This window comes from Phragmites australis, chromosome 20 (genome assembly GCF_958298935.1).
Source record: "Phragmites australis chromosome 20, lpPhrAust1.1, whole genome shotgun sequence".
Lineage (NCBI taxonomy): Eukaryota > Viridiplantae > Streptophyta > Magnoliopsida > Poales > Poaceae > Phragmites > Phragmites australis.
In genome coordinates this window covers 10,122,404-10,266,582 of record NC_084940.1, presented here as the reverse complement: position 1 = coordinate 10,266,582, position 144,179 = coordinate 10,122,404, and the positions used below count along the sequence as shown (strand labels likewise).

Below are 144,179 nucleotides of genomic sequence, written 5' to 3'. Positions count from 1 at the left end.
CCCGTGTCCGTGTCCGTGTCCGTGTAACACAGGTGGAGATCCCATTGCCAATGTCAACGGAGGTGATGGCTTGGTAGAGAGGCATAAGCTGGGCGGATGCTTGATCGACCCATCGTGGATAATGAGCTGTTGCAGGACATCTGCCATAATAAGAGGTAAGGAGACAGGGTATCACGTTGACGAAGCCCCTTCTTGCACTGTATCCACCTCCCCGGAACACCATTGAGCAGAATAGCAGCGCGGCGAGTGCGAAGGATTTGATTCATCCAGCATCTCCATCGACTACTGAAGCCACGCATGTGCTTGGAGTATCTTGTCCAGAGCCGCCCATTCAATTGAGTTAAAAGCTTTCTTGATGTCTAATTTCAGCACAATGGTGGGAATTTTCCTTTTATGGCAACACTGAACAAGTTCCACTGCGAAGATAAAACTGTCTGATATGTTACGCCCTTTGATGAGTCCGGATTGGTTATCTGACACAACCAGTTCCCAAACTGAACAAGTCAACGTTCAGTTAAGTTGACGAACGTTTCAACCAGACCATTGTCTCGCCAACATTCTGCAGGCATTATTCAGCAGCTAGCTAGTAGCTACCCGGTGCTCAGCAAATGTCAGCCAAGTCATTATTCTGCGGTGATCGATGATCAAAGTCATTATTCTACAGTCTACCCGGTGCAGTGATCGATGATCAAAGTCATTATTCTACAGTCTACCCGGTGCAGTGATCGATGATCAACCACCCGTCGGTTGGGTTGGGATGGTGGTGGGGTGTCATGGTCAAAGTGGTTAGCAGCGGCGGAGGCACGGGAGCCGTGGAAGATCACGTGAGCGGGTGGCAGGGTTGGGGTGGCAGCGAAGGCCAAGGCCTAAGGGAGCTAGGGTCGGCGGCAGAGGAGCTCGCCGGCGTCGGGAACGGCAACAACGAGGCAGTGTGGAGGTAACATGCAGGGAGGAGACTGAGCAGGGAGGCTGCAGCGGACGGGATGGAGTGGTTGGGATTAGGGTTAGTGATCCTTTTATTCATAGCTGATCTAGAGCGTCGGATTGAGATCGAACGACTATAAATTCGACAAATTTTGTCCTCTAAAATCAGTCAGAGATAACTAGCATAATCCTAAAAAAGAATAATCTTCATTCTATGCATTAAGCCTGGATATATATATGATCGATCTACAAGGCATAGACCAACTAATGTATGGATCGTCGTAGCATTTACTAAGGACAGGATGATCGCGGTCTCGTTCGAATGACAGGTATATACATAGTAACGTACGGCACGGGCACGTTGATCAAATTCAAAATTAAAGATTGGTCAATCTAAAGTGATCTGCTAGTATCTAGCTAGATAATTCCTCCTTTTAACAAATGGTTCAAGCCCACGCCTGAAAGCTGAATAAGACTAACAAATAAGAAGATCCCACGGTTACAGACCAAAGCAAAAAAAACCCTTCAAAACATAGGACACGACTAAATACTGGATGTGCATGCTATAAGAGGATAGCATGCACACTCTTAATTAAGAAAATATTTAATTAATTGCTTTCCTAATTAGGGCAAATTAGCATAACACACGCAGAGCACGCCCGCGATAATATCTGGGAAAAAGCGAATTTATCTGTCCACAGGCAAAAATCATATGTATTGAAAAAAGTATTTTATATACTATGAAAAAGTATTTCATATGCTGTGAAAAAGCATTTCATCTAACCATCTTTTCTATTTTTAGTAATCCTAACAAAGACTAGCATGGCATAGCAGCAAAGAAGAGAGGCGCACCCAAGCAGTTCAGAAAATCCAGAAAGCAAATTGTTTCAATTTGAAAAACTCAAATCCGTGTAAACTCATAAAAAACATATTAGTTCTAAATTACAAGCAATTCATGTGAACCAGAAAAGCATATTATGTGAATTTGAAAAGTAAAATTAGCATAACTGGGTACAGATTTGAGAAAAATATTTTGACGAATAAGCAAGTTTTTGTATAGTCATGATCAAGTTTTCAAAAATCATAAGCAAATTATAATGCACACAGAAGCACTTTTTTATACGAAGTTGATGTTAGAAAAAATATCATCAAAATATACTCAACTGGGGTCTAGTTTTGAAGTTCTTATCGCACGAAACACAATGGTGCGATCGGATTTTAATTTAGATGCTCAGTTTGAAAACTATAGTTTTTAAAGTTTTGAAATAGATTTGCATGTGAATGACGTCAGCAAATTTTGTCATATTTCCTTTCTCCATGCATGTAGCCAATGACATTCGATGCTGAACGAACGGCTCATCTCAGCGTGCATGCTGCATAACCAGGGTATGCACGCTCGGAATTTAGTCTTCGGGCAAAACATAATGCCAGGGAAAGCGTCTTACGAATTCGAGAGGGCATTGGACTTGGGCGATTTTCTTTTCTCAACATGCAATACGTACATTATCCAGTTATTGGCTTCACTTCCACAGTTCGACCAAAAAGGAGTTATTTCACACGTTTTGTTTAAGAAAGAGAGGCCCAGGGCTGGGGCTCAATGCTTTTGTGTAATTAATACATCTTAGTGCAGAACAACGTCGATCCAGTACAGACAAAAACCCATACGGCCGGTGATTGAACTATATCAAAAGCTGACTGCTCTTTATTCTGGAACAACAGGTAATCCAAATGAAAAATTATTTTTCTCCACTCTTAACCACTCTTCGTGATAACTACGGCCAGCCGACGAACGACAAACTTATTACAGGAGTACTAGGTTGGTATCGAGTAGCTATGGCGCATTAGGAGGGCAAACACCACCAGGAGGAGTGTTTGGGTCGTGCGTGCAGCCAGAATGCCCTGGCGATGCCTTACTGACGGACACCAGCGAAGGTGGTGGCTGCGCCAGTGGCTGCCGAGTGGCGCCATCAGCTCCCAGGCCCAGCAGACGGCGCGCCGCCATGGCTTCGGCATGCACCGACGCAGCCACGAGCAACAGGGCCAGCAGAGCCGCCGCTCCACGGCCCATACCTTTTCCTCCCACGCCTCCTCCCTTCATCTTGATCAATCTGTACGTGCGTACGAAGCTAACGGACCGAGCGAGGTCTCTTGAATAGCAGCTTAATGAATGTGTTGATTAGCTCCAGCTGAGTTTGGTTGCTGTGCATCCAAAGCTCAGGTACCTGGTGTCTACTTATAGCAATAGCAAAACAGCACATCGTTCAGACGATGGAGACGATCGATTAGATGATGTTTCCGCGACATTGTCTATCGCGGATGGAGAAATCGTTTTTGACGGATTAAACTGACGAAACCAGGTACACCTATATGCAAGTATGAATGGATCTAGATAACGTATCTACGACCGATGCGTATCTTGTACGTACTGATCGATGATCAACCTGAATGGCTGAATCAAGGTCAACATTCCAAGAGTGGAATAGAGACTAGAGATTCCACGCATAGGAATAGACCAAAAGCCGTTTAAAATTAACTCTGATATATATATAATATGAGTTGACCAATACGTACTCTGATACCTGCACCGACTGCGTCCATGGCCGATCACTGTTCTTGATTTCACGGCATGCAACAAGCTGCAACCGAGGCGTCAGACTGTAGTACAAAGTTCTTCTCCGGCTAGGCTGGCACTTGCCCTAGGGTTTTCGGTCTTCTTGTATGACCCGTTTCTGCTTCCTGTACGTGTACGTGGTCTCGAGAGAAACTAGTTCGAGTAGTGAGTAGCCCAAACTTAAAAAAAAAAGATGATCACTCACTACTACAGAAAACATCTTCACTGCCAGCTTCAAAACCCCCTTCATTGTGGGTTTTGGAGTCGGCAGTAGGCAACGGGTAGTGATAATCGAATCACTGTCGGCTCGATGGACTGGCAGTGAAAGGGGTTATCACTGCCGGCTGAAGGATTTGGCCAGCAATGATACCCAAAGCATCACTGCCAGCTATATCCTTCGGTCGGTAGTGATTCGCTGGCATCACTGCCGCTGTATCCTTCGGTCGGCAATGATTTGCTGGAATCACTGCCGGCCGAAGGTTTGAACCGGCAATGTTTTTCCTCTCCCCCCTCCGCGGTCCTCCTCTCTGTTCTCTCTGTAGTCCCTCTCTCTCCTCATTCTCTCTGTCTCTCTCTCTCAATACATGCATACAATGATATATATATTTATTGTAAATAAATAATAAAAACACATTCATTAATACATAGTAATGAACACATATTACAAGTCAGGTATCGACAAACACACAAATATTACAAGTCACCCCCTGAACCCCTAAAAAGTTGGTTGAGTTGAGCCAGTCCAGTATCCCTCTACCTCTCCCGCGACGAGGACTACGTCCCCGCACTGACGATTGATGGCGTGAGTATATCCGGGGACGCCGGGGGGGCGATGGTGGTGGAGCGGAGGACCCAGCAACGCCTGATCAACCGCAACGTCGCCTATGCTCTAGGCTCACCGACGTATCAAAGACATCGAAGTCTAACGCCTGAATGCCTCTAGGTTTTGAGCCTTCGGCCTCCTCCGCAGCACACTGACAGGCCACCCTCTCGTCCTCCTCCTCCTGGGGTTTACAGGATACTGCTTCTTGCTCCTCCACAGTGCACAGCTCACGGGCTAGCCCCTCATCCTCCTCCTCTTGGGCACGTTTACGAGACGCTGCTTCTTACTCCTCCTTCGCATCATCGTTGGAAGGCCATTGTATCCAAGAGTCGTCCGACGATACTAATTTCTCATCATACATAGTAATTCATATCATTCGTTAATAAATGGAAAAAATCTATGATTTACAACTGAATAATTGCTAGTTCTACAATATGACATCCATTATGAGGATGACAAGTGGGACCTGGTCCCACATTTCATTGATACACCGGTGGCATATCATAGAACAGGTAATGTCATTCATTAATATTGTGTCAAGCCCCTTGGTAGCCTTCCTCCTTGTCGCATACTTTATGCTAGAAGGTAAGGTGTCATCTGAAGGTCTCACACGCGTGGGCGGCACGATCGGTTCATGAAACTTGCTGTTTGGGTTGATAGCATGCTCCAATAAGAACTCGGCCATCTGTTCTTGAAGGGCATATATTTCAGCAGGTTGTAACACATTTGTGCATAGTTTAAAGCGCTGCGTTTGAAGAATCGAAAGAATTAGTCCTTGAACACGTGTAGAAATTGAAAAGAAGGCATCGATATGTTATTTCATACCTCAAGGTCATTGAAACTAACAGCGTCTCTGTCCAGGCTGAATGCGTGCATGAAAGTAAGAACATAAAATGCACAGAGATCGTCGCCAGGTGGCTGCCTCATACACTTCAAGCGGAAAGGATTCGTCAGTGGAATGAATTGACCCTTTTTATTCAATAGGAAATGCAAGACATGAATATATATTGTGTACTGGAAAGTCAGTTTTTACAGCGCACTCCTTCCTAAATGGAAAGTGGATAACACTCTTCTTGCGATATCTTGTGTACGCCCTGTATGTGAATATGAATACCAATTAAACTTAGATGCAATCGTCGAGAAGATTAAATGATCGACTTAACCTATTTAGCATGTCGATGAGGTGTTGGTAAGTCGTCTGATCTCTCTTTTGTGAGTCTAACACAATGGTCTTACTCAAGTCTGGGTAGATGACAAAGAGCATCCAATGAAAACTGCAGAATATGTCACCATAGCAAATTAGTACTAGAATCGAGTTGCCCATAAAATGAGGACACCCTTGCGCTCAAACACGTACTCATAGCTGTAGGGTAAGAGTAAGAATTTCTTGTACTGGTGGTGAAGCGGACACTTCAATAAGTAGACCTCGATGAAGTCTGGATTCTTCGTTACAAGTTTCTGGTTCACAAGGCCAGGATCGATGAATCCTACTTTCTTATCTAAGTCTTGTTCATATGCTTGGATCTCCATTCTACGAAAGAGAGAAGTTAGCTGTGTAATTTCAAGGTGCAAGATCATATAACGTGAATTATATACATAAGTCACTTACAGAGTCCACGCTCTGACTATAGCTACATCGAGGGCATCTTCCTTATGAGTTCATACAAGTGCAAGAATTCCAACTACAAGAAGTCGTCCCCCTTGAGGAAATATTCATCTTTGTATCTCATAGGGAACACATGAAAACCCTGCCTGGACTGCTCCAAGTATCATTGATGTAATTGACGCATTTGAGTTGTAAGGTTTCTTTCTATATCTGGTTTGACCAAAGGTTTGCCCAACTCAAATGGCCATATAACATCCAAATTTGATATATCCGCTCCCACAGTAAGTCGTGCTAGTTCTTCTGCTCTTAATCTAGAAAAAGCTAGGAAGTCCACAATGCTTGGAGCATCCTTAATGATTGGGCCTGGTTTGCTCTTGGCTTACATCTTGCTGATGCGTTCATAGTCAGTCGGCGGCTTACTTGAAGCCAACTCCGTCTATTTAGCTTTAGCCATTTTCATGAAAAACTTCAAGGCATCTTCAGGCACAATAGGCTTCTGTGGAGATGGTGGAGGATGGAAATGAGACGTGACACTGGCGTCCACAATCTTTTTTGTTTCCTCGAAAGTGAGTGAATCCTTGTGTTCCGCCAACTTCTTAGATGCCACCAACTTCTTAGATGATGTCATCTACTTAGATGTTGCAGAACTTGATCTTGTTTTCCGAGCTGATGGCTGGTTTCTTGATGGTGCTGGCTTCTTGAGTGATGGACTTCTTCAAGGCGATGGCTGAGGAGGTGGACTTCTTTTGGGAAATAGCTGAGGAGAGGGAGATCTACGAGGCAACGGTGGTCTGGGGTGTAGTGGAGAGTACAGAGTCTCGGGAGCTATCCCTGGTGGAAAAACTATGTAGGCCTTCTCCCTTATGATGAATGTGTGCTTGTTCTCTCCTATAGTGTTCACCCCCTCCTATGTGGGGTAGTCCACCTCAATATGGCAGTACTAGTCAACTGCCTCATCAACTTCGACCGTGGCATAGCCCTCTGGTATTGGACGTCCGTGCAAATGTTCATGGGAGCCACGGGGATAAGCCACGCAGGAAGCCACCTTGATGGTAATGTTCCTAGCACCAATGTGTAGTTCACACGGTGTCCATGCTGTGATAAGTTCCACGGTATAAGTGATGGGGTCAGCTCCCAGAACTCCTATGGACGCACAGCTACTCCGAAGACCACCGGGGCTGGAGCGTGCAAACTTAGGAGATGTTGCCGGCCATTCCTGTTCGCTCACAATGGTGACTCGTTCACACATGAGGGCTTGTGCTACTGCTTGTGCTATTTTTTCTTCTGTATGTTTCCTCTCTTTTTTAGCACTTGTTCAAGCATTTTCATCATCCTAGATTGTTCTGCCTCTTGTTCTGCATCTCGCTCTACTTAGGATCTCTTTCGGCTCTTATAACTGTCGACTTCGCCTAGGAATCCATATTTCCAACCCATCAACCCAACGCCTCGTGTGCGAGCACCATGCTCCTTATTTCCTAGGGCCAAAGTGAGCTCGTCTCTATCCGTGTCTGGTTTGAAAGATCCTTGTGCAGACTGCTCATGGGCTTCCGTAAGCTTTTTTGCAAGCGTTTGAGTCACTTTCTGGTCTTTGGAGGTCGTAAAGCATAAGCTTTCATTAGACAAGTAAGAACAACCCCTCCAAAGAAGGAAGCGCGTCGATTGATCGCTCCAGCCCTTCATCTCAGGCATGACACCTCTCCCTCACAGTTGATCTAGCTGTTGTTGCCACTACCGTTCTTTCCTCACGTACCCACGGCTACCGACTTTGTGGGGGCAGAGGTTCTTTTTTGAGTTCGCTTTGTTCACCGCACTCAACCTATGTGCTTCTTCCGACGACTTGTACTCAGGAAAGGCTTGCAATGATCTTCCAGTTGGGGCTACTTGTGGAAATCTGGTGTTGTACCTTTCTGCACATATGGTCTGTTCAGTGCGTCCTTCCAGTTTTTAAATAAAAGGCCCATGATCATTAGCGTCTTACGCTTAACTACTTCCATATATGTCCCTTCAGGGAAGTCGAACTTCTCTAATATCTTATACCACAAGATGTCGCTCTTGATTGAATCAGGAACCATGTGCGGATCACCTCGTTCGCCAGTCCACAATCTGTAGCTGATGGGCACATGATCCTTAACAGCAATCCCACAGACTGACTTGTATGGCCCCAGAACTCTCTTAGGTGCAGTTGACTCCCCTGCTGGAGAGACCTCCGTGATCACAAGTCGCCCGGTAGGCATCTTTGAGGGACCTCAGACACGATGCCGCGCCTGGGATTGCTCATTGTCGTTACCCTCCAAAGCATCAAGCATCTGCACATATGCGAAAAAACTATTGGGAACCTATACAATAATATGTAGAAGAGATGCGTTCATCTACTTATGAATTACCTCATCGACTCCACAGGTGTCTATTTGTTCTAGGTTGAGGTAGTGGCTCGAGCTACCTTCTTGAATGTTTGACGGCTGCACTACATCTCCTTCTAGCACCTGGGTTGGGTCGGTGGTTGGTGGTGCCATTCCTTCCTGAAAATTCTGCATACGGTGACGACGAGTGGTTGAGTAGTATACATATAGAGAGTCGAGAAAGGAGGGAGGTAGAGATAAAGCCAACGAGGGAGGGAGAGAGGCTGTTGAAAGAGTGAGATAACCATGAAGGAGTCGATAGATAGAATGCATAACAATATTGTAATTGAGTACGTTAGAACCACATTTAACAAAAAAAAAGTCACATCTAACGTAGCAAAATAGGCATAAGGGTACTGACAATTAACACATTGATCTTACAAGTCACATCATCTTACATAGCAAAATAATGATGATTACAACCATAACTAGGATTATGAATTCATTAACTTGTGCATGGCATTCCTCCCAACTGGAGAACACTCCACTTTGCTGACCACGATGAACAACATACCATGTCGTAGCAGTCCAAAATTTCAGAGAATATTCAAAAATGATATACTACAAACCACCCTAACACCAAAGAATGTTCTTACAAAAAACTATTAGGCTCAATGGCTCTAGCAAATGGCCTTATTAAGACTTCAGTATTGATTACATGTTTACAGAGAAAGCATTCTTCGCAAGTCAGCATTTATGTGCCAATCCTACTAGTTCAGATAGCAACATCTCTCAAGACGAGCTGGACGCCCTATCTGAGGTTGGCCTTATTAGGAGCTCCCATATCTCCTGTATGAATCCGTAATAGGTCTTCCTATTTCTATTGCAGTCGTAGGCATCTATATGGGGTTGGAGCTCTTATTATCTTGAGCACTCGTATAAAATGTATAGTCATTCATGTCATATCCTTGGAATGTGAGGATTGTAGTAGACGGTCCATGAGCCAACACCTTCAACTGAGCACACTCTATCTGCTTATCCATCACCTGCCTGCGTAACCAAATGCCAAAATGATCTCTGTGCTCTCGCGCGATTCAAACATTGGACTTCTCTAGGTTTCTGGTGCATAGCATCTTCTGGTGTTCTTCAACATACGAGTCCACTACAACTGATTATTGCAGAACAGCAAAATATGCTTGTGTGAATGAAACGTTGTCGTCAGTGCGGAATGCGTTTGCACCTATCATCCCTTTCCCCTGTAGCCACCCCTCATGGCCAGATACAGGCACACCAATCGATTTGAGATTCATGTAGTCGACACAAAAATCAATGACCTCCTTGGTTCCCCAGCCCTCGGCCATGTAGACTTCCGGCTAATTTTAGTTACGAACATATTTCTTAAGAACTCTCATGAACCTCTCAAAAAGGGTAAATCTGATGCAGAAACACGAGGCCAAGAATTCGTATCTCTTTCACAATGTAAACAATGAGATGCACCATGATATCAAAAAACGATGGAGGGAACAATGCCTCAAGCTGGGATAGAGCCTCGACCACATCTTCCTTCAGCTTATCTTGCTTGGTCAGGTCGATGGCCTTCTGTGATATCGCGTTGAAGAATAAACACAGCTTTATGATTGGGTTTCGGACCTTCGGCGGCAGAATACCTTTAATTGCAATTGGAAGCATCTGTGTTATCATCACATGACAATCATGAGACTTCATACCAGTTAATTTCAAGTCTTTCATGTTTAGTAGTCTGTTTATGTTGGCGGAGTAACTGGATGGAACTTTGATTCCATGCAAGCACTTGCACATTGCAATTTTCTCCGCCTTGCTCAGATTGTAGCTCGTAGGGCCAAGATATTTGTTGCATTTTTCCATCTCTTCGGGATGTAGATCATGTCTAAGTTACAAACATTTTAGGTCCTTCCGTGCTTGGAGTATATCCTTTGTTTTATCAGGTATGTCTAGTAACGTACCAATCAAGCTATCACACACGTTCTTGTCAATCTGCATGACATCGACTGCGTGTCGAACCACCAAATCCGGCCAATATGCTAAGTCATAAAAGACAGATTTCTTTTTGAACATAGGAGCTCTAGATTTCGGAACTAGTGTACTCTCGCATCCCTTTCCAAGGATAACCCTAAGTCCCTTTACCATCTCATATACCTTTCTCCCAATGCGATGTTTAGGAGGTGATTGAGTCTCAACTTTCCCATCGAAAACTCTCCTGTTGCTGTGGGACAAGTGATCCTTGCGAAGAAATTTACGATGACCTAGGTACACCATTTTTCAACTGTTCTTCGGCCACAAGCTCTCTGTTTCATCCAAGCAATGCATGCATGTACATTAGCCTTTGACAGTCTGGCCCGATAGGTTACCAAGGGTTGGCCAATCTTGGATTGTTACGAACAACATTACGTGTAGGGTGAAGTTCTCTCCTTTGTATATATCCCATACCTGCACACCATCGTTCCACAGCATTACAAGATCTTCCATTAATGGTTTCAGGTAGACATCGATATCGTTGCCAGGTTGTCCCGACCCTGGTATCAGCACCGGCATCATAATGTACTTCTGCTTCATACACAACCAAGGAGGAAGGTTGTCGAATGGATTCAGCCCATCCGTACTCAACCCAAATCTTATATTCCTCACATCTTCTACAAAGGGCTTCTTGTATTTCCTATCGATGTTTCTCCATTGCGTAGATTCAGCAGGGTGTCTCAGCATTCCATCATCCTTGCGCTCATCGACGTGCCATCGCATGAGTTCGACATGCCTTTTTTTTCACGAATAAACGCTCCAAACGGGGAACTATAGGAAAATACCATATCACCTTCACGTGACACCTTTTCTTGTTTCCTTCACAATCGATATCATCACCGTCACGCTTGTACCGTGCTGCACCACAGAAGAGACACGCTTGTATGTCTGCATGCTATCCACGATACAACATGCAATCATTTAGACATGCATGTATTTTTTGTACTTCCAACCCTAATGGGCACACAACCTGCTTGGCCTGGTATGTGTTTTCTGGCAGCATATTTTTCTTTGGAAGTAATTTCTTCAGAAACAGTAATAACTCTGTGAAGCTTGTATCAGACCACCCGTTGCTTGCCTTCAAATGCAGCAGTGAAAGCACAGTACACAACTTTGTCTGCTTCTTCTCGTAGCCCGGGAACAACGGTGTTTTAAAGTCCTCTAACATACGCTGAAACTTTTGAAACTCTCTTTCATCGGTGAAGTTCCCCTCCCCATCGCACAACAACTGCTCCAGATCATCAACGTCGGTGTCGGCCAACATCTCCTCTAGATCATCATCGACCAATGTTCTCCGGCAAGCGGCATATCGATGTATTTGTCAACCGGCATATCGGTGCACATGCCTTCGTCTCCTCTTTCAATGTATTGCCCTTCCTGTACGATCTCAGCGTCACCGTGCTTGGTCCAACGGGTATAGCCAGGCATCAAGTGGGAATGTATCTGCTAGGTGGCGGAGAACTATTTCTTGTTCTCGCAATCGACGAATGGACAGCACATGCATTGAGACTGTGTATTTGACTTGTGCATCACGGCTTGTACCAGGAAACAATCCACTCCATTCTTGTACTCTACGCTCACACGGCTCACATCGTACATCCATCTTCTGTCCATCTACAATTATATCATTATTGTCAATCCAAATTCATAACATCTAGAACATTTTGTGATCACCAACAAATAAATTACCTTATCATCTCCTACCGGCAATTGGCCTAAGTTGGAGGAACCGCCTTTTGCATGCTTTTGCATCCGCTTCTGATGAGTATTTGTTGGTGCCATCCCTAGAAATTTTCTTTATTATTCAACACCTTATATATGACTCATTAAGGAAACATGAAAAATAAACGCTCATTCATAAATATAATTGTATCTTGCTACATACCTAAATATCATGGCGAAATTTTCTTACTCATTAAAAATCAAAATAAATATGCTCATACCTAAAGTTTACATATTGGGAAAATGCTAATTAATTAAAATAGAAAAAAATATAATTAGAGATTTCTACAAACCTAAATATCTTGGCTATTTTCTAATTCACTAAAAATCAACCATAAATATGCTCACACCTAAAGTTTCTATATTAGAGCTTGCTAATTAATTAAAATATAAAAAATATAATTGGAGTTTGCTATATACCTTAATATCATGGCTAAATTTTCTAATTCATTAAAAACCAATAATAAATATGCCCATACATATAGCTAATGTAAATCAATAATAAAGACACTTTCCACCATAATTGAAGCTTCCATATCATAAATGAGGTATAATTGCATCCACATTGTCTCGAAACATCATCACCATAGGTTCATCTCCATCATTTCAAAATCTAGAGCAATTTAGCAAATAAAATTCAAATAGAAATAGATTGGAGAGGAAGTTACACACCTTAGAACACCTAGGGCATATGGATTCCTCAAAATTTTGAAGCCACCAAGATCCTGTTGAGCAAAAATGGCCGCCACCGAGCAAGAATAGAGCTCCTCTCTATTGTGCTCGAGCTTGCGGAAGGAGAGGGCGACTTTTATATAGCCGGTACATCACTGTCGGCTCATTTAACCAGCCGGCAGTGATGTTATGCTATCACTGCCAGACGGTGGATTAAGCCGGCAGTGATGAGGGAACAGGGCATCACTGCCGGCTCAATCCATCGACCGGCAGTGATGACCCTTATCACTTCCGGTTCATAAGCCATGATGGTTGATTCTTCTCGCATGGTTTATGAACTGGCAATGATGCCCCATCACTGCTCGCCCATTAGTAACCGGCAGTGATGGGCCGGCATATAAGGCCAGTTCTATAGTAGTGACTGCTAGTTCCAAAACCCCGTCACTGCTGGTTTTGGAACCGGCAGTCTTTACTCGGCAATGAAAATTTGTACATAATATTGTCGAGTCTAGAACCGGCTATGATAGGTGTTTTGGGGAGCCAAAAAAATGAATCGAGCTAGTCGAGTCCACCGCAACGCCACTCATCGTCATGGAGTTTGGGTTGTCGTCATGGACCTCACCAGACACACCGCCTCGCACATTCACGCTGCATGCCCTCCTCCAGCCATTTGCCACTCCACCAGCCCCGAGCTCACGCTCCCACTCCTCCACAGCATGCTCTCAGTGTTGGGGAATAGGTTGGCTATGCTAGCCAAAAAATAAAAAATTTCTACCGTATTCACCCGGAAAACCATGCAAGTAAAAGATCATAGATCGTTACCACTTGACGCAGTGCAGCGGAAGAAGAGTTGGAGTAGATCAATCGAACATTGTACGTGTCGAGCTCCTCGAGCAGCTTCCCGATCATATCTGCGACCAGCCCCGCGCAGGTGGTCACGCTCCTTGACCAGCTCCGAGCAGGTGGTTGTGCTTCTTGACTTGTTCTTTGAGCAGGTCTGTTGTGTCCTTGTCCAACTCTGAGTGGTCGCATTGTGCTCCATGACCAAGTGAGCAGGTATGTCGACTAGCATAGTAGGTCCTCGGCCAACCAGACAGAAGTGTCGCAATCTTCATGCTGAGGAGATCAATACCGTAATAGCAGCAGCGCCTCTACGGTATCCACACGTACTAGGCAGGATCACCGAGCGCAGATGTGCTAGCACCGCGCACGCGGCTAGGGTTTTGAGAGATTGTGTGGAGGGTTACGGGTAGGATTTCGCAGTGGCTCACCTCTCCACGCCCTATCCCACACCTCTCCTTATACATAGCTCGCTAATGGGCTCCCATGTTAAAAGCCCTTTAGGACTCTAACACCTCATGGATCACAATCCAATCAAACCCATATATGAATCCTATTTGTATATTTTGTTCCAACCCATTAAGTGTGTGACCCGTTAGGTTCATATACAAATAGCTACGACTCAAAAACCCTTTCCAAACTGAAATCAATAGAGGTCCCTAGTAAGGCATGTTGACTCACAAGTACATACAAAGATCATATCGGCTGAACTTTGATATACACATGCACAGATATCAATCAAGCTCAAGGTGAGATACGTTCCACCCTTTTGATAGCTCAACCATTCACTCGATCATATAGTGGATTTATCATGATTAATTCTTTAATCATATTGACATGGCCATGTATTTTCTCAATCCAACTACCTTGAGGAGCCTAGAGATATCTCTCACATTATCAAGGAGTGGCAAATTTCATCTTGATTACTCACACCCCATGACATGTTTCATGACAAACCTGACAATTAATTTTATGACTACCCAATTATGGAATAGTGTTTGGCAGCATTAAAGTATGTCACTACATATTCTGGGAATTATTGACAATCTCAGGTCTAAGAATCTTACGAGTACACCATCTAAGATAATAACTGATGGCACATTATAAATAACAATCCCAGTAATATCTCAAGGTGGGTCTATCTAACATCACGTTTCCAACATAAATGTCTACATTATTGACCTGGTCTCTATACCTATAATCCGTGAAACATGATCATCAGTCAATACATGTGTTGGTCTTATGAATCATCACAATAATACATGACCAGGGATCAATTTAGAATAATATCATGATACAAACAAAGAGTTCCACAAACAATTCACTTACTTGTTAATCAATGTAAATGATAGTCATTTTTTGAATAACATATTATTCAAAAGTTCATAAATATATACGTGATACAATTATCTCTCACTACTACAGAAACCTCCTTCACTGCCAGCTCCAAAACCCCCCTTCACTATCGGTTTTGGAGCCGACAGTTGGTAACCGGCAGTGATAGTCGAGGACTATCACTGTTGGGTCCGTGGACCGGCAGTGATGCTCTGGCTATCACTATCGGCTGGTGGTTTCAGCCGGTAGTGATTCCCAAGGCCTCACTGCCGGCTGAAAGCTTTAGCTGGCAGTGTTGTGCCTCCCCCTTCTACTCTGGCCCTGTCCTCCCTCTCTTTCCTCGATCTCTCTATCTCTCTCCCACTCAATACATGCATACAATGAGACATATGTAATGTAAACTAATAATAAAGGCACCTTCATTAATACATAGTAATTCATGTCACACATTTATACATAATAGTTTCTCAAAGGTCACCCCCCAAAAAGTCCGTCGAGTTGAGCCAGTCAGAGAGGTGTAGTACCTGGAATGGCTGGCTAACCCCATCATGGTCTGAAAGCCTAATGGGAAGGATGTGGTTTGACTTCACCAACCTGTCCCGGATCGACCAATTTGTTGACTCAACTACCTGCAGCGATCTGCTAAGCTTTTTAGATGCCCATTTAGGGTACTATCAAGCTAGTATGACTAGGGTAAATGAGGAGAAAACTGCTTTTGTAACGCCCTTTGGGGTCTTTTGCTATGTAAAAAATGTCTTTTGGCTTGAAAAGGACCTGTGCCACATACCAGCGATGTATTCAACTCATTCTTTGACCATAGCTCGATAGAAATGTCAAGATATATGTTGATAATGTGGTCATAAAGATTAGGACCAAGGACGATCTATTCGCGAACCTCCAGGAAACGTTCAACAACCTTCAAAAATACCGCATGAGGCTGAACTCGGAGAAGTGCACATTCGGAGTCCCGTCAAGAAAGTTGCTTAATTTCCTCGTGTCGAGTCAGGGAATAGAAGCAAACCTAGAGAAGATCAGATCCATTGACCAGGTTAAAGGAGGTCTAGAAACTAACAGGGTGCGTAGCAGCTTTGAGCAGGTTCATCTCAAGAATGGGGGAGAAGGGGTTGCCGCTCTTCATGCTCCTGAAGAAAAGCGAGGAGCAATTGCTGGTAAGTGGAGTCGGCCTTCCAAGATCTCAAAATTTACCACTCTTCCCTTCCTGTACTAACTGTTCCCTGACCAAACGATGAGCTATTGCTCTATGTTGTAGCTACCACACAGGTCACGAGTGCGTTCTTGGTCGTCGAGCGTGAAGGTCTTCAGCGACTAATGTACTATGTCGGTGAAGTCCTATACGATGCAAAGGCTCGGTACCTACAGGAGAAAAAGCTGTTGCATGCCATGCTGATGGTCTCTTGCAAGATCAGGCACTACTTAAAAGCCCACAAAAATAAGGTAATCTCCTCGCTCCCAATTAGGGAATCCTCCACAGTAAGGATGCAGTAGGAAGAACAGTAAATGGGCAGTAGAGCTTAGGGAGTTTGATATTTAGTTCATCCCCCGAACGGCTATCAAGTCCCAAGCACTGGTCGATTTTGTAGCCAAGTGGTCGTCCTTTGAGTTCAAGCAGGAACAGCAATAAAAGGCAGATGAGAACTAGACCATGCACTTCTACTGGTCTTTTACGTTGAAGGGTGTGGGGACTGGAGTGGTCTTGACATCACCTACAGTTGACACCCTTAGGTACATAGTTCAAGTATGTTTTCATGCCACTAACAATGTTGCAAAATATGAGGGCCTCTTGTCAAGATTGAGAGCAGCCTCCGCACTTGGTATAAAATGCCTGCTCATGAAAGAGGACTTGCGACTAGTCATAAACCAAGAGCAAAAGGAGTTTCAGTGCTCTAACCCAACAATGATGGCATACCTCACTGAAGTGAGAAAGCTAGAGAGACATTTTATCGGTTTTGAGGTTAAGCATGCCCTGTGCAGGGACAACTTCCACATGTGATGAGCTGGACCATCTAGCTTCTTCTTGCGCACCTGTCTTGATCGGAGTCTTTAAAGAAAAGACTCACATGACCATCCACCGCGGTCTTCGACCAAGGTGTAGTGGATGCTCCACTTAGAAAGGGAGCACCCGAGGTAACACCTTTGAAGACAACGATTCCTTAGGTGCAGTCCTCGGGCGGACATCATGTGATCGCCCAGCTTGATTTAGGTACGACTTGAATGGATCAGATCTTGGCATACCTTCAGAATCAAAAGGTCCCTAATGATGATGCATCAGCAGAAAATGCCATGCAGCAAGCCCACAGATACTCGCTGGTAGAGGGACACCTTTACCACAGAGGGAGCAACAACCTTTTACTGAAGTGCATCACTTATTAAGAGGGGAGCACGATTCTCTTTGATATCCACGGAGACATATATTGTAGCCACACTTCATACCGCACTCTAGTTGGAAAAGTGTTCTAGCAAGGATTCTATTGGCCCACAGCCCTCCAGATGCTAGCGAGCTGGTGAAACGGTGCAAGTCGTGTCAGTACCATGGTCGACAAACCAACCTACCAACCTAAGCATTGCAAACCATACCACTATCTTGGGCTTTTGCTATCTGAGGGATCTACATTGTGGGATCATTCCCAAGGCCCCTGGCAAGCTCGAATTTCTACTCGTGGTAGTCGATAAATTCACTAAGTAGATTAAATCTGAGCCAGTTAAGAAGACTACCACCGCGGTAGCGTTCAAGTTTATACGAGGGCTGGTGGTACTGTTTGGCAGTCCAAACTACATAATTATGGACAACAGAACTCAGTTCATTAGTAGCGCTTTTAGAGACTACCATGAAAAGATCGGGACCAAAATGTATCTCCTAAAAAGACTCGGGGGTGAGAATTTTGGAAATACCAAACTTACCCTCCCACGTTACGCTCTCTCTGACAAGGTGAGATCGCACAGCAGGAGCACGCTGGCTGGAGGACCATCTTTCCTTGGGGAGGCCAACATTAAGATTCAGATCAGTGAATCCATGGCATTGTTAGTGAGATCTGAATAATAGAAGAGACGTGATTGGTCACACACCCATACAAAAAGGCGACTCTAAGGAAGCGGCAGCGGGGTTACCCATGCCGCTCTCTCGGGTAGCATCGCTCGGATCGAAGGACAGAAACACCAAATGTGCTCACCTTTGTATGGAGCACAACCATAGCTTAATGAAGTCGCGAACGACATCTGACCCCATCATCCCGGCTTCTCCAAGATGGCCAACCCGCTAGACCAGGGTCAGTAGCTCCAAAGTAGTCATGGGAGAATTCCCCAGTTGCCTGTAACATGCGTTGGCGTGCTCCGCACGCAGAGGTTGTCCAAGGAACCATCGGTCGCAAGGTAGAACCAATCCTCCCTCCAGCCTGCCCGTGACAAATTGAGGCTCACCGCAATGTCAATGTTTGCGACACTATCACGAAGGCAAAACCCGCAGGTTTCGATGGGTGGCCCGGTAACCGACTGGCAAGTGTAAAAGGACTGAAAGAAGTCGAGGCATGACTCGACCCCGACAAAGTTCCCACATAGGCGAGCAAAGATGCTAAGCATGATAATAGAGTTGGTGTTGAGATAGAGGTGGCAGATGTCATAGAAGGAGATGATGATGGTCAATAACTCAAAGAAGGGCAACATGAGACCCACCAAGTAGAATGAGACAAACAGCACGATCTCCCCCTGCGGGGAGCGGGCGCGCTCTCCCAAGAGCGGTACCCCAAGGAAAGGCAGTGGGTGAGTAGATCAGTGTTGTACATCATCTTTAGCCTCACCTCGTCGCACTTGGATCTAGGGAAGGCGGGATCGCTCCTAGTGCGCGCCATTGGACGGAATGGAAGATGCGGTAAGGGCAAGAACGCAGATGGAGTCGAAAGGCTCTAAGTGCGAAGGCTTGGACGTTAAGGAAGATGACTAACATGTTTGTCAAGTATATGCTTTAGTAGGTCTTATGGATGCAATACATATAGAAGCCATCGTAGCCGGGACTAAGTTTGGTTGAATTGGAGAAGTCCCAGAAAAAATATATACTCACCGGATGGTTCGGCGCTAGAAGAATTGTACTCACCAGAGCATTGTGTCTACAGGCTGTTAGCCTCATCGGATGGTCCGGTGCTCAGGAATGAACACGCTAGAGCAATTCTAACATGAGATGAGGAATGCCTTCACCGGATGATCCGGTGTTCAATGGGCAGTTTACATCAGAGCATTTTGCTTCTGGGCAGAGGAAATTCAAGGCACCAAAAGGTCTGACGATCAGTGAGCATGCATGATAGACTATTTCTTGCAAAGAAGAATCCAAGCACAGAAGAACAAAGATCAACGCACCGGAAGATCCAGTACCTATGTTGTACACACTAGATGCTTCACACCGGAGTATTTCCTATAGAAGAGTTTCCAAGAGTTAAAGATTGAAGAATACCTCACCGGATGGTCCGGTGATAGGTGTTGTGTACACTGAAGCAATTTACATAAAGACACTACAGAGGCTCAAATGGCTCAAATGTACACACCGGATAGTCCAGTGATGGAGATGAAGTATACAACGCAGTGTCCGATGTTTACAGAGGCTTTGAGTGGGGGTTCGAACAGTTAGTTTCTGAAGATGTACTCACCAGATGATCCGGTGTTAGTACTACTATTCTCACTGGACTAACCGGTGTTAACAGGTTTTCTGAGCTATTGGGAAAACGGCTAGTTGATGGATATGAGGCTATAAATACCTCTGCACTCAATCATTTGAATGTGCTAGAGTCCAAAAAAACACAGAGACACTTGAGAAGATATCCAAGCCACCAAAGTGCTTAAAGTGATATCAAAGACAATTAAGCATAAGATTAGTAAGTGATTAGTGCTTATAGGCCTAGAAAGAGTATTGATAGGTGATTGCTGTCTAGAGAGTAGATCAAGGAGTGATCCTAGCATGTACCAAGTGGTACGCCGACGTATTAGAGTCTTGATGACTCACCGGCAATATGAGCCAGAGTTGCTTAAGCTTGTTTACTCTCTAATTTGATGTGGAGCGGCGGCAAGACATGTGTACGGGAACGCGAAGACCCTTACCTTGGTGGCTCAAGTTCCAAAGTGATCATGGCGGCAAGTGACCGGAAGAGAGGCTTGTGGTGAGGCATTGCCTTAGTGGCATAGTGGCTCATCTGGCTTGAGGCCTTGGTGGCTCAAGAGCCTTGATCGAGTTCCATCTAGGACCATATCCTTGATAGATCTCTAACGTGAATTAGGGGTAGCATTTATGCCATCAATACCACAGGATAAAATTTCTTGTACCGAGTTTGCTCTCTCTACGTTGTTTACGTTTTCGCATTTATATTCTTGCAATTTATCTTCCTAGATAAGTTGCAATCTCCTTTAAACGGTAGAGTTGACACACTAGATAAACCTAGAGGATATTTAGATATAATTTGATATAGGTTTATATTGTGAAGCTTTTGGAGCCAATTAGATTTTAAGTGTCCTAATTCACCACCCGTCCCCCTCTTAGGATGTCACCGATCCCTACAGCCGCACGTGGGGAACCGAAATTCCCTCGGACCTTGTGGCAGTTAATGTTTCTCACTCCCACATTTTCCTCTCTTTCCTACATTTTCCTCTCTATGGACGTTTAACCTCCCTTCGCGATACGGTTTTCTGAGTTGACCACTAATGTTGATGAGCCCATGGCTCCTTCAAATACGATCAATACCGCCAATAATCCTCAAATCATACAAGGTCCAATTACAAGAGCACGTGCATGAAAATTAGACCACCAGGTGAACTCGTTTCTCGCTGTTCATATTTCCTTGGATGGATTACTACTAAATTATTATGATAGTTTATTTCTTAGGAACGTGGGAGAAGCACTACAACCTTACACGGATGTCACCCCTCGAAGGCTGAGCTCTAGTCGAAGTTATGGACGTGGTCAAAGTCGTGGTCGTGGTCGAGTCTCAAGACAGCACGTCAGTAAAACGGGCATAACTCTCTCATACGAAGTCCGTTTTATGTGTTCTTAGACTTGCTGGAAAGCTTATGTCGAGCCATTTCCAATGGATCTATGCTCGACAAAATATTCCTTATAGTTTAGTCAGAGTCGAAGGAATAAGGTGCTACGTCGCCGTCCTGGACCCTATCGGGTTTTGTAATCGTGTCGAGGTCAGAGTCCAGGTTGTGCATGCCTCTTTCCATGGCTGCACAACCCTAGGTTGACCCCCTCATGTCCCCCTATAAATATACAGTAGCCGTCATAGTTTAGGCTCAGGTTTAGCTTAGTTATTCTGTTTTAGACAGTTTCACCGTTTATCGGTTTGTTGAACCCCAACTCAAGTACTTCATTGGTAATTAGCAATATTCAGATTGCATCTACCTGTTCTTGCTTGTGTTCTCGATTCGCTTGCAGGAAAAGTCTTCTTGGTAAGGTCAACCGCATCTTGGCACGGTTGATAACAACGGAGTAGTGTAATGGTTACGAGGGTTCTCGATCTATTATGTTCAGAGAGCCTTTGGATCATCAACGTCGAAGCTTCACCAATCGACTTATCATATTACCTTTTGAAAGATTGGACAAAAGCTCATCAAATATGGGTTGCGTTGACGACCACTCCCTGAGCAAATTTATAATCACCTAGGACCCAAGTGGTGCGACCAGACCCGATCACAACCATGTGGCACGCAGCGAGCACTCCTTGGGAAAACTTATGATCAGCTGGGACCCAAGTGATGCAACCAGACCTGACCACGACATGTGGCATACAGCGACCACAGACCCCTACGGTGAACCACTCAGTCCACCATATCCGCGAGGGAGCTTGGAGGCTACTGTCGGTGTGATAGGTAAGGGGTGCCCCACGAGGTGGGTCCCGTATCGCCAAATGTTAGCCGACAGTAGGTATTGTCAAGACCACGATCTCATCGCGCGACCAGGATGTGGCTTGTGCGACCAGCCCTTGGTCGCATAGCAAAATCCCATGGTCATAGAGCAGATACTCACCTAATCAATCAAGTCTTATTTAATGATGCTCACTCAAGTATTTTCATCCCCTAGGCACTTGCTTTCGGCGAGGCATGGTCATAGGCGGTATGATATTGTAGTGACCCATCTTGTAGCATTTAATGTCGTGGGATGGTTTGACGGGTGAGTGTGACGGCGTTTAATGATGATACAGGGCGTGCAGGATGACTAGAGCGGGGTGGGCGTGCTTAACCACCATCATGATGAGCTAGGAATAGCTAGGCTTCGTCAAGCGTATGTGTGCCACCTGTTTTAACATGGTCTGTTTGTATGAATATATTTTCTCCTGGTATATAAAGGGGTGAAAATCCTACTTGTAGGGAGCAGAGAACACACTTTGTAACAAGTTCATCCAAACTCATAATATAATACATAGTGCGTAGGGCTATTATTCATAGAAGGTCTGAACCTAAATAAATTCTTGTATTCTTAGATCTAATTCGATATACATCTAATAAAAGCATAGGTTAATGTGTATATCATCTCATATACTTGAAGTATTATCAAAGATTCTCCATTGACACTGGGCCACGCCGCTGGCCAGGTCCGCAACCATGTTCCTAGGCTCTCTCGATGACATGCCGGATATGTCACCACCTTCCACCTCGTTGTTGTGCCAACCTACAAATCCACAAGCCGGCAGCGCCATCGCACGCCACGCCGTTGTTCTTCCACATACCCCTTTAGGCTTGGGTAAGGGTCAAACCTTAACTCCACCCACAATGCAAGCGTATCGTCCCCTCTTCGTGGCGTTTGACCTTTGTTGGAGAAGACGATACAAAGCAATGGTGATTGAATTTTTTTTTTACTTACATTATCAGTCACTTGAAAGGCAGCAACTCCCATTTTTTTTAAGAAAAATGAGAAAATAAAAAAGAGTACAAATGAAATGCACAATACACTCTAAACACAGTAGAAATCTCGAGACAAAAATAGAGGCGCAAATGGTAGGTAAATGTGTTTTGTAGAGTTGACTTTCCATGTAACCCAGCGAAGACCAGAACGCCTCTTATTTGCACATCAAACTATCAGTGCCAGGAATCCACATAACAAGACAAGAACTTATCAACAAGCTAGTTTATTGGGAGCTCTGAATCTGCACGCATTTACAGAAGCACACCCTAGGCGTCAGAGCCGAGGCTGCCGGCGACGTCGATGACGAAGCGGTAGCGGACGTCGTTCTTCTCGAGCCGCTCGAGCGCCGTGTTGACGTAGTCCATTTTGATTACCTCCACCTCCGCGCCGATGCCGTGCTTCCCCGCGAACTCCAGCATGGCCTGGCAGTCCCTAACACTGCCCACGCTGTTCCCGGCGACGCCCTTCCCGCCGGGCACAATGGCGTACACCGGTAGCTCCAGTGGCTTGTTCGGCACGCCCACGACCACCATTTGCCCCAACGGCTTCAGCAGCGCCAGAAGCGGCGTGATTGGGTGCCACGCCGACACCGTGTCGATGATGCCGTCCATCGTGCCCGTCGCCGCCTGCGCAATCCAGAGGAAACCCCGCGTTAGCTACAGATGTCAATCGGCAGTGACAGTGGAGAGTGACGAGACGTGACGTAACACCTTCATCTGCTCGGGGTCGCGGCTGACCAAGAACTCGTCGGCGCCGAGGTGCTCGAGCGCCTCCTGGCGCTTGCTCGGGGACGTGCTGATGACGGTGACCTTCATCCCGAAGGCCTTGCCGAACTTGACGGCGACGTGGCCGAGGCCGCCGAGCCCCACGACGCCCAGGTGCTTGCCGGCCTCGTTCAGGCCGTGGCGCATCATGGGGCTGTACACCGTGACACCGGCGCAGAGCAGCGGCGCCGTCCTGTCCAGCGGTAGGCCGTCCGGGACGCGGACCACGTAGTGCTCGTTCACAACGATGACGTCGGAGAAGCCGCCCCGGGTGACCGCGCCGCCGTGCGCGTGGTCGACGCCGTTTGAGGTGAGCACGACCCCGGCGCAGTAGTTCTCGAGCCCCTTCCCGCAGCACTCGCAGGAGCGGCATGACCCGACGTAGTAACCCACGCCCACCGTGTCGCCGGCCTTGAACTTCGTAACGCCGCCGCCCACGCCGGTCACGACGCCGACGATCTCGTGCCTGCGCCACCGGGGAAAAGCCATACCCGCGCCATTGCTAGCTCGAATCAACTCTTATTCTTGCCTATAATTATTCGCAACGCATCGCTTGCTGCGTGATGTGATCACAGAAATCGGTGGTGAAATTGAATTACCCGGGAACAACAGGGTACATGGCGTTGCCCCAGTCGTTCTTGATGATGTGGAGGTCGGTGTGGCAGATCCCACAGTAGAGCACCTTGATCGTGACATCGTCGTCTCTCTCAACCCTGGAATTGCAATCAACAGATAGGATTCCGTGATTTGATACTAGTTAAAGAAGCAAAAGGACCTGGAGACTGCATCATTCTGCCAAGGAGTCATTCTGAAGTCTGAACATTTCTTATGCCAGATGCAGTTCTCCGGCAGTCAGCAGATACCAAATTCGGTAAAATCCACAAGGGAGAAGGGACAGCTAGCTGAAAACAACAGTTTAGCAACCTGGATGTGTGTTCTGAATTTAGTCTCTTTTTTAATATATATATAATCATCTCAGATTTGTTCAGTGTTTGTAGAGCAAATAAGTTGCCTAATTCAGAAATCTGTAACTGTGGTGTAAACTATCACGACAGCTAAAGTAGCTTTAGCTCCTTTAAAGTCTTGAGGTGCGGAAGATCAGCAAGATTTAGCCCTCTTCCAGGAACTGTAACTCATAGGACATTCCAAGAACGCGGCAGGACAGAAGCACACATGAGCAGAGCAGAGTGCTCAACAGTGCAAGGAACAGTGACGACAAGTAGACGCATACACAGCTACACAAAGAGATCCACATACCTTCTCGAGAAGCTGTAAGGGGAGAGGACGCCGGTGGCGTCCCTCGCCGCCCAGCCGAGCGCCGCCTTGCCGCCCTGCTCCATCTCTTGCCCTACCATCGTTGCTCCCGGCCTGTGCCTGCGCGATTGAAGAGCTCTCGAGGACGAGGGTGCAGCGACACAAGCTGCTGCCAGTAGGTTCTGCTCGCTGACGGTGAACGAGCGAGCACCAAGTGCACCAGGGAAGGGCACGGCAAGGCGTGGCCTGTGGATGCGAAAATGATGTGACATAACTGCTCCTCTAGGGGAGATCTAGTCCTATTCGGTGTGGGAAATAGAAAGAAACAAAAAACGAAATCTCTCTTATACATATATTTGGTTGGTTAGGAAAACATATCTATGGTGTCTAGAAAGGACAACTAATCTTATGAGATATGCTCTTATGTATTTAAAATTTAAATTTAATTAATAGTGTGATACGTGGTAATATATTTTTTCTTTTCATCACTTATGATTTGTTTTTACTATACGTGCATGTGTTAGCCGTTTCACCCGCACACTCTAATAGAAAAGCTACTTAATTAGCAGCATTCTAATACCTAAGAGCCCATATACCCTAATTATTGACTTTCTAATCACAAAAGCCAACCAAAAGAAGGCATCACGCGGGAGCGCGGCCACATCCGCACACGTGTGCGGTAACACCATTATCTGCACATATGAAGAAGCAATTTCTTGCCTAGGAAATACGCACATGTATGAATTCAGATCTAAGCATCCCCTCCCATTAGTCTCTTTTTGGTGATCCATATTTTTTTTTTAAATGTGAAAAAAATCAAGTCAGATCTGAATAGAAATATGCCTACGTGTTTCAAGTCATATCTGAGTAGAAATGTGCCTTTGTGTTTTACCTATTGATCTAGAAAAAGTCAAAATGTTGCTATGTATATGCATCATAGATTTACATGATATGCATCACAGATGAACATGATATGCATACTACATTTTGGAGAAAAAGAAGCAAGTTTTCATATCTTGCACTGTGCCATCGTAGATGAACGTGCTAATCAATTACCCTAGAACACACATTTCTGACCCGATAGCTGCATATATCACATAACAAATTTGTGATGCACATATCACAAGAGTTTGAATACATGAAAAAACACATGATATGAATGTAGCTAAAAATGAGTTTCAACTACAAACATATAAGATGATCTTATGACTAGTATCAATATAACTAATAAAAATCTACACGATAGCTTGGTCATTCTTTCTTATAGAATGTATGCACAATAAGCATAGTACTGACCATTTGGGTACCTGGAGAGCAATCAGATAAATGGTATGAGCAATTAATTTTGCTGTGTATTAATTCATTTTACTTTATGCTACATTTCTCAACTTATTTGCTTATCATAAATATATTAAGTTATACAATTGCTTGTCATAAACACACTTGTCATAGTTTGGAAAGAATGCTTATCTAAAATAGTTAAGTAGCCTAATTAAATCAAAAAATTTGCGTGACAGGAAGTAAGTTTTTGATTATCAATTCCAAATAAAGCTTCCCCTAAATGGTTAAATAGTCTAATTGAATCAATAGATTTGCTCATATTTTGCAATTTTTTGCTTATCAATTCGTAAAAATTAGACTTGATTGAAATAGTTAAGTGACCTAGATTTTTCTGATAGTGAACATAAAAAAGGAATCACCTTACATTTGGAACCTTGCATGGAAGCACATTGGATCCGCATATTGAAGCAAACATGAGCAGATAAGTTCACATATCACACACATCTAGATCACAAAATTCTGTACAATTCCACATATGTAGATTTTTCTTTCTCACAAAATTTATATACAATAAGCATTGTACTGATCATTTAAGCACCTTGATTACAACCAGATAAAAAGAAGGGGAATGAGCAATTAACTTTGCAATCTATTTTTTTATGTACTTTCTGCTACACATTTGAGGAAACAATTACTTATTAATTCACAAAAATATGTTTCTCTAAAATAGTTAAATAGCCTAACTGAATCACTAGATTTGTCTTACCGTGGATACAAAACAAACAAAAAGCTATAAAAGAAGCTAAATTTAAATAACACTTCTTTCTCCTAAAATATATACACATTAAGCATTGATTTCACATTTTTAGTACCTGGAATGCAAAAAGTAAATCAGTGAAAATCAAAAGCAATTTGTTGCATCTCTGCGAGCAGATAAATGCAATCATGCACTTGCGACATTCACCATAATTACCTTGTCCAGCCTTCCCACTAATTAATCACCCCCTCCCGTGTAGCGCTCGCACGGTCACGTTCAGGCCCCTCCCTGTTCATGCGCTTGCGGCAAGCCGGCCATGCCATTCTGTACAAGACGGTTGTTTCCCCAGATACATTTAATGGTAAATTTGCAAAAGAAAATCCATCTAAGCTCTGAAAGCATATTAGTTTAATGTTACAAGCAAATTCAGTGAACTCAGAAAGCAAAGTAAATGAATTTGAGAATGCATTTGCACCCGCTGTTGGTGGGATTGAGTGCAGGAAGGACGGCTACTACGGTGTGTCCGCCGTGCGCGCGCGTGTGGTCCCATTGTCGATGAAGGAGCTCAAGCATCCGGTGGCGGTGAGGGTTGTCGAGGCTGCTGAGCATGACCTGGTAGAGTCCTAGCTCATAGGAGACCATGATGAGCAGAGTAGCAAGTCGTCATCTGGAACACCACCACGATAACCATATCTACTCCGCCGAGAAATGTGAATCAAGGTCGAAAAGCATAAAAACGAAATGGAGCAACATAGAAAACGATGGTGGACCAAGCTATAGCTAGAGACGATGGTCGATGCCCCTGCTGTGCCCTAACTGGATTGGGATTTGTGGATAAGGGATTCACCCATCTCTATCGGTTGCGAGCTACGGGTTACGTGTGCCACCTTACTGCTTGAGCACCAAGCCCCCCCCCCAACCCCCACCTAGACGCTGCCCGCATGCTGACTTGCTGCGGTGTGCTTGTTCGGGGAGGATTCATGGATGAGTTTGGATTCGTAAGCAGTTTGAGAGAGAGAGAGAGAGTTTTAAATTGGAGTGAGAGAGGTTTTGGGAAGAGAGAACGGTGAGAAAAGAGATATTTTGGGGAGCAAAGGAATCGATGGAGTGAGGAGCATACTCATGAGGACCTTTGAAGCCATATTGCACGGCAGAAAACGATGTGCGGGCCGAGATGCTTTAGCCTGCACGACCAAAAATTAGTCGTTACCTAATTTTATAATAATTTTTTTCATGTGTTACCCTATAAATTAGATCTAGACCTAATACACAGGACAAGTCTGATAGTATTATTCCTCTCAACCCCGTTATTCCCCTCAACCCCACCCCCACCCACCCAAAGAGGCTCAGTATTTTCCCGCGTTTAAGGGAAATTGGTACTTCATACTACACCGACCTATTTTGGATTTGACAATCTCCTCTATACTTGCATTTTGGTCGTCGACTCAAGATTGAATAAGCTGATTGTAAACTAAATGGGTAATGTAACTGAATATGAATCTACAAAAAATAAATTACAGAGCGATCAGAAAGACAAAAAAAAAAAAGCTGAGTATTGTGCTCACTGGTCACACGTGATGAGAAGGATCCTAACAACTAAAGCATAAGTATTATACGAGCAAAACGTAGGGCCTACAACGTATCAACAAAGCCAAAGCAAAGCAAAAGCAACTATCGGTACAGCAATCTATTATTCAGTCTCGTGTGGCCGTCCTTCACTGAAAGCTGAGTATTGTGATTCACGCCTTGATATTTTTCTGCTTGCTATGTGGCGGTCCTTCACTGAAAGCTGCATCTGATGTTGGGTATGAACAACCCCGTTTTCAGCGTCTACGTCGTGGCATCGATCATGATTTTGGCCGTGGGACAAGCCCCGCCCTCCAAGAAATGCAATTTTACATGTACTCACAACGGCTTATCTGAGCGTCTACATCATGATTATGGCACAAATGTTCAGGAAATTAAGTGATACAGGATCTGAGTAGACAATATTCGTTCAATTTTCTCAATTCTTTTATGATACTCCCTTTGTATTTAAATAGATACTACATTCGTTTCAATTTAATTATCACTGTTTACTGTAGCGAATTTGACGGTACATTCCCTGAAAAGAACTTATAGATACTTAAAACTTTTATAAAATATCTATAAATCTTTTTTAAAAAATACTTGGTCAAATTTGTTATAGTAAAAGACAGTAAAAAGTAAAATAGAACGGAAGGAGTATCATTTTAACCCTCAACCCATAAAACAACATGACATTCGTTTTTCTGCCTGTACTTGTTTACCCTTTTCTGTTTCTACTATATCCAATTAATGTCATCTAGACCACCATTCATTCAATTCTAATTTTAATTTTCACAAAAGGACATCTTTTAGAAAAAAGACAAGTTCCTAAAATGGCTTATATTTAAGAATGTAATGGAGCGATTAGTCCAGAGCAAACGGAGATAGCACGGTTTACTATAACTTTACATGGACTTTGTAGGAACCTTGTGCATTTCAAAAAATGTGCTTAAAATAGTAATAGACATAGAATATGTCGGAACACGTTCACATGCAAAAATTTGTGAAAAATATGATCATTTGAATGCTATACCTTTTGCGGAAAGTAATTTTGTTAATTTTGCATCTTTGTGAATTTACAAGAAGTTTTCTTTAAACAAAGCGGTGTGGTCTTATTCATTATCCTTTCTATGGGAAGGAAGGACTTTATTATTACTCAATAATAATGTTTACTGGTCCATAAGATAGATTAGGAGGGTACAAGTACCATGCGCGACCACAGCAAAGGGAAGTAGTCGCCTTTGATAAATTATGAGCTTCAACTTTCAAACATCCTTCCTTCATGGCAGAAACATGCCTTGCCAAAACTCTTCATCTTTTCTCGAATTTCTGAAAGCGCATCGTTATTGTGAGAGTTTGTACAAGGGGTGCATTCTGGTGTACGGAGTAGAAAAGAGGAGTTTTTTTATTTTTATATTTTTCGAGTTTAAATTTAAATAAATAGATTCCCGGCGAAAAGATTTGCAAAAGTAGGCGCCCACCGCCCTCTCAGAGGGCTACAGCCCTCTCAGAGGGCTACAGCCCTCTCAGAGGGCGGGTACGGGTGCTAACCGCCCCCTGAGAGGGCGGTAGGCCTAACCGCCCCCTCAGAGGGCGGCAAGAGGGGCTAACCGCCCTGCCCTCTCAGGGGGCGGTTAGGCCCTGGGGGGCGGTTAGCCCTAGCCGCCCTCTGAGAGGGCGGTTAGGGGCTTTTTTCATGTAAAATTAATTTTTTTCCATTTTATCCTATAAAAATGTATTATTTTTGTAATTGAAGAAAAAAAAGAAGGGGTGTAAGGAAATTAAGAAATTAAATTTGGAGTAGGTTATGTAATAACGGGAGGAAAAAATCAGTAATTAGTAGTTGCAGCATTTTACGTGGGTATGGGGTGCGAACGAGGACAAACATAGTATTGAACACATGGTGAAAACATTACAATACACTGTAACCGCGACGACACGATGAGGAAACAAAGGTGGCATGTACGGTTCGCACTAAGACCTTATTAGTGCGTCGATCCTAATCATAACATGCCTTAGGGAAGGAAAGTATGTCGGGTTACATTAGGTACTCTCTACTACGTGCATCTAGGATACTTTCCCTTTCGGAGGGCATCGGGACCTGCCGCCTTAGCACGGCGGGCTCTCTCCTGCTTCCGTTCCCTCTCAGCCTCTCGAACCTGAGCCACGGTACGGTCGTGCGCCGCCTTCCTCATGCGCTCTTCTTCCTCCCGCTTGGGACGAAGTTCCTCTTGCTGTTGCTCGTACTTCCGACGTGCGTACGCTTCCCTTCTCCACCTCATGTTCATGTCGATCCACAGCTTCTGTGAGTCATTTTGCTCATTGTCGAGCCACTGAATAAAATCACAGAGCGGTGGAGGGGACTGAACAAATGGAACAAGATGAGCGGTTAGTAAAAGGGGGTGCGTAATCGGAAGAGATGAGGCGGACATCTGTTACCGTACCGGTCGATAACCAGTTGTTGCATTGCGAGGCTTGTCATACTCGTAGTTGGCACACATGAAGAAGCGTAGTCCATAGGTGTATGAGATGTCCTGCGACTCGCGGAGCTTACAAAGGTCACCACAGAAGCACATTGGTGGTTCGAGACCTTCAGGTACGGTAGTCCCCCAATGTTTCTTTGGTGGGCTTGATGGAGCTGAGGAAGACACTTGAGAGATATGAGAAATGAGCGATGCTTCTCCGTAAGGAGGTTTGGCTACTTATAGTTGGGGGAGGCAGGAGCATTGGATTCGCTCTTAAAGAAAGGAATTATGGCATGGGCGTAGCTGGCGGGAGGAGCATCGGATTCCATCTTGAAGAATGTGACAGTTTTGTCATTACCCATGGTCAGATATTCCACGTTTATTGGTACCCGTGTTGTCATTTACTGATTTGAAAAGGCTGGGTAGTGTTGTCACATCTTGTTTAAAGCCTGCGGCAGGAGGCATGTGTTGTCAAGTCATGGTTAAAGTTTAGTGGTGTGGTCACTTGTTCATTGAACGTGTCTGAATATGAAATGCATTTACGAAATGCTAAGTCGACCATACCGAACCTAATCTCAATAGCCTTTTGTTTCGCCCTCCATGCCTTCGCATAATTTATTGTGTACTGGAACATTTGCTCAATAGCACGGATTATTGATCGTGGCTCATACCTTAGGTTGTCCACAATCTCTCCGTACATAACATTTGCAATGAAAGAAGAAGACAGGTTCTGATGGGCGAACTCTATTTCCTCAATATGACAATTATGTTCCTTAACTATTGAGCATTGCCAGTAGTCTGCCCATTTCCCTCTAAATGCGTGCACCCGCCAAGGGCACTCAGGAACCAAGCACTTCATATCGTACTCTCTTTTACTTGATTTAACAACCTTGAATTGCCTATGAAGAGACAACGACCAGAATTTCACAGGATCAATAACTGCCTCTTTTGTAGGGTACATAGCACCCTGTGACACCTCATTCTCATGGTATGGCCACGGTGTCTAGTCAGCCTCGCTAACCACCAACTTCGAAAATTCTTGATCCCGCCACTCTACAAGAACTGCAGCATTACCCTCCTCATCAGAAGAATCCCCCTCGGCAAGGCCTTCCTCCAACTCTTCATCCTCCAAATCCATATCTTCAATGATGCTAGGGATGTGCTCCCCTTCATCAGCTACACCCATCGGCTGCAGGTCTGGAACATCACCAACCTCTTCTCTGGACCCTACATTAGCCGCCTCTGACTCATCTTCCACTGCCTCACTTGGTCCTGCTACTGCTTCTTCAGAGTTCACCTCATTTTGATCTTTCAGTACGCCGCAGCTAATAAAACAAGCGGCATGCCACGTTCACAGCATATATCTACATACTGCCTCCAAGTTGATGTGGCTTCGATGGGAACAAGCTCACCAAAGTATCCATGACTAGCACGGCTCAGAACACCTTTCAACTTCAGCTCATATTGCTGCAGATCCAGTTGGAAAAACCGCATGAGCCATTTGCACACCCCCACAATAGTCCTCTCATTAGCCTTACTAAGCCCCTTCATAACATGGCGAAATCCAGAGAGATCTACACCGTTAGAACCGCACATAATTTCACCCTCACCATAATATATCTGAAAAATTAATTTATCTCCCATTCCTGGAAACACCCGCAAACATAACACATGTTAAGACAACAAACTATATTTCTGATTATCGAATAAAATAGTTTTTAAATGCTACCCTAGGTTCGCAAATTATCATCTACTGTTGACTCATATGTCCTCATGTACAAGTAATATACTATAAACTATATACTACAAACAACATACTGAAAATAATATACTACAAATAATATACTACAGGTAACAAATTGAAAATAATATACTAAAAATAATATTCTATATTCAACTATTATCGTGTAATTTTCTAACTAAATTTTACAATTTTCTAAACCCTAGATCTAAATATCTAAAATCTATGTCATATACTACTACTGCACTAATTAACAACAATAAAAAAGGATAAAAAGATTGACCTGAATTTTTTTTCCAAATCCACAGCCCAAATACAGTAGGGCTTCGCCGATCTCTCTTCCTCCCCTCTCCTCTCCTCTTTTCTCCTCTCTCTTCTCAACTTTTCTTTTTTTTTGAATTTTATGATTTTTTCTCCAATTTTTGGGGTTTTTATAGACTCAGGGCGCAGGGGGCCGGCGCGGGGCGGCGGGCGGGAGGAGCCCTTACCGCGGTAAGGACCTCTACCCGCCCCTTGAGGGGGCGGTAGGCTGTGGGCACCGGGCGGGAAGGCCTACCGCCCTCTCAGGAGGCGGTTAGCACCCGTACCCGCCCTCTGAGAGGGCGGTGGGTGCCTACTTTTGCAAATCTTTTCGCCGGAAATCTATTTATTTAAATTTAAACTCGAAAAAATATAAAAAAAAAAACTCTAGAAAAGAAGGGGTCCGAGCTGGACCAGAATGTTTCTGGGCCTTAGGCCTTCTAGTTTCCCCTTTCTTGTACAACCCAAATGTCAAGGCCCATTATCTTGGGCCCTTTCTTGTGCAACCCAAATATTAAGGTCAATTCTTTTTATGATATGTTTTATAGAAATATCAGTACAAACGACACATTGAAGACTTAAATGTGCGGAGCTCAGAGATTAATGAAATTATCATATGTATCGACTGATATGACGCTTACCGCTAAAAGAAAATCTCATCTTTACTAGACACATAAATAATAAACTAAGAATTTGATTTCAAAGTATGACCACCTCTACTAATCACCCAACCTTGTTCTCTACTGTGTTTTTTTTTTAAGCTGCCTATATAAATTGATCGGATTTGCTATTTTGAGGTTGCTCTCCAGAACTCTTCCTGGCGAACACTTGACACGTGCCATGCAGAGGGAACGGAGAGAGTGCTTATCGCGACGAGATGAGGTGAGCTCTAGCCTCTAGCGCTGCCCAGCCGTGGCGAGCTCTCGCCGCCTGTCAAGGAGCCTGGCCGAGCTCACGCCGCCTCGCCAGATCGTCTATTCCCCGTCCACTCCGTGCTCCCTCCCCCTTTCCTTTGTTTTCTGAGTTCATTTGAAATTTTTGAAATTGAAAGTTTGTTCCGATCAATAAAAAGTTTCTTCCGGTGGATTGATAGTTCTATGAATCAATAGAAAGTTTTGAATCGAAAGTTTTACCGAAGAAATAGGAAGTTTTCATGCGATTCAATTGAAAGTTTTGGAATCAACTGAGATGTTTCAAATTTTTCACACATGTGGTGAGCTATGAGCACGGGCGATAGGAGGAGGCAAGGGGTGAGGAGAGGAAAGAGGAAGAAAAGACGTGTCCGTTACTTTGGGTTCTTGAGCGACCATGGCTGCCCGGGGGGGCAGAGCGGGATGTGAGGCGGTAGATGGGCGCCTGCATCGGTTGGACGGAGGTTGAAAAGGGGAAGAAAGAAAATGAACAATATGTCACAATGTAGCGAGTTGAGAGGTGTGCCGTAAACTTGGGTTGGGGAGGGCGGCCGTGAAATAGCACTCCCCTAAATTGATTGGTCTTTTCTTAAACATATTTTTTGCAAAATTCTTTTCTTGAACATTAATCTCATTTTATCCATTTTCCTCAAACTCGTATCCACGCCCCCTTTATTCCGTCGAAATGGTTCGATTAAAAAAACTAGCAGCAGTTTTTCTCGACACCGTCTGCAACTGTTGTATGCCTGTACCTGAGCTCTCGAAAGAAAAACATGATGTACCTGCATCGAATCTGGACTACGTCAATCAGAAACTCTTCGAAGTAGAGGTCACTCCACATTCCATTCTCCTCATGTGATGGACGTAACGACATGAGTAATGCTGCCAAGCAACACAATCAAATCGGCAGCAAGCTGTGACCATTGTCTCCTCGCCTTGCCGTCCTTGTTCGACCAGTAGTTCCCGGAACAGCGAGTCTTAGCTAGGTCAGATATTTGAAGCCTTCAAGATGTTCGTACGCATGAACTGCTGAAAAACAGCCTGAGTGATATGGATTGATTACGGTGCATGGAATAGTGGGAAGAAACTAACTAATCGTGCTCTTTTTAAGGTTCCGACGGTTCTTTAGGGTTTCTATTTACTTAATTATTGATGCGTCATGGATGAGTATTATATATAATGATAATCTTATCTAATCATGATTTAGACCCTATTTATTTACTACTTCTGTTTTTTTTTTTCTCGTGTTAGAAGATAAAAGTCAAAATCTCAAACAAATGTGGTTGCTGAAAAGTGGTTTCTGAAAAAATCAAAAACCTACTTCTAGAGAAAATAAACTATAAACTAACTGAGATTAGCTTTTATAAGAAGTTATGTGCTGAGAAATTAAAAATTTATCATAAAAATCAATATCTAAAAATCCAAAACAGCTTTCTAAAAAAACTAAAAACATAACTTTTAAAAAAATCAAAAGCAAAAACAACTAACAAACAGACTCTTAAACACAAAGGCAACTAATGATCCTATCTCCTAGGTTTCATACCACTGATTCCTTGATATACGGTAGCCTCGCAACTGCTGTTCTTAGGTCTAAGGCCCCTAACATGACACCGCCCTCCCCCCATACAGCTCGTCCTCGAGCTGTGATGGTGGCCCAAGCTCTTGGTGTGGCGGAATCGAATGCGACGAGGACTCTTGTGCGTGCCCAGCAGACTTCCAAAGAAGATTGCCGTTGTCCAGTATTGGTGAAGATAGCAGCACATGTGGTACATTATATGGACATGTTCTACCACGAGATGGTCGAGATATGCAACATGAGCATGTACCCCCACTGGCCGCTGATGTGCATGCCTGGTGCCATCCATTGGCAAGCATAGACAGCTGTAACACGACCTCATGTGAAAGATGCCACGGCGGACGCGCACGGGCACTCCGTAGCTGCATCACTGCCACTTCGGTTCGCTACCACGCGGGCAAAGGAAGCAGCAGAGCAATATCACGGCCGGGGATAGCGCGGAGTACTGGATGGTGATGTTGCTCTTGCCCTCGGTGTTGAAGGAGAGCAATTGTGCTCCGCGGAAGGTGCAGTAGCGACGAAGAAGGGCCATAAGACCCAGAGACACAGCGGTGAGGACAGAGAGGTGACCAGCGGACCACTTGATGAAGCTGGCGGAGGCCTTCGGCGACGCAACAGTGTGCCAAGCCGCGCGCGAAGACAAAAGGAGCGACGCGGCTCCCAATGGCTCGTGCAGGACAACGCCTCTTTGCTGTGGGGTCGTCAGGGCTGGAGCGGGGGGAAGGTGCTATGGAGGAGCCTCACGCCGGGCAGATGCAGTAGTCGTGCGGATGCAGGCGGTGGTTGATGAAGTCAGCCAGCGGTGCAAGAGCGTAGGAGGCCACGCGTTCGGATCCCCGAAGCAGAGCAAGAGGTGGCACCAGGGAACGAGCAGCTTGAAGTTGGGCGACGGGAAGTCGGGCGACGGGCAGTTGGTCGATGGATGAGCAGGGGATCCAGTTGGGCGGCAGGTGAGCAGGGGATCATATCGGGCGACGGATGGGCAGGGGAAAAAGGTAGTCGGGGAGCTAGGGTAGAGACGGGCCGGTATGCCTGAACGGCGGATAAGGCAACGTGGTGACTTGGCACGGCGGAGCGGCCGAATCCGTGCACCGCACGGGTGGGTAGAGCTGGAGGTGGCGCTGGGTGAAGGAGCGGTGCCCCGGGGGCTAATGAGCAGGAGGCCAAATCCAGTGACAAGAGTGGATGGAGCGGATCCGCTCGAGTTCGTGGTGAGCGGTACTGGCCAGAGGAGCCGCAGTGCAGGGTAGACGACGTCGAGCGACGCAGACACATGGAGAGGCCGAGCGGAGGAACGGTGGCGATTGGTTGGAGAAGTAGCCCGGCGAACACGAGGCAGCATTGATGGATGAATGGTGGTAATCGGGCGGCGCTGCAAATCCACGTGAAAGCCGTGCGGCGCTGGGCTAGTCGCCGTGGGCACCGTCCACCATAATGTGCTCCTCACGGAAGAAAAAATCGTCAAGGTTTAGGTCCATCACATCCTCTACAGTTTGTTCCTCACTGAAGAGCCAATTGGCATAGTGCTACGTTGAAAATTCGGTATAGTGCAGATTGTGGAGGCAAGGCACCATGGCTCTGAAGAAGTTGCAAATGGAAAATTATGGCTGGTGACTAAATCTTGTCGTTGGTTGTAACAGAAGCTGTGATGGGCGAGTAGGCGCTGAATCAGAGATCTTTGATACAAAATGATATGAATTGAATATGATAGATAGAATAACAGGAAGAAATTGACTAATCGCTCTCCTCTTCGAGACTCTGACTGCTCTTTAGAGTTTTTTTCTTGCTTAATTATTGATGCGATATGGGTGGATATTATATAGCCGGGCAGGACTCCACTAACAAATCTAATAAATCGTAACTTACCAAATCTGTGACAACCTTATATAACCATAACTTAAGCTCAAAGGCAACTAATTATCTTATCTCCTGAGTTTCCTACCGCTGACTCCTAGCTGTGCGGCAGCCTCGCAGTGGCCGTTCCTAGGCCTAAGGCCCATAACACTGAGATACCTGACTGATCAAGTCAAGATTGGGCTGCGCTAGAAACTGTCTCCAACCTCGCAATACCGCAGGAGAATCCAAACTGTATGGACTTGGATGGTTGGTCTTGCTCATTTTTAACCTTCAAACTTGCGCTGACAATAGGCGTCAATATGGATTAAGGTCTGTTTGGAACGCAGGGATTTCACATGTTCCAAAGAGGCCTTAAAGCTTAACTGTAAACTTCGTTAAGTTCCTAAGCTTCTTCTAGTACTGTCACGATGAACAGATGTGACATGCCTTCACGAGACAAATGCAGAATGAACCCCCCTCCCCCTACCCAAAAAAAGACGAAACAAATACTACGAACATCTCCCCAGAAAAAAAAATACTATGAACATTTTGAAGATTAACATCGTTTCACAATTTGCATCCACGAACAGAAGATAACAGAAAAGAATCTCTGAGACCGATCGCTCTGACAGGTCAAGGTGAAATGCTATGGAAGTCATCGTCCATGTCGGCCTTCCGGAGCGCGCTCTCGACAATGTGCTCAATCCTCGCCGCCACCTCAGCCATTGCAGGCCGCCGCTCTGGCCGCTCATCGGTGCAGTCCGTGGCCAGCTGCAGCAGCCGCATCATGTCCTCCTCGACGCGCTCCTCGACGGCAATGCTGGCGTCGAACACTTCGGCCGTCCACTCTTCCTGCACCACCGTGCGCACCCACTGCGGCAGGTCCACGCCGTCACTCATGGGCACGGAGTTTGCGGGCGGTCTACCTGTGAGCAGCTCGAGGAGCACCACGCCGAAGCTGTACACGTCCGCCTCCTGAGACGCCCTGCGCGGGTCGTTGACCTCCGGGGCGCGGTACCCGGTGACACGCTTGAGCGGCACGTGTGCACCGACGAGCTGGACGAGGCCGTGGTCGGTCACGTATGCTCCGTCGCGCGCGTCGGTGACGAGGACGTTGGATGACTTGATGTTGCCGTGGCACGAGCCGGAGCCGGCGCCGTGGATGAACGCGACGCCGCGCGCGGCCGCGAGTGAGATGCGCGCCCGCGCTGTGAAGTCGAGGCGCGCCGGGCTTGCGCCGTTGTTGCCGTGGAGAAGGGAGCAGAGGCTTCCGGCGCCAACGAAGTCGTAGACAAGGAGCTTCTCCTCCCTGCTGTAGAAGTAGGCGCGCAGCGGCGCCAGGTTCTCGTGGCGGAGCACGCCAAGCGCGGCCGCCTTGTCACGGAACTCCCGTTCGGGGATGGGCGCCTCCCTGAGCCTCTTGACGGCCACGACGGCGGTGCCGCCCTCGAGCGTGGCGCGGTACGTCGTGCCCAGCCAGCCCTTCCCGATCACCTCGGCCGACGCGTGAAGCAGAGACTCCAGATCGTACGGCGTATCCGGCGCGCCTCCCAAGAACACGAGCTTCTTGGCGTTGCCGGCCACGGTCTGCGAGGAGCGCGACCGCTTCGGGCCACTCTTGTGCACACTCGCCACGGTGACCGACACCGGAGACCCGTCCACGTCGACGTCGGCTGTCATCTCCGCGGACCTGTCAGCCTTTGTCCTCTGACACCGGAAGCAGAGGAAAAAGATCACGGCGATCAACACCAAGAACGCCACGACGGAACCCGCAGCGATGCCGGCGATTGCACCGCCTGAGAGCTTTCCGCTCTTGCTGCCATTACCAGCGGCCGGAGGAGACGGCGGCGGCAAGGGTGGCGTTGGCGGCGGATATGGAGATGGCGGCGGGGGGTTCGAACATGGGCTAAGCGGTCCGCCACAGAGCCCAGTCCCACCGAAGGCGCTCGCTGGCCTCCGGGCAAGCGACGCGGGTACGGGGCCGGTGAGCTGGTTATTGTTGGACACGTTGAACAGCTGAAGCTTCGGGAGGTTAAGGTCCGCCGGTAGGGTGCCGTTAAGGCTGTTGTTCTCCAAGTACAGAGTGGCGAGCCGCCGGAGATTGTTGAACTCTGGCGAGACCTCGCCGGCGATCCGGTTATTCGAGAGGTCAAGCCGCTGCAGCAAACGGATCTCGAAGAACCCCTTCGGTATCTCGCCGGAGAATTGGTTGCCCTGGAAGTACAAGTACCTGAGCTCCGCGCAGCTCCCGATGTCGGCGGGGATCTCGCCGGACAGCGAGTTGAGGCGAAGCGAGAGCAACCGTAGCGCCGTCAGATTGCCGACGGTCCCGGTCAGCAACTGACCGGAGAGGCCGGCCCCGGGGAGCCTTAGCGCGACGACGCGCGGGCCGGCGGCATCGCACCTGACGCCGCGCCACCCGCACGGGGATGCCGCGGACGCGTTCCAGGGTAGCCGCGGGCCGACCGCGGCCCGGAAAGCGAGCAGAGCAGCGCGGTCCGCCACGAGGTCCGGCGCGGCGTGGGGGACGAGAGCGGAGCACCACAGCGCGGCGACGAGGAGGACCGCGCCGACACCGTCGAGCGGCCGCCGCATTGCCGGCCGGCGATCGGCGAGACGACGGCGCACAGCACGGTACAGGACCAGCTCGGTATGTAGGCAGCTAGCTACTCGGTGCAAGCGCGCCGCAGAGGCGAACGAAGCCAGAGGGATCGTTGGCGACAGCGCGAACTGCCGCGACAAAAACCGTTAAGCGAAGGTGCAGTGTGCACGGAGCTACGAGTAGTATATAGTGACGACAGGAATGTGGCGTTGGAAGCTAGCAGTTCGGGCTTTGCAGGAAGGAGACGATGCGCAATCGCAATTGAGTCGATGTGATACAGCTTGATCGATGGATGGATGGATGGATGGAAGGAGATGGATGCAGCTAGCAAGCTGGAGGAGCAAATTGCACGGCGACGCCCGGGGCGCTTTCCATTTGGACGTCTCGGAAAATCCGGAGACTGCGTCTGCTGCACGAAGAGAGCAGGGCATGAGGTTTTATTAGTAGTGGGAGCAGTAATAAGTTGATCGCAGCTCTTAACCACGACTTCTTCGTTCGCTAATCGGTGGCGTGCATGGCACTGCGAGATCGCTACTAATCTTCTACGGTCGGACGTGCGCAGTCGTGGCTGGACCTCGAGTGCGCGCGAGCCAGGCGACACGGCGATCTCATGCCACTTTTTTATGTGTTCTTCACGTGGGAGCGGGAAAGGAAACGGGGTGTGGTCCGGCAGTGGCGCGCGGTGAACGCCCACGCTCTTGAGCCGGTGCGCCGGCGCGGCGGGAGACGGGCTACCATCTCCCCGATCGATCAGGTTTGTCACGTACGCACGCAGGCTGCGCCGTTTGGGGCCAACACGTACGAGTTTGCTAGCTGCTGACCACACTGCCGGTTGACCGCCGCGGCCGTACCATGCCCAAGGCTGCGCGTGCTGGAGGAACGCGTGATCGAATCGCCTTGTGCTGACCGATGGTGTTGAGGCGGCCGGCTGGCTGGACGGAGAGGGACCTCGTGCACAGCTAGCTATGCCCGACTGCAGCCGGACTGGGAGCGTTTGGCCACTCGTTCACCTTTGAAGCGGTCTTGCATCGGCAGCCCAGCTGGGGCAGTGCGACCTGTCTGTTTCCTCCTATAGCTTTCGACCTTCTCCAGTCGGCGAGAACGAGAGAACGGGACTCTGGAGCAGAGACCTCTGAAGCGTGGTTTCATCCACCTAGTTATTGTGACAATTCTCAGACCACATACATTTCTCACTGTATTTTTCTTTTTTTCTTTCTTTTTTTGCGACGATTCTCGCTGTCTTTTTCGCGGTCTCTTCGTATTGGAAGGGCAAATGGTCTAATATCCTTGACAACTTCAAATGGTCTGAGCGTTTGAGCGTAATGGAAGAAAGGTACATGCACCCGGAAAGGGGTTTATTACTCGAACCGGCTAAACGAGCAACGCTACTCTTGTCGAAGAAGCAATGGACGTCGTTAATCTGAGCGCCCCTTTCATCTTGTGAAATATGAGACCTCGAGAGCAACAAGGCAACAACAAAAATAAAGAGACACTGGTGATTACGGATGGTAGCTAGACTCGTGGGTTTAGATCTCCATAGGTTCTGCACCAGCTGATGCAGGTTCGGGTTTAAAATCCTGCCCACTGAGTCTAGCGGCAGATTTGATATTACTCCATGGGTGATCCATGGGTACTCGAAATGACTTTGAAGTTTGATCAAGGGGAGTCTCAGCTCAACCTAGTTCATCACTAAACCCTAGCCATCTAAGACTTATTTGGCCATTCATAGTTTTGCTGGACTCATTGCCTCATACGGTCCCTCCTGCACCTCACTTGCTGCCGCCGCTCAATCGGACTTGGCTCCTCCCGCATCCGCGCACGCCCGGTGATGCCTCCTCTGCCTCATAGCCTCCTACCGTGCGCCCGCCCACCTTCCATCCCTCGCGTTGTGCCACGCACCAACACATGGGCACCTCCTCCTGCTGCTCCACCTCCACCCCTCCACCACACCCACGATCATCAAGCTTGTCCAGGCCTATGCCATGCTCCCCTTTGCGCATGTCATGCTTGACTCCTCCCCCGACTACATCATCATCTTCTTTGGTCGCACCGCGCCATCCCATCCATAGATCCACACTGGCATGCCTCCCCTTCGGCCGCGTCGCGCCTTCCCATCCACGAATCCACACCGGCATGCCTCCCCTTCGGCCGCGCCGCGCCGTCCCATCAACGGATCCACACAGCCACCCTTTCGGCCTCGACATTCACAATGAGCCTTGGAGCTTGCAAATATTCCCATGATGATTATTCATTGTTGGTGTGTTGTGTTGTGTATGTTGTATGCATTGACATGCCATATTATACTTTCCTAGCTCATATCATAGATTACAAACAAAGTTTAACAACTTAATTCTATTTGCCTAGTTTAGAAAACTAGAATTCATCGGAAAAACAAGTTGTACAGAAAACTACCAACTAATAACATGACTTATGTATAGTTTATGCTTAGACAGTTGTCTTAGTATTGTACCCATCTTTTTCCTCATTAACCCAAAAAAAAGAACAAACACATATAACCTGATCAAACAAATAGTTAAATGACAATAGAACCATCTTTACCTTTGTGCAAAAGAGCAATATTACTCCTTAGGTTTGCTAGAACTGAGGGATTCTCATCCAGGTAGTTGACAGCAGAAATAGCAGTAGTGGCAAGATAAGGTGGCTACAAAATTATATCTCCTTGACAAGCCCTGAAAGATGATTGAAAGATGATTGATTTGTGCTTATTTTTTTTGCAATAAATGTTTTTAGGGGTTTTGTAAGCATTCATGTTCCTATGTATACATATTTTTGTAGATATTCATGTCCCTTTAAGATGTTGTGTACATATTGAATGGAAAATTGCTAGATCAGTTTGTATGCACTGAATTTGTATGATCTGAATTTGTATGAATTTTGTATGCTACTATGAACTATGTTGCAATTGCAAAGTGAGGCAATGCATTGCCCACTTCTGAAGTTTTGATATGGCATGTAAGTTGGTGGCTGGTGCCCTTTCTGTTGATATACGTAGGGTTTCAAGTTTCATTCATATTGCTTGGAAGAGGACAAATGGGTTTTTATTCTAATATGGCATGTAAGATTGTAAGCTGGTAGCTGGTGTTTAGAGGGTTTTATTCTGTTGATAGGGGTTTTATTGTTTAAGTGCTGTTAATGATTTTATTACTTGACTTTTATTGTTGAACACATGCATCACAAATATTTTAACTTGTCTTCTTATTTAGAATCAAACATTTATTGTTTTTATTGGTTGTAATTGCTATGCATTGCTCCAATCTGTGCTGCACTTGCTCTCTGTAGTCAGACCCAATGGGTCCCCATCAGGTTTTGGGTCCCTCCGGGTTCAGGTTTAGGAGAAAAATTTAACTCGTTTAGCAATTTAGGTGCGGGCCAGGTTTTGAGTTTCGGGTTTCATGGTTGGTGAGTTTTGGCTCAACCCGCACCCGACCTGACCCGTTGCCGCCCATATGGTTCGATCATGTAGGGACAAAACTTGCTCCCTCCAATCCAAAATATAAGTCTTAATAGACTTCTCCAAATATACCAAATATAAGTTTATCATAACTATAATACACATTTTTGCTTCGTTCTTCCATATTAGCCCCTACTTAATACCCTAATCAATGCAGTAAACTTACCACTCACTTTAACTCTAGCAATAGTTGATGGGTAATAAGGTCCTTGTACCATCCTCTGTAATTCTTGTGCCTAGCTCCAAATAGACTTATATTTGAGATCAGAGGGAGTAGCATCAATTATGAAAAGTGTGACATGTGGAACCACCTCTTGGTATGATGATAGAAGCGTGAGGGTATGACTATTCATCAATGTTAAAATCTTGTTGCTAACGATTTACGTCCACACAATACTTTCAAAGGTATTACCTGTAGACGTTTGATAGGATACACTCGCCCGTGAGTGTAGTGTGCGTGTGTAATGGTGTATGTGTGTGTGCGCTCCACCTTTTAATAAAAAAAAGAAAAGCGTGTCATGTAGTAAAGTTAGAGAGGGGTTGCTTGCATCGATTGCTCGCATAACCATCCGTTCACTTTAATGCAGCTCCGATCCCAACCTGCACCTGGTGAAATGGAACCGTCGAGCGGCCTTATCCAAGCAATTTTCTTTTGACTTTGGAGCTTTGGATAATTTTCTTTATCACACTCATGCTAAGCGGAAGTCTCATATTTTTCTTTCCTTCTTACCGTGGACTCAAACAATCTTGATTTCCTTTTTACACTCTAGGAATCCGTTCGCACTCGAACAATCTTGATTCCTTCTGCACCGGTGAGTCTTATTTTAACGTAGGTTACTCTCAGTTTTAACTTTTTGATGTGCAAGATGAGCCAAAACTATGTCGACACGGAGTGCAGCCTGGGTAAGAAAAACGCCGGACGACGAAAGTTAAACCATAGACAGCTCAACCGATTGGTGCCTAATGGTATCTACCAGCTGCTGACGGCCACAGAAAAATGCGGTAAAATATTCCCGTTCACGGCACTTTTCTACACCACTTGTGAAATCCGCATCACGCGTTTCACAGGTTACGAAAGCGATGTCATGTGAAACCTTTCTGTTGCGTTCGCCTTGGGCCGTTACATGACATGTAGGCCACAGTGTCCAGAGGAGAGATCTTGGGAGCCGTCTGATTCTGGTTGTTGCCTACTCTGATCGGTTACTTTGGTTGTTTCAGACGGCACGCGTTGGGGATTCAGTTCAATATGGAAGTTGGGTGCAGCAGCAACCAGCGCTTGTGATAGGGAAATCCTTACCCTGTTGGGTATTTCTTCACCTTCTTGATCTTGGCTAATCATATATAGAACTCCACTAACTCCTTTTATTTTTTTAAAAAAATGATCGAGTGTGCGGTTTTGCTTTTTCTCAGTATTGTAAGAACGAGCAAAAGCCCATGTATTCTACTATATTTTTTGGTTCTTATTATACGACTAGTCAGCAAACATAACACATGGAAACGACCAAGAACGGAGGACTGGGAAAAAAATCTAGCACAATTAATTCGTGCCTTGAAAGTTTGATCAATCTTGAAGCATATAATCAATTTTCTCTTGAAAAACCTAAGATGGTTCGCCAGGGCGTTCCTTTCCCAACTGTTTTGACGACTGCTCGGAAGCCATTCCTGCAGCCATCGCTTTCCTTCGAAAAAAAATAACTGAGTGATTCAGAAACAAAACCCAAACCTCATAGCCCCTCTGACCGCTATATATACCGAGTCACCAATAGCTTGATCCTTTGTAGGCTGTAATAAATTCAGCAAAAGCTTATGAGCTTGTGTTCATGGCAAGATCACCGTTTGTTCCGATGGAGGAGAGGGTGCAGGTGCCGGAGCAAGGCGCCGGAGGAGGAGCGATCAAGGACCGGCTGGTGGAGCCGGAGGTGCTGCTGGTGCACAGCCAGGTCAGGAGGATCAAGCAGGAGGACGAGGAGATCAGGGAGCACCTCCTGAAGCTGCAGCTGCTGGAGACCAGGCCCGCCGGCCGTTTCTACGACCCGGTGGCAGCGCGGCGGGTCATGCGGCCGCTGTCTCCGCTCCGGCGCGCCGGGAACGCCATCTCGGTCGGAGACTGGGTGTAGTTCTTCGCCTCTGTTTCCCATCAGCTACTGCTACCAGCACGTTGTAGATACGTAGGGAGAGCGAGCCATGGTGCCCGTCCATGTTCTGCCTATGTTCATGGGATCGGAGCTTAGTAGACGGTAGGGTAATGGCAGCATCGCCATGTATAGAAAGTAGCAGCACGTTGTGTTCTAGCTGTCTGTTGTTCTTGGTCTTGTATATATGAGGGAGCTCACCTCCTCATCATGTCTGCTGTTGTGTTCTTTGATCTGTTCTACCTGCTCACCATGCGTGGTCTTGTGTTCTTTGACCTGTTTTTCCTTCAGGTTGCACGGTTTGTGTTAGGGTATTAGCGAAAGCATCATCCGTATTAATAAGTTAAACACAATATCAACATATAAGAAATGATGTTTTTTAAAGAGATTTAGCCATCTTGCCTACATCATTGGGGTATATGTTTGTCGTTCCGCGGTTATAGAGGTGATGTATAATATTTATAGGTCCAAAAATAAAAGTCTAATTACAACTCTATTTCTAATCTCATCCAATTACAATTCAAATCTATATGTAACAACTCTTTTATATATATATATATCCCAACAATTTGTCCTGTAAATAAATCAGATTTGGCATACGGGTAATCGTTGGAGCTCAAATTGCAATCTGCCAACGCCGGTTATGCAATCAGGCTATGGCCAACAGTTGCAGAGGAGCCACGGAATGAGGTTGCATAATTGACAAGGAACCGGGATTGGTCATGTAAGCCATTCGATATTGACGCACGTGGCTTAACCAGACCATACCTTTGACGCGCGTGAAGAAGAAGATCTGCAATAATTCAACAGGTTTCCCACCTGGAGCCGCTGACGCGGCGGCGAGGAGAAGAATCCATCGACCTGATCTCCATGTCGCGGCAGCACTCTGGCCCTAGGAGTCAACATCAGAAAGACAATTGAGGCACTTTACTATTGAACAATTCGAGATAGATCAAGATTGTCCTATAATTGGGAGATAGTCTCCGGGCACAAAAAATATCGGCAGCTCTTGTTTCAGGCGGGAGAGAAATATCAGTGGCTAAATCTGCATCATCATTTGTCACATTCGTCCCAAGAAATCGGACTGCTGTTCAAGTTGTCCTTCAGAACACTATTACTACCGTCAAGCAGATGAGAGTGCGAGGTCTGATGTTTTGCAGTAGTATAGATTCATGCATATGCGTCATGGAAATACGACTGTGAGGCCATTTTGAGGCTTCAAGCAAGAGGCAGAGACTAGATTCTCTGCGAGGTCAGTATGTAATAAGATTTTGCGAGCAGTCAGACAGGAAAAATTACAAACGCTTGTGGGTAAGCAGGAATTCAGTTCTTACCGGACCAGACCAATGATCATTTATTTACTGGTCAGGTGGCAAATTGTGTTTGGGCCTGTTTAAATGCTATCCTGAGCTCAATGCCTGAGAAAAAGTGGTGCCTGAAAGTAGATTGAGATTCTGATTATTTCTGCCATACCAGGCACGCTTGAGATTGGATTGTTTGGTTGGTGACCTGAGCCTGAGATTGAATTGAGTGATACTATACTAGAGATTGGATAACATGCCATTTAGGAAATAAATAAATACTTTGACTAACATGTTTTCATCTTTCGTGAATCGCCACCCATCCAGGTATCACTCAACACATCCAACCAGTCGCAGGCGCCGGAGTCAGGCGTCACTATTCGGTCGCCTGAGCCTGGCTGCACGTGCCTGCGTCATGCAAGGGTGCCAAACAAACAAGCATCCGGCGCGTCTCGGGCATGATCCTAGTCAGGCAGGTTCTCTCCCATGCATCAACCAATCATGCCCTTAGTCATTGCCTGCTTACTGAAGCATGCTTCGGGACTTTGTTATGACAAAGCAGAGATTGGTTCGTTTGGAGCTTCGAGGAGCTGAAATGCGTGGCAACCAAGAAGATGATCGATCACTGAAAACATAATTTGCTTCTTCTGCACCAGACATCGAGATGACAACACCCAAGTCTCAAATCTCAACGAGCAGCGATACATTAAACTTACAAAGACCTACTCTCCTTCTCCTCCAAGGCAATTCATCGAGCCAAGCCAGACGACTTGCGCTAGAGCCTGAGACTACCGCGGCCTTCGAGGACCTGGGCGGCGCGGCAGCCGGCGTCGCCAACTGCACGACGGAGAGAGGATGGAGCGCTCGGCGGCCGTCCGATCAAGCTTCCACGGCGAAGGCACGGGCGATGCTCCGGAGCATGCTGGAGATTTGCATGCGAAGCCCTTCCGACCGTATGATCCAGGATGCACGGCCCGGGATCCCTTCTCGCGATGGGCTGGGCCTCATGTCTCGATTATCTTTCGCGATCCATTTCCAAATAGGATGGGCCTCAAGTCGCGATTGCCATCCACGATCAGAAGCTTTGGATAGTGGACTTTTTTTTATTTTAACCTTTTTAAAATTAATATATTAATAATAGCCCTTCAAACCCTAAATTTTCGATAACTAACCTTTTTTATCACGCCAAAGTATCTGATTTGACTCCCCAACATAGTCACGTCATATTCATTGGCGTGACCAAAGTAGCCACACTGACGAAAACCCCGACGACTTTATACGTGGGTTCGACGTGGCAGCCTGAGTCACGCTAAATTGGTTGGCGTACCTCGGGTGAACAGTATTTTCGCGGATAAACAGTATTTTCTGCGGTTTTAATTGTTCTGTTTCCGCTTTCTCTATTTGAGCAGTGGGGTTGTCGTACTCTAAAATTCATGAAACTTTTTCTGTATGTCCTATAATTCATGATGAATCCATTTTAAAAGGATTCACCTCAATACCACATCTAGGTTTTAAAATAAAAAAACTCCAAAATCTAACCCAACTGCTCAAATAGAGAAAACGGAAACAGAACCATTAAAACCGCAGAAAATACTGTTCACCTGAGTCACGCCAACCAATTTGGCGTGACTCAGGCTGCCACGTCGAATTCACGTGTAAAGGCGTCGGAGTTTTCGCCAGCGTGGCCACTTTGGTCACGTCAATAAATATGGCGTGATTACGTTGGTGAGTCACGTTAGACACTTTGGCGTGACAAAAATGGCTAATTTCTAAAAATTTAGGGTTCGACGGGTTATTATTAAAATATTAGTTTTAAAAAAGCTAAAATAAAAAAAAGTCCTGGGATAGTGTTGGGTGTTCTCGGTAATTTGGTTGCGTCGGCTTGCATGGTCTCCGGATACGTAGTGTAGGCGTTTGCCGTAATGTCTATGCGGCTGTTCTGCTCAGAGCCATAACGAGAAACCAATTAAAATATACGTTGATTTATATATGATAAGTGATTAATAGGTTAATTGATTTGTTTTGTTGAATTTTAAATTACTTAAGTTTGGTTTGAACATTTTCATTATAGATTAACTGAGTTAAAGTTAAAGAAATATGTTAGATTTTCTCATGGTGTGTAGATGACGCATATAACTTAGTGATTGATAGCGGGTGATCTGGACTAAGTGGATGCTTAGTAAAAAATGATCAAGCAGATTGGATAGAATCAAGTGTGATCCTAGTTGTACACGTAGAGATAAATAAAGTATGAAACAGATGAAGAAGACGGCGTGTTGACAAAGTCAAGCAAAAAAGATGCCGGTGCAAATGACAAGGAAGTCTGAGGGATCGGGAGCGGGAGAGACTTGCCGGCGGTCAGCATTGTAAGACGGAGTACACGTGTCGATATCAGAACGCTTGCTTAAGGTGTAAGCAAGTGACGAGTTACGTTTTAAAAAGCATGCAGAGAGTTTCACGGTTAGGTCTCAAAACCATGGAGAGATTGGAGGGGTATGGGGTACCATCGTGAAGCTTGTGTCGAGACAAAACTAGGTTGTAAAGGCGCCGCGTTCGTTCGATGGACGGAGCAAGGAATGAACTAAAATACCCTCGGTGGTAGGTAGGAGTATAATACAAGAGAGGAGTAGTTTGGTAACAAACTAGAAAACTTAGGGGTCAAGTTTCCTAAGCCTATAAATAGATGGATAGAGCTATGAAAAAGTTTGAACTAGCCACTTGAGCCTCTTGTGCCACCTATTTGAGAGTCTATTGCTAGGGTTTTAAGTAGAGAAAGATGAATGTTTAGCTTATGTAATAGGTGAGAGTTTTTGAAAGAAAAATCCTTTTAATCCATCTAAAATAGGGCTGGTCTCTTTGAGCAATGATGTTTATGTTTTTGTATATGCTTGAATTCCCTTTTTTCTAGTCTTTCTCTGTTGGTTTTCTTGCAAGTTTGCAAGTTTTTCTTTTTTGGTTCTGATTTTCTTATTGATTTTTGTTTTTATTTTTGAGCTGCATTTTTCACCTATGTGAAGTAATTTTTCTTATTGCTAGAGGCATAAATGTTCATAAATACTCACGTATTTGAGAGAGTCTTGAATCATCTTGCCTCTAGACTATAAACTTGGAGTTGCTTCTTTCGGTGACTATTTTTTACTTTGTTATTCATTCAAGTTTTAAGATTTTGTGCACAAAGACACATAGAATGGTCTTGAATAGGGCATATGATTCATATTCTATCCGTAGAATCATATTGCCTTGGAACTTTCTTTTTCGTTTTGACTCTCTAAAGTTTATGCTTTCGTTTATACATTTTTGAGGAACGTTGGGTGAATAAGGAGTAGACCATCTATTTCGTAAAAAATTGTAAGGCACCTATTCACTCCTCCACTAGTTGTCTATCTCGGTCCTACAATTGGTATCAGAGCCGGTTTGATCATTTGTTGACCCTAACCGACTTTGTGTTCTGTAGGCGATATGGAGAGAAGTGAAAAGATTTTTTTGTTTGATGATGAGAATTTTTCGTACTAGAAGGTGCGCATGGAGACTTATCTTCTAAACCAAGGAAGTGCAATATGGGAAATAGTTGATTCGAACTATGCAGTCTCTGCTGCTCGCACGACTCAGGTTAAAATCGAACAGTATGAGGCTAACAACAAGGTTAGAAATATTTTGTTCACAAGCCTAAGTTAGAATGAGTTTGACTGGATCCAACATATGCGTACTGCCCGGAAGATCTAGACTACTGTGAGTATCTTTCATAAAGGCCTAAGACGCTAAAGCACATACAACCAAGAATATCAAATATTTGTACAAAGATCCGCTGAATCTCTAGATGCTATGTCTGTTCACTTTGATGGAATTATGAGAAATATTAGATCTACTGGTGTTTTGCCCTACTCTGATCATGAGAGGGCGATCAAACTTCTCTATGCTCTCGATCGTAGCACATGAGAAGTGAAGATCTCAAGTATTAAAGAGTCGCTAAGTTACGACACGTTAACTTGTGATGAACTCTTCAGTAAGCTCAAGTCTACCGAGATAACCAAGATAGCTTAGATAGGCCTCGAAAACCCCCTACCTTAGAACATGGCGTTGGTTTTCGGACCTAATGGTGGCAATCAGTTTGGAGCTAGCTATTCTTGTGCTAACACTTCACCGACTGGTTTTACTTTGTCTTCCTTAATTTCTATCATAGAAGAGTAGGTGGATGCACTGGATGATGAGGACCTTGCTCTCATTATGAAGAAGTTCATCCGCTTCCACAGCAACAGAAGAGACTAGAGGATAGGGAGCTCTCGTGCTTGTTTTGAGTGTGATGATACCACTCACTTTAAGGCGGATTCCCCCAAGCTCAAGAAGAGAGAGGACCGTGAATACGACTCTGACAAGCACAAGAAGAAGAACAAGAATCCCTTCTTCAAGAGGAGACACGACAAGATGGCCAAGAAGGCGGCCAAGGCGGCTTCTAGGGTGCTCGTGGCAGCTCTCAGCGACATCGACACCTCTTCAAGTGAGGAGGAGAGCTCGGAGGAGGAGGAACCGCAAGTGAAGAATAAGAAAGGCCAAGGACTTCACCGGCCTCTACTTTATGGTGGACGACAACAACAACAACGACCTCGACTGAGGTACTACCTTCCTACAACCAGCTTTCTTTTCAAGTCGATACCTTGAATAATGCTCTCGTTAGCCAGGATAAGTTACTTAAGAAAGTTGTGCGTGAGTTAAAAGAGCTTAGGTCTAAGTATGAGCTTAGGCCAGGATAATACACTACAAAGCCTTTACAAAGCCTCTCTCAGCACATATCTACCCGCTAAGGTTTCACTGCCACGTGACTCTACCTCAACAACGGAAGCCTCCTCTTGAGCCTTTTGGATCGTAAGACATCGTCCATTCACCGCTCTTCTACCTTATCTACACTATGCTAAGAGTAAGCAATTACTTGGCTAGACCTGTCCCATACCAGGCTTGTGGTTGTACTGTAAACATAGAAATGTCACCCCACAAACCGGTCCTTAGATTTGAGCAACACTACCACTTTCCCAACCATACTTCTCATCATAGCGCCTACTCAAATACCTATAACATGTTGCTAAAAAAATATATTCCGTCATATTTTATCATTGTTGCTAGGACCATTATCAAGTTTGTGGAACAATTATCATGATTACCATTCCAAAGCAATGCTAAGCATCATCTACCCATCCATAATCCAAAACCATACTTTGGTGATAAGGATGATAAGGGAAGACTTGGGTAAAGCATAACTCTTAGAATTCCCAATAAAATTATTAGCATGGATGTTTGTAAAACAAAATATTTAAAATCTGGGATAAATGATCAAGAACACAACTTGTCTTCACTGAACTCAGTTGGGTCTTTAAAATCCTAATCCTGCAGACCTTCTAGCTCCTCCTGAACGTTAGCATCTACTCGTAACATACGCAAAAAAACAACAACACATAAACATCAAGATCCAAAAAGAACAAAAAAATCACACAAACAAATATCACCACTCACAAGATTACACTATTCTGGACAATTCGGCGAAAGAACGGGTCAGAACGAAGCTACGGTTGACAAGTTATGATTTTCTAAAGATTAAAACAAGACTAGAAAGATTTTCTACATATGAAATTATGTTGCTAGAAATTTTCTAGAATTCTTCCAAAGCCATCTATAATTTTCTGTGATTTTTTTGGATTTGTCTAGCATTTATTTGAATTATAAAACTATTTAAAACTATTGAACAGAATTAAATAAAATATTAAAATTATTAAACAGTATCATAAATTAATTTCCTAATTATTATTATTAGAATTCTTTTTATATAGAAAAACTATTTATTACGCAATATTTACTATTTATGACCTTAACAAAACAATTAAAAAGAAAAGAAAAGTTGAATGGGCACTGCATGCTGACATGGCACGACACATGAGACAATATCACCGACGTGGCATCTGACTTGGCAAGTGAGGTGGCGGACCGGCTGACTGGGTTTATGTATACCACGTGGCGCTCTTGGATTGGATCACAAAAGGGTACGCAAGCTTCTAATCTTGGTCGTTGGCTCGGGATCGAATGGCTCCGATGCTTTGGCTCTCGGCTCTGGCGAACCGACGACGGCTCTTCCTGCGGTGGCACATGGCTGGAACCTCACCGGAACAGTGCTCCGGTGAACTAAACTCGACGACGAGTGGCGAAAAAGGATCAGGGCGTCACGGGGAACTCACCTAGGGCACACGTCGACGTCGAAGAGGCTCCAGAGAGGCTGGCGACGACGCACGACAACTTGAAGCTTCAGAGCTCGTTTGCGAAGGGCTCCGGGCGTTGATTTCTTCTCAGCGAGTTGGGCAAAAGCTTTAGGATGATCTGGGGAGGCTCTAAGGTCGCATATTATAGGCGGATGGCTCTCTTAATCGCTAATTCGACTCGGATTTGAAAAGGGTGACGGCGGCAATCCGAACTCGATTATGAGGTCTCAAACGCACTCGAGTCTCTATCTTTTGGGCAAAAGCTCGCGCATAGCTATGGGATTCTTCCTCCTTTTGATCCATTACTCGCCTCTATCTCTATCCCGTGGATTTGGTTTGGATTTCGGGCGGCCGACAGATGAACTCAAGTGCATATCACGTGATTGGCTCGTGCTTTAGCAAAATTGGCATAGGCTTGAGCTTCTAGATGTCACGACGAGTCTGTTTCGCGGTTAGGTGGTTGACCCTCGGTTCGGACACTGCAACGGCGATGCATGCGATGGTGGCCGGCTGTTGACTGGTTCGTTCCGCAGGGTGATGGCATGATGCCATGGCCACGATGGGCTTTTGGCTGCTGGTGGGTGTTACTTTAGGGCTGAAGAAAAATCCGGCCCGACTAAACTATATATATTCATGTATAGCTTATATATAATAGATTTGTTTTGCAAAAAAGTTAGATATTCAAATGAATACCCTTGCATCATAAGAGGTCCGCCCATGCTTGCAGCCACGACAAGACACCGTGAACGTAACTCACTCGTGTTTGTGCTCTTTGAATAGGATTGTTGTGGTGCGGGAGGAGCTGTCGACTTTGGTGGACCAACTACATGCGGTCGGACCTGAAGCGTGATCTGCTGTCGGAGGAGGAGGAGAGGATGGTGATCGACACTACTACAAAAACTATTTTTAGAGGCGATTGATAACTCGTTTTTACAGACATTTAGCGCATCCTCCTGTAATCAAAGGCCTGTGGAAATGAATGATTTCCACAGGCGTAAAAGAGCCACCTGTGGAAATCTATTTTCACAAGCAGTTCCTTAAGTGGGCCGCATGTATAAACTGATTTCCACATATGGTTCCTTAAGCGAACCACCTTTAGAAATCAATTTTCACAGATAGATTCTTAAGCGGATCGCCTGTAATAATTAGTTCCCGAATCAATATTTTTTTAATTCAAAAATAATAATTTTTTTAACCGACCATGCACCCCCACGGTCACGACGTCGCAAGTCACAAGTCATGCGATTTTTCACGTGAAATACGTACACGTGCGGTTCTTAGCACTCGAACTCGGGACTACTCAGCTCGAGCGAACCTTACTTACCATCCCACCAGAGAACTGCTAGAGATACTAACACCGTATGTAATCCTTTTGATATCTTCTATCCGAAACTTCAAACCATTATTTGAACCTCTAAATGATTTCAAATGAAAAACTTTTCAACTACAAAGTTGTAGATCTCGTCGAGGGCTACAATTTTTATATAGATTTTGTGCTCATCCGACTTAGTATGAAAAAGATATGAATTATTTAAGATATATTGTCAGTCATTTCTACAGGCGGTTCCTTATGTGAACCGTACGTGGAAATGACCCACTTTCACATACGGTTCACATATAAAATCGCTTGTGAAAATAATCTTTTACACAGACGGTTCCTTATATTAACCGTCTATTATAATCATCATATTTTTATAGACGGTTCATGTAAGTAACCGTCTGTGAAAATATATTTCTACAGTTGGTCCATAACCACAGCAGACCTCCGCTAACTACGCAGACGGTTTTTCAAATAAGCCACATGTAAAAATGCACTCTAGATGTCTCGAAAAATAGTTTTTTAAGTAGTGTGACCTGCATGCGTAGCTCGGCAACTGGTGGTCTATACTCTAAAAATTCATCCCATATAACACTATTACAGCATCCTCTTATACTATTACAATACTATTTATTTTTCTATATCCAACAGCTACTATATTTCCTACCTTCTACTACTCTTCTCCTCCCTCCGAACCCACAGTCAACCTCTATAAACAGTATTGCGGTTGCTACAGTGTTCCAGTAAATTTGGAATAACAGCTTCTCCCTTCTCGACACTGTAGCACCGGATACTGCATTTGTTGAAGAGCAAATCTGAGTGTTACAGTGTTTCAGAGGTGCCGTAGTAGTGAAAACCTCCTCCTTGAAGATGGCCTAAGATCGCGTCGCATCTGCTGGGGAGGACGGACAAGATCAAGAACCACTGGAACACGCACATCGAGACAGGAAGATGGACATCGACCCAGTCACCCACAAGCCCGCTCCTCCCCTTCCCCCTCCTGCTCAGCAGCCGGAGGAGGATAATACCACCGTAACCGCCGCGTCGGGTGGTGAGCACGAGGCGTTCTGCACTGACGAGATGCCCATGGTGCATTTCCTGGACGACATCGACGTCGTCGGCGCACCGCCCGCGGCCAACAGCACGGTCAGTTCGCCCGAATCTTCCTCGTTGTCGTCCTCGTCGTCCTACTCGTCATGGACGGCGAGTGGCCGGAGTGGCTGCAGATGATGGAGTGGCCGGAGCCGATGTTGCTGGGGCTGGAGTGCTGGACGACGTGGTCACGAGCCCGGCGTCGTGGGAGTTCGAGGACCCCTTCGTCACGTACCAGAGAATCGCATTGTTCGATCACTAGGAGACATGGAACAACAAGCTTGAGCTCTTCTGAAGTAATGGCCATTGGCGTTGGTCCCTTCCCCAGGGCCTGTGAAAATCAGAGGGCAGGTGAAGCGTCTTAACCCCCGTAGGAGCCGCTGTTACATGTTAAATAGGCAACAAATCGCGCAAGGATTTACATGGCTGTAACAACTTGGATAGAGTCAGCCGGGAGTTCTTGACTTCTACAACAAACTACAACTGCGCAAACAGACTCTAGAACTCCAAGCCGATACTTATCTCTAGTTGTTACAGGTTACAAGATAAACACGTACAACTTATCTTCTAACAGCCTCCCTCAATCATAACCTTGTTAGGTTAAGATTGACCTTGAAATTTTCCAGAAGTCGAACTGATAAGGCTTTAGTGAATCCATCTGCAATTTGATCTCCAGAAGGAACAAATTCAATTTCTAATAGACCTTGAGATACCCTTTCTCTCACAAAGTGATAATCAACTTCTATGTGCTTGGTTCTAGCATGAAAAACAGGATTGGCTGATAGATACTTTGCTCCAATATTATCACACCATAGCTTAGCAGCTCTTGGGCTATTAACACCTATTTCTCGAAGTAGAGTTTGAACCCATATTAATTCAGCAGTAGTATTAGCAATAGCCTTGTATTCAGACTCTGTGCTAGACCTTGATACCGTAGGTTGCTTACGAGCACTCCAAGAGACAAGATTGGACCCTAGGAAAACTGCAAATCCTCCGGTAGACTTTCTATCATCAACATTGCCAGCCCAATCAGCATCAGAAAAGGCACTAACCAAAGTAGAGCTAGATTTGTGTATTTTAAGCCCCAACTTTGTACTTTGTTTCACATATCTGAGAATCCTTTTTACAGCTGTCCAATGGATTGTAGTAGGAGCATGCAAAAACTGGCAAACCTTATTTACTGAGAATGCAATATCTGGCCTAGTCAAAGTCAAATACTGTAACGCACCTACTATGCTGCGATATTGAGTTGCATCATTAGATCCTAGTGGTGAACCCTCATGTAAAGATAATTTCTCACTAGTAGAAAGAGGTGTGCTCATGGGTTTGCAATCTGACATGCCAACCTTTTTCAATAAATCTGTAGCATATTTTTCTTGAGTTAGAACCAAACCGTTACAAACCTTATTCACCTCAATCCCAAGGAAATAGTGAAGATCACCAAGATCCTTGAGTGCAAACTCCTTTTGTAGATCCTTCAGAAGTGCTGATGTGGCCTTTTCTGTAGAACTTGCTACTATGATATCATCAACATATACAAGAACAAACATAGTAATGCCTCCCTTGTTATAGAAAAATAGAGAAGTATCAGCCTTGGAAGATTTAAAACCAAGAGCAAGAAGTTTTACACTTAGCCTTGAATACCAGGCTCTGGGGCCTTGTTTAAGGCCATAAAGAGCTTTGTCAAGCTTGCAGACATAATTGGGCCTTGCAGAGTCTTCAAAACCTGGAGGTTGATGCATGTACACCTCTTCTTCTAATATCCCATGCAAAAAGGCATTTTGAACATCTAGTTGCCGAAGGTTCCAACCTCGAGAGACAGCAATAGATAATACAATGCGAATTGTAGCAGCTTTAACAACTGGACTGAAGGTATCTTCATAGTCTATGCCATATCTTTGCTTAAACCCTTTTGCAACAAGACGAGCTTTGTATCTATCTAAGCTGCCATCAGATTTTCTTTTGATTTTATAAACCCACTTACAACCTATTATGTTTCTTCCTTTTTGCGGGGGAACCAAGTGCCATGTTTTATTCTTCATTAAGGCTAAATATTCTATGTCCATAGCATTTTTCCAATTATCATTATTTAAAGCTTCTTCCAAATTTTGTGGTTCACCAGATGAGGTGAAACACCCATACCTGATAGTGCCGTCAGTATATACCTTTGGTTTGCTGATGCCACTCTGAAGTCTTGTGTGAGGCCGATCAGTATCAGTCATCGGCTCCTGAGTTGCCATCCCGTGACCTGTATTGCCTTCAGGTTCATCGCACTCTTGTGGAAAATTCGTCGCTGCCTCCCTGCGGTTGCTGTGGCCAGAAGATGTAACCGGCGTATTGACAACAGTTCCTGGCGCAGGGACACAGGAACCCGTGCTGTGACTTGCCTCCTCCTGATGAACTGCATTGACTGGAATTTGCACCTGGTTTGCGTCATCATTGGCAGCAGGATTAGTGGCATTAGCAGGGGGCAATTCAGGCCCATGATCAAACATACTGTTAGTCCCAGAAATAGCCGTATTGGGGTTCAAAAGACTGGGAGATAAAAGAAGAATTTCTGAACGTAACTTTGCACCTGCATTGGAGTGCAACTGAGAAAAAGGGAACACATTCTCATCAAATGTGACATCACGGGAGATGTAGATCCTACCAGAAGAAATATCTAAACATTTGAACCCTTTGTGAAGAACACTATACCCAAGGAACACGCACTGTTTGGAACGAAATTGCAGTTTGTGGGTGTTGTATGGACGGAGATTAGGCCAACAAGCGCATCCAAAAGTGCGTAGAGTAGAGTAATCTGGTTTTTGGTGGAAGAGTCGATGAAAAGGGGTGTCATGGTCAATAATTTTGCTAGGTGTGCGATTAATTAGATATGCAGCAGTCATGAAGGCTTCATCCCAGAATTTTAAGGGCATCGAGGCATGAGCAAGAAGCGCAAGACCAACTTCTACTATATGACGATGCTTTCTTTCAGCAGATCCATTTTGCTGATGGGCATGAGGACAAGAAATATGGTGTGAGATGCCTATTTTATTGAAAAAGGAATTCAACTTTTGATATTCACCTCCCCAGTCGGTTTGAACAGCAATGATTTTTTGATTGAACATTCTTTCAACAAGGTTTTGAAAGTCATTGAATTTCTGAAAAACCTCAGATTTAAACTTGATAATATAAACCCAAACAAACTTGCTGTAATCATCTATAAAACTAACATAATATTGTTTCCGACCGACTGACTCGGGTGCTGGACCCCAAACATCAGAAAACACAAGTTCCAATGGAGCACTCGACTTGCTAACAGATCTAGGATATGGAAGTTGATGAGCTTTTGCTTGCTGGCAGGCATCACAAACAGACATTTTATTGGACTCAACCAGACACGGAAGACTATTACTAGCAACCACTTGGCGAACAATAGACGATGAAGGATGGCCTAAACGTGCATGCCACTGCAACAAGGATGGCTTCATTGTTCCAAAGGCATGCTTTATTGAAGGTGCAGGGAGAGGATACAGTCCATTGCGACATTTCCCTTTAAGAAGTGTGCTCCTGGTTGCCTGATCCTTAATTAGAAAGAAGTCAGGATGAAGTTCCATAAAGGTAGAGTTATCTTTGGTGAAATGATGAACGGAAACGAGATTTTTTTTAGCCTTTGGAACATAAAGAACATTGTTTAAATCAAGAGTACGGCTAGGGGTATTAACAGTAGATTGACCAATGTGACTGATTGCCATACCTGCACCACTAGCGGTGTGAATCTGCTCGCTGCCAGTGTATCTGTCTCGAGTTGTCAGCTTCTCTAATTAGCCAGTGATATGATCAGTGGCACCGGTATCAATATACCAGTTGGTGTCGACACCATAAGAGTTCATTGCTGCAGCAACATGCTTCTGGTCTGGTACGAAGTCCTCTTCAAATCTGTGCCAACATTCAAGCGCAGTATGACCTGTTTTGAAGCATACCTGACATTGTGGCCTATCATCACTCTGATAGTTGTTGTTGTACACAGGACGCCGGTTGTTGTTGGAGTTGCCGCGGCCTCCCTGACGCGCAGCCGTGTTGTTGCTGGTGTTGCCACGACCACGAGCAAGTGGACGACCACGTCCACGACCAAAGCCGCCACGCCCACGGGATCCTCCACCTCGGCCTCCACGGCCAGCCATGTTGGCCGAGCCTTGCTCAGATGGGTGGAGAAGATCTTGTCTTGTCTCAAAGTTGAGCATCTGGGAGTATAATTCTCCCAAGGTGATCGGTTCTACTCTTGCAACCAGAGCAGAAACAAGCGGCGTGAACTCTTGGTCCAAGCCGGTGATGATGTACTCGACCATCTCCTCGTCATCGAGTGGTCGTCCGGCTGCCGCCATGTCGTCGCCGTAGCTCTTCATCTTGGCGAAGTACTCAGCTACGGTCGAGCTACCCTTCTTAGTAGTGGACAATGCAATCCGTAGATTGACAGTCCTTGCTCGAGTTTGTGAGCCGAAGATGTCTTCAATGGACCGCCATGCTTGTGCTGCAGTGCTGGCGGTGGAGACTTGTACCAGGATCTCCCGGCTTAGCGATGAAAGCAGGAAGCTGAGGATCTGCTGATCGACAGCATCCCATTCTTCAAACGCCGGGTTGGGAACCTTCTTCCCGTCCTTGTCTTTGATCTCAGCATCAGGTGCCTTGGACGCACCTGTAAGATGGCCGTCAAGACGTGCGCCGCGAATCGCAGCCCGCACTTGCGCCTTCCACAAAGCATGGTTGGCTTTGGAAAGTTTCTCAGAGACGGTGCTGGTGAGGAGAGGATTGGATGGGAAGGTGGAAGAACTGGCCATCGTAGATGCGATCTAGAAGCAAGGATTCGCTCTGTATACCATGTGAAAATCAGAGGGCAGGTGAAGCGTCTTAACCCCCGTAGGAGCCGCTGTTACATGTTAAATAGGCAACAAATCGCGCAAGGATTTACATGGCTGTAACAACTTGGATAGAGTCAGCCGGGAGTTCTTGACTTCTACAACAAACTACAACTGCGCAAACAGACTCTAGAACTCCAAGCCGATACTTATCTCTAGTTGTTACAGGTTACAAGATAAACACGTACAACTTATCTTCTAACAGGGCCCCCGGAGACATCTTGTACGCTTTGGTCGCGGAGGAATAATTCTCCAAGTCGATCGAAGCTAAGCCCCTCTCCAAGGCCGTTCAAAAATTCTTATAGAGGAGATTGTGTGCCTCTTCTAGTTCCACGTTGTGACAATTGCCAAGGGCATTCATTTCGATTGCTGCAAAAACTAATTGCAACGAAGACCTGCTTCAAGGAAAGACATCTTGAATCCTCTAATTAAGTTTAGCACATCTAAGTAAAAGGATCCGGATCCTCTGACGTCGACGTCACGATGACTTGATTACTAATGTGTAGACTTGGCCCTTAGTAAAATGGGATCGATGTCTTCAACAACTTGATTAGACGTCAACCTGTAGCAACACACATGTAATAAAATCGGCTCAACTTCTCTAGCTTCCTAACATAGACTATTATCTGCAATCCATATTCGAAGTGAGCTGGGCATCGGATTGTGACCCATTTTTGACAGAGTTAGGCCTCGGATCAGGCCTCGGATCGCGATTATTATCCTTGATCCATTTGTGACAGGGTTAGATTAGGATATGTACAATGTAAAGACTTAAAAAGAGAATAAATGACCTGTCATCAGGATTCTTTGTTAGAACCCTAACCTCCATTGAGAACAACTATTTTATAGACGTTTAAATAGTTTGTTACCGTGCCTGCCACCGCACGATCGCATCAGGTCAGGTCAAAGCGCCAGACGCCTGGTGGAGCGATGGCTCCGCCCATGAGCTCCCGCACTCGCCCTTGCTAGCCTCCACGGTGGTGGCAAGCAAAATGCATATCTTTCGATAAGCGCCTTGCGATCTAAGTGCGTTGTATGCCTCTAATCGCGGTTATTATCCGCGATCCATTTCCGAAATTGTCTGGCCAGCGAGCAAACAGTCTTGGCACCGTCCGATCCGGTGTAGCGAAAGAAGAATTCGCCGATGGTTTTCTTTCAGAGAGGCCGAGTTTGGACCCACCGACCCGTGGGCCCACTGTGTGTGTGACAAACGATCGAAACTCCACCCATCGTCGTCTCCCTAACCCCTGCCGCCGGCCGACGGTCGGGTCGCTGCCGATCGCCTCCGCCGCATCCGGAGGGTGCTATGGGGATCGTACTTTCTGGTTTGAAGTCTCGCACTGGTGGCGGGGCACCGTAGACACGCTTCTCTCGGTGATGCCGTCGCCGAGTCCGGCGCAACCGCAAAGGCAGTTCCGCGCCGTCAAGCGCGACCAGCACGTCGGCAAGGTACGGATACCGGCATGCGCTACTGATTTCGTCTTCGCTTCATGCTTCGGCTAGTGAGTCTGTCTGTGCGCCACTCCGGCGGATCGGCGTGTGTGTGCTCAGCTCTGCGCACGTAGCATAGGTGTTTGTCGTAATGCCGCTCTGTTACGGGTGTTTTGCTAGGATCAGAACAATCGATTTTTTAACGAGAAATGATGAGAACAATATTTTTTCTTGATAAATGCTTACTAGTATCAAGTTTGCAGCTTTAGTATAGCTTGATTTTTTGGAATGCCTGTATTGGCACTGTCTGCAGTAGTCGCGGTTTGAATGAGAGGGATACCAACTCATCACAGCTGAAATGGAACAACTGTCCATTCCCAGCTTTGCCTTTGATAAGTACGGATGATTACCTGGACAGTCTGGTCGACATGTTGAACTATAACTGTACAAAGAACTGTATTCTTTTGGCCATGATGAGGCCAGAAGCGTCACTGTTTTGTGCATATAACTAACTTTATATAAACTACCGTTGCTATGTGTTTAGAAGCGCCAATAGACTATATGATCCAACAAAGCAAACGTGGACTTTCCTTGCATCTTACTGTGATGAACTGATGTAATAATTTGCTTGATTACTTAAAGATCACTTGTGTAGTTGTGTGATTAAAGGGACTAATTTGTTTCTTTTATTAGTAGGAAAAATTGGATTGGTAGGGCCAAAAGGATACGACTTTGGCAACTGGGTGATGTCAAAATAAAATTGGTAACTGGGTCATAACAATCGTCTATTTAGGTCCTTAAGGAGCACGTTATTCAGTTATATAAATTACTTATAGTACTTTTGCAAGACCATACCAAAGCTCAAGATTTTACAACGGTGAACTATAAGAAAACACTAAATGCTGATGATGACCATCCAGTTGATTTTATGCCCTCTGTTCATAAAACTGTAAATACTGGTCTTTGAATTTTCTAGTGTACTTTAAGATAACTTGGCAGTTCTTTATCCTGAGTATAAATTTTCGCTTGTGTCTCTCAGAAAAAAAAAACGTCCCCTTGTGATCAATTTACTTTGCAACTTCCTGGAATGAGTTTGGTAGCATTTTACTTCATGCCTTTTCTTGTAACTCTATATGTGATGTCTTCGACTCGGTACTCATAGATAACTTGCTCTCTTAAAGCAAAGCCATGAGGACGTCTTCTCCCCGTGGCCAAGTTTTTTTTAGAAAATTTCTTGCCTAATCTTTTTGTTTGGTCCAGCTGGCATCAAAAGAATGGGGCGTCAGAGCTCATTTTGCACCATGGAGGAAAGCAATTTGCTTATTATTTTATTTGTTGATTTCATCTTTCCAACAGTTGATTCAACCATCCAGGATTTCAACTACTTGAATGTTTCACTTGTTTCTCATCAAGTCTAGCGACTTTGACCCAAGCCACTATTTTTCAAATACAATAGGAAGGTTTGGTATACCAGATTAACAATTATTAATATTTGGATAACATTTCAGGAAAACAAAGATATGTTGACTGAGTGCAGAGGTGGTGTTGTAGAACGGTAACTGGGATAACTAAATCGCTCCGCCTAGTGAGCTCTGATCTTTACTTTGTTTATTTTTTACTTACCCTAATGCACAGTTATTGCCAACTATATATAGCCAGTCAACTAAAGAGTCTCAATTCAAATCCAACTAACTATTAAATCAAATCCAACTCTATTTCCTAGCTGATTCTATCTCTAAACAAATCAAATCCTAAATTACCAAACTTACTCTATTTACTAGCTGATTCTATATCTAAACAAATCAAATCCTAAATTACCAAACTTATCTCCTAATTAAAAAGGTAACCTATTTACTAACTTAATCTCATGCTCTGCTGCACCTATATGAGGTGGTTTCCTTTTTATCGCCAAATGTGAAAGATGAGTTGCTACATCGATTTGGGGGAACTTGGTTGAACTGAACTGCCTGCTCTGACTTTTCTGTGCATAAAATTTTGGGCTCCCAAAATACAGCGTGTGCAACAGGCCATGCTGTGAGAGATATGCAAGCTTGATGGGACCTTAGGCACAGTCCAGCCAATTTGTATAGCAGCAATATTCAGAGTTTGCTATTGGTTTGGAAGCAAGCTATCAGAAGAGAACTGCTGCTGCTCTTTTGTACTGATGAGACCATTAGTTACTTTAATATGTTTTGGCTGAACCTGTATCAAGCATACGGCACTGTTGGATTTTGTGAGATTAGCACAGTGGGGCTGGTAACCCTCAGTAATCATGCTGACTTCTTCGAGTGAAATGAATGCAGACATTGTGGACTTTCAGTCAGCAAGCTGCTGACCGTGAGAATATCCAGAGGTGCGCCACGGCCAATATGCTTTTCGGAGGTTACAGGCGTTCTGTTCGCAATGTAAACATGATGACAGTAGGGAGATGCCAGTATGCCACCGTTATCCAGTACCAAACAATTAGTTTGACCTCGTTGTACAAGTTGTTGTGAACATAGTGCTGAGCTTTGTTCAGATTATACCATGTCGAGAAGGTGCAAACATTCTTGGGCAGTAACTGAGCAGGTGACTGACAGTTTCTGTTCGTGCTGTTACCAATCACTGTTTGTTGCAAATCGATCTATCATTCTCCGAACAAATAGAGGAAAGTCTGAAAGGAACAAAGGTTTCAGCTAAAATTCCTGCGATCCCGTCGTGTTTCTTGAAGGACTCGATCGATCCTCATAGAGGAGCTAAATCAAGCTTTTACTGATGGAGATGTCACATGCGAGAGCATATTCTAAAGTGGTGTGATAAGAAATCCCTTTCGAGACTTTCTAATGAACTAATATTCGCAGGGAAGAGGAAACTACGGCTGATCCGAACTGACAAGACAAAAAGAAGGAAGTTACGGCTGATGGTCAGAGCCAAAGATACAAAAAGGAGAACCCCATGAAAGGATGCCACACGCCTACACCCTTCATCAGTGGATTCCAAGGCAAGTACATGGTTGCTCCTGTCCCTGCCATGAATGAAGTGAAGGGTACTTCTCAATTCAGATACAAACTTACGGCAGTTCAGACCTGGCGTAACAGCTCCTGGTGCAACAACAAGTACTTCCACACTTCACCGCTGTTCCCAAAAAGAAGTAGAAAAAATTCGTTCACACTTCACAGATTAAGCATTCCTGTCAAAGACCATCCATGGTGTAAACTCATGCCATTTGCATGGAGATCGATCTCTCGCAGCAAGACCCGGTAACACACAGCCCGCGACTTGTAATTCTCCAGTTCGCACATAATTTTTTTTGGATGGGTTCGCGCATAAAATTTTCAGATGATAGATGGGTTGCCTTTGAGCTGGCAGAGTGAATCAGCAAAAAGAGCTGTGGTGGTCAGGAAATAGTCAAAGGGTAGCCTTCTTGCGTGGCTGCTTATTTTATGGAGGGACACAATCTTTGGACCACCCCCGTGGTTGATGATGCCTGATTCTTTTTTCATCACTTTCTTTGTGTGAAAGGATTGCTGAATGATGGTTCACGGTAGTGCTCAAATGCTAAAACACACTTTTAATCGTACCGGGATTACCAGAACTTTGTCCACTCTTAATCGTACCGCGATCCCGATAGTTCATTAGCCCTTTGTTTTCATTTCACAGTTTGTTTTTATGCCGAAATTGGTGTCAAAGCTAAGAAACCAAATGGAAATGTGCCTTGATTCATGTATAATGAGTGATTGATAAGTTTGTGTGAATTTGGTTAGATAATTTTTGGATTGCTTGATCATATATATATACATATATATATATATGTATATATATACTGTAATAATAATCATGACTAACTAAAGTTGGAAAGAAATAGAGTTGAAAGTTTTGTCCCTGTCCCAGGAAATTTACACACGTCAGAAGGTTCGGTGCAGAGAAAGTTATATACGCTAGATGGTCCGACGATGAGACATTAAGCATGCCGGCTTGTTCTAGGAGGTGGACCTCAGAAAATCAGTACACCAGATGGCCCGGCGATGAACCCTTGTGAACGCCAGACTAATTCTTGCAGAGAAGAAGTTTTCGAAGGAAATCAAGCTTTGAACACTGAATTATCCGGTGATAGAAGTATTGAACGCTGGATGCTTCACTAGAGCAAGTCTTGAGAGAGATTGCAAGATTGCTGGTCCGGAGGAGTTACATACACCAGATGGTCCTGTGATTGGAAGTATGCACGCTGGAGAATACGTCAGAGCATTTAGTACAGAGAAGTTGCAGAAGTTGTTGGCTTGATGGTTTGCACATGCCGGTTGGTCCGGCACTCAGGAGGTGTGCACGCTGGACCATCCGGTATTCACGATTTCTTTGAGATGTACTTTAACTAATGATCTTATTTATTGACTAATCTATAATGGAATTAGAAATATGTGTTTGTTTGTCTATAGTTGTGTAAGTAATGGATGCAACTTAACGACCGACGGCGGGATAATCGGGGCCAAGCGGGGTGCTTGATGATAGATGACCGAGGAGGTCAGACAGAGTCAAGGGTGATCCTAGTTGTGCACATAGAAGTCAAGCAAAGATTAGAAGTAAGAATAAAGACGACATGTGACAAAGTCAAGCGAAGGGGATGCCGATGTAAGTGACAAGACAACCCGAGGGATCGGGAGCGGGAGAGACTTACCGGCGGTCAAGATCGCAAGACGGTGTACACATGTCGACATCGGGAAGATTACTTGGGGTCAAAGCAAGCAGCAGTGGGTCATGCTTGAGAAGCGTGTGAGGTGGTTTCGTGGCTTGTCCTCAAAACTCTGGAAGGGTGGAGTGCACGTGGTATCATCGCGAAGCTTGCATTGAGACGAAGCTAAGTCATAAAGATGCCATAGTCGTCCAATGAATGAAGGAGAAAATGGACTAAAATACCCTCGATGGTGGGTATGAGTATACTACAAGAGATGAGTATTTTGAAAAAAGTTAGAAAACTTAGGGATAAGGAACCTAGGCCTATAAATAAAGGGATATGACTATAGGAGAGGTAGAAACAGCTACTTAAGCCTCTTGAGCTATCTATATGAGAGCATTATGCTAGAGTTTTAGAGGAGATGAAGATGAGTGCTTAGGCTATGTATTAGGTGAGAGCTTTGTGAGAAAAAAATCTTTATAATCTACTTAAAATAGGGCTAACCTTTGGAAGTAATGAAGTTTATTTTTCTTATCATGCTTGTATTCACCTCATTCTAATTTCTCTCTATTGGTTCTCTTACAAGTTTGCAAGTTTTTCGGTTTTCGATTGTGATTTTTGTTTTTATGCTTATACTGAAATTTTCAACCTTGTTAGAGTCATTCTTCTCGTTGCTAGAGGCATAAAATTCGTATACAAACACACACAATTGTGTATTGAATTTTCTCGCCTCTAAATAATTAACTTGGAGAGTTTCTTTCTCCGGTATCTATTCTTTTTGGATCAAAGTGTTTCTTCCTTCAAGTTGCAATCTTTTGTGGCTATGACTCGTGGAATTGATTTCAATAGAATATAGGGTTCATATACAACCATAAGAGCTATGATTTCATTTGTGTTCTTGATTGCAACTTGCTTCTTTAGAGATTTTGCTTCTACTTGAGTTTTTGTGGTGCGTTAGGTGAAACATAAGGAGAAGACTACCTGATTTGAAAGAATTTGGTAAGGCTTGTATTTACCCCACTCTAGTCGCCGTTTTCAGTCTTACTATTAGTATCAGAGCCAATTTGATCACCCGTTAATCTTAACTGGCTTTGTGATCCATATGTGACAATAGAGAGAAGTGGAAAGATTTTGTTGTTTGATGACTGTGATTTTTCGTACTGGAAGGTACGCATAGAGGCATAGCATCTAAGCTAAGGAAGTGCAATTTGGGAAATAGTTTATTCCAACTATGAGATCCTTACTGCTCGCAAGACTTGGGTTCAAATCGAATAGTATAAGGCCAACAACAATGCTAGAAATATTTTGTTCATAAGTTTGAGTCGGAATGAGTTTGACAGGGTCCAGTATCTCTGTACTGCCTGGGAGATCTAGTCTACTCTGAATGTCTTTCACGAAGGCACTAATCAGATTAAAACTAGACGCCAAAGCACATACAACCAGGAATATCAAATATTCATGTAAGAACCCGGTAAATCTTTGGATGCTATATTTTCTAGATTTGATGGAATTGTTAGTAACCTTAAATCCACTGGTATTTTGCCCTACTCTGATCATAAGAGGGCAATCAAGCTTCTCTATGTTCTTGATCTTAGCATATGGAAAGTGAAGATCTTGAGTATTGAAGAGTCACCAAGTTATGACACATTGACTTGTGATGAACTCTTCAGCAAGCTTAAGTCCATCGAGATAGCCAAGGCATCTCATATAGGTTTCGGAAATCCCTTGTCTTAGAACATGGCATTGGCTTCCAGATCTAATTGTGGTAATCGGGCTAGAGCTAGCTTCTCTTCTGCTAACACTTCATTGAGTGAATTTGCTTTGTCTTCCTTGATTTCTATCATAGAGGAGCAGGTGGACACACTGGATGATGAGGACTTTATGCTCATTGTGAAGAAGTTCACTCGCTTTTACAATAACAGAAGAGACCGAAGGAGAGGGAGCTCTCGTGCTTGTTTTGAGTGTGGTGATACCACTCACTTCAAGGTGGATTGACTCAAGCTCAAGAAATGGGAAGACCACGACCATGACTATGACAAGCACAATAAGAAGAACAAGAAATCCTTTTTCAAGAAGAAACACGACAAGATGACCAAAAAGCCAGCCAAGGTGGCTTCGAGGGAATGCATAGCAGCTCTCAGCGACATCAACGCCTCTTCAAGTGAGGATGAGAGCTTGAAGGAGGAGTAGATGCCAGTGAAGGACAAGAAGAATAAGAACAAGAACTTCACTGGCATCTGCTTCATGGTGGACGACAACGACAATGACAGCGACCTCGAGCTCGATTTCTCTGAGGTATCGCATTCCTATGACCAACTTTCTATTTGAGTCGATACCTTGAATGATGTTCTTGTTATACAGGATAGCTTACTCAAGAAAATTGTGCATGAGTTGAAGGAGTTTAGATCTAAGTATGAGTCTGTGTCCACTAAACTTGCATTGCTTAGATCTAGGCTTGATGTTGAGAAATATGAGATCTGTTTGATTTTCATGGTTGAACTTGCTAAGCTTCGAAATATGCATGCTCAAGTCACTAGTCGGCTTGAGAGTGCCGAGACGAAGTTCCTTGAGGAAGAGTCTAGGTCTACTCTCTTAGGCATATGCAAGAATTGCCCTTTGCTTGCAAAAGATATCGAACTGAAAGACAAGAATCTTAAGGAGCTAGAATCTAGATTGAAAAGTGATGGGTGTTCGAAGGACGTGCAGCTGAATTGTTCCACCTACATGGTCTTTTAGGACAAGCTCGGTTGGGTTAAATGGCAAGTTCAGAAGCTCTTGAATGAGAACGAGTACCTCCTTTCTCTAATGGAGAAGTGCTCATAGGACAAGGGAAAAATGAATTTGATCTTAGCTAAGACCAAGATGTGTGATTATAAGACGGGTTTGGCTCTTGGTTTGGGATTTGAGAGGGTGGTTTACAATGGGAAGAGTAAGACTGTGTTCGCCACACCTGCTACCCTAGAAGCTGAAAAATCCAAGATTAATGTCACATCACCATCCATCAAGAAGAAACTCACACCACAACCTATCAAGACGAAACCCTCACAACAACCCAAGAAAGCTCCACAACCAAAGGTGAGAGTTTCTATGAGAGATCCCAAAGTGACTGGCAGTCGAGTTTTTGAGAGACGCTACCACTGCACCTATTGCCAGAGAGAGGGTCACTTAGTTGAGTTTTGCTTTTGTCGTAGGAGGGATGAGCGGCGTGAGTGGGAGTGGAGTACTTAGGACATGTACCATCCCTCTTTTTTTGTACATGAGCTTTTTCCTTGTTCTTACTCACGAGTCTCGAGCGCTTCTCAGCTTCCTCCTAGAGGTGGTGCTTGACATAAATCTTACCATGATTCATATGATTTTGGTTCACGTGTAAGAGGCCTTGAGTTGCAGCGCTTTGGTTGACCACATTTTTCTTTCCGTGGTTCTCGCCCCCCAGCATGCTAGTGTTGATTTACATGCACTTGTTTTTACTGCTTTAGGACGGATGACCCATTAATAGATTCCCAAGAAGTTCATGACTAACCCTAGTACTGAACCATCCACCTACTATTCTTCTTGTATGTAGGTGGCAGGCGGAGGCTTAGAGAATAAGTGGCTCATCGACTCTGGTTGTTCACACCATATGACCAGAGATGCATTATGGTTCTCTAGCCTCACCCCCGTGAAGTGACACGAGTTCATCACATTCGAGAATGATCAGAAAGGAAGGGTGAAAGACAAATATATGGTAAGGGTGAATGAGAGTTTCACTCTCAAGGATGTGGCTTTGGTGGAACATTTGGATACAACCTTCTCTCTGTATCTCAGCTGTTGGATGAGGACTTGGAAGTGCATTTCAAATGTAATGCTTCTCGAGTTCTTGATTCTTCCGGTGCTTTGATTTGTCGAATTTTCAGAGTTGGAGAGTTTTTGGAGCTGATTTTTCTAAGTCTCTTGGTTCTTCTTGTTGTTTGATTACTCAACCTTCTTTTGAGTATTGGATGTGGCATAGGAGACTAGAGCACATGAACTTTGATTTGCTTACTCGTTTGAGTGCCTTAGCCTTGATCCGAGGATTGCCCAAGCTCAAGTTTAAGAAAAAACCTTATTTATTCTCCTTATCAGCATGGTAAGATGGTTGTCACCTCCCATCCACTAGTTAATCTAGTGATGACTGAATGATCGGGAAAACTTCTTCATATGAACATTGTTGGTCCTTCTTGGGTTCGTTCAACGAGTGAAAAGTGGTATGTTCTTATTATTATTGATAATTACTCCCGCTACTCTTGAGCCTTCTTTCTTGTGAGCAAGGATGAAGTATTCTCACACTTTCGGAGCTTAGCTTTGAGATTGTTCAAAGAACTTCCTGGTGCATTGAAGGTAATTTGCAGTGTTAATGGCATCGAGTTCAAGGATTATCTATTTGATTGCTTTCTGTCTTGAACATGATATTGAGCATCAATTTTCTGCCCACGTGTTTCTCGGCAGAATGGCATGGTTGAGAGTAAGAATCAGACTTTGATGGAGATAGCTAGGACGATGCTCGATGAGAATAGGACTTTGAGGAAGTTTTGAGCTGAGGCTATTAGCACATCTTGCTATACCTCCAATCCAATTTTTTTGCGCTCAATTTTGAATTTGACTTGTTATAAGTTGCGCTTTGAGAGGAAGCCGAAGGTTTCACATTTGAGAGTTTTTGTCTGTCGATGCTTCATCCTAAAACGTGGCAATCTTAAAAAGTTCGAGTCTCGTTCTTCCGATGGTATTTTCTTGGGGTATTCGCTTCATGGTCATTCCTACAAGATCCTTAATCTTGACACTAACACCATCATAGAGTCCTGTGATGTGACATTTGATGAATCAACCCCTTGTGCTAGCTCTGTTTTTAAGTGTGTAGGTGATCAGGAGATGAGCGAAAGTATCTCTGTAGATGGTGATCTTCCAACTCTTAGGGATGAAGAGGATGATCCACTACTTCCTACTACCACACTTTCTCCCGAGATAGTTCATGTCTCTTCTACACCAGCAGAGGGTCCTGCAGTCTCTAGTTCCACTTCAGCTACTTTTGAACCTGCACCAGCAGTGTTTGAGGGGGAGATCATCTCTCAATGCGAAGCTCCTTAACACATTCAGCAACGACACCCTCCACAGATGATGATCGGTGACATCAATGAAAGGATAATGAGGTCCAAATCTGGTTATTATGCTCATTTCACAGATTCTACATTTGTTGCTTCTTTTGAGCCTTATGATGTTGGACATACTTTATCTGATTCAAATTGGGTCAATACCATGCATGAAGAACTAGAAAAATTTAAGAGAAATCAAGTTTGGGTCCTTATAGAGACATCCCCTAACATTCACACCACATGCACCAAATGTGTCTTTAAGAAAAAATAGGGGGGAGGATGTGTTTGTAGTGAGAAATAAGGCTAGACTTGTAGCTCAAGGTTTCACTCAAGTAGAGGAGATAGATTTTGGAGAGACATTTGCTTTGGTAGCTAGACTAGAAGCTATTAGTATCCTCCTTGCATTTGCAGCATCTTAAGGGTTCAAGTTGTATCAAATGGATGTCAAAAGTGATTTCCTAAATAGTTTCATAGAAGAAGAGGTCTATGCTAAGCAACCCCCATGTTTCGAACACCCCAAGCTTCGAAAAGCTTTGTATGGGCTTAAGCAAACGCCTAGGACTTATTATGATAGGATAAAATCTTTCTTGTTAAAGCACCAATATGTAATGGGGTCGATTGATAAAACTTTGTTCACCTTTAGGCATGACAATGATTTCCTTCTTATTTAGATATACGTAGATGATATCATTTTTGGTAGCCCTTCTCATGCACTTGTAGCCAAGTTTGTAAAAACTATAAATAGGGAGTTTGGGATGTCAATGAGGGGCGAGCTCAATTTCTTCCTTGGGCTTCAATCAAACAATGCAAGCAATGTACATTCAATCACCACACAAAGTACACCAAGCACTTGCTGAAAATGATTGACATGAGCGATGCAAAGCCCATGGCAACACCGATGGCTACCTCGACCATGGTTGATCCGGATGAAGATGGTGAGGAGGTAGACCAACGGGAGTACAGGAGCATGATTGACTCCCTCCTGTACTTGATGGCGATAAGACCCGACATTCACTTCGCCATCTGTTTGTGTGTCCGCTTCCAAGCATCACCAAGGACTTCTCACCGCCAAGCAGTGAAGCGCATATTGAGGTATCTCAAACACACAGTTGAGTATAGTCTTTTCCAGATAGAATCAAGGTTAGTCCTAGCTGTGCACATGTAAGTCAAGCAAAGCATGGAAGGAATGAAGATGGTGTGTTGACAAAGTCAAACGAACATGGTGCTGGTGCAAGTGACAAGGCAGCCCAAGGGATCAGGAGTAGGAGAGACTTGCCGGGGGTCAAGATCGCGAGATGGAGTACACATATTAACATCAGGATGATTGCTTGGGATCAAAGCAAGCAACAGTGAGTCACGTTTTGAGAAGCGTGTGAGGCGGTTTGGCCTCAAAACCGTGGAAGAGTGAAGTGCATGTGGCACCATCATGAATCTTACATTGAGACGAAGCTAAGTCATGAATACGTCACAACTATCCGATGGATGGAGAAGAAAATGGACCAAAAATACCCTTAGTAGTATGTAGGAATGTACTACATGAGAAGGGTATTTTGGAAGAAGCTAAAAAACTTAGGGATCAAGGGACCTAAGCCTATAAATAGAGGAGTATGGCTATGGGAGATGTAGAACCAGCCACTTGAGCCCCTTGAGCTATCAATATGAGAGCCTTGTGCTAGGGTTTTATAGGAGACGAAGATGAGTGTTTAGCCTATGTATTATGTGAGAGCTTAGTGAGAAAAGATCTTTGTAATCTGCCTAAAATAGAATTGACCTTTGAAAGTAATGAACTTTATTTTTTCTTCTCGTGCTTGTATTTACCTCTTTCTAGTTTCCCTCTACTGGTTCCCTTGCAAGTTTTTCGGTTTTCGGTTGTGATTTTCGTTTTTTTGCTTATGCTGAAATTCTCGACTTTGTTGGAGTCATTCTTCTCATTGCTAGAGGCATAAAATTCGTGTACAAACATACACAATTGGATATTTAATTCTATTTCCTCTAAATCATCAACTTGGAGAGTTTCTTCCCCCGATGTATTTTCTTTTTGGATTAAAGTGTTTCTTCCTTCAAGTTTAGGGATGGCAATGGGTTGGGTCAGGACCGGGTGGAGCAAAATGACACCTAACATGAAACCCGATAGTCCCAACTCAACCCAAACCCGAAATGGGTCATGACGTGCACCCACACCCGTCAGGTGACCGTCGGGTCACGGGTGCCTATCGGGTCGTGTGTGCCTTTCTATGGCCCTTGTCCTGCTACGGTGGATAGGCTGGGAGGCCAAAGAAGGGCGGCGGTGGGGAAGCTGGGCAAGTGCTGTGGGGAAGCTGGGCAGGGGCGGTGGGGAGGCAGCTGGGGCTATCGGGCAGGGAGGTATGGTAGGGCGGCTGCCGGGCGGTGAGGTCGGGGAGGTGGCCTACCTGTACTTTTGGACCTGCAGAGGGACGACAATGGAGGTGACTGTCCAAAGAGGTGGGAGAGAGAGATCGTTCGAAGGTCTTTGGTGGCAGAGCTCGTCGGGTGATCGAACGGCATGGTGCGGCGTGGTGTGTGGAGGGATGGCGCGTGTGGCACGATAGCGGTGACTCGCCTTGAGGCCAGGCGGTGGAAGGCAGGGAGGCTGAGGAGGGGAGGCGAACAGGAGGCCTGCCCGGAGGGGCAACGACCGAGTGGGGAGGCCAGGGCGCGGCGGCTAGGCGGGGAGGCTGGGGTGGGGAGGTGGTCACATGGGTGGTGGCGACCAAGTGCGGTCGTGGAGACGGAGCCAGCGGGGAGGCTAGTCACTGGGCGGTGGCCGCCACGGGGAGGCCCAAGGCCAGAGTGGGGTCAGGGGAGGCGAAGGGGTGGGGAGGTCGGAGTTTGATGGGCTCTAGTGAAATTGATGGCCTAAGAGGGGAGTTGGGCCATGGCGGGGGCAGGTTGAATGGATTTCGGTGATCCGATGGGCCCTCATGGGTGAAAATTAAAACCTGAGCTTGACCCTACTCGGTTGGGGTACTCGGCCTGATGGACCCTTGAGCAGAAAATGAAACCCGAACCTAAACCTGTTGGGTCCAGAACCCACAGGTACCCGGACCCACGGATCCCATTGCCATCCAAATTCAAGTTGCAATTTTTTTTTGCTATGACTCGTGAAATTGGTTTCAATGATTCATATACAACCAGGAGAGCCATAATTTCATTTGCTTCTTTCCAAATTTTGCTTCTGTTTGAGTTTTTGAGGTGCGTTAGGTGAAACAAAAGGAGAAGGCCATCTGATTCGAAAGAATTTGGTAAGTTGCATATTCACCTCATCTAGTCGTCGTTCTCGGTTTAGAAGAAGACCAAAATTACATGACCAACTGTCCACATGCCTGAAATTGTCCTTCTGAAAATGGTAAATCTGAGATGGCCGTGGACCGCAGCCACTGACGGCTAAGGTGCACATTAGCCGTGTGCATTGATCAAGGACCCTTACATTAGCCTTGTGCATTGATCGAGGACACTTGTATTCTGCAACATGCTTGATTTTACTGGGAGTAAAATATGTTTACTCTGACCAAAATCATATTTCTTCTTAGTTTCTGGCAGTTCCTACTTGAAAATCCTCTTCAAGTTCAGCGTTCAGACTTCTCAGTTTCAGAACTGGATGAGAACTGATTTGGTAAAGACACGAGCTTTCGAAGGGGGAGAAATTTATAAATGAAAAGTAGACCAACGGACGCAAAACTGAGCAAGAAATCAGATGAGTCTTATTCGAAAGTCAATCTATAGACGAGCTGATCATTCCACTTGTACTTGAAGTCTTGAATTAATATTTACTGTTATGTTGGTTGGTAGCTCGTCTGATACAAAGGTCAGAATTATGGCATATGAAATTGTCTTATCTGATGATAAAATCAGTGATGTGTTTGCCAAATTTCAGAACGTGCTCAAATTCAACGTTTGATTTTCTTACGCACCGCGTTTTACAACAAGCACCATATTTTTGTTGACAATATGTTCTATTGTTTTTGAGAATGTGCATATTATTTTATAACGCAAGCGCAACATCAGAGTTAAGAATGTCAATTAAACATACCTGTGGCTAATTTGTATTTTTGTGAGAAGCTTCCTGTACTGGCAACAAGAGTGTGTTTGTCAACCCCTGCTATCTTGCATGACATCAGTCAAAGTTCCAACCTACCAAAATTTTGTCCAAGAGATTGAGAAGACTGTGGCTGCCGACCTCAGATAAATCTAACTGCTGCTTAGTTTATCATCCACATTTACATTGATTAGCAATATCCCTTTTGCATGGTTTGGTAGATGATACATGGAACTCTAAAGTAATAACTGAACTGAATTTTTTCAAGGTCAACCTCGCAACAACCGCGTTCCCAACTGAAGAAGATCAATCTAGAGCAGGAAAGGGTCACATGAATACATGATAATATTATGTGGTTATTGATCTCGACTAAGTTTGAGAAACCAAGTGAGGAGTATCTTGGTTTTCATGTAATGAAGCGTTGACAATAGCTGATGTGTGTTGAACTTGGTTATCATTTGTTTGTGGATGCTTACTCTTGTTTATGTCTAACTCAAGTCGGTGGTATTTAGAATTAGCAAGTTCTTCTATGTACGTAGAAAAATTATATACACAGAAAGTTCTGGTGTTCACTGGAAATTCTGGTGTGGGTAGTGTACACTCGCTGGACTATTTCTTGCAGAGAGAAATTTTTCGGACGAAATTGAAGATCAATGCATCGGAAGGTCCGATGAATATGGTGGCTACACCAGAAGGCATCACGAGAGCATTTTCAGTGCTAAACTAGAAATAAAGCAAACACCAGATGGTCCGGTGATGGACTTTGAGAGCGACGGAGTATTTTCTATAGAGAGGAGATTTTTTTGGGGCCAAGTTTGATTATGTACGCCGGATAATCCGGTGATGTAATTGTGAACACCAGAGAATGCACCGGAACTTCTGTTGCAGAGAGATTGCAGGAGGGTGGTTTGGTGGATTGATACATATCGGTTTATCCGGTGATGGACATGAGATCACCAAAAGCTTTCATCGGATCTTTTCCTACAGAGAGCAAAAATTTTCTGGAACAGATAATGTTACACTCACCGGATGATCCGATATTTAGGAGCAGAACACACAGGAACATCTGGTGTTCACGTTTTCTGCAAAATATGCTCTGAGTTGAAGTTTTTGATTTTGTGCTAATCTGGAGATGATTTGAAGTGTGAAGAAATGTGTTTACTTATTTCATGGTGTGCAGGTAACGGATGCAACTTGACGGTCAACGGCGGGTGATCGGGGCTAAGTGGGTGCTTGGTGTTGGACAATCAAGAAGGGCCGGGCAGAGTCAAGGGTGATCCTAGTTGTACACATGAAGTCAAGCAAAGCATGAAACAAAGGATAAAGATAGCGTGTTGACAAAATCAAGCGAAGAGGATGTCGGTACAAGTGATAAGAGGGCACAAGGGATCGAGAGCGAGAGAGACTTGCTGGTAGTCAAGATTGCAAGACAGAGGACACGTGTCATCATCGGAGCGCTTGCTTCAGGTGGAAGCAAGTGACAGCTAGTCACGCTTTGACAAGCGTGCTAGGGTTTTGCAGTTTGGTCTCAAAACTGTGGTAGGACTAGAGGAGTACGTGGCACCATCGGGAAGCTTGCATCAAAGCAAAGCTAAGTCGTAAAAGCGCCACGTTTGTCTGATTAATGGAGAAAAAAATAGATTAAAATGATTTTGGTGGTAGGTAGAAGTGTACTACAAGAGATGGGTAGTTTGAAAAAAAACAGGAAACTTGGGAGTCAAATTTTCTAGGCTAAAAGTAGAGGGTAGAGCTATAGGAGAGGATAAGTACTTAGCCTATGTAATATATGAGAGTTTTGAGGGGAAAATCTTTTTAATCTTCTTAAAATAGAGCTGACATATTTAAGTAATGAAGTTTATTTTGTTTTATGTGCTTAATTCCACTCCTACTTTCTCTCTCTTGGTTCCTTGCCTTATGTGCAACTTTTTCTTTTCTTGTTTTGATTTTCGTTTTTGTTTTTAGGCTGAAATTTCATCACCTTGTGAGATAATTCTTCTTGTTGCTAGAAGCATAAAATTGGCATACACATACTTATGTGATAGGATCTTAAGTTTCTTTGCCTCTAGACAATCAATTTGGAGAGTTTCGTTGCTCGGTGTTCATCTTTTCTTGTTTCTTTGCTAGCTGTAATCTTTCGAGTGCTAAGGCATGTGGATATACCATCTATAGAGTCGTGTTGCCTCAATTTTCTCTTATTAAAATTTCTCTTGATTTTTACTTTCGCTTGAGTTTTAAGGTGCGTTCTGTGATCTAAATAGGAGAAGACTATCGTTTTCGTAAGAAATTTATTGAGACATTTATTCACCTCTCTAATCATCAATCTTGTTCCTATAAAATTGTTCTTGTCTTCCAATTAAATACTGTTGGCTAGCTTAGGTTTGATAGGTCCCTGTACTCTCAAATTTATTGGGTTTTCACTAGCCTACTACAGTATCATTGCCTGTCTCAATAAAATTGTGGAACCAACATTAGAAACCTTTGGCTGTGGAAAATTATTTATTCTTTCTAACATCAACATGAAAGTGCAAATATAGTGCTTATGTAAAATTAATTAGCAATCAAGGGTTGATATGCACAAACTACTATCTACATACTAACTATAAGTGATCTATAAGGTCTATATACTTTTATGGCTTTGTCTTGAAGTTGCATGGAAGCATTTCTCATAACATCATGTGTTCCCTACCATGCAAATCCTAGCAACCACGTAGGAGATAGCAAAACTTGCGTGTTCAAGAAAAAAGAAGATAGCAACATTAATCAGCAAGGAAATCAATACGTTCGTTGAGCAAATTGAGAGGCTAAAATCGACAGCAACACTAATCGTGGACTAATCCATTTCCCTGTAACGTTCTAAGACGACTGAAACAAACGCGAAACCTTCACGTAGCAGCGCTTGCAACGCAAGCGAAAGGGACCCACGAGCAGCAGCCGGCCAAGTGGCAACACCGCCGTGGGGCCATGCGCATGTCCCCACCTTGCAGTCTCAGGACTAAGTGACACGTACCCTGTCCTGTGGTCCTGGGTAATAAGGACTATCTTAATCGGCGAGCGAGCTAGCTACCGACCCCTGTTGTCTTCTTCCCCATCCCCGTCCTTTATAAAGGAAGGTGGCAATGGCGTCTCCACCGTGTAGCCGGCTGTTGCTTGCCTAGTACTTCCCACATCAAGCAAAGCTACTTCGCTTGCAACCGTTTGTTAGCTAGACTAGACACTTCTTGCTGCAACGAGCTCGTTGCTTTTCTTGGCGGTTAGCTGATCACCGGCGAGGCAGAAGCTATCAATGGGGAGGCAGCCGTGCTGCGACAAGGTGGGGCTGAAGAAGGGCCCGTGGACGGCGGAGGAGGACCAGAAGCTCGTCAGCTTTCTCCTCACCAACGGACAGTGCTGCTGGCGCGCCGTGCCCAAGCTCGCTGGTGCGTCACCGTCCGTTCTCTGCCGGCTATCTTTAACGTCGGCTCAGACTGCTTGCAGCCACGACAAGGCGCCATGAACGTAACTCACTCGTGTTTGTGCTCTTTGAACAGGGTTGCTGCGGTGCGGGAAGAGCTGCCGGCTTCGGTGGACCAACTACCTGCGGCCGGACCTGAAGCGCGGGCTGCTGTCGGAGGAGGAGGAGAGGACGGTGATCGACCTGCACGCGCAGCTCGGCAACCGGTGGTCTAAGATCGCGTCGCATCTGCCGGGGAGGACGGACAACGAGATCAAGAACCACTGGAACACGCACATCAAGAAGAAGCTCAGGAAGATGGGCATCGATCCCGTCACCCACAAGCCCCTCCAGCCCGCTCCTCCCCCTCCTCCTACTCAGCAGCCGGAGGAGGAGAATACCGCAGTGGGCGCCGCGTCAGGTGGTGAGCACGAAGCGTTCTGCACCGACGAGGTGCCCATGGTGCACCTCCTGGACGACATCGTCTTCCGGTGCGACGACGTCGTTGGCGAGCCGCCCGCCGCGGCCAACAGCAGCAGAAGCACGGCTAGTTCGCTCGAGTCTTCCTCGTTGTCGTCCTCGTCGTCCTACTCTGCCTCGGCGTCGAGCGTCATGGACGGCGAGTGGCCGGAGTGGCCGCAGATGATGGAGTGGCCGGAGTCGATGTGGCTGGGCCTGGACGACGTGGTCACGGGCCCGGCGCCGTGGGAGTTCGAGGACCCCTTCGTCACGGACCAGAGGATCGCGCTGTTCGATCACCAGGAGACATGGAACACCGGCAAGTTCGAGCTCTTCTGAATCCGCACCCACCATTCTTTGTAGCTAAAAATTAATCGTCATGCGCACGCATTATGTTCCTAAGAAATTTGTTGCAGGTTTGTGTTGCTCGTCACGTACCGCCGCTGCATTTTTATGAAGTGGTTCTGAGAGAATACATATAAGCGCCCTCTTTTTTTTTATATATGTATCTAGACACTGTTTTGTTTCCAGAGAATAAGTACTTAGAATTTTATCCTAATTTTTTTAGGACTATCTTGATCTTTATGGATGATCCCGCATCGGAAATATGAAACCACTTTGTACATGCGTGTTTTTACACAGACGTTTATATTGTAGTCCATGTTTTGTTCCTTCAGCTCAGTTAACCACAAGTTTCATTTGATCAGCTTGACCGCATATTGGTCAGTTTTTAGTGAACACTGATTACGATTGTCGGTCAGTGGCTCAGTGGCATTCGTACATGTTACTGTAAGGGCATGAACAACTATAGATGTTTATGTCATGATAAGGTAAAATGGACTTTTCTACCACAAACTCTATGAATGAAAAGATTCTCTTCAAAATAGAGATAGTGGCACAAAAGTCTTCGACAGGGGATTCTCTTTCTCCAATATCATTTAATGTGGTTATGGATATATTGGCCATTCTCATTGAATAAGCTAAAGAGGACGGGTAAGTTACTGTAGTTATTCCGAACCTTGTTGAAAATGGGTTATTTATCTTGCAATACGCCGATGATACAATTATCTTTATAGATCATAATCTAGAGCAATCAAAGAACATGAAATTATTTCTTTGTACTTTTGAGCAGTTATCAGGCTTGAAAATTAATTTTCATAAGAGCGAGATGTTTTGTTATGGTAAAGCTAAAGATTGTTCAGCCATTTATTCAGAAATCTTTGGCTGCGAGTCCGGATCTTTTCCGTTTAGATGCTTGGGTATTCCTATGCATCACAAAAAGCTTTTGAATAGAGATTGGAAGGAAATTGAGGAGAGATTTCAGAGAAAATTGAGCTGTTGGAAAGGGAAGTACCTTTCTTACGGGGGTCGGATAGTTCTTATAAATTCGGTGTTAAGAAGCCTCGCCATGTTTATGCTTTCTTTCTTTCAAGTGCCTAAAGGAATCCTAAAGAAATTAAATTATTATCGGTCTCATTTCTTTTGGCAATGTGATGGGCACAAGAAGAAGTATATACTTGTGAAATGGAGCATTCTCTGCACATCTAAGGACCTAGGAGGTATGGGTATCCTCAACTTAGAGTTGCAGAATAAGTGTTTGCTTAGCAAGTGGTTGTTTAAATTGATAAACGAAGATGGGGTATGGAAAAATCTCTTAACAAAGAAATATCTGAGAAATAAAACTATCGCAGAGGTACAACATATGTCGAGGGATTCGTAATTTTGGACTGGCCTAATGGTAGTTAAATAAGACTTCTTAAGGTTGGGCTCTTTTATTTTACAAGATGGGTCTCAGATAAGATTTTGGGAAAATGTATAGTTAGGACAAGATAGTCTAAAGCAGCAATATCCTTCGTGATTTTGCATTGCAAATAGGAGGAATGTTACAGTAGAGCAAGTTTTTAGAACACGACCTCTAAATATCTCTTTTCGAAGAGCACTAGTAGGAGATAATCTCATAGCGTGGAATGAGTTGATCTTTAAGCTAACTTCCATTCATTTCAGTGATAATCGTGATCTGTTTCAATGGTCTCTACATCAGCATGGACGTTTCTCAGTCCAGTCTATGTATAGAGCGTTGATTAGTGAACATGTTATCCCTTCTAACACTCCAATTTGGAAGTTGAAGTTACCCTTAAAGATCAAAGTGTTCATGTGGTTGCTTTTTAATGAAAAAATTCTAACCAAAGATAATTTGGCAAAGAGGCGGTGGAATGGTAGTACTAAGTGTTGCTATTGTAGCAAGGAAGAAACAATACAACATCTATTTTTTGACTGTTATGTTGCTAAATTGATATGGCGGGTGGTTCCTGTTACTTTTGGCATTAATCCACCAACTAGTGTCTCCAACATGTTTGGACCTGGTTTAAAGGGTTAAATCAACAACTTAAATACCACTATTTGGTTGGGGCTAGTGCTCTTTGCTGGGTTTTATAGTTAAGTCGTAATGACATGGTCTTTAATAAGGTAAAAACTCAATCTTCTATGCAGGTTCTTTTCAGATGTACGTACTGTATACGTTTCTGGTCCATGCTACAGAAGGTGGAGGAGAGACCTCGTTTCACAGATGCATGTCGACGTTTGGAGACCGTAATGGTGGAGATCTACGCCCGACATGGATGGCAGTTTAGTAATAGACTTTGTGTTTAATCTCTGTTTTCCTATGTTACGGTGTGAGAAGTATTTTAAGTTCTATCACGGATTGCCTGGGTGTGTGTGAGGCTTGTAATAATAAACGGCTGTGTGCAAAACTCTTTGCAGAGGCTGAAAAAATCTATTCCATTATCTTAAAAAAAGTGCTTAAGGAAAGAGAGCGGTAAGTATTTATATAAAAATTATAATTTTTAGTGCAAATTAAGACTATAGGTACTTAACTATGATTAATTATTTTGTTATCACTAATATAAGTAGTGGTGTTTAAGTAAGTACATCACCCTCTGTCTGAACACCTGCGCCAGTTCAGTTGAGAAAAAAACTTTTTTTTCATAAGTGTACATGCTCTAAATAATGTAAATGGAAGGAATTCGGAGGCAAAGACATGCACGATCGATGCAGCAAGTGCCTATGGATGTGATGGGACTAAAATGGACCGAGGTTTTTCTCTGCCGTTGTTGTGGACTTATGGTTTAGGTTAGACTTTTTGCGAGGCCCTGCACGTGAGGTAAAACAATGTGGCTGCTAGATGACGGTAAATTTCTCGTGACGGCGAGAAACCAGAACCTGAAGCACAGTGGCGGCGTAGCATTCTAGTAATGGGTGTACCTACCTAAAAAAATTTGTCCAAAATATAAATTATTCATAATAATGACATCTCAAGTAATATAAAGGAACTACAATAGTCAATATTCTTTCTCTTGATTTTTTTAGTTATGCACAATTTGCACAATTTTCTATGAATATATATTAATATGAAAATTGATGGCATGTGTTTTTTTCCGTGCCTCATCCAAAACATTACATACTTCAGATACTCCTTTCGGTTATAAATATATATGGTTATGAATAAGATATGATCTCTAATATATAGTTTTGATCACTGTTTTCTATTAGAATATATTTATAAATTTCATTGAATTAGTGATATTGGGAAAGATTTTTTCAAGACGAATCTATACATATAATTTTAAAGTTCTGAATCTAAATATTTTGAAAGATATACTATTAGTCAAAATTTAGAAGAATTGAATACTTTCAAAAACGATATGTATTTATCACTGGAGTGAGTAATTCTAAAGTCAAACTTGTCCACCTCAGTTTCCATGCTTGAGTGCTTCACTTCGCTCTCGACCTTTCCAAAAGCTACAATCTAGCTAAGATATCGTTAGCTTACAGAAGGCACCTTCAATTTTGGAGGGAGAGACGCGGTGTGAAGCCCAGCGGATGGTCGCCACGTGTGCCCCCGACATTTGTGCTTCTCATGATGCCATGGAGAAAGAAGGTGAATGCAAAAGGAAAAAGGCCACACAGATGTACCCCGCAGTTTGTCCGACAATCCACTTGACGGCAAGCTCATAAGGTTGGCTGCGTTTTGGATTTGTGTCCACGGCAACTTCAGAACAAGGATGAACAAGTCACAAATCATGCAATATTGTATAGTATATATGGTTCAAGATATGTTGTCTCTTCACTATAATATATATACACAAAAGTATTTAAACTTGTGACTTATATAAAGGAGTGTCGTCTTCAATCGTTGGCTGTGTGCCATATATCGATAAACTAGTTGCTGCGACCAGCAACCAACAAATCGGACATCTAAAGATAAATTTATGAGCTTTTTTCCGGTTGAAAACAACGCAGAAATTGGTTATATTGCGCGGTACCGTCAGCATGTTTCTTTTCAGTGCAGTAGAGCTGCATTATCCCGGCCTTACCAACTCCATGTTTTCCCCAAACATGCACGATTGAGTAAAAACTCTAGTCAAACTGTGCATTATTCAACAGTTCATCACTCCTGACATCACGATGAGGTCAGTAGGCAGTCCGTCCATACGTGATGTACCATTGGTCCATGGGCGAATTCAGCGGAAGGGTTGTGGGTGGGGGTGGGGGGGGGGGTCTTGAGCCCCTTGTCCCTTAGAATACTTGAGAGCCTCAAGCCGGCCTAAAATTTGTGGTCATGGAATAGAAAGAATAAGAGGAGAAAAAGGAAGAAGAAGAGAAAAAGGAGGAAGGGCTCTGGATCCACCACTGCATTCGTCCTTACAAGTCTATCCGTCAATTCAACACCGAGGCTGCATGCATTTGTCAACGTTGATCTCTGGATGATGTGGTGTACTTGTTGAAATGGTGACTGGTTTCTTCTGGATGAAATTTGAGTAGATATAAATATATAATCTCAAAGTTTGTGGTACATATCTTCAATTCACAAGAAGAATTGACAGCACATAGACGTAGGTGTACAAATGCCTCCAAAATTAGAGAGCTTATAATTACAAGAAAGATTTACAATTTGCACTTCATGTGCTTATTGTTGTGGACAAAATAACATCAAGCCAATAAGTATTTGGTTTAATTTTTCTCAATCTTTCGTATCATTCCAGTTTGAACAGAAGACTGGTCGTAGTGACGTACTGAGAAAACAGTGTCCATGAAACTTGCTCCATCGACGTGACTCTTGCGACCGGTTTTTTTTTTTTTTTTTTTTTTTTTTTTTTTTTTTTTTGGAGCGATTCGGTCGGTACTTGTCATGAGACGCCAAGCATCGACCCTAGTTGAGCTTCGATTAATTCTTACATGGGAAACTAACCATGAAGCGTATATAGCATGTCCTATTTGACGTATACTATAGTATTAAACTGCAAATGTTTCCAAAAGTGGCATTCAGCTTCTCACACGATCGACTGCGCTCAATCTCCATAGCTACGTGTTCCTGAATTCACTCGAATTTTCATGAAAACTGAATTCGAAATGTCAAATAATGGAGGTGTGAAATTGTGAACTGATGCATGCATGCATGAGAATAGGTCGGCGAGGTTGGTGGAGCATACGTACGTGCGTATATGCGCTACAAGTCATAACGTGCTTCGGAGCTGATTGAAAACTTTCAGTGTCGCCAAATAAACAAATGAAAAACTGAGACTTTGAGCAAAAGGGAGCATGACCTCGTTCATTTTTAGATTTTACTCAAAATCATCACTCGGGGAGAACCAGTTTGCTTGACTGACTTGGCAGAGGCAGAGTTAGGACTACAGTAATATTAGATATGAAAATTCTGAAGGTTTCCAAGTTTTCACACGTGCATATACCACCTAAAACTAAAATGTTGAGCACACAAACTATACTTGTCATGAAACGCCAAACATCGATCGTAGTTTAGATTCTTTTAATTGTGTGAATAGGTCAGCGAGGTTGGGAAAGCATAAGTTGTCTGCTACAACTAATTTTGATTCCAACGTGTATATGTATACCATGTAAAATTGTAGAAACGTGATTGCCAATCTAGGCTCACCACGGATACATGTTTATATAGGGCTAATTGCCAAGAGTTTTACAAGTTTAGGAGAGTACAAATATAGATGGATTCGGCCTTGACTTAAATACAAAATCTATTTCTATCTATAGCCAAATCCTTCTAATGTATAAACTCTCCTTTAATGTTTACACGTGCAACACATAAACTCTAACAGCCACCCTCAATCTAAATCTCTCTTATTCTTGAGATTTAGATTGCCTTTAAAGTCATTTAGCTTCGTAACAGGAAGAGCCTTGGTGAAACCATCAGCTATTTGCTCTTTTGTGGACACAAGCCGAACCTGCAGCTGTTTATTAACAACTCTCTCTCTGACAAAGTGAAAATCTATTTCAATATGCTTAGCTCGAGCATGAAACACAGGATTAGCTGCCAAATAAGTAGCTCCCAAATTATCACACCACAAAACTGGTGATTCTTTTAACTGAACACCAAGTTCTACTAGCAAAGATTCCATCCAAATTACCTCCGCAGTAGCATTGGCCATAGATTTATATTCTGCCTCAGTGCTAGAACGTGATACTGTAGCTTGTTTTCTGGAACTCCAAGAAACAAGATTCGGACCAAAGAAAACTGCAAATCCACCAGTTGATCTTCTATCATCAATACTGCCAGCCCAATCCGTATCAGAGAAAACACTTAATAATATGGAGCTGGACCTCACAATCTCTAGGCCAAGACTCAAAGTATTTTTCACATATCGCAGAATTCTTTTCATAGCAGTCCAATGAACAGTAGTAGGAGCATGTAAAAATTGACATACCTTATTAACTGAAAAAGCCAAATCTGGTCTAGTAAGCGTAAGGTACTGAAGAGCTCCTACCACACTTCTATATCGAGTACCATCATCTGAACTTAACTGTACCCCATCATTACAAGAAAGTTTTTCCGAAGTAGAGAGAGGCGTAGGGGACGGCTTGCAATTCAACATACCAACTCGAGTAAGAATTTCCTGAGCATATTTTTCTTGAGACAATAACAACCCTTTGCTGTTGCGCTGTACTTCTATTCCCAAAAAATAATGTAAATCACCTAAGTCTTTTAGTGCAAAATCTTTACGAAGATCAGAGAGCAAAGCTGAAACTGCCTCACTTGAAGAGCTTGTCACAATAATATCATCAACATATATGAGCATATAAATAGTAAGGTCCAACTTTTGATAAATAAATAAAGAAGTATCTGATTTAGAGGCTACAAACCCAAGATCAATGAGCTTAGAACTTAGTTTAGCATACCTGGCCCTCGGAGCTTGCTTTAATCCATAGATAGCTTTGTCAAGCTTGCACACAAGATGAGGAGCATCCGTACTCTCAAAACCTGGTGGTTGTCTCATATAAACCTCCTCTTCCAGAACACCATGCAAGAACGCGTTCTGAACATCCAGCTGTCTCAAGCACCATCCTTTGGATACTGCCACTGAAAGTACTAGTCTGATTGTAGCTATCTTAACAACAGGACTGAAAGTGTCCTCATAATCAATACCATATCTTTGACGAAACCCCTTTGCTACCAAACGAGCTTTATATCTATCTATTGTGCCATCAGCTTTCTTCTTAATTTTATACACCCATTTACAGTTAATCAAATTTGCACCTTTCTTCTCTTCAACAAGATGCCAGGTCTGATTCTGAAGAAGTGCATTAATCTCATCTTGCATAGCCTGTCTCCACTTAGAATCATTAAGAGCTTCTTGTAGATTTTCTGGTTCACCTGTTTCACAAAAATTACACCAACGTATTGTACCATCAGTGAAAATCCTAGGCTTAACAATCCCACTTTGTGATCTTGTATGACGCCGTGGAGGAGGACTAATGGGAGCTGGTGACACACTTGATCCTGAGTCAGCCATAGAGGATCCGCCTGCAGCTGAGTCAGAGATGGACGCAGGAGACGCTGTACGTGGTGCATGGGCTGCGCCTGCGCGAGTGGGAGACACAACTCCTGTCCCCCCAAGTGTCGAACCGGGAGACGCTGCCACGGGCGCGGGAGAAGAAATCAGTGCTGTTGCCGAAGCAAACTGGGATCCAACGCCTGATTCTCCTGCAAGTGACGCCAGATCAATCTGGGATCCGGTGTTCGGATCAGCTGCGGCATGTGACTCGGTTTGCACTTCTGTTTGCTCCGCTGAAACATCCTGCAGACTAGCATCAACTCCAGAGATACCATTAGTAATATTTGGGTCAACAAATAATACACCCCCTGGGTTAGCAAGATGACTAGGAAGAAAAGCAAGTTCTTTTCTCAACAATGGTCCTGCATTGGGATGAAGATTGGCAAAGGGAAAAATATTTTTATCAAAAGTAACATCCCTAGATATATAGATTCTACCAGTATTGATGTCAAGGCACTTGAACCCTTTGTGCATGGAGCTATAGCCAAGGAAAACACATCGAGTAGAGCGGAAGGACAATTTTCGAGAATTGTATGGTCTAAGATTTGGCCAACAAGCGCAACCAAAGACCCGAAGAGAGTTATAATCAGGTTTTTCCTTGATAAGGTTCTCAACAGGAGTATCAAAGTTGATCACCTTACTTGGTAAGAGATTTATGAGGTGGGTGGCAGCAAGAAAAGCTTGATCCCAATATTTTAATGGTATAGACGCATGAGCTAAAAGAGCAAGACCAACTTCAACAATGTGCCTATGTTTTCGTTCTGCAGCACCATTCTGTTGATGTGCATGAGGACAGGATACACGATGTGTGATTCCTATCTTGGTAAAGAAGGAGTTTAATTTTTCATATTCTCCTCCCCAATCCGATTGCATAGCAAGGATCTTTTTATTGAACTTTCTTTCCACAAGGTTTTGAAAGTTTTGGAAAACTTGATAGACATCAATCTTATGCTTAAGGAGATAGATCCAAGTATATTTACTAAAGTCATCTATGAAACTGACATAGTATATGTGGCGACTAGAGGAGATAGGAGCAGGTCCCCACACATCTGAAAAAATTAATTCAAGAGGAGCACTTGACACTTTATTTGACTGTGTATAAGGAAGTTGATGACTTTTGGCCAACTGACAAGCATCACAAACTGAATCAAGAATTCTATCATTATTACAAGGAAGTTTATTTGAACTAAGCACATGTTCCACAATAGGGAAGGCCGGGTGCCCTAGCCTACTGTGCCATCTTGTAGTAGATGGTTTATTGACTCCATAAGCTTGTCTACCGAAGGTTCCTCTTATGTGTGGTGACACTAGGGGATAAAGACCACCTTGACATCTACCTCGATGAAGGATTTTCTTCGTTTCCTGATCCTTGACAAGAAAGAAGTTGGGGTGAAACTCTAGAAAAGCATCATTATCCAGAGCTAGTTTATGAATAGAAACGAGATTTTTACTAGCACTAGGGACATGAAGAATATTCTTTAGATGCAGATTTTTTCCAGGGGTATGTAAAATTGTATGACCAATATTACTAATTTTCATACCTGAACCATTTGCCGTATGGACTTGATCTCATCCTGTATACTTGTCACGGACGGTTAGCTTCTCAAGCTCACTTGTGACATGATCTGTAGCGCCGCTATCAGCATACCAGTTTGTATCATAGCCATACGCAGTAGTTGCAGCCCCTGCAGATCTGCTGTAATTGTTCTGGTCATCATCTTCGTCATATCTATACCAGCATCTTGGTGCTTCATGTCCCTCCTTCTTGCAAATTTGGCATCGTGGCTTGCCATTGGATTGAACACCGCTGGATGACTTAGGCTTAGGTGTGTTGGATCTGTTCCCATTTCCACGACTTTGTAGTCCACGGCCACCGCGCCCTTTGTTGAAGTTGCCGCGACCTCTGTTGTTATTATTCCTACCACGTCCAGCTGTATTAGCCGATGACTGGAAGTGGCTTCCTTCATTGATGTACATCTCCATGCGCTGATCATAAGACAGCAGCTGTGCATACAAATCACTCAAGGAAATAGATCCAACTTGGCCAATAATCGAAGAAACAAACGGATTATAATCATAATCAAGACCAGTAAGGATAAAGTGCACCATCTCATCATCATTTATGACCTTGCCAACAGCAGCAAGTTCATCTTTAATAGCACACATCTTGATGAAGTATGTTGAAGAAGACATGCCACCCTTCTTGAGCGTGGCTAGTTGCATCCGCAGGTTCGTGATCCGAGCTCTGGAGTGCGCTGAGAACATAGATTCAAGCGCCTCCCATGCTTGTGCAGACTTGGTTGCCGTGGCAACCGGAGCAAGAGTGTCCTTGGTGAGAGAATTCAGCAGATAACTCAGCACCTGCTGATCTTTGGCGACCCATGCATCATGTGCTGGGTTCTCGACGACCTCCGTCTTGCCGTCGGCCTTGACCACCTCCAAGGTCACAGGCAGTTCTGGTTCAGATCCATCAAGGATCCTCATGAGCTTAGCACCACGCACAGCAGGAAGAAACTGAGCCTTCCATAGCAAATAATTGTCACGGGTCAGCTTTTCTGAGACAGCACCGAGTTGCCCGTGCGGCAAAGAGGAAGATGACGCCATGAACAGATCTAGGCGAGTTGTTTGTGGATGTGGAAGAGGATGCTCTGATTACCATGTAAAATTGTAGAAACGTGATTGCCAATCTAGGCTCACCACGGATACATGTTTATATAGGGCCAATTGCCAAGAGTTTACAAGTTTAGGAGAGTACAAATATAGATGGATTCGGCCTTGACTTAAATACAAAATCTATTTCTATCTATAGCCAAATCCTTCTAATGTATAAACTCTCCTTTAATGTTTACACGTGCAACACATAAACTCTAACATACCAAGCAAAAGAAATTACAATTTTTTTGTGTGTGTATACAAATGAGATTATTGGAAAGTTTGAAGGTCACAGAAGAACAAGTGGAGATCGAAATTTTGAGCAAAAAAGAGCATGACCTCACATGTATATTTTACTCAAATCATCGCTCGGGAGAACTCGTTTGCTTGACTTTGGCCGAGTTGCGGCTACAATAATATGAGGTCTAAAAAGTCCAAAGATTTCCTAGCTGTCATGCAGGTATAGGTCGGGTGCTCCCTTCACACATGCATGCAATAATGCCAATTGAAGTGAGGTCAAGCCATCCAAAACCAAAAATGTGTGTATCCAATCCTGTCATGTTGGCCACATAAGATGAGCAACAAACGCGTGTTCGGAGCGTAGGAATTTCATGGTAACCTCTAAAGAGGGGGGAAAAAAGCTCAATTCTGATCACAAGATCCAGGAAAGTTTCTGCGTTCTAAAGGGGGCCTAAGTGCAAACCTGTGCCTACTCCTACGCTATCTGCGTTACATCATGGTGCATAGAAGTATATAACTCTTGAGTCCTGAGTGGAGCCTTGCACGCGGCCTGCCTCGACATATAGCCAACGCGTTTAGCTCAAAAGGGCATAGTAAAGATTGATATCCACACACATTTCGGAAAGTTGATTTCCTCCAGCGAAATCGACCTAGAAAATTGGCTTTCCTTGGCTACTGTTTTGCTGGCAGCAAAAGGAAAAAGGGCTACGAGACTACGAGAGTGGGGGAATAAATAACATCATCTCACCAGCTTAGGACATGCTCTATGGTCCCCATGAGATCTGGGTCTGCTTTTTAATTTGCAATGTTGACCCACACGCACATCCTGCAGAGTGCAGAGATAAGCAGATTGCATCCTGTAACTGCAAGCTGCATGCAAGAGAGAGTGGGGCTTAACTGATTGTTGGGGGAAATATTCTAGCTCATAGACATCACTAAGAAGATGTTATAAAAAGCTCATCCAGAGCTCTCATAATTCAGACTCCTTGAAGAAGCTAAAAGTTTTTGGAGGCCGTGGAATTATCTGGCCACCGTCTCTAAAGACAGGAGAAATAGCTAGTCTCCGAAGGAAACATCTGCAAAAGGAGAACAACAACTGCAATTGACCTGACATGAAGTGACCGACAGTTAATGCCGGTGAAAGTGGTGACTGCCCTGACATCTCAATGCAAGTAGAAGCCACTTTGACACCCAGGATCGTGCGACACCACAGTTTATGATCGGCCAAGCTTCACTCTTTAGGCCAGTTCACACCACTGTATTTGTCATGGTATATAATATTTTTGGGTAGGGGTAAAAGTACTCTACCTAGACCTAGGCTGTGTGATTCAACTTATCTGGGTCTTTATGATATAGTGATAACATGTGTCTCTATCTGTGTAAGGGGCATACTTATATACTTATATCCGATATGGCACTATTAATACAAACCCATAACCATCAAGCCTAGGGGACCAATCTTTTGGTAAAAAACGCATGGGTTTTCTTTCCTTTCCACTTCTTCTCTAAGCTTGAGTCTCCTTTCTAGAAGAGGCTCTCGACTCACTTGTTTGTGGAAGACTTTTTCTTTCACCAACAGCATACCGTCCGTGGGGACTCGAACATAGAAATACAAAGAGAGGTAGGATATCACCCAAAAAGAAAACCACCAAGGCCGCAGCATAGGTGGCCAACTCCCCGACCACACCTATGCGAGGGTCCACACGACCACCACAACCATGCAAGCTATGTACAACCACCAGTTCCGCCATCGGACAGAACGACGACCCTCCGGCCACCCGGAGGTGGCCTTGGCTCGGGCTGGCATGGAGGCTCTAGCCGGTGTGGAGGCCTTCCAACAATGGTGTAGCAAGGACCTCGCAGCACCCTAAGGGGTTACGACCGAGGCCGCGGCCGTGCAGGCCACCCTTTAGTGGTTTTGGGCGCTCAAGCCTAAGGGCACTCATGCCTGGGCCCACCCTCGCACGTCTCTTGTGACAGCGTCCAGGACACCTTTGTCGAGCCAGCATCTTCTGAGAATCGGGTTGTTGGGCAGCTTCCTCTACCTCCTTTGGTGGAATGGGGCTTCGGAGAGACCACATGCTCTGGTACGCGTAGATCCTGCCAATGCCTTCGACGCCGACCACAGGCTCCGGTACTACATGAAGGGTATTGGTGCATCCTGCACGGAGCCAAGCGTGGCCATAATACCAAGGATTGCCGAAGCCTTATAGCCCTTCGGATGAAGTACCTCAAGAGGCAGACAGGATGCCTAACAGGGGAAAGAACCAGCGATAGGCAGTACAAGGGTCGTAAAACTAGAACAGACCTCCGGGTAGCTCTACGGACCTTATCGAGCCCCCTCGGTCTGCTCTATCTACTCTTACTCTGCCACCGATGGTGCAATACCCCAGCATCAAGGATCGAGTCACACCAATAACCCTAGCCAAAACGGAGTCTAGTAGGCCCTCGGCATAGGGGCCTGCCTGAACCACCAAAGCAGTTGGGGCCTTCAGAGTGCTTCTCACACCAGGTTCGATACTAGGTGAGTTAGTCATGACAAAGGACAAGGGCTCCAACATGAGGGCCCTAGGTATCCAGAAGGTCTGCGAGGCCAAGACCCTTCGGTGGGCGACATAGGCCGGAGAGACCAACCTTTCCCCGCCTAGGAGCTATGAGGGCTTCCGGGCCTTCGACCTTGATGGGAAGGCCTTATTTTGGCAAAGGTACGCCCATGACCACCTAGCAATAGTTTGCCTAGCTGGTTAAATTTTCAAGACAGAAGGGACATCGTAGTCTGAAAGTAGTTAGCCTAGCCGTTGAGGGCCTCTACAACAGATAACTATTTGGTAACAACAGTAGATAGTAAAACTTAAGCTATATCTCTATTCAACAGTAGACAATAAACTTAAGTTATATCTCTGTTCAAACAGTAGACAGTAAAATTTAAGTCACACACTTGCTCAAATAGCGCACAACACTTGAAAACTTCCGTAGCACGGAGATGTTTTGAAAACCTCCACAACACGGAGATGCTATGAAAACTACCACCACACGGAGAATGTCTTGAAAACCTCTGCAAAATGGAGATATCTTGAAAACCTCCACAACACGAAGATGTTTTAAAAACCTCCTCAACATGGAGATATTTTGAAATCCTCCACAAAACGGAGATGTCTTAAAAACCTCTGTAAATGAAGATGTCTTAAAAAAAACCCTCTGACATCTTGAAGATGATAGCCTCCGTGCTGGAGAGGTAAGAAACCCTCCGGCGTCTTTTAATACCTAGCCTACGTGCTGGAGAGGTATGGCCCCGCCGGCATCTTGAAGGCATAGCCTCCGAGCCGGTGAGGTGTGGATCCTCCGGCATTGCTACATGCCAGAAAGGCATGGAATGGGCAAAACTTCAGTACCGTCGAGGTCCCAAACCCTCCGATATTGCTACATGCCGAAGCGATGTGGACCCTCCGGCATTGCTACATTTTGGAGTGGCGTGGAACAGGCAAAGTCTCAATACTGTCGAGGTCCCAGATCCTCTTCCATTGCTACATGCCAAAGAGGCGTGGAATAGGCATATCTCAGTACCATCAAGATCCCATACCCTCCGGCATTGCTACATGCTAGAGAGGCGTGGAACGAGCATAGCCTCGATACCGTCGAGGTCGAAATCAGCTTATTGATTAACCAAAAATTACTTCATTTCATACATACATGCATACATGCATGCGCGCATGTATACACACGTGGCATACAAGACAATGGAACTGATAGAATGTGCCCTCTGCCCGCTCGTGACCACAAGACGCAAGGGGGTCGAGGGAATAACGTTTCGTGGAATACACACTACCTGAAAGGTGCAAGACGCGCCCTCCATTCGATAGCCGCCAGAATGGGCCGAGGCGGTCGCGGACTATCTCCTCAGCCTAGCCATCGGCGTCACCTCCGACAACTACCGCCGGGTTCTAGATGGCCCTGCCTCTAGAGTCTCGCCACGGTTAAGGGCTGAGAGGGTCGCAAACTGCCTCCCTCAGCATATCCATCGGCGTCACCTCCGACAACCGCCGCCGGGCTCTGGATGGCCCTGCCTCCAAAGCCTTGCCATGGTTAAGGGCCGAGGGGGTTGCAAACTACCTTCCTTGGCCTAGCCATTGGCGTCACCTCTGCCAACCGTCGTCGGGCTCCAGATAGCCCTACCTTCGAAGTATGAAGAATCATCCAAATAGTATTCCAATTAATCATCAGGATGAACATTTGCTTAATCATGACTACGATGATTAACTGAAATACCATCCCGGTAGTCCCGGCACGTGTTTTGTGCTCAAGATCAGAACACATACCTTTTCAACATATAATATCACAACAAAGCTTAAGAAAGAACAAGTAACTAAATTATATTAGAAGTTCCTAAGCATTTAACCATTTACACAATTTACAACAAAAGGAAGCTAGGAGGATAATGAACATTTCTCCTCCTAACCAAAACTAGAAACTATGCAGTAGAAGATTAACATCTATGAACCAACAAAAGTTAGGTGAAGCTATATGCCCTTAGGCTCCACCCAAAAGCCTCGCCACATGAGTAGTTCGCACTACTCATTCCCGCCACCTACATCAGTGGATGTGAAGTATCCAAACATGAGCTCCTCCTTACTGGTAGAACTTGAAAGAGCAGTCTGAGTATGAAGGTACTCGCAAGACTTAATCCATAATTGATATATATAAATAACTCGGCTCCAAGGATTATGCATTAAGTCATTAGCAAGGAGTAGGCCACAAGGTTAAGTAAATTCACATGCGTAAACAACCTTAACACCTACGTGTGACCACCTATATTTAACCACATATACTTTTCTACTCTGTAACCCTCGACTTGCATATAAACGTAAATGGAACCATCTCATGAACATAACTGTAAATCGACCATCTCAAACCCATCTCATCCAACCATACCACACATCCCACATTCACAACTCTACGACTGCTGTAAATGGACAAAAGCATGCTCATGACCGAGAGCATGGCAATTCAAATTGTTCTTACATCCTGCAAGGGGTACAACTTTACCAACACGACTTGAGAATCATTCGGCTTGAGTGGCTACATAGGCCCTCACAAGGGGGTACTCGTGCCAACCTTTCTCATACCCAAAACTACTCACTTGCACATTCCCCTATGGCACCGGGGTTACCATAAGCGTGTCCCAGACATCTCTAGCTCCCCGCCACATTGCTTCTCCTTTTTTTCTCTAATGCATCATAGGGATGCACGGCAAGCGTTAGCACAGCGTATGGTAATCAATTTGTCTTACCATTAGATCAACATGTGGTTAGTACAAAAAAATGTTAGAGTCAATTGCAACAACGGACAGTGCTTAAACAATGCAAGTGTTCTATGTCATCTGGGCTCCTCTCCAGAACTACACTGAGGAACTCCTCCGGTGAAGAAGAAACCCTTAGCACCATCCACATCTCGTCTCATACTAACAACTCATACAACCCACATCATTATCATTGCATTTGTAAACAATAAGTAAGCTCTAAGCTTGCAAACAATGGTTGCACCATTGCTCAACTTTTACCGAGGCCCTATGCATTGCTACGCATTTCGAATAACTCTTAAGTTAGACATCGACAAGGTTAACAAGGCTGCAAGGATATGGATAATCAACAACTCATGGTAGAGGTAATGAAATTCAATATAGGTTCTACCCATATAAACCCGACATCGACTCGCTAACCATGTAAGAGTACATAAGCGAAAACTTATCAATTTAGACTCTATTCAATTCAAACAAAGGTGCCATATGTTTAGATACTTGCCTTGCTACTCTGGTGTTTGACTGATTTTCCCAGCGCAACACTCTCAGAACTCAAGTAGATTGGTGTCGCCTTCACTCACTTGGACCATCAACGCAATTCTCTCTAAATGAATTAAGAATGCATTGCATAAACAAATGAACAATAGAAAAATTTACAAATGATGCATACTTGGATAATAATAGAGTGTCATGTTTCAAAAATATTTGCAAAAGACCGCCACATGATTAGGGTTCCGAAGTTTGAAACCCCCTGTTGGCTCAAGAGATCGTCTTGCGCTAACAAGTACGGCGAGAGTTTCTTCTAAGGAGGAGACTCAAGCTTGGAGACGAAGTTTGAGAGGAAGGGACACCGAAAATGTATTAATAGTCGAAAAGATTGGTCTATGGGGAGTATCACTATGTGTCTATGTGTTTGTGTGTATTTTTCCTCCCTCCCAGATGACCATGGCCCCCCATTTATAGGATTGTACGTAGCTTGGTGTAAAAGTTATCACCATGTACAAATATCTAGTACCTGGCCGAATTACATAGTATTATCCTGGATAATTACTTTTAACCCTACATAGAAGATAAACATCTAACATAGCAACTATTGCGGTACAAGCAACCCTGGGGGGGAGCTGGTCGCCAATTGCGGCCTGGCGTCGCACTGCCAGGGGTGTCAGGATGACCTCCATTGCTCTGGAGTATCAGCATAAGCACCACTTATACCGGCATCAATTGCCCATCACTTTGTATCAGATCGGTTGTAGGGGGTGTCCTTTCTCCCCTGATATTATCTCCGTGGAGACCTGCTGCATCTTCGAGTTTCGAGAAGGCCACATAGGCACCGGAGGGGTGGGCCCAAAGGGTCCATAGCCTCTGGAGGCCAGGCCTACTGCTAAGAGTCCAGAGACCAAAGACTTCAGAGGGACCTTTGATAGTGATCCTTAACTATTGTCCGCATACTGGTCTATTTCCCCCAATAACCCTAGATAAGATAACCTAAGTGCACAAATACTTCAAGAGCTGACGGTCAGACTGATGTGCAAGTGGCAGCCAGACCGCGAGCGTGCAGAGAGTTTAGGGCCCTGGCGGTCAGACCAAAGGCATGGTGGCGGTCAGAAAGCCGACCAACGGTCAGACTGGCCCTAACGGTGGTATGACTCCAAAATTCAGATATTTTGAACTGACCTACTGGCGGTCAGACTGGCCCTAGTGGCGGTAAGACCGCCAGACCCTGCCGCAGCACTTTCATGGGGTCACCAGCGAGGACTCCAGCAAAACCTTCAATGACGAAGGGCACCAAAATACTCCATAGGACTAAGGGAATGTATTCTATGATTGCTTAGATGACATGCACGGTGAGAATATGTAAAACCCCGAAAAATGCGATATAGACCTAGTATTCACTAGGGTTTTGCGATGAAAATTGAAACCACAATTGTCTAGTGCTAGGAAATGATAGGAAAATGGTATGGGGATGTTTACCTCGGTGTAGAGGAACTTTGTATTGAATTGGAATCCTCCAGGGAAGCTTCAATCCACCGATTGGACTCCGGATGGGTGAATGAGCTCGCGGAGGAAGAACTAGCGAGAAAACCCTTCCGACGAGGAGGAAAGGGGGATGAACCTCAGGGAAGTCCTTCGAGAAGCGTCCCCACCTTCGATCTCCAGCCATTGACACGTCAATTTGGAGCTCTCTCTCTAGGGTTTGTTGGAGTGAGAGAGTGAGAGAGTGAATGAGAGGGAGAGAGAGAGAGAGGCAAATGAGAGAGAGAGGGAGTGAGAGAGGCGATTGAGCACTTAAGGGAGCCTCTATGCGCTGGAGGTCAGACTGCGGGAAGGGTTAGTTAGACCGCGAGAAGCCCATGTGGCAAGCCTACGTGGCTGTCTAGCAGGCGGTCAAACCACGGTTGAGCCCGGTCAGAGCGTGAGAAAGGTTTTTGCTGAATTTTGTTATAATTTACACCTCTTTTATTTTTCTCTCTTTTCCTCTTTTATTTTTCTTTCTTTTCTTCTTTTCTCCAAGGTATTTAGGGTCTTCCTATCTCTTCCTATACCATTTTCACTCCTTAAATATCCAAAATAATAATTAATTACATAAAACATACCGCCATGATGATTATGCATGCTTAATCCTATAATTAGCATTTTGGGATGAACAAATCCCCCCTCCCCCCCCCCTAAAAAAATCTTGTCCTAATTTGACAAACTAGGGGAGAAGGTGACGACGATGGAGTGGGAAAGACTTTTCCATAAATGGAAACGAACCTCATCGAAATTCATCAATAGAATGAAAAGACAACTATTGGACATTCAGAAGAGTTGGCGGTTAGACCACAACTCGGTTAGACCGCAAAAATAACGGTTAGACCGAAGTATATACAGAGAGTTTTGGGCTTTGGCGGTCGGACTGACGTTATGCTGGTGGTCAGATCGCCCGGGAGTAGAGAGTTTTTGGGTTCTAAATGCCTCTGGCAGTCAGACTGGTAGCCAACAGTGGTTAGACCGCCAGGACTATGTTCTCCTGGTACGAAAGGTTTCTAAGTGCAATTCTTTGATAACAAACTTTGCATTCAACATGGTGATGAATATAGACATGTGAGATGCTCCAATATGTAAAATTACAACGATAGTCACAAGTTCTCAAAAATTTCAGGATATTCGGAGCGGATTTTATCCTCACGCTCCTAAGTTGCTTCGTCTTCGGTGTGATTGCTCCATGGACCTTGATAAACTTAATGTAATGTCGTTGAGTCTTGTGTTTCATTTCATCCAAGATTCGAATTGGTCACTCACAATATGAGAGATCAGGTTCCAATTCTTGATTTGCAACATCAATGACCTCGGTTGGAACTCTAAGGCATTTCTTCTGTTGCGAGACATGGAACACATTGTGAACGGCTGAGAGGGACGGAGGTAAGTCCAACTGACAAGCCACCTCTCCACACCGAGCAAAGATTTGAAAAGGCCCCACATATCAGGGGCGAACTTCTTTGAGAGGAGAAACCTTGAGATATACAAAGTCTTCAATATCAAACATGATTTCTCGTTGGCAGCGATCCGCATAGCTTTTCTGTTGGTACTGAGCCATGAGGAGACACTTCCAAATAGCCAGAACATGCTCTTCTGGTTCATTGACCAAATCCAGGCCTAGAAAAGCCCTTTCATCGGATTTAGACCAATTCAACGGCGTTCAGCATGTTTGGCCATAGAGAGCTTCAAATGTCAACATTTCAATGCTTGACTGATAACTGTTGTTGTAGGAGAACTTGGCGAATGGCAAGAAAATTTCTCACTTCTTCCCATATGTGAGAGCACAAGCTCACAACATGTCTTCCAGAACTTGATTCACCCTCTCGGTTTGATCATCAGTTTGAGGGTGGTAGGCGGTGCTATGGAAGAGCTCAGTTCCCATAGTTTCATGAAGGCTCTTCCAAAAATGTGAGATAAACCGAGTGCCTCGATCGGAGATGATCTTCTTCGAATTCCCATGAAGGCAAACGATCCGAGTGAGGTACAACTATGCATATTGCTTGACTGAATACGTGGTCTTGGTAGGAAAGAAATCAGCGGACTTTGTCAATTGATCCACAATGACCCAAATTGAATCATATCCATGAGAGATCTTTGGCAATCTGGTAATAAAGTCTATCCCGATGTCCTCCCACTTCCAGGAGGGTATATGCAAAGGTTGGAGCGTACTGGCCGCTTTAAGGTGCTCGGCCTTCACTCTTCGGCATACATAATACTTTGCAACATATCGAGCAATTTCTCGCTTCATGCGAGTTCACCAGAATCTTGGCTTGAGGTTTTGGTACATCTTGGTACTTCCCGGATGAATAGACTACAAATAATCATGAGCTTCATATAGAATCTTCTTCCTCAGTGCCTCAACCTTTGGAACAACTAGTCTCTTCTCAAATCATAGGATACCCTGATCATCTTTAGATAAACATGTGTTCTTGCCTTCCTTCATTTTCTCTTGAATTTGAGCCATACCCTTGTCATCCTTTTGAGATTCCTTGATCTCATCCAAGAGGGTGAATTTGATCTCTATATTTGCAAGAAATCCCTCCAGAACCATTTCAAGTCCAAGCCTTTGTAATTCATCACAAAGTGTGGTATTTTCGGGCTTGACCATTAAGACAATTGCATCAAGTCTTTCAACTCAGTGCATCGGTGACCACATTCGCCTTGCCAGGATGAAAATGAACTTCTAGCCTATAGTCTTTGATTAACTCAAGTCATCTTCTCTGTGTCACGTTCAAATCAGCTTTAGTGAAGATATATTTGAGACTTTTGTGGTTCGTATAGATATGACACAAATTTCCTAGCAGATAGTGGCGTCAAATCTTCAGAGCATGCACAACTGCTACAAGTTCTAAGTCATGGGTTGGGTAGTTCTCCTTATGGCGCTTCAACTGGCATGAGGCATAAGCAACAACCCGACCTTCTTGCATGAGGACACATCCGAGGTCTATACGGGAAGCATCGCAATAGATGTCAAAACTCTTATCCACTTTGGGTTGAGCAAGAATAGGAGCAGTTGTGAGCAGTTTCTTCAAAGTTTGAAAAGCTGACCCACATTCACTTGACCACTCGAATACACTTCCTTGCTTCAACAACTCAATCATTGGTTTGACAATCTTGGAGAAGTTCTCAATGAACTGGCGGTAATAACCTATAAGTCTGAGAAAACTCTAGATGTCAAGGACAGTCTTGGGTTGAACCTAATTGAGGACTTCTTGCTTTCTCGTATCAACGACAACACCATTCTCGGATAGAACATGACCTAGAAAAGAGATTTCGTTGAGCAAAAACTCACACTTCCTGAACTTTGGATAGAGTTGGTGATCTCGAAATCGGCCAAGAACAACATGAAAGTGCTCCATATGATCTTCCTCAGTCTTTGAGTATATGAGAATATCATCGATGAAAATCATGACAAATTTGTCGAATTCCTCCATAAAGACTGTGTTCATCAAGTACATGAAGAATACCAGTGCATAGGTAAGACCAAAGGACATGATGGTGAATTCATAAAGCCCGTAACGGGTAGAGAAAGCCATCTTTGGAATATCCTCTGGTCGGACCCTTATCTGGTGATAGCCCAACCTCAAGTCAATCTTGGAGAAAACCTGAGCATCGGTCAGTTGATCAAACAGAATATCAATTCGAGGAATCGGATACTTGTTCTTGATAGTGACTTCTTCACAAAGAGCCAGACATCCCCAAGATGAGGAGCTTGGGCAAATGAAACCCTTTGAGAGCAACTCCTAAATCTGATAACTCATTTAGAAGCATCTTATACGACCTTCAAAATCAGGACCATACCAGGCAAAAGATCAATAGAGAACTCCACTACTCAGTCGGATGGCATTCCTGGCAGTTCTTCTAAGAAGATATCAGGAAATTCACAGACCACAGGAATATTCCGGAGATCCGTGGCTGTAGCAACCTTCAGGGCATACAAGTGGAGACCACCCTCTCCATGGTGAAGAGAAATCCGCACACAACTTCGATTCTTGAAACCACCCTCTTGGCACAATCAATACGAGCACCATATTGGGTTCACCAGTTCATTGCTCATATGAAATCTATTCCTCTAGTGTCAAGAAGGATCAAATTTGCAGAAAACTGAACTCCCTTAATGAGAATCTTCGCCAAACGGACAAATCTATCGGCTTGCAACTTAGCACTAGGTGCATCGATACGAAATGAAGAAGGCAGGGTTTGGGTGGCAATATTGTGACTCAAAACATACCCTTTCTTCATGAATGAATGAGATGCCCCGGAATCGAAAAGCACAATTGTAGGGGAAGAATTCACGAGTAACATACCCATCAGTTCATCGGCATCCTCATGAGCTTCCTCGGGGGTACTGTAGTTCACTCAGCCACGCTTGGGAATGTGCGCCATCTTGGAAACTTGGGGAAGGGGTTAAGCTGACTGTGAAGGCCTTGGAGCAGTCGCCACCGCTCCAGGCATCAAGAAAGGGCGATCCCATGTATAGTGAGCAACACGGCCACAATTGTAACATGGGCCGCCGGGGCCACCTGTCACACTCCCCTGAGATATGGTAGGTCCTGCAGGTTGTCCTTGCGAAGCGGAGAAAGATGGGTACTGCACTATCCACATTAGTTGTGGAGCAGTTGAGGCTGACATGTGACATGGAGGAGGTTGACTCTCCATCAGTATATGTTGAGAGCTCCTGCTCATGGAAGGTGACAGAACCCTCTTGCCCTTCTTCTCCTCCTGGTGACCCTTCATCTTGAACTCGACCGTGAGCTCACCAACTTGTTGAAGTCAGTGAACTCATGAGCCAACAGTCGGTCCTGCATCTTTGACTATTCACCAGGGTTTCACGGTGAAAATCGAAATGGTGATCGCCTAGGGCTAGGAAATGATGGGAACACGGTAAGGGATGTTTACCTCAGCGTAAAGGAAATTTGTATTGGATCGGAATCCTCCAGGGAAGCTTTGATCCACCAATTGGACTCCCAGAGGGTGAATAAGCTCGTGAAGGAAGAAACGGCGGGGAAACCCTTCCGGTGGGGAGGAAAGGGGGAAGAAGCTTGGGGAAGTCCTCCAGCAAGCTCGTGGGAGTCCCTACCTCCAATCTTCGGCCGTCAACACATCGAGTTGGAGTGAGGGAGTGAGAGAGTGAATGAGAGGAAGAGAGAGAGAGAGGCAAATGAGAGAGAGAGAGAAGGAGTGAGAGAGGCAATCAACCAGTTAAGGGAGCCTCTATGCGCTAGCGGTCAAACCGCAGGAAGGGTCGGTCAGACCGCGAGAAGCCCACATGGCTATCCACCTGGCGGTCAGACTGCAGTTGAGCCTGGTCAAACCACGAGAAGGGTTTTTACTGAATTTTGTTCTAATTTCCCCCTCTTTTCTTCCTTCTTTTTCTTTCTTTTCATTTTTTCTCCAAGGTATTTAGGGTCTTCCTATCTCTTCTTATACCATTTTCACTCCTAAAATATCCAAAATAATAACTAATCGCATAAAACATACCGCCATGATGATTATGCATGATTAATCTCGTAATTAGCATTTTGGGATATGACACGGAGCCTCACCACAGTCGGCATCACCTCAGGCAACCGCCGTCGAAGCCTTGCCGCAGTTAAGGGCCAGGGGGGTTGCAAACTACCTCCCTCGGCCTAGCCATCGCCGTCACCTCCGACAACCGCCATCGGGCTCCGGATGGCCTTGCCTCCAGAGCCTCGCTGAAGCTAAGGGCTGAGGGGGTCACAAACTGCCTCCCTCGGTATAGCCATCGGCGTCACCTCCAGCAACCATGCCAGGCTCTGGATGGCCCTACCTCCGGAGCCTCGCCGCAGACGGCGTCAACTCAGGCAACCACCACTGTGCTCCTAATGGCCCTATCTCTAGAGCCTCGCCACAGGTAAAGGCTGAGGGGGTCACAAACTACCTCCTTGGCCTAGCCATCAGTGTCACCTCCAGCAACCGCCATCGGGCTCTGGATGGCCCTGCCTCTGGAGCCTCGCTGTGGCCTAGCCATCAGTGTCACCTCCAGCAACCACGCCAGGCTCCAGATGGCCCTACCTCTAGAGTCTCGCTGAGGTTGGCGTCACCTCTAGCAACCGTTGCCGGGCTTAGGATGGCCCTGCCTCTGGAGCCTTGCCGTGATTAAGGGCCGAGGGGGTCGCAAACTGCCTCCCTCGTCCTAGCCATCGGCGTCACCTACGGCAACCACCGTCGGGCTCCAGATGGCCCTGCCTTTGGAGCTGCACCGCGAACGGTGTCACCTCCAGCAATAGTCACCGAGTTCTAGATAAGCCCTGCCTTCAGAGCCTCACCACAGTTGGCATCCTCTTTGGCAACCGCCGCTAGCTCTGGATGGCCCTGCCTCTGAAGCCAGGTCGCGGTCGATGTCACCTCCAACAACCACCACTGGGTTACGGATGGCCCTACCTCCGGAGCCTCACCGTGGTTAAGGGCCGAGGGGGTCGCAAACTACCTCCCTAGGCTACAACTGTTGTCCAGCTCTGAATGAATTGCTTTGAGTCAGAAATTCAAAACAAATTTGGAAAAGAGTCTGTACCGGTATCGGATAAAACAATGCTCATATCATGCTGAAACCTAGCGGCAGCCAGGGCTGAGGGGATGGCAAATTGCCTCCTTCGGCCTTAATTGTCGGCTTCTCCTCCATCCATCGCCACTAGGCTCCAAGACTACCTCGCCTTCGTAAAAAAAAACTAGTCTCATTCCCCCACAATCGGTCGCACACTCCCCGCCAGGAATGACAAGGTCCATGTACTCCACCAAAGGCATCGGGATCAAAACCTTCTGCACCTCGGTAGCACTTGCCACAGTCATGTTTAGTCCTAAACCTGTGTGAGGTTTCATCGCTCCAGTTACACCTAGGACTCTACAATCATACCTGCCATCACACTCTCCGGTCGCCAGAAAACAGCAGCGTGAGGGGGGAGGGGGTTGGAAGGGTGAGGCACGGAGGCTTAGGTGCACACAAAAACATGAAATGCTACCTGTTCAGAGGATCGCCATGCATTTTGACAAAAGGAAAAATAATATGCAACTCCAAGGATTCAGTCATGTTTATAAACTTTACATCCAAAAGATGCTTACATGCCCTCCCGAGTTCCTGGTATTTGGACTACTCGAGGCAAGAAAAAAAGCACTGAAAAAGATGGAGAAGAAAACTACAAGCCCTAACAGTGGCGCATGAAGCAGCGTATGCGCTTCATCTGTTGCCTATTGTTGCGGAAGCTGATGAAGTAGCCAGCCCCCGAGCTGTCAGAGGATGAGGACGAAGTAGAAGAGAACTCCTCCACGGCCTTTTCTCCCTCCTCCTTGACCTTCCTATTCCTTGCCTAAGCTACCTCCTTCTTTTCTTCCGCCTTCTCCTCATCGATGTCCTTCTCAAAGAGATTCCAGCCGACCTCCTCTTCATCGTTAGAAATATCAATAATCCCGACTGGAGTGCCAACCGAACATGATATCGAGACAGAGTGGCAGGGGTGTCTCTCTCTGCGAGGATGGAAGCACAAGGGTCACCGGCTCCAACCTTACAAGTATGCCCGTGGGGCCGCTCGCCCCTAGAGGCACCACAACAAGCAGTTCTGGTGCTGGCACTAGAGGTGGCTCCGCCCCTTTTGAGCCAGATGAAATCATTGACATATTTGGCTTTGAGGAAGAGGATGCCATGATCAAACCAAAGAAGAATCGCTTACTTACACAGTGGTGAAGGATCAATTGGGTAGACCCTATTTTTTATAGCTGAGCCAATTATTTGCGCACGCCTAAGGAAGAAAGTGGAACCTCCACTTGTGAAAATGGCCCCATTAGGCTATGATTGTGATTTTGGTGATTAATGATAACATAGTCAATGGGACTAACATGTTTGTCAAGAAAATATGTTAGTAGGTCTTATGGAAGCAATACATGAAAAAGCCACCCCAGCCGAGACGAAGTTGGACTGAATTGGAGAAGTTCCAGGAAGATTTGCCTCACCGGATGGTCCAGTGCTCTGGGTGTTTGAACTCAGCAGAGTATATTTGTCAAATGGAGAGAGGCTTGAAGACCTCACCGAACAATGAACAGTTCAAAGAAGCAGAATGAATGGAATGAACACCGAATAATGAACAGTTCAAAGAAGCAAAATGAAGTTTAACGCAATGGATGGTCCAGTGATTAAGTTTGTGCACACTAGAGCATTATTTCCAGAGAGGGATGCAAAGGCTGGGATGGCTGAAGTCAACTCACTGGATAGTTCGGTGATGAAGTGATGTGCACCAGATGCATACACCAAAGTAATTTACATAGAGAAGAAGGAAATGCTCGGATGGCTCAGGATAACTCTTCGGATAGTCCAGTGATGGAGATGAAGTATACACAGGAGTGTCCGATGTTCACAGAGGCATGAGTGGGGTTCCAATAGCTAGTTTGTGAGAGTGTACTCATCAGATGATCTGGTGTAAGTACTACTATTCTCACCGGATCATTCGGTGTTAACAGCTTTTCAGAATCGTTGGTTAACGGCTAGTGTGCGGGTTTGAGGCTATAAATACCCCTCCACTCGGCCATTTGAATGTGCTGGAGTCTATAGAAGTTCATGTACACCTGAGAAGACATCCAAGCCACCAAAGTGCTTAAAGTGATCACCCAAGATAATTAAGCACAAGATTAGAGAGTGTTTAGTGCTTATAGGCCTAGAGAGAGTGTTGCTAGATGATTGTTGCATAGAGAGTGAATCAAGGAGTGATCCAACCTTGTACCAAGTGATACATCGGCACCTTAGAGTCTTGGTGACTTGCTGGCAAGCTTGTTAACCCTCCGACTTGATGTGGAGCGGTGGCAAGGCGATTGTGCAGGGACGCAGAGACCCTTACCTTGGTGGCTCATGCTCTGAAGTGATCACGATAGCAAGGAACTAGAAGAGAGGCTAGTGGTGAGATCTTGCCTTGGTGGCTTGGTGGCTTATCCGGATGGAGGCCTTGTCTTTATGACTTGGTGGCTCAAGAGTAATGACCGGGTGCCGACTGGTAGCATATCCTTTGTGAAGCTCCAACGTGTACTAGAGGTGGCATTCATATCATTGATACCACAGAAAAAAAAACCTTGTGCCGAGTTTGCTCTCTTTACCTTATTTACATTTCTACATTTTCATTCTTGCAATTTACCTTCTTGGATAGGTTGCAAGTGTTTTGATCGGTAGAGTAGACACACTCGATAAACCTAGAGCACATTTAGATAAAAATTGATATAGATTTATCTTGTGTTGTTTTTTGGAGTTGAAAGAGTTCTAAGTGTCCTAATTCACCCCCCCTCGTAGGACGTCACCGATCCCTTCACCACGGTAAGCCACCGAGGGGGTCATAGACTCTGCCCCTCATCGCCTCTGCCAAGCATGTCACCATAAGGGTCAGATGACAATCACACCTCAGGCCACCACCAGTGGGCTCCGGATTGCTTCGTCCCTGTCAAAAACTCATAAGAACCATGTTGACACCTTCGTTTCTCGACCTTGGGCTCCAGGCCATGCAATTTCCTCTAGGTTACACCGTCCCCATTAAGCTTCATCATCACCACTTGCGGTTGTCATGGAAAGGCTCTTCAAAGGAAAGAAGTTATGTTAGGATATCCTAACTATGAGGCTGGGCTGGAGCTAGTTCCTTCGGCATCTGCTCACCCATCCGCACCTCGGGGCCAGCAGATGAAGGGTACTGTTGGGGGAAATATCCGAGCCCACAGATATCACTAAGGAGATGCCATAACGAGCTCATATGAAGCCCTCAGGCTCTAGACTCCCTAAAGAAGCTAAAAGTTCCTAGAGGCCATGGACCCCTCCAGCCAGCACCTCTTGAGACAGGAGAAGTAGCTGGCCCCAGGAGGGAATATCTGCAAAAGAAGAACACCAACTGTAATTGGCCTGACACGAAGTGACTGGTAGTTAATGCCGGTGCAAGTGGTGGCTGCCCTGACATCCAAATGCATGTGGAGGCCACTCTAACACACAGGACAGTGTCGCGCCGCAGTTTACGACTGGCCAAGCCCCACTCTTTGGGCCAGTTCACACCACTGTATTGCCATAGTAGATAATATATTTGGGTAGGGGTAAAAGTATTCTATCTAGACACAAGTTGTGTGATTCAATTGGTCTAGGTCTCTATGATATAGTAGTAACCTATGTCACTATCTCTGTAAGAGACATACTTGTATACTTACACCCAATATGGCACTATAAATATAGACCTGTTGCCATCAAATCAGGGGGACCTATCTTTTGGTAAAAAAAACACATGTATTTTCTTTCCTCTCCACTTCTTCTCTAAGATTGAGTCTCCTCTCTAGAAGAGACTCTCGCCGCACTTGTTCGTGGAATACTTTTTCTTTCACCAATACTGATGAGTCCTACTAGGCACTTCAGAGTAACACCTGCCGGATTAGGTTTGTTTTTGAGACACGCCTAGCAGATTAGTTATGGAGAAACACAAAACTGAGAGCAGGGTGTTGGGGCAAAGGCCATGTAGTGAAATAGCCCGTATAAAGGCCCAAGGGCCTCCTTGTAATATGTAACAACCCAAATTCCTAAAACCAAGAAAATCAAAAAATCAAAAGGAATTAAAAAGAGCTTTGCAAAATTATATAAATCCCTAAGTGTGTATGTGTGCTTTATACATATATACATATATGTGAGTATGTGTGTTATATGTATAAATACATATAGGCAATGAGGGCTTTTTCCTATAAAAGAATGTCTATATATGTACATATGTGTATATGTTTGATTGCTTGTTTATATGAGCTAATATAAGTATACAGGTGGTATATACATTGTATGTATAAGAATACATGTGTATACACAAGAGAGAAAAAGAATGGAAAAAAGAAAAGCTTTTGAGCTGAATGGACCAAAGCCTAGCTCTCTCCTATTCTCTTCTCTCTATTCGGCCCAACTCCAGCCAGCCCAGCTCATCTACTGGCCCAACCCGCCACCCCTCCTCTCTTCTCTCTCTCTGTTTCAGCTTGCAGCAGCAGCAGCTAGCACCACCACGCCGTTGACGCTGTGTTAGAGCCGGAGAGCAAGCACCAACTGCCCAAATGAGTTCGCTAGTGCTTCTAGAAGCTCAATCCTATGCTAATGTTGCTAAAGCTTGAGCCAAGTCCGAGATGAACACGCAAAGGAGTCCACCAACCGTATGGAGTCCCGATCAAATTCATGAGAATGTGTGAGAGATAAGCTATGGATCAAAAGGAGGAAGATTCTGGAGGTTATGCGTGATCTTTTGCCTAAGAGATAGAAGCCCGAGCGCGTTTGAATTGCCAATTTGGAGTCAGGATCGCCGCCACCTCTCGTTTTCAAATCCGACTCAAAATTGGAGATAAGGAAGCCTCCCATGTATAAATATGTGCCCCTAGACCTCCCTCAGAACATCCCGAAGCTTTTGCCCAACTCGTCGAGGCAAAACCGACACCCAGAGCCCAACCCGGGCAAGCCCCGAAGCTTTGCGCCGCCTGTAGCCATCACCAGCCTCTCTGGAGCCTCTCTGACGCCGACACTTACCCTAGGTGAGTTCCCCATACTCTCCCGAACCTTTTCCGCCGCTCGTCAGAGTAGTTGGTCCATCGTAGCACTATTCCAGCGAGTTTTTGATCGTGCGCCACCACGGGAGGAGCTACCGCCACCTCTGTTTCGTCGGAGCTAAGAGCAGGCGAGTGTGAACCATCTGATCTAGATCGACGGTTTTGATTAGAAGATCGCGTACCCCTTCGGTAACCAATCAGAGCGCGCCACATGGCTTACATAATCCCAATCAGCCGATGTCATGTCATCAGGCCTAGTCACCTGACCACGTTAGCGCTGGCTGCCCAGTCAACAGCCCAAACAACTTTTTCTTTTCTTTTTGTTTGTTTTAATTGTTTTGCTGACATCATAAATAATATATATTGTGCAATAAATAGTTACTTAGTATAAAAATAATTCTAAAAATAATAATAATTAGGAATTTTTTTGATAATGTTTAATAATGTTTATTATTTTATTTAATTCTATTTAACATTTCTAAATAGTTTTATAATTCAAATAAATGCAAGAAATTTTCAGAATAAACCCAGAAAATCACAGATGACTTTGAAAAATCTTAGAAAATTCCTAATAACATAATTTCATCTATAGATAATCTTTTTAGTTCTGTTTTAGTCTTTAGAAAATCATAATTTTTCAAAAATCCTCCACAATTTAGGTTTGGTTGCCGAACCATAGAGAACCTACCTCACGAAGATAGCTCCTTTCTGACCCGCTCTTTCGCTAGATTGTCTAGAATAGTGTAATCTTGTGAGTGATGATGTTTGTTGGGTGTTGTTTGGTTCTTTTTGGAACTTGGTGTTTATGTGTTGTTGTTTTTCCATGTATGTTGCCAGTAGATGCCAACATTCAGGAGAAGCTAGAACGTCTGCAGGATCAGAATTTTGAAGATCCAACTGAGATCAGTGAAGGCAAGTTGTGTTCTTGATCATTTTTATCCTAGTTTTACAAATATTTTATTTTATAAACATGCATGCTAATAATTTATTGAAAATCCCAAGAGTTAGGTTTTACCCTAGTTTTTTTCCTTATCATCCTTGTCACCATAGTATGGTTTTGGGTTATGGATGGGTAGATGATGCTTAGCATTGCTTTGGGATGGTAATCATGATAATTGTTCCACGAACTTGATAATGGTCTTATGCAACAATGATAAAATATGATGGAATAATTTTTGTAGCAACATGGTATAGAGATTTGAGCAGTGGTATGATGAGATATATGGTTAGGAAAGTGGTAGTCTTGCTCAAATCTAAGGACCAGTTCGTGAGGTGATCTTTCTATATTTATAGTACAACCACAAGCCTAGTATGGAACGGGTCTAGCCAAGTAATTGCTTACTCTCAGCATAGTATAGACCAGGCAGAAGAGCGGTGAATGGACGATGTCTTGGGATCCAAAAGGCGCAAGAGGGGGCTTCTATTGTTGAGGTGGAATCACACGGCAATAAAACTTTAGCGGGTAGACATGTGCTGAGAGGGAGCATTGTAAAGGCTTTGTAGTGTATTCCTAGCGCACACCTCGGTAGTGCGTAAGAGTTCTCTGTTAGCCAACGGATGCTCAGCAAAACAGGATGAAACATTTTGTGGATAATGTACAACCTCTGCAGAGTTAAAACTGAATATTCAACCGTGCTCACAGTCATGAGCGGCACTGAAAACCTACCATGATTATAACTTGATTTTTTGTTAGCTGGGTCAACTGTGATAATAGGAATCATAGTTGAGGATGGTCAGTCATAGTGGTGGGAACTATGATTGAGGGTTTAACCTTAGTGGATGGAAACTTTGGGTTGCGGTGTTGGTTAGTTGGTTAAGTCAAGATAGAAAGAATCTCGAGGTGGTTTGTTATTCACTTAATTATTATTATTTTTCAAATATTTTTACTTAAATGATGATTATGCAAGAGAGCCATATTAGCCTTATTCTTGTCAAACCGTCATATGCATATTGTTTCCTTCACAACTTGTTGAGTACGACAAGTGCTCACTCTTGCTATCATCAAACACTTAGTTGAAGAAGGTATCAAGGAGTACGCTGAAGGTGGATCATTCTAAGATGATTTCTCCGTGCATGCATGTGACAAAGAATGAGTTTGGCCCCCTGCACTCCTCCTTTGTTATTACGCTTGCGCATCTTTGTACCGTTCGTGAGCTTAATTCTCAAATGAAATGTTTTCCTTCGCACAGGGAATTTTGTTTCTCCTGTGCAGGGGCTTTACCCTTCGGTTAACATAGTTTAGTTTTCACATGTATGGCGAAGTGTTTACGTTTCATGCGTTTGCATTACATAAATGCACCGAAGTATTTATTCTTCGCTTATATGCTGAAGTATTTAAATTTGGAAATCTACACCTTTCATGCGTGCATCACGTCTACGCACCGAAGTAATCACCCGTCATATGCATGCCGAAGCATTTATGCGTGCATAGCGTCATGTGAAGCAACAGGTTTTTTAATGTCATTGCATGGCCTCACCCATGTATTTAGTGGCTGGTGTGGGTGCACTTCTTCTTTGCCTGAGCATCAAAGTATTTATCTTATGTGCGTTTGCACGGTATAAATGAATCAAAGTACTGGTTTTCCCCTTCGCAAGTACATGCAGGTTTTTATGCTTTACTTGGGGGAGCATTTGTACATACCATCATGCAAGTTTTACCCTTCGCATAAGGAATCTCACTATTGCGTGTCAAAGTATTCACTCTTCGCATACTCGTATCACATGTGCACGCATGCCGAAGCACTTATTCTTCGGAATATGTATGATAACTCTTCGATTGAGGGACTCTACTCAAATTGTAGGTTTTTACCCTTTGATTAAGATAATATATTCTAAATGCTCACAGCATTTACTCTTCATGCACTCATATAGTATATGCACCAAAAATTAAATTTTTTCACATGTTTGCGCTCACTTGCATTGCTTATACACTGAACTACTCACCCTTCGCTCGTGAGTCGAAGGAGTCCTTTTTGCAGAATGTATCCCTCTTCATTAGTATCTCACTTGTTCACGGTCTCTAACCCTTGGTCCAAGAGACTCTATCTTATTAGTCTAACTCTTCGCTTGAAGGATCTTGTTCCTCAATTACAGGTTCTCCCTTTGTGTATGGCAACGAATGCATCGGAGAGTTTGCTTTTACCGTTCGAACCATATGCAAGGTCTAACCCCTTGCAGGTTTCAACCCTTTGCATACAATGATTCACTCTTGTATCCCGGAACACTTGCAGTAATCTTAATCGCTCTTATATGCACTGCGCAATTTCATTCTTCTCTTGTTGCCAAAGAGGCTATCTTTGCGCGCTCATTTTTTGTTCACGCCAGAGCTCTTTCTTGCTAACATGCAGGTTAACCCCCCTTTGTGAAAGTTTCTTCACTTTCATAGATTAACCCTTCGCTTGAAGGACTGTGTCATGAATGCACATTTTTACCCTTCGGCTAGGGTTGCTACCCTTTGTTCAAGGTAACGATTTTTTTATGTCAAAGGCAATTATCCCTCACCTTCAATCATTCCATGCATTTTCATTACAAATGCACTTTACTTTAGCCTTCGCCCATGTGCCGAAGATCTTCCTCTTGTGATTACAATTCGCTCGTGCCGAAGTATTGTTCTCCGTGATATATATGTCGTTATATTCTTCGCATGAATGACCTCTCTTATGAGTTTTGAAGCATCTCATTTCTATGTATGCGATACGTTCGTGTGCCGAAGTATTTAACTTCATTTTTCTTGCTTATGAGTTTGAGTAATTTACCCTTCGTATGAAAAGCGAAGTGTTCTATTTTGTATGATCAATCGCATCAAAGCGTTTACCCTTCGCTTATTTGTTGAAGTATTAATTTTCACACGCACCCGAAGCTTAGCACATGTTTATTGATTACATGTTGATCGCATTATGCTTGTTGTGCACTTTGTCATGACCCATCAGAGTGTGCTTTTAAATGTATATATGCCGAAGCGCTTAATTTTCGCATACGTCTATTGCATTACCACACGAAGTATCTATTCTTCGCTTGAGTGCCGAAGTTCTACCTTCTATGTATTTATTACATAAATGCAATGAAGCATTTGTTTTACGCATATGCAGGTTCTTGCCATTCGCTCGAGGGAATATTTATTCCTCATTCATAGGTTTTAACCTTCACATGAGAAATTCCTTATAGCTCATTCGTGGAAGTTTATTAGCTTCCCAGGATGGGGCTATCATTATGCCAAAGCATTCACTCTTTGATTATACTTTTCGTGCATCTATTTAACACATGCACAAGCGAATTTCAATTTATCGAGACCGTAAAAGAGACCTTCGGGAAAAAAGATGAAGTGTTGCTTGACCTTAAAACAAAGGCAACGCACCTCTTGACTTAAAACAAAAGATAGGGCTAAGAATGCCTACCCCGCACCGAAGGCAAAAGAGACCTTCAGAAAGAAAAGGCCGAAGTGTTGTTTGACCTTAAAACAAATATAGCACACCTCTCGACTTAAAACAAAAGATGGGGACTAATAGTGCCTGCTCCCGCATCGACGACAAAACATGTCTTCGTATTACATCAATCCATTTAAGTATTTATTCTTCATGTGCACACACCGAACATACATTGATTATAATGCATTTTTTGTCTCCAAAAGGGATGCGAAGCACCTATTATCTTGCAGGACAGGAAGTTGAAGTGTTCCTGGTCCTTAGGTAATGGCAGCGCACCAATCGACTTAAAAGACGAGGACCGAGCTGCCACTCAGCTTCAGGTAAAAGAAACGCTCCACTCAGACCTTAGACTTTAAGTCTTGAAGACACAACCCTTTAATCCCCATGGAGCCGAAGGTCCTTTCATACACAGTGCATTGCCGACCACCATTGTCAACAATGGCTACTCCTTTGGCTACGTTGGCACCTTTGACATCGACTCCGGAGGGAGTTATCGCCACCTTCGGCTTTGACATTGACTCAGGAGGGAGTCTCATCACCTTCGGCATCGGCATCGACTCATATGAAGTCATTCTTCGCCTTAGCCTTTGACGTCGATCCAGACGGGGTCGTCATCACCTTTGACTTCAACTACGTAAACGAGACTCTAGATGGAGTCATCGTCACCCTCGGCTTCGACATCGACTCAAAAGAGTCGTATACGACCACGTCAACTTCGACTATGTTGACTAGAGGGGCTTCGGCCGTGACTACTTCGCTTCGGCCTCGATGACTTCGTCCCCGTCGACTTCAACTATGTGGATCAGAGGGGCTTCGGCCGCGACGACTCTATCCCTGTTGACTCTTACTACATCGACCAGAGGGGCTTCATTTGTGACTACTTCACTTCGGCTGTGACGGTTTCGCCTTCATCGACTCCGACTACGTCAACTAGAGGGGCTTCAGTCACAACTACTTCACTTTGACCCGTAATGGCTTCGCCTTCATCGACTCCGACTACGTCGACCAGAGGGGCTTCGGCCGTGACTACTTCGCTTCAGCTGTGACGGCTTCACCTTCGTCAACTTGGATGTTGACCAGAGGGGCTTCGGCTGCGACGACTACACCTCATTGACTCCGACTACATTGACCAGAGTGGCTTCGGCAGCGACTACTTCGCTTTAGCCGCGACGACTACACCTCTGTCGACTCTGACTACGTCGACCAGAGGAGCTTCGACCGTGACTACTTCGCTTCGGCCATGATGATTTCATCCCCGTCGATTACCGCTTCGTTGACCAGAGGAGCTTCGGCCACGATGACTATGCCTCCGTCAACTCTGACTATGTCGACTAGAGGTGCTTCAGCTGCTACTACTTCGCTTTGGCCGTAACAGCTTCGCCTTCGTCAACTCCGACTACGTCTACTAGAGGGGCTTCGGCCGCATCTACTTCGCTTTGGCTGTGACGGCTTCGCCTTCATTGGCTTGGACGTTGACCAAAGGGGCTTCAGCCGTGACAACTACGCCTCCATTGACTCTGACTACGTTGACCAGAGGGGCTTTGGCAGGGACTACTTCACTTCGGTCATGACGACTACGCCTCCATTGACTCTGACTACATCGACCAGACGAGCTTCGACCATGACTACTTCTCTTTGGCCGCGATGACTTCATCCCCGTCAATTACGACTTCGTCGGCCAGAGGGGCCTCGGCCATGATGACTACGCCTTTGTCAACTCTAACTACGTCAACCAGAGGGGCTTCGACTGTGACTACATCGTTTCGGCCGTACGGCTTCACCTTCGTCGACTCTGACTACGTCAACCAAAGGGGCTTCAGACGCGACTACTTCGCTTCGGTCGTGACGACTTCGTCCTCGTCGATTATGACTTCTTCAACCAGAGGGGCTTTGTCCATGATGACTACGCCTCCGTCAACTCCAACTTCGTCGACCAGAGGGGCTTCGGCTGTGTTGACTTCACCTTCGTTGACTATGAATACGCTGGCCATGCGGCATCCTTCACCATTCACAAACATCGGTCAAGAGGGGCTACGGGGATACCCGGGTTAAAATCCTGTCCAGGGTCCTAAGAGTTTGGTCGGCGCACATGATCAGAAACACCTTCGACTTCCTCTTCGTTGGCTACGTTGAGGTCACCCTGCTAAAGCCTCAACAACAATCTCCGTCAAAGACCCATTCATCGAGCAAGATGAAGAGTAGTTATAAGAATGTATCTAGCTCTAGCAGTCGTATAAAGAAAAATCAGTGCTATGTATATGCTCGTTTCTCCATACCTTTTTTTCCACTGGATTTTTGGGATGTAGTTTTTAGCGAGACGTACATGACGACAAACGTCTAGACCTTTTCCTAATCATAGTTGTTCGCTCCGTTGTCCCATCAGAACTTACAGCTAAAGAGCTACTATTGGGAGAAAAATCTAGGTCTACAAAGAAGTCCATATAGCGAAGCAACCTGTATAAAGGTCCAATGACCTTCTTATAATATTTGTACCCATAAAAAATTAGAGAAGTAGTTTCACCTCTGTAGTTTCACCTCTGTCCCCTATCTATATAAAAAATCTAAGAGGTCAACAACAATAAGGATTGATTCCTACCATATCCACTCTGCTCTCTTTGCCTGATACGGAACCCTAGTGTAGCAGGAAATAGTTTCATTACTGGGATTAGGATTAATTGTTTGCAATGATTGAGTGCCCAGCAATTTATTGGTGAGGAGAAACACAATGCGAGCTGAGTGATCTGCCTGTCCTGCATTACCCGCTGTCCCTGTCTGGCTGGTGGGAGTCTGAGTCTGCTGATGATTGACGTGTTGATCGAGGCTACCTTTCAGTTTCCGGTGGGCGCCGCCGGCAGAGGCGTTCTGTGGCGACGTTGCGCCGGCCGGTGCAGGCGCGCTCGCAACCGTGTCGACTGGGGACGGGCCGAGCCATCATGGGTTTGACGACTGCTTGCACCATCGGGCCAAACCGGGCCCTGGTAGAGTGGCAGCCTGCAGGCCCCGCCATGGCATGCGTGATTTGGTCGCCGGCACCATCCAGAGGAAAAGAACGGTAAACCAGCACAGCAATGAGCCGCTTATGTTCACTCGTACGTAAGCAGACGCAAGGTCGATCGCGTTCGGTGCGTAGTGAGCAGTAGTCGGCCTTACGCACGAGCAATGTGCGAGTCGGCGTAGCAACGCCGGCGCCCCGCTCCCGTAAGCTACGCGCCGGACGCCGGTCGAGCGCGCTGGCGCGGTGCCGCAAGATGCGCGGCAACACGGGCCGCGGCATGGCATGGACGCACCTGGATTGCAGAGGACAGTGGCCTCCGACGGGTGTAGCCTGCACCACGGGCCGTGCCAGCAGCAGGAGAAATTCGGGATCGGAGCGACGATCGAACCGAAGCCCAACAGAGGTATAGCAGTTTTCTAGGGGGCGGCGAGGTTTGGACCTGTCGCCCGCCGGTAAGAAAACGACGGGCCCAAAGTCCAGGCCCGTTTGGTTATAGTCTGGCCCACCAAAGGCTATCTGTATCTGAATCAGTTACCGATGGTTGCAACTAGTTGGATGCCGTATGTACTCCAGGCTTAACAACTCTGATATCGAAAAATTCGAAATTCGGAACATTTGGGTACATGTTGCTATCCCCCTGCTTGACTAAGATTTGCACTCCCTCTGTTACGAACATCTCTAAGCTGCTATTGCTCTATCCCCATAGACAGCCAGACATTTGACATAATTCTTTGTACCACCTACAGGAGCTAATAACAGCTAAAGCATATTTTATAAATTATTTTTATGTGCGAGTAGAGTTTTGCATCGATATTACGCACTTTGGTCTTGGATTTCATGCCTACATTGCTTAGCGTTGGTGCCAACCAAATATTTCTCCCCTAGCTTCCCCTATGTAGCTACGGATGTACATGCGCTTATGTTTCGCTTCAGCGATTCAGCGTTCAAGGATAAGTTTCTGAAACCTGGTGCTGACTATTTAAATTAGTACTGAGCAGTCATAGAGTACTGAGGTTTCATGCCTATCAACATTCCATTAGATACAACAGGATGGCTCACAAAAATATTTACTAGTGTGATGTTGCCGGTGATAACATGATCATGAATAAGTTTGTTCTTGCATTCCGCAGCTTGGAGGTTCATAATACAGGAACAAGAATAGTACAGTTTCACCATAGAAGACGCGCAATTTGTAATCCTATAACTTGGTACTGCTGAATTAACACATTTCCTTTTGCAATACAATGGCGCTAGGGCAAAAAAATGATCCAAGAGTCTGCAAGTGACAGCTCTCTTGTTAGTTAGGTGGGGCGGCACCTGCTACACCAGCATTACAGTAAACTAACCAAGCAAAATACCATCATAAACAAGAAAAACATCAATAACATATATAATTTCCTCTCTCGAGCCCTTGCCTGAATGCGAGGATATTTTATGGTTTTGCGTCAGTCAGCCTGGACGGATCTATGAACACCAGACAATGGTCAGATCAGATCAGATCTGTAGTTTCGTACTAGGGGTGGGGGACTCTTGGCTGAAGCTGATGTTCCTGGGCAGGCCTAAACACAGCGACTCGTCATGGTTGCTCGAGAGGGCAATGTCTGTGCATGATGACTTGTCGTTGGCGCTCCCAAACGTGTCGCTGCTCTCCAACGGGCTTTTGGCTGATGGATATGGCGCAGCAGTTGTCACTCTGCAAAAGAAGTATGAACAGATGAACATCAGCTTCTGAGCACAAAAGCAGGCCGTTATACAGAACTAAGGTGCTGTACTCAAGTAAATGCGGTAGAAACACTGTTAATTTTTCTGGGACGCTGAGAGTAAGAACATGGATTCTACCTTTCCTTTCTTTTCTCCAAGAAACGGGCAAGGGATGCCTTTCGAGCTTGAGGGACAGCTGCAACCAACATCACACGATGTAACATGGCAACAAAAATGACTAAATGCTATGTGATAATCGTATGAAAATAGTGAACAGACATCTATACCTCTAGGCATAATAGCTGCTGCAGATGTAGTGGCTAGTGTAGCAGGCTGAGTTGCTGGTGCCTGACTTATGGGAGGAATATGTAATGGGACTGAAGATTTTGGCACTGTGGAGTCGATGTTAGAGCTAGATGCGCTCCTGGGGAGACTTGCAGCTTGCAACATGCCGGTGATTGATTTGGAAATGGCTGATGCGGGAGGTGAAACATGCTGTGGTTTCTGAAATAGCATCTGCTTTGCAGGCGAAACCTCAGGTACCGTGACTTTTGCAGGAGCGAAAATAGGACCTTCTGGCTTACAGGCAACAGGGGCCGAGCTTGGAAGAGATCCCCTGTTGGCTAAGAACATAAGCTCCTGAGCCTGTGGCAATTAGAAATATTAACCAAACAGCTTAAAAGCTAGGCATATGCAACCAAATTGGCATGAAGATGCAGCATCCATCACGAGAAACTATACCTTCTCAGCCGAAACATTATCGAATACATTGACACATCCATTATAGAAGATTGTCAATTGTGCCGTCTTCTTCGCTTTTGCCACATCCCTTTGCAAGTAAAACGAGCTATGTTTCAGTCCAATATTAATTTCACAACGATTGCTATAAATCACATACCCAATAACAGAGCAAAGCATCTACCTTGTCCCGTACACACCAACAGCAGAGGCAGCCACTGTATTGTTCATGGAGAAAGACGGCTGTTTGAACGGGCCACCACCGGCGACGCCATCCGGAAGGGTAGGCAAGCTCTGGACCCTGAACATGGGATTGCTCTGATTGAAAGGCAACAAGGCTGGAATCACTCTAGCCCCATTCAGCGCGTGCTGCGGCGGCTGCCCACGGTGCGCAGCGGCGTACGGCGGGCTGCCGTGGCTGTCGGCGCCAAACGATCTCTACAAAACACCACAACACCCCAAAAGTGAAAATGAACTATTAGCAAAACTCATAAGCGACATGAATCAGGATCAAGGACAGCAGCCGCAAACTACCTGATGGGTCAGGACATGAGGGGCCGGCTTCCTGACGCCGTCGTAGGCAGCGGAGAACTGGGGGAAGGCGGGCTCCCTCGGCTCCTCCCTCGCCGCCGACCGGAACGACATCAACGCCGGAGCGGCGCCGGGCTTGCTCGCGAAGGACCAATCCATCGCCGGCGCGCCTACTCCTCCCCCTGCTCCGAAGTAAGCTGAGGATTGCGCACGACTCTCAGTCAGACGCCGGCATATAACACACAACACAATCAACCAAGAACCATGGATCCGCTAAACATCCCCATCCTATGAGCGTGCAACACCCCCCATCGCCCGCTCGAACCAACAAACAACACGCGCGATACCCGAAAGATTTGGCCAGTTCCCCCCGAAAGAAAAAACCTCTCTTTCTTGACGCATTAACTCATGGCCGAATCGAGCACACACGGCAGGCCAGCAGTCAAAAGGAATTCGGCGGCGACACCAACCAAACCCGCACTCCTTTCAATCATTCGAATGAAAAAGGGAAGCGCAGAGAGAGCGATTCAATTTCGCAGCGCACCCATGCCGCATCTTGCCGGACTGAACCCATTCCAGCACGGCAAGAAGCCAAGCACGGCTCGGTGCGGGCACAGATCAGGAAACCCAGCGCGGCAGCCAGCGAAAGGAGCTGGGAGAGCGTACCTGATTCTTCCCTGCCGTCCTGCTGCTGCTGCTTCCCCTTGCCGATCGCGGCCAAGAAGTCCCTCTCCATCCAACCGGAACGGGAAAGGAGTCTGCAGATTTTGCCCTCCCAAGAACAAGGTAGTGGGTGGAGACTGGAGAGAGGACAGACAGGCAGACACCCCTCCAACTCCAAGCAAGCAGAGCCCTGTGCTGTGATTCTGTGAAGCTTCTCTCTCTCACCTCCTCCCTCCGGCGATGACGACGCCAAGCCTTGACCGTTCTATCTTGTAGAGTTGCAGTGTGTGCGTGTGCTCGTTTATTTGTGTTTGTTTAATCGCGTAAAACTTTTTCATTTCAAACGAGGGGATTAGATTAGCAGCTGGGGAAACGGGAAGATAAATAATAACAATAAAAGAAATTCAAAATAAAAGGAGTGGTGAGCGTGACGACCAGGGCGGTGGGCCCCGCCCGCGGTGACCGGATCGGGTGCGTCGCCCTCGCCGGCCCCGCGCCACGTTTACCGGCTCCCCCCGGTCGCGTCCACCACGTGGTCGGGCACGAGCCCGTCCCGTTGTTTCCTCGCACGACCCCTCGCGTTCTCCACTGACACCCCGGCCCGTTGAACCGGGACCCGCGTGGCGGCGACCGAGATGGATATCGCGCCCCGGGGTGGTGAGATAGCGACACGTGTTCGGGATAGGGCTCGCACGAGCCGAACCGGGTTGGGGTCGCGGGCTCATCAACAACCGGGTTAGATGGTAAATTTTATCTAGAAATATTTTATTTATATCATCTAGTGATCTAATGATTACTTTGAACGAAAAAAATAGACACATATAATTATAAAAAAGAAAATCTTTCGTAAAACAGTACCACGTGGTGAAACCGTGGGGCCACAGGATTCTCGGCGCGCGAAGTGGGGCCCACGTGGTGGTTGTTCCGCGGAGGCGATGCGCGGGTACACCTGGACCGGGTGAGAGAAATTAAAATAGCGCGTGGGGGGTGGTGGCGTGCCTCGCCGGTTTTTGTTTATGTTTTCCCGCCATCATCATGTGCCATGTGCGCGCGACGTTTTATAATTTGATTTTCATTCTTAAAATTTAAGCGAAAGGTAAAATAGCACTAAGTTGAAGATGGTGTGGTGCTATGATTGATTGACTTTGTTCCTCGAGCTTTCGAAAAATGTGAAATTGTTTATTGAGACATGCGTGTAGACTTATATTTCTTTTTAATACTTTAATATCTACTATATAAAACATGATTTAGTTCTAATGTCACCTCTCCTCATATCTTGCTCTCATCTAATAAAATCTTCTAAAATTTGAATAATTTACCCACTTTTATCATTTAATCTCGTGCTTCAGTCTTCTTATCTCCTTATCGACTACAGATATAAAACTCGTTTTACAAATGAAAATAAAGAAAAAATTATAAGAAAAATTAGTAGATAATCTTCTCTTTTTTTCGATCATATCTGAAATCAAACTATGATATTATTTCCAACGTATTCGCCATATCTCTGTACCTTAATTTATATTTAATATTACCACATTTAATAATCATATTTTTGTTAAAACGTATGGATACTTAGCTAGTTTACGATAAAGGTGTGTTGTCCTGAACATAGACAATGCGTTACAGATATGTAACTTAGGAAGCATTTTCTACTATAATTATTTCAAATATATTAGTTAATAAAACTATCATTGTTGAAGGAAAAAATTATTTTATTACAAAGCCAACTTTAAGTAAAATCTGCTCGTATAATCTCTATATATATGTCGTATCTAAATATTGTAGATATACTCTCGGTCAAAATCTTTTTTTAACTTAGGTAGCATTTTCAATTATATCGAACAAAGACAATACTAGTTAATAAAATCATCCTTTTAAAATGAAAAAAATTATCCTATTACAAAGCCACCTTTCAGTCAAATCTGTTCGTATGATCTATATATATATGTCATATCTAAATATTGTAGATATATGGCAAGTTTATTTGGATCTCATAGTATACTATAGTTTAATGTGGTATAATGTGGTACCCATAATTTGTGTGGCAAACAAAACGCTCATCGTAACTGTATTAAGAATTGGCGAGAAAATAAGTCATTGACAAATGATCCCACTAGTGAAAAAGTTTGGCATATCAAAAGTGTGACAGCTAATCAAACACTGATCACAATTAGTCAAACCTGCCTGTCGATCTAATAACTAGCAAATTGTGGTCACGAACCAAACAGACTCATATTCTCAGTCAAAATCTAGTTTTGACTTTGTGTATAAAATTAACCAAAGAAAGTGTGTCACGGTAATTTTCACTTGCTTCTATTAATGCGTTACACCAAGTAATGTTCTTAATCGTTAGCTCGCTAGATTTTAGAATCAGCTCCAAGTATGCAGTTCTTTTTTTACCACTTTTGCAATAGGTTCACCTGCTGTAACGCTTATAATCTCGACCACAGGTTCACGCACACAAAATATTCTCCCATCTTCTCCCTGTAAAAAAAGTAGTTACTAATATAAATTCATTAGAGCATCGATATAGTCTGTAATATGACATTTTGGTTAATAATATTTAAAAATATATTATTTTAAATAGAAAGAGTTATATATTATACATTATTATTAATAACGAATCTAGTTGTATCAAACTTGCGTTGTTAATCTATATAATCTTTCAATTATTGATAGTCAAAGCTAGAAAGATTTGATCGACTTAGAATAAATCTAAATAGACTTATATTTAGATCTACTCAAAGTTGTGAGATGCTGTGCCGGTTTGGAAAGATTCCACGGCTCCATCGGCATGTCATGATTAAATATATAATCAACTGAAATCAAGATGAATTGAAAATGTATTAAAGTAGGAGTACAGTTCATGTGGTGCTAACTGCTAGCTAGACGGGTTTTAAATATTAGTAGCAGCAGGGTTGTGTCCTACTCTTAATACTTAATTAACTATATGATGGCAACGATCTCTTCAAACGCGTGGCCACGCCTGATTGGCTCCTAATGATTAATTAACATCATTAGCGTTGCTTTGCTAAAGGCTGGTTGCAAGATTAAGAGCTCCTCTAGCTGTTTCTCTTATGTGCTTCTTCTTTGTATATGCTGTCATTGTATTGGTTTGGAGAACTGTCATGTTTTAGTCTCCCAACCAAGGATCGAAAATTAGTTTGGGACCCGAAAACCGCCCCTAATGATTTTTCGATATTTGTGAAATCCAAAAAAATCGGTTAAAATTCGGTGAGAATTCGAACAAATTCACTCGATCAAATTTATAAATCGGAGGCAAAATTTAGGCGAACCGACTATTTGGTAACTATTCAAATTCCATCAAAAACAAAATATTTCCCGCATTTTGTTTGGATTGAAAACCGCTCGAATTTCATAAAAAACCGTTCGGTTTTATCGAATTTCAGTGAAGTTCAAGAAAAACAAAAAAGCTCAACTTTGTAAAATAGATAACTAATTTATCTGAGCTTCAAATCAAGTGAAATAAATTTTGTTAGTTTCTTGTAACATGATCTACATGATAAAAATATTTATACTCGTGAAAAAGTTGTATATTTTCTATGAGAAAATATATTTGTTAAACCTAGTTAAATGAAGACTAAGGGTGACTTGTGTACCACCGATACTATGGGATAAAAATCTTTTATATCGAGTTTATCTCTCTATTTTATTTACGTTTCCGTATTTACATATTTTTAATTTATCTTGTTAGAGTAGATTATAATTTTCTTGAGCAATAGAGTAAACACATTAAACAAATTTAAAGCATATTTATAGAAATTAAGATATATTTATCCTGTGAAGTTTTTAAAACTATTAATTTCTACCCAACTTTGAACAAGTTAAAGCACCGTACTTTCTTACCGACCTTCGTCCTGTCATGTTTGTGAGTTGAATTTTGTTTTTCAGTTGTGGATGCAACCAATCAAAATTCAGCGAAAAGAAATATGTATTACGTGAGGAAATAAACAACTGAATCCAATTGACTAATTTTGTTATGACTTGTTAAATGAATCAAGTCTGCTAAAGTTGACTTGAATTTGTAAATGCTTCCTCTTTAATTTCCAGTCAACACCATATGAAACGTAATCAGAGAGTTGACTTGAAGGTGAATTAACTTTTTTTTAATATAGTAGTGTTAATGGTAGCTATACCAAAGTGATCAAGGGCATCGATCAGAACTGGACCACGAGCCTTTCTGGAAGTGCTGGCTCTAGCTATCTTTGCTCTAACATGCATACATTGTGCATCATGCATCTGTGCCAATGACAATGATAAGGAAAGAAGTATGCCATCCATGCATCTCGATCTCTAATTTTAAGCCCTGCTAGTTTAGATGCATGCATTTAGTTGTGAGTAATAGTCTGTTTAAGTGATTTGAGAACACGATCGGTCAGGCTGCATGCATATATGAACAGAACAGGATCCGATCCACTGACTTCATTCCACTGTAACTCATAGCATTTGATGCTACAGCGATTTTATAAACAGTGGAATTGCTACAGTGTTATTGCTATATTGTTCGAGGTCAGATGATTTGGATCCTATACGAAGCTGGAAGCATAATGCTAACGACGTGCGCAGATTGTGCGGTTGGAACTGCAGAAAACGCGTTACGTTATCTGCTCGTTGACACTGAGATATTTTCAACAATCTGATGACATATGCTTACAGTAGTATATATCTGCCACATCTCGGCAAGCTCCAGGAACTTTTCACTGGTGATCGTTGCCTCGTTGGTCTAGGTAGTGACGGTTTTTCTCTTTGCCTGACGTTTTTTTGACAGTCAGGCCAGAATAATCTGTTTTCTATACGGTAACGGCATCAATTGTCAACTCAATTGTGCAAATTTAAATATTGTTAAGGCTTAATTGAAAGCATGAACTCTCAAACCCTACATGTAGCTACGTACCAAGCTTATGTTAGTGAGACATCGAGTGGCAACTACTGAATAGTCACCCAATTATAATTACACATATATATCAGGAAGAAAACGTGTGGGACACATTTGATAGGAGATCGATGGGAGCTCAACAATAGCATCCATCATTGCCTTGGGTACTAGTAGCATTTAGCAACTCGGTTTAGAACAGAACATCATAATTCATTCATACACATGTGTTTTCTGATCTGTCTCGATCTTCTATAGATCTATATGAATCTATTTACCATGGCAGAACAAATGTCATTGCTACGTACGTACGAGCGTGTGCACGTATGTAACAACAACTTGGGGCAATATGCCAAAGACATACTAGGTCCACATTGCACTGAAGCACAAGTCTCTTCTCTAGCTAGTCTCCTTAGTATATTATCCACATGTCAGATTTTGGCCCTTGTGAACCACTATAGTATATCTTTGTTCCCATAAGGCCAATGGCCAATAAACAATATAACTAACGCTGCATAATGCATATATGCATCTCTGAAATAGCTCCAAGGAAAAGGAAGAAAATAATCAATTGCTTTAAAATAAGACAAAGTAATTTTTTTAAAAAAAGCTCAATGTCGACATCGTTTCTCCTTCCGAATCAATAATGAGATTTTAAAGTTCAAGATGCCACCCACATGCATGCATGCGCATGGTCTATCCGCGAGATATGCTATATTTATTTATAATTATTGAGAGATCCATCCAGGCATCCAGCTGCATTTGTTTTTCTGACGCATCTTAGCTAAGCTATATGGGCACTTATCGAGCTCAAAGGAACCAACATTTCTTTTTCATGAACTCCTTTCTTTGTTTTCTTTCTTTCATTTTTAGCTTGAAGGTGAGATTATTGTTTTTCTTTCAAGGAAGTCGCACACACTACACTTGCACTCCCTATCACATGACTGAACACATGCTTAAAACATTCAACGCGCTTATGCGTGTGTAAATAGGTCGGCAACATGATTTTAACCAGGTGTGGAGTTGTACTCCCACAACTCCGCCACGCCATCAAGAGGTGATCGCCAAGGAGAAATTATTCGATTTGGATTTTTAAAAAAATGCAGCACATAGTCTGCCTACATTCTGTACATGCCAAACGGTTGGTTGGTTATCTAGATAATTGGAGGCTCTAGTTTTAACTTCATGCTTCAAACATGGACGCGGTCTTAAAAACCTCACTTATATGATTATAATATTATAGTATATATGTAAAACAAGATAAAATTATAATATTATAGTAATACCTTTTGATATGAATACATGCATACGTCCACTTTCATATGACAAACGTAAAAACATGTGAAGATATTGTAACTCAAAGTCTAAATTAGATGACTACATGTTCTCTAATATGCCATTTTTTAACTAGAGCAATAACACAATGCTTAGTTTTCTACAGAGGAAAAAATAAACTAAAAGGTGTGTACCCATATTTTTTTAGATAAACAAATCTTTATGCAAATAATGAAATAAGGTTTTGGACTCCGCAAGGCGTGTACCCATATACTATTATCTTCTCTAAACATGGTAGTTAAATAGTTATTGACACTTCGACTGTGTACATATACATATTATATATGCCCTTCGTTATATTTTCTTCATGATAAAGATATATACATTGAGGCCAAGGAGTACATACATGCGTGTTTGGTTGGAGGGCGAAATTGTACGAGATATGATCATTCATGTTTTCTGGATGAGATAATCTAATTTTCTGTTTGGTTAGAATGTATCAGTTTTCTGATTGGTTGGTGAGATTAGAGTGGATAGGATGAGCTAGTTTTCTATTTAGTTGGTGGGATTAGAGTGTATGGGATGATATATTCATATTAATATTCATTTCATAAGTATTTGGATGAATTTGTGCATATTTAAATTTGTTCGAATTCAAATTGAATTAAAAAAAATATCACATAAAATGATAAAAATACATATAAATGGAGCATTACAAAGAACTCATATTTTCACCAAATAACTTAGGGTTGAAAATATTTTTATAAATTAGTAATTCATATGATAAAAATACTATTCATATTTTTCAAATTTTTTAGAATTTTTTCGAGGCATTAAAAATTGGTAGAACTTATAAAAGTAGGTTTATTTGGAGAATTTTAATTAAATATTGGATCAGGCTTTATGAATCAAACAAATTAAAACAGGTTACTAGTAAGCTCTAGTTTTCTTAAAAAACATTTAGAATTTTGAACTATTTTTATATTCTCAAATAAAATAAGAATTAAATGAAAAATTCGAACATGCACGTACAAACAAGCAACAACGCGGGCTTCTCGGCGAGCCACGTCCGGTTCTTTTTGAAGGACCAACTCGTCAAGGTTTTAAAGGAATCGTAGATATGATGATCCCGAACGATCCCACAAATCAAACACCTGACATGACTCAAAATTTGGACGGGACAACCCCGGATGATCCCATCCGCCTCCCGTCCGTGAACCAAACACACGCTAGTTGTTGGTGTGGTGCAAGGCACCTCTCGATCCGGATTGTACGAGCTGTTGTTGGCCCATCAGCTGCATGTGGTTGTGCTTCCGTTTAGTAGTGATCCAGCACACACTTCACATTGGACAAAGATTCCACCACGACAACAACCAATATTTCCGGTTCAGATTTGGCTTTACTATATATCCTGATCATGTCATTTTTAAAATGCTTTTCTTGAGGGAAATGTCTCTTTCGAAAGGGATAAGAATCATGGGTGACAATCATGTAATCGTGTTGCAATTAAATAAATTAAATCATTTTCGCGACGAAATATGTCTCCATCCACGGAAAACAAATGGATGCCTGCTGAAGTTAATAATTGTACACGCTGAATAAATTGACACAATCAACCGAATGAAAGGATTGGCTTAAACTAATTGTTCTTGATAAAAGTAGTCGTCATATGGAATCTAGTCGTTCTCCTAGTGTTTTCCCTCTTACCGTACGAAAATTAAAAAGTGCTATTTTTACGAGTTTCATTTGTTAAAGTTGTTGAACAAAAACTTGTCACATATTTACCAAAAGGACTCGTGATGACTACCGCGAGCTAGAACGGAAATTTCCATCCCAAAATTTTAACATTCATTAACGAAGAAACTAATATGGAGGACACCATATTAATGACAGCCGCTCAGAAACTATCACTAATGTTCTATAAGTAACGGATGTAATGATGACATGCCACTAAAGCTATCCAAGTGAGCCGTGCCCACTGAGTCGGTCCGAGGCACGGCCCAATCATGACACGGCTCGAGCGTTGCTGAGCCGGATTGGCATGGCACATTGCGATGGACCGTGTCTGAGCTAAAAGCGCGGCACGCCAGGTTAGTATGGCACGGGAACGACCCAGCACGAGCATGACCCACCCCAGCCGCCTCGCCCCTGCCACGGCTGATCGCGCCGCCACCGCCCCGCCAAGCCGCTCCCCATGACGCCTGGCCACGCCAACTCCTAGCCACTCCACCCTGACCACCCAGCCCGCCCTGGCCACGCCACCGCTCGACCCTGCCTCCCCACCTCCACCCCACCCCGGACACCCCCGCTGTCGCCCGGCACCATCGCTCCTGCTTCGCCCTGCCCCTCCTCACCCGGCCGACCCGCCGTGCCGCAACCGTGCCCTAGCCGACCGAGCACGGCACGGTCGGCCATGGGCCCTGCCGTGGGCCGCGTATCTGGCATGCGAGCCGGCATAGCACGGCCCGTTTGCTTAGTCGGGCATGTCAGGTCGTGCCTTAGCTGGGCCATGCCTAGTTAGGCCCATGCCGGACAGGCCCGACAGGCCCATTTGGACAGGTCTACGTGCCACTAATATGGCCTTGGGTTGAGACCCGCACTATGTGAAAAAAGGTCAAGGGTGACGGATGGTAACCATCATCAGTGACAGGTCCCGCATTCGTCACACTGAACGCGTCACTGATGAGTTATTATTGGTGATGAGTTAAGACCCATCACCAATTCAGTCATAGATGACGGGTTATAAATTGACCCGTCACTTATAACGGTCATAAGTAACAGGTCGTAACAGTGACCCGTCAGTTATGACTTTTTTGCATTTTTTGACATGAAAAAAGTTAAAATATATATTTTTTTCATGTAAGCCATCCAATACAAGGCCCATCACATATGCCCCCACAAACTACACCATTTTCAAACCTCTTTCAGTCTGCATTATGTGGGAATCGAACATGTGACCTCCCCTTGTACGCGTACCCCTTACCACCTCAGCTATCACATCGTTGTGATAGGAACCAAATATTTTATCCTTTTAACCTTCCTTACCGAAAGTCATAGGTGACGGGTCAGAAGACTATTGTGAGCCGTCACTTATGACTATATTACCAAATAGGTGGCCCAAAGTGATCTTTGGTAGAATAGACATAACTTTCACATATGGACTCTAATTTTAATATTTTTTTGACCCTATGGACATCTACAGAAAAAGTTGTACCATTTCTTCCCGACTTTATTAGGTTCCACAGATTTTTCAAGGCAAAAAACGACATAGAAGATTGAGTTCTCACCCGCTAAAGTTTCTGCACCGTTTTCAAAATACGTGTTTGTGTCCATAGCCACCATCACTTATATCAAACTGGAGCAGAAATATACAATGATTCCTATTCTATTGCTGCTGAGGTGAGAAAAATAAGAGAAAAATAACAACTATAGCATCATACTATATACATATTTACTATATAAGAAAAAATTAAGTTGTGATAGGAAACTAATTGACTAATACATCTAATGATTGATTAATTAAAATTCATTCATCTGCTTTGTTTCATGAGACTAATCATTAGTGATGGGTCATAACTTGATCTATCACTAATGACTCTCTAGCATGACTTGCTACTGATGAGTTAGTTATAAGTGATGGGTCACAACTTGACCCATCACTTATAATTAGCTTAGGATGTCTCGTCACTTATGACTGGTCTAGGATAACCCATCACTTATTACTAGTAATAAATGATGGATCACAACTATGATCTGTTACTTATGACTGATCTAGGATGACTCATCACTATTATCATAAGTGACGGATCATATTACGAATCGTCACTAATTTCATATCCTTTTTGTTTGTTTTTCATGTAGTACCAGCCAAAACCTGTCAAATCACCCGTCACTGAAGACCGCAGTGATGGCTCACATGAAAGCCTGTCACTAATGAATCTACTAATGACAGAGTCATTAGTGACAGGTAGGGACAGCGTACGTCACAAAATATAGCCTCTGAACCACATAGTGCCGGGACCAGTCATTAGTGATGGGTGACAACAATGACTCTTTACTAATGTGAAAGTTATTAGTGACGGGTAATAGTCATTACTAATGACTGGTCATAATCTCGAGCACTTTACGAGATTTTGACCAGTCATTAGTGAAGGGTGATAACTATGATCTGTTACTAATGTAAAAATCATTAGTGACGGGTAATAGTTATCACTCGTCACTAATGGTTGGTCGGAATCTCGAGCAGTTTATGAGATTTTGATCAGTCATTAATGACAAGTGACAACTATGATCCATTACTATTATCATAAGTGAGGGACCATATTACGATCTATTATTAATTTTATATCTTGATCAACTCATCAGTGACATGTCATCCTAGAGAGTCATCAGGGACGGGTTAAATTTTGACCCGTCACTAATGACCATTTTGATGAAATAGAATAGTGAAAGAATTTTATTGTTTTTCCTATCACAACTTACTTAAGTTTTTGCGTGGGTTATTAGATGTATTAGTCAATCAGTTTCCCATCATAACTTACTTAATTTTTTTCTTATATAGTAAATATGTGCATAGCATGATGTTATAATTTTTTTATTTTTCTCTTATTTTTTCTCACCTCAGCAACACCAAAATATGAATAATTATATATTTTTGCTCAAGTTTGATGTAAAGGGTGACGACTGTGGACATAAACACGAGTTTTGAAAAACAATGCATAAACTTTAAGGCGCGAGAACTTAATCTTCTAGGCTATTTGGCCTTGAAATATTTGCTGAACCCGACAAAATTAGGGAAAAACATATGTAACTTTTTGTATAGATTTCTGTAGAGTAAAAAAATGTTGAAATCAGAGTTTGTATGCAAAAGTTATACCTTTTTTTTTTACCAAAGATCACTCCAAGCCACCTATCAAAATACAATTCGGTAAAAAAACCGTCATAAGTGAATCATAAGTGACGGGTCATAGTTATGACCATTCACTTATGACCTTTAGAAAAAAATATTAAAAGGATAAAATATCCAGTTGCATTTGGAACGCTCGCGAGGTTGAGGTGGTAAGGGGTAACCACGTAAGCGGAGATCGTGAGTTCGATTCCTGTGGAACACAGAGTTTAAAAACAATGTGAAAAATAGCACGTGACACGTGGCGAGTGGTAATGGCCCCTACGTTGGGATGGCTTGTGAAAAATATTTTTTTGCCTTTTTTCGTGTTTGAAAAACACAGAAATCGGTCCGCAGTTATGGTCCATTACTTATGACCTTCATTAGTCACGGGTCAAATTATGATCTATCACTAATGATCTCATTGATGACGAGTCCTTACCTGTCAATTATGATTAATCATCAATGACATATTTATGGTAACGAGTGCGGGACCCATCACTCATGATGGTTATCACCTGTCACTTATGATATTTTTTCACGTAGTGAGTAACGGGTGATAGCTTATTTTGGAAATTCATAATTTTTTATACGGGTCAGATGAAGACAAACTTTATATGAAAATTATAACCCTCGACGAGATCTACAGCTTTGTAGTTGATCACTTTTTTATTTAAAATCATATAGATGCTCAAATAAATATTTTAAAATTATCAAAGAAAATCACATACTTGACCACAAACTAAATTGTTAGATCGAGTATAAAACTAGCAGGAATGCATGAAAAAGCCACATACTGGACCACAAAGTTAAAAATTGTAAATTCAAAAATTTTTATCATGAGTTTGGTAACTCAAATTGATGAAATGACTACGTATCACTGACTTTTAGATGTAGCACTATATCTCCAAATTTTTTACGCAAATTAGATAATGTCAATTTTCGACTAAAAACTTTAGAGATCCTGTCGAGGGCTTTCAAGAAAGGTACATGTCTTTATCTTTTTTTGATACATCTGCTTGTTAGCTTTGAAAGTAGAGGTTAAACATCAAAACTAGATTCCATATGCAAAAGTTATAGATGTTTTATTGAATACTGCATGGATTGGATACAAATTTTTTCATACAGAACCGGATGGAGACAAAGTTTATATGAACATTGTACAACTCGATGAGATCTATAACTTTGTAGTTTATAACTTTTTATTTAAAACCATATAAATGCCCAAATAATCATAATAATTTTCAGTAAATTAGGAACAAAACTAAAACATATTCTATTGCTATCAGCAAACACTTTATGGTAGAATGGTAAGGTAGCCTCGCGCAAGGGGTCTGGTCCTGAGTTTGATTCTCAACAATCGTACACGCGCATATTTTTTGTGACTTGTGACTGGTCAGGTGCGTGGTCAGGTGACTTGTGACTGGTTAGATATCTAGTCGGGTGTAAAAAAATTTAGCCCAAAAAATATTTTCCTTCTTTTGTTTTTTAAAACACACATTAGTGATAGGTCTGGATCTGATCTGTCACTGATATATAGTTATTAGTGACGGATCAAAATTCAGACCCGTCACTGATGTATAGCTATTAACGATGTATTCAGATACGTGTGTTCATATTAGTGACACGTTTAAAGTGAGGAGATTTTATCCCTCACTAACAAGGATTATCATCTATTACTTAATAAACTTTTCTTATATAGTGATTTCTAATATTATTCATTTTAGTCGGTTTCGAACTATTCAAGCTCGGTCCTTAAAAGGTTATTTTGGACAAATATAAAGATACCACACATTTATTTCGATTCTAAACCATGTCACACACAGTCAAGGTGACTTTGACAAATAAGGGAGAATACTACTACATATTTGCAGTACTATCTTCAATTTTATTTACTTATCATTAATTTTTTATTATAGTAATAATAAAAATTAATGAATACTTAAAGTATACAATATTAATAAAGTACATTTCACGACGGATCCAATGATATGAAATATTAGATATTTATAATTTTTTTAAAAAAGTAATATCAAAATGGTTATAATCCAATGCTGGTGACAAATAAAGTTAGTACTATTTATTTGGATCTCAACTGGAGTGTGAACAGTAGAGGTGGTATCTTCTGTTCGCATAGGCGCCAGTGACGTTCACGTGGCGGATAGAAGCGGGAGGCAAAAACCGAGCGGCCTATAGCGACGTGTAACCGGCCGTTCGGGCCCACGCGGCCGCAAAGCCAGCACGAGGCCACGTGACGACTTGAACGCTGTCCTTCCACTACTGGCAAGTACTATGTTATCATTTCCTCCGTTCCTACCACGCATTTGCACAAACTTTTTTCACCGCAGCGCATCCCAGACCACAAGCCAGTGTCGCCAAGGTGACGACCGAGGAGAAGCGGAGCGGGCCCCGGCTGTCGCTGTCGTGGGCGATGAGCCGCGGGGCCCAATCGTCGGAGTGCAAGTGCTCCGGCTGGTAAGCAGGCATTGAAGGTCAGCCAACCTACTCTGTGTTTTAGGCAGATCTGTAATTGACGTGTGACATAGTTTTTTTTAAAAAAACATCAGTATAATTTGTAAACGTACGTACATATTTATACCATTATACATATATACTCATATAATATCTACAAAAGATTAGAGATATGAAGTTAGAAGATTGATGAAGTCACTATATACATCTCATTATTTACTACCACTGAATAAAAATTTCATCTTAACAAGACATAAAAAACAAATCTAAGATTTGATCCGTAATGAATATAAGGCACAACCTAGGGTCCTCATTGTGTGACTTAGTTAACCTGCATGTTTTAGCTAGACAAGATCTAGCACCTACTACCACAACAACAATCGTCTATGATGTCTTATGATCATATCTGTGGCCGTGAGTTGTGACCAAATTCACATATCTACTACACGTATAAATTTAGGTTGTTGGTGGACAAGGTGCGATTGAAAGGTCCAAATTCTGGCTTTGATTGTAAGGAAAACTTTATTTTATAAAAATATATGTAAAATCCTATCACTACAACAGAACAGGTTATCCGAACTGAGTCATTAGTGCCGGCTAGACTAGAATCGACACTGATGAAGTATCAATACCAGTTTGTAACATGTCACGCTCAATCAATTTTGGTTTCAGGTTGAGCCGATATTGATACTCAATATCAGTACCGGCTCTTAAAAAAACCAGCACTAATACTATCACTACCGGCTTATAATTAGAGCCAGCACTGATGATTGAAATGGACCTAAAATTTTGGTTCAATCGGCCTTTGGTTCCTATCCACTCACGTCCGCTTGGCCAGCTCATCTCCGCTCACGTCTGGACCACTCTCATCCGCTGCTCGACCACTCTCATCCACTCATTTGTCTCTCTCGACCACTCTTATCTTTGCTCACGTTTGCGCCCTCCTTCTCCGCCGCTGCTGCGTGAGCCCCTCCTCCTCCCGACGCCATCGTCGTTCGTACCATGAACCCGAGGCTGCTGTCATCCTCCCCCTCCACCACAGCATGACATTGCCACCCTCTCCACCTGTTAGGGTTAGAACGATGAATTAAGGTAGCGGCGGGGGCCTTGATCGTGGCCGTGGCGGCCTCAGATGGATCCCGATGACTCCTTCATCAGTTTGTGCACTAGGCATCCACTACCCTCCAAGCATTCCCCCAGCAGCGGCGTCCCTGGTGATGACCCCACGCCAGCTATGATTGAGTCCGAGCATAGTAACCTTTTTTCTTTTTCTTCCTCATTGTTTTTCTAGTAATCGTAGCATCCTCTGAGTTGTGATCTGGATGTGGTCTTGCTACTTTCATTAGGACACAACAATTTAATTGAGTTTATAGTACATTAGGCTCAATTCATATCATCCTATCATATAGGTATTGAAACCGATCCTATGGCATAAAGAAGTCATCCCTCCGATAGGTGGTACTATACCTTTGGTGCAATCCACGGTAGATGGAAAGAATTTTATGAAGCTATCTATCTCTTTTGACATACGTGCAAGGGGAGAAAGTATTGAGGATATCACTATTAGGGCCTATGGCAATGCATCACCGATTGTGTTGCATGCTGAGGAAACAGTCGTGGAAGGGTGTCTGAAAGTGCTTGATGAGCATGGGTTCTTTTTGCCTGACTACAACTCTTTTTAAATAAAAGCACTTGAGGAGGGCGAAGAGGATTTGGCTTCGATCAGTGAGAAGCTTGCTCAGTTCAATGAATATGATATGGTACAATAATATGTAATCTGTTTGTTTTGATATATATGACTGTTACGTGTATTATTTTCATATTTTTTATACTTGTAGGATATTTTTGGTGATAACTTTACGACAATTAGATTTCATGCTATCTTAGCTTAAGCCATGGAGCAGCTTGGGTTAAGCTATTATGGCCCTGAAGTGGTTCGCACTGCTGAAGGCAATTTTCAGGCTGATATAAGGTTTCATTTAATATGGAATGAATCAGCTAAGAAGACATTATTTACTATCTATGGTAAAGCATCGTGTCGTCCATCTGAAGTGAAAGAGAGTGCATTAATTTATATCGATGAAGTACTAGGATACAATATTGTAGATTTCAACTATATAAATTATCTCAGTTTACATGCCCAGACAAATGTTCAAGTGTAATGATATATAGATATTTGGATAAGTACGTAATATATGTATAACTATATTGTACGATTGACTTGAGTTAAATTGAAGTTTCTGGATGTATATCTGTGTTCTGGAATGGGGATGTGATAACTATTTGTGATGCATGTGTAATGTTTAGTTAGATTAGCTAGATTCTATACAGTGAGGGGAGGGCCCATCAATGCTAGCTTATCCTACAAACCAGCACTGATAGTTTGAGTATCAGTGTTAGTTCTCGAGCCGGATCGATAGTTGTGAACTATTAATACCGAGTAATCAGTGTCGATTCAGAAACTACCACTTATAGTGTTTTTAGCCGGTACTGATGACTTTTTCTATAGTATTGTGTACATCTGTAGGTTGACAGTGAGAGTAACATTAATAGTAGGTTTAGCATCGAAACTACCTTAATAAAACACACTGAGATAACAATTAGTACATAGTTGAAGTTGCCTCCAGTATTTGTGTCATGTACAAAACATGATATGCTAATATGCGAAGGGAACATTTATGTTTCATAAGAGACGACGACGAGGAGAACAAAGCACTTGAGAAATCACTGTTTCCAAACTAATATACTCTTCTGGTTTGTTGCTGAGGTTCATTTGGCTCAAGGAGTAAAGAATATAAGGTACAGTTTTACTATATATGAAACTAGCTTTGACAACAAAGATTACACAAACCATGCGTTTTAGCGCTTAGAACTATAAAAATAGAAGAAAAAAAAACACGCCACTGCTGGTTAGGCAATCACCTTTTAGTTGGTCCAAATGGGTATTTTAGGTCTATTTGGAAAGAATGAACTTCGTAGCATACTGTTCATTTCCCACATGAATTAGCTAAAATTCGTCGCCTTGGAGTTGGACCACTCTTAACATTTTTATATTATACCACTGCATAAGAAATCATGAAAAGAGACAAGTCATTAGTGATGGCTGCTCAGTCACGTTACTGATGCACTATTAGTGACAGGTTAAATAACGATCCGTCACTAATATGTGGCCCGGGTTGTGACTCGGTCAAGACCCGTCACTAATGAGGGGTCATTAGTGACGACGAGGAATAGTCCGTCACTAAAGATAGTAGTGACAGGTCACATCAAAACCCGTCAATAATAATGGAGTCATTAATGACGAATAGAGAGATCACACTCATCAGTGACGGGTGACTTCAAAGCTCATTATTAATGATGGAGTCATTAGTGATGGGTAGAGAGGGCACACTCATTAGTGACGGATGATCTCAAAGCTTGTCACTATTAATGACGGGTAGAGAGATCATACTCATTAGTGACAGGTTAACTAAAGGCCCGTCACTAATGAGTCAATCATTAGTGATGAGTAGAGAGGACACGCTCATTAGTGACGGGTGATAAAGACACCTGTCACTAATAGTTGACTTATTAGTGACGAGCTTTTAGGTGACCTATTACTAATGACTAGTCAGATCCTAAATCATTGTTGGTAGGGTAAAAAATTCATAACTTTTTTATACTATAAGGTACATTTGTACTAATATAAGGTACATTTCTACTAATATTAGTATTTTCCCATCTGAGTTAGTATAAAAAGTTATGAATTTTTTATCCTACCAGCAATGACTCAGGATCTAACCAGTCATTAGTAGCGGGTCATCTAAAGGTCCATCACTAATGAGTCAACCATTAGTGACGGGTGTCTTTATCACCCGTCACTAATGAGTGTGCCTTCTCTACTCGTCACTAATGACTTACTCATTAGTGACGGGTCTTTAGGTAATCCGTCACTAATGAGTATGATCTCTCTGTCCGTCACTAATGACTTTATCACTAGTGAGGAGCTTTAAGATCACTTGTCACTAATGAGTATGTTCTCTCTACCCATCACTAATGACTCCATCATTAGTAACGAGCTTTGAGGTCACCCGTCACTAATAAGTGTGATCTCTCTACCCGTCACTAATGACTCTATCATTATTGACGAGTTTTGAGGTGACCCGTCACTACTATCTTTAGTGACGGGCTATTCCCTCGTCGTCACTAATGACCCCTTATTAGTGACAGGTCTTGACCGAGTTCTAACCCGAGCCACATATTAGTGACGGGTCGTTATTTAACCTGTCACTAATAGTGCATTATTAACGTGTACTAAGTAGCCATCATTAATAACTTATCTCTTTTGATGATTTCTTATGCAGTGGTATAATATAAAAACTTTAAGAGTGGTCCAACTCCAAGGCGACCAATTTTAGCCGATTCATATGGGAAATGAACAGTATGCTGCGAAGTTCATTCTTTCCAAATAGACCCAAAATACTCTATTGGACCAACTAAAAGGTGATTGCCTAACCAGCAGTGGCATTTTTTTCTTTCTATTTTTATAGTTCTCAGCGCTAAAATGCGCATGGTTTGTGTAATCTTTGTTGTCAAAGCTAGTTTCATATATAGTAAAGCTGTACCTTATATTCTTTACTCCTTGAGCCAAATGAACCTCAGCAACAAACTATATTAGTTTGGAAACAGTGATTTCCCAAGTGCTTTGTTCTCCTCGTCGTCGTCTCTTATGAAACATAAATGTTCCCTTCGCATATTAGCATACCATGTTTTGTACATAGCACAAATACACGTGTGAGAAGGAGGTCGTGAGTTTGAATCTCATGGAACGTAAACTTAAAAATAATATGAAAAAATATGTCTTGTGAGGCATATGAGATGGATCTGCGTTGGGATGGCTCGGTTGAAAAAATATATTTTTTTAACTTTTCTGTGTTAAGAAATATAAAAAATATTCATTTATCATTAGTGACTGGTCAAGATTACAATCCATCACTAATATTTAGTCAATAGTGACGGGTTATAGTTACGATCCATTACTAATGACTGAATATTAATGTCGGGTCACGGTTATGATCCGTCACTAATGACTTTATTAGTGACGAGTTATCACCCGTCACTAATGACCTATCATTAGTGACGTGATAAGAGTGACGTGTATAGAACATGTCATTAATACCAGTTATCATCCGTTATTAATAATTTTTTTCACGTAGTGTACAAGAATTTAAAAAAATTGTCGCACTCTTAGTGGAACACCTTAAAGCATGGTTTGTAAGAGAGCTTGACTCCACCTGCAGTGTTTCCCTTTTGTATTCCTTTGGCTTTACCTTTGCGACTCTCATTTTTTTACAGTTGTTTCACTATGCAACACAGTGCTCCCAATTGAGCCTTTTAACCAGAGAAAAGAATGAAACAAGGAAATTATGTGCGCATGCATATGTATAGTTTATTATGGCTGTTTATTATATCGAGATTCGTGTTAGAAATATAGAAATGAAAAAAATTAAAGGGTAAGTGAGAGAATCAATAGATAGATAAATATCAGGTGAGAAGTATTGACGGATAATATTAAACCTGTGTATATAAGTAGATGTAAAATTGTATTTTCTGTGGAAGTGGAAAGAAAGATGAAAATGGAAACATATAAACGCGTGAAAGCAGGAAGAGGCATGTAGGCCCCAAACAAAAAGTAATGGTCAAATTCTTTCTGTATCCGTCCATGAATCTATCATCATCAAACCCTATCAAGCATTCAAGCTTAGCGTTCTTTAGCAAGGGGACTTTCTAGACCATGAGTCTAAGCTAAGGTCCCAACCAACTTGAATTCATTTGTTCCCTTGAATTTTACCAAATCGTACAACACCACGTGCACCCCCTTTTTGACGTCTTTGTGAATTGCGATCGAGTGCTTTTTGTAATGAAGGTGAGTGTGTTTGTAAAAGAAGGCACCGGTGCGTATGTTCTGGTCGCAAAGTGGACGACGTGTTTAGGGCTAGCTAGCGATGTAACGGTGCAACCCATGCCCCACCGTTGTCCTCTTGACTTAAGGGCCAAGCAAGAGTAGTGTTCATCACGCAGGACAGATTCAGTCTAAAAATTAAGTGAGTGTATATCTTTACAATTTTTTAAAAATATATAAATTCATTATAGTCCACTGAAAATAAGAGTTCAAGCGGCATAGAGCCTCTTGGGTCCACCCTGTGTTCACGTGCTGATCACCCGACTCGGAGACAGGTCCTCCGTGTATCGTATAAAGAAGCACAACATCTATGTTCTTGCAGTGGTGTAAAACATCACACGATGATTTGCGCCCGGAGAAATAATGCATGTAGAAAACACACGTACAAAGAGCTCTCTTCAACTCGGTTTCTGGGATCTATACGCATGGGTTAGAAAAAGAAATCTGAGCCAGAGGCGGTACTCACGAACACTGCACGGGAGCAGCACCGGCCATCAAGTCAAGTGGCTGCGGCGATGGCTGATCGGTCGGTGGAGCTCAGCATTAGCGAGTCGTGCACGCACGCACGTGCACAACGGACGGGCAGGACCTCGGGATTGATGGCCCCGTGTGTGGCACGGAAAGGGGTGGTGGAGCTAGCCGTGTTGGTGCCGTGGAGTCGGCGCGCCCGTATCTCGAGGCCACGTGATGATCGGTGGGTGGCGTGCGCGGCCAGAATGCGAGATAGGTAAGCCCCTTCGCTCCCTCCCGCTGACCCCGGCCGCCACGGCTAGAGCTAGCCATCTTTCTCCCTCTTCCACCACCTTCGTTACTTCCCCCACCCCCTCTACCACCACCATTACCACTTCCCCCTTCTTATGCTTTGACTACACCTCGCTTGCGATGTTCGCATCAGCCGCACCTTGTGCCAACCTTGGCCTAGCTTGGAGTCGCCAAATCTTAGCCTAGGTCATTAGTCTGGCTCGGGTTTTGGGCAGATTGACCCATCCCACCCAGATCCGACCCTCGATGCTTTACTATCGACCGCTCAATCGCTCGCGCTCCTGTTGCCCGCACTTATGCGGATGTTGCTAGGTCGCTGCGGCTCCCTTCCCCGCATTCACTCCCTCCTACCTACCCACTCCTAGGTGGCTTCTCCTTTACTGCGCCTACCCAAGCTCATTGTGGTAGTAGTAATCATCCCCTACAACCTAGCCTGGCGTGGCCTGCTCCTGCATAGAAGTTGCATCACCCCTCTTGCCATCTTCACTCTTCACGGGATCATCTGCGATGTCTCTGTCATCATGGTGCTCCTACGCGGCCTCCCCCCTAAGGCAGTCACATCTGGGCACGATAGCTTCTCGGGCGACGACACGTGGGTGGCTTGAGCTAGAGCTTGATTGGACGCCGATCTAATGCAGATGATTGTGGCGATGTGGGCATTCACTGTCGACCATGACTCCCAAGCAGCCCTTCTCAGGACTCTCCGTCTAGTTCCCCTTCAAAAGGGTCCCCAAGGGGACCTACTACCACTGCCTGGCCATGGACCACCACGTGGCTACGTGCAGTGACCCCGTCCACTATCTAAATTGTTGCTGGTAGGGTCACAAAGTGAGGTTCTGACAATGTCCTCTCCCTGTCAACAAGAAATAGCGCAACCATGCAGTCTCACCGACGGTCTTCTTGCCACCCACACTGGCTCTATGCCATGCCACCAGGCCCGTCGCGGTGAGATGGTGCTCCTTAGTGACCCCAATCTTTATCTGGATGAAGACGGTTGCCTCATCCCTCTCTTGTTCGATTGTGCTCGGGAGCTTAAGGAATGGGAGTGCTTGACACTTGTCTCTTGGGCACTCAATTTGCCCGTGGAGGGTGGCACATAGTAGATCGAAGATGCTGTGCTCGACACCCTTCTACTTTGCCACAGGGATGTCACAGTCTCCAACCACTATCCCAAGCCCTACTTGATCAAGTTCGAGCACAAGAGCCACTATGCCAAGGCCTTGGTTTGAGGACAATCAAGCGCAACGGGGGTACATCTCTACCTGCAGCTGTGGCAAAGTCTTAGTCAACCTATGGATGCGACCTTCTTCTTCTGCGCCTAGCTCTGTCTTGAAGGCATCCTCATCCAAGTGTGGTCGCTAGAGATTCTAGAGTGGATCATCGATCACCTGCTCCCCGGAACATATTGAGTTCGACTTGCTACACCTCGCAGATACGAGCATCGTCAACCTGTGGGCTTGGATGCCAAACCTTAGCCATCCAAAGGTAATTTGGCTAACATTCATGTATCAATCAGCGACCAGCTCCTCCTCTTACCTGTAGGTCTCCACAACTCCGATCGAGAGGTGGCAGTACATGACCAAGTTATGGGTCCTCATCCACCTTGATGTTGTTGAGGACTTCTTGGTGTGTCCCGTTTTCCTCCATGACCAACCTTCGACGCCCCATGTCGGGGCTCCTGACGAACAAGTTCTCGTGGTTCCGTAGGAAAATTGATGTCGAGCTAGATCCAGACCGAGTGACGACCTTCGCTGACCCATCCGCTAAGGATGCGACTGATGATGACCGTGCCATGCCATGCTTAGAGTGATCACAATGGCGGTAGCTGTAGAGCATCTGGGGATGATCACCCACGACCACATGCATATTGTCATCGTCGTGACAATAGTGGTGGGGACGGGCCAAGGCTGGGGTACGGTGGGAGTCGCAGGGTGGGTGACCAACTAAGCCACATGCCACCACGCAATGACCGAACGAAGTCACCGCCCCGTCACCATGCTGGCAGCTCTGGACACGAAGGAGGGGGGGGGGAGGTGTCACCGCACCTTGGAGCTGGTGGACATGGGCACTCCTTTGATCTAGAGTGCCAACCAACTTGCGCCCGTATGTGACAAAGAGGCCATCACCTCCGAGGCAGTGGGCGGCTTCATCAAGCAATGACATACCCTCCCCTGCATCTTTCTAGCACTCAGCTTTCTGTTCTGCTTCCCTCAATGGGTGTGGGAGCGGCGCAATCATCACCGCCACCCTCGACACTACCCGTTTTCAAGCTCCCCACCACGGTGTCGGTCGCACAAGAGTCCACAACCTGCATCTTTTCTCTTGCTGCTCATGTTTTCAATGCAGGGGATCCCAACTACCTAGACGGGTGGGTTTGCAACTTCATGCTTTCCATTCGCGCTTGGGAAGCCATGTCTCAAACTGAGCAGGGGTGTTGGCTTCGCCAAACCAATAACCACATTCTCAGGGAGACCACCTATGATGTCAACTTAGGGCCATCGTCCCCGTTTGCACCTCTGGGTGCTCAGGACCTAACAGACAAGCCGCCCTTCGGTGGGCAGGAGGATGGAGCAACAAAATCATCGTGGTGTCAACGGTCAAGGTCATTATGGCCTTTGCACGGATCCTTCGTGATCTGCCGGTGACCTTAAGTGCCATGGAAGCTGTGCAACCACCTTTGGTAGCTCTATCACCGATCAGTGGCAACAACTCGATGGCCTCGGTGCCAAATCTAGTGCTCCTTCCTACTACATAGTAACCATAGCCAATAGCCACAATGCCTTTGACTCGGTGCAAGTGGACCCTCCGTGTCTATGATTCATCTTAGCTATGGAGGAGCGAGTGTCTCTCAAAGAAGCGTTAGATGCCAGTAACCCAGCGTGCACAAATGCAGCTCTACCACTCTGTCAGAGCCTACCATAGGCGCTCTGACTGAGCTCTTAAGGCTAACAAGCAATGACGATGGCAGCGGGGATCGACTCCAAGGCAATGATGACATCCTGTGCGAAGAAGGCCCTGAGCTGCTGGTGAACTTGTCCTCGGTGGCAGCTACACCATTCTGATGGGCGGCGCCCTCCTTGGACTCACGCGGGATCCTTTTGCGTCCATGATGACGACCTACCTATTCTTTTGTATGTGCTCGCAAGAGGGTCATGGAAGGACCCAACAAATACAAGATTTTTTATAATATTATTTTATTAGAAAATTATAAAAATAATAGCTAAATTGACAAAATTGCAAGAATAAGTACCTATTGGCACGCGGAGTGCCGACTAGGGACCTATCAGCACTCTGCATGCTAAGTCCCTATGTGGTCGTGGGCCCTGAGACCTGTCGGCACTCTGCGTGCGAACATGTGGTAGGCCTGTTTAATTGGGGGTGGGTGCCACTTTGGCTTTTGAAGGACCCCAGGGACCTATCGGCACACGGAGTGACGACATGTCCCACATTATGGCTTGTCGAGACGTGGAGTGCCGATAAGTGCCACATCATGGCCTGTTGGCACGTGCCATGTCATGGCTTGTTGGCACTTCGCGTACTGACACGTCCCTATTTGATTCCAGCCACCACCGATTTGTCTTCCACGGGCCACGTGCACACAAGGTTTCAACGGGTGCCGGTGAAGGTAAGGCCTCAGGGCTAGAGACCAACTACACTCCTTTGGTAAGGCCTCAGGATTGGAGACCAACTTCACCATAACATTGGTTACTCCTATCCGATGTGAGGACATTGATCTAACCATGATCCTTTCAGACCTACCAGTGATCCCCTCCAATTTTTTGATCGCCTACCTTGGACTACCACATACTACTAGTCATATGTAGGCTTTGGTCCT

General features: G+C 44.2%; 6 protein-coding genes and 2 non-coding genes across 8 annotated transcripts; 3 read left to right on the top strand and 5 right to left on the bottom strand.

The window, feature by feature from the left end:
• Positions 1-22,941: 22,941 nt before the first annotated feature.
• Positions 22,942-25,149, bottom strand: LOC133901954 (probable cinnamyl alcohol dehydrogenase 8D). Its single transcript, XM_062343511.1, has 4 exons — positions 24,843-25,149; positions 24,185-24,298; positions 23,532-24,051; positions 22,942-23,447 (listed from the first exon to the last, which is right to left on the bottom strand). The coding sequence occupies exons 1-4, from the start codon at positions 25,109-25,111 to the stop codon at positions 23,088-23,090; spliced, it is 1,263 nt and encodes a 420-aa protein (XP_062199495.1). The 5' UTR covers positions 25,112-25,149; the 3' UTR covers positions 22,942-23,087.
• A 12,666-nt stretch (positions 25,150-37,815) lies between these two features.
• Positions 37,816-40,283, bottom strand: LOC133901998 (probable inactive receptor kinase RLK902). The gene has a single exon (XM_062343562.1). It carries the CDS (start codon positions 39,865-39,867, stop codon positions 37,906-37,908), a length of 1,962 nt encoding a protein of 653 aa, XP_062199546.1. The 5' UTR covers positions 39,868-40,283; the 3' UTR covers positions 37,816-37,905.
• Positions 40,284-45,110: 4,827 nt separating this feature from the next.
• Positions 45,111-45,748, top strand: LOC133901159 (uncharacterized). Its single transcript, XM_062342430.1, has one exon. The coding sequence runs from the start codon at positions 45,167-45,169 to the stop codon at positions 45,461-45,463; it is 297 nt and encodes a 98-aa protein (XP_062198414.1). The 5' UTR covers positions 45,111-45,166; the 3' UTR covers positions 45,464-45,748.
• A 13,890-nt stretch (positions 45,749-59,638) lies between these two features.
• LOC133902603 (small nucleolar RNA Z247) lies at positions 59,639-59,777 on the bottom strand. The gene has a single exon (XR_009906928.1). It is a non-coding gene; the product is annotated as a small nucleolar RNA Z247 (small nucleolar RNA).
• A 1,535-nt stretch (positions 59,778-61,312) lies between these two features.
• On the top strand, positions 61,313-65,031 carry LOC133902011 (uncharacterized). Its single transcript, XM_062343580.1, has 2 exons — positions 61,313-61,775; positions 64,061-65,031. The coding sequence occupies exons 1-2, from the start codon at positions 61,362-61,364 to the stop codon at positions 64,250-64,252; spliced, it is 606 nt and encodes a 201-aa protein (XP_062199564.1). The 5' UTR covers positions 61,313-61,361; the 3' UTR covers positions 64,253-65,031.
• A 13,622-nt stretch (positions 65,032-78,653) lies between these two features.
• Positions 78,654-80,124, top strand: LOC133901179 (transcription factor MYB20-like). The gene is made up of 2 exons (XM_062342457.1): positions 78,654-78,983; positions 79,095-80,124. The coding sequence occupies exons 1-2, from the start codon at positions 78,851-78,853 to the stop codon at positions 79,793-79,795; spliced, it is 834 nt and encodes a 277-aa protein (XP_062198441.1). The 5' UTR covers positions 78,654-78,850; the 3' UTR covers positions 79,796-80,124.
• Positions 80,125-89,306: 9,182 nt separating this feature from the next.
• LOC133902591 (small nucleolar RNA Z247) lies at positions 89,307-89,445 on the bottom strand. The gene has a single exon (XR_009906919.1). It is a non-coding gene; the product is annotated as a small nucleolar RNA Z247 (small nucleolar RNA).
• A 28,139-nt stretch (positions 89,446-117,584) lies between these two features.
• LOC133901657 (protein TIFY 6b-like) lies at positions 117,585-120,468 on the bottom strand. The gene is made up of 7 exons (XM_062343093.1): positions 120,119-120,468; positions 119,456-119,649; positions 119,106-119,359; positions 118,925-119,012; positions 118,471-118,828; positions 118,322-118,379; positions 117,585-118,175 (listed from the first exon to the last, which is right to left on the bottom strand). Exons 1-7 carry the CDS (start codon positions 120,186-120,188, stop codon positions 117,977-117,979), a joined length of 1,221 nt encoding a protein of 406 aa, XP_062199077.1. The 5' UTR covers positions 120,189-120,468; the 3' UTR covers positions 117,585-117,976.
• Between the last annotated feature and the right edge of the window lie 23,711 nt (positions 120,469-144,179).

Excerpts from the sequence above, each read along its gene's own strand:
- LOC133901954 (XM_062343511.1), bottom strand. The coding sequence starts at position 25,111 with ATGTCACATCATTTTCGCATCCACAGGCCACGCCTTGCCGTGCCCTTC. Across the intron at positions 24,052-24,184 it reads ATGTACCCTGTTGTTCCCGG|GCACGAGATCGTCGGCGTCG; the intron begins GTAATTCAATTT and ends CCGGTGGCGCAG. Across the intron at positions 23,448-23,531 it reads GCGACCCCGAGCAGATGAAG|GCGGCGACGGGCACGATGGA; the intron begins GTGTTACGTCAC and ends TGGATTGCGCAG.
- LOC133901998 (XM_062343562.1), bottom strand. The coding sequence starts at position 39,867 with ATGCGGCGGCCGCTCGACGGTGTCGGCGCGGTCCTCCTCGTCGCCGCG.
- LOC133901159 (XM_062342430.1), top strand. The coding sequence starts at position 45,167 with ATGGCAAGATCACCGTTTGTTCCGATGGAGGAGAGGGTGCAGGTGCCG.
- LOC133902011 (XM_062343580.1), top strand. The coding sequence starts at position 61,362 with ATGCCTCTAATCGCGGTTATTATCCGCGATCCATTTCCGAAATTGTCT. Across the intron at positions 61,776-64,060 it reads GCGACCAGCACGTCGGCAAG|ACATTGTGGACTTTCAGTCA; the intron begins GTACGGATACCG and ends AAATGAATGCAG.
- LOC133901179 (XM_062342457.1), top strand. The coding sequence starts at position 78,851 with ATGGGGAGGCAGCCGTGCTGCGACAAGGTGGGGCTGAAGAAGGGCCCG. Across the intron at positions 78,984-79,094 it reads CGCCGTGCCCAAGCTCGCTG|GGTTGCTGCGGTGCGGGAAG; the intron begins GTGCGTCACCGT and ends CTCTTTGAACAG.
- LOC133901657 (XM_062343093.1), bottom strand. The coding sequence starts at position 120,188 with ATGGAGAGGGACTTCTTGGCCGCGATCGGCAAGGGGAAGCAGCAGCAG. Across the intron at positions 119,650-120,118 it reads GGACGGCAGGGAAGAATCAG|CTTACTTCGGAGCAGGGGGA; the intron begins GTACGCTCTCCC and ends CGCAATCCTCAG. Across the intron at positions 118,380-118,470 it reads AGCAGCTATTATGCCTAGAG|CTGTCCCTCAAGCTCGAAAG; the intron begins GTATAGATGTCT and ends TGTTGGTTGCAG.